Genomic DNA, 141,312 nt, shown 5'->3' on the forward strand with positions numbered 1-141,312 from the left:
TTTCAATCAACCAGTATTTTTTTTTATTGTGGCAAAATACACATATCGGCCTTTGCCATCTTAAACCACTTTTAAGTGTGCAGGTCAGTGGCATTCAGCACATTCACACCGTCGTGCAAACAGCACCACCATCCACCTCCAGAACTTTTCATTTTGCAAAATGGACACTCTGTCCCCATTAAGCAATACCTTTCTATTCCTCTCTCCCTCCAGGCTCACTCAACCAGTATTTTTAAAACACCTATTAAGTGCCAGGACCTGATCCTGCCGCTGCAAATAGGACAGTTATGGTCCTTGCTTCTTGGAAACCGATGCCTATTTATCAGATGAGGAGGACGAGGTGCCGAGAGGAAGCAGCTCCCGCCTCATCAGCGGCAGGGCCGAGTTTGAACCCGGGTGTCTGGAACAGAGGCCCAGATCCAGCCACCTGGCCCAAGATGAGCCACTTACTCGCATGGGTCCCCAGTTGGCCTATCTGTGACATGGGGGTCAAGAAGGAGTGGGGTTAACGATGGTGATGTCGAGGGCTCCCACCTCATCTCCCTGACCTTGGAGAAGAGAAAGCACCTCCCCCAGCCCCATCTCCTCCAGTCTCCCCCAGTGACCTCCTTTTAGCCTGGCTCGCCCTTGTCATTTTCTCTTCATTTGAGACGTGCAGAAACGGGCCCCAGACTAGTTCTGCTCATCACTCCTCTGCTTCCAGACCTGGCCCAGCCCCAGCCCCAGCCTGGAAGGCCTCCAGGAGGTAGGCTATTCATCAGGGATCAGGAAGGCAGAGATGTGAGGGACCCTCCATTTACATTCCTCACCACAGCCAGGTAACCAGCTGCCTGTTTGCTCTATTTAAGATCCTGGAATCCCAGAGGGAAAAAGTTCTCTTCCATGCCCCCTCAAGGAGGGAGCAGCTTTTGGAGAGGCCACATCCTCTCCAGGCCTCGATTTTTCCGTCTGTAAAGTGGACACAGCAACCCCACCTCACAGCTTGGTTGGGAGGAAGGCTTACTTTGACATCTCCCTGCCCCCATGCTCAGTGAGTTCATCATTAAGGTTTATTTATTTACTTTTTTGTAATGGTCTCACACTGGTGATTCGAACATACCACTTTTGTTCTGATTCTCTCTTCCCAACAGTTCTAAAATTCCACTGTCCTACCAATGGGGGCGTCAGCTCAAGGGACTAAAGACAGTAGTGGTAAAAAGGGCTAAAACGTTCCCAGGGCTCTGCACAGAGCTGACGCTCCCAACATCGTCACCGTGACTGAGGCGGACATCTCTACACCCCGCTCTGCAGTGGGGACACTGAGGCACTGAGGTAGGAGGACTGGCTGCTCAGCTGGTGGGTCGCAGAGCCAGGGTTGGCCTCAGGGGGTGTGGCCGAGGAGCTCAGGTTCATCAGGCTTCCAACCAATCTGGCAGAAGTGAGCTGCCTGATCTCTGGAGGTAATCAAGTGGCGGGGGTAGAAGATTAGGATGCAGTGGGCACACCTTCACATCGAATAAGAACACAGGCGTTGAGCACCTTCGGACTCCGTGCTAAGCGCTTGTGAAGAGGTGGAGGAAGGAGCTCACATTTGCTGAGCCCCAGACGGACCCACGCAGACTGTCTCTGAGTTGTCTGCTGAATGAATGAGTGAACACATTCAGGGATCCATTCACAGAGGAGCAAGCAGTGCCGAGGTGGCCAAGACAGCAGCCCCGAAACTGGGATTCCAACCAGAGCCCTCTCCGAGAAGCGCCTGCCCCTCTATCTAGCAATCATGATGCCCATGTTTGGGTGAGGAAACGGAGGCTCCCGGTCCGCCGCCCCCCCTGTAGAGGCGGGGGATCGGAAGACCTGCGGGTGGGTGCAGCGATCGCCCTCCACCTCGGGCGCTGCGTGGGCCCGGGAGTGGCAGGGTGGGCGGGGTGCAGGCCCAGGGCGGTGCGTGGCCAGTAACCTGAGCCGGGGGAGGAGAGACGCTGCGGGCGGGCGGGCGCCGGGCAGGCCGCTGGGACTTAGGAAGCGCCGCGCTCCGGGCTGCCAGCGCCGCGGGGTCCCGAGGTGAGTGCCGCCTGAGCCGTCGGGACTGGGACAGTCAGGGTCCGCTCTCGGTCCTGGGGTCGTCGCGGAGGCGCCAAAGTTTCTCCAGGGGCGCGGGAAGCGCGGGGCCCCATTGGATTCCCTTGGGCCGGGCACCACTTCCCTGGGTTCAGTTTTATCACCTGTGAAATGGGTGCTGACATGGGCCCTGGCGTGGCAGGTCTGGGGGAGGGAGGGCCCAGGTCTTGGAGGAGGCTCCGAAGCCCACCTTGGCGGGCATCCCTGTTTGGGGGTGCTTGGAAGAGAGAGTGGGGTGTGTGTGCTCCTTCGGCCCTGGATCTCTAAGCCAGCTGGAGGGACCTGGGAGTCTGGAACTTAAAAGTCACACTTTTGGTTACTGAGTCCCAGAGAGCTGGCTCTTTCCCAAGGAGGCAGGAAAACTTTAACCTCAGGCTCTGCGGAGGGGCCTGCGGGGAGGTTCAGGTCGGGGAGGACAGGGTGAGGCCCCCCACATCCCACTTGCCTGGATACCAACCGCAGTCGGTTGGCTGAGCAACTTAACACCTCCCATTTTGTAGGTGAGGAAACTGAGGTTCAGGTCAGGATGTAGCCGAGTAGAATTTAAATCCAGGGCTGTCCGACTCCAAAGCCCTCCTTCCTGGCACCCAGGGGTGCCCTGGAAGGGATGGGGATGGGGTGGGCCCATGGCTACTCTGGCTCAGCTTCTAAAACAAGAGCCTTGGGGTGGGGTGGGGGCACGATCCCCTGAAATCCTAAGCAGATGTCATGAGTGAACTTTGTCCTGGGGTGCTAAGAACTAGGATTTTAGTTTTGCCACTTTAGCTCTGGGGCACAGAAGGGGGTCCAACTCAGTGACTGCTCCCGGAGGAAGGTGAAGAGGTGGCCTCTTTAGAGAGAGGTCAGGTGGAAGGGTCAGGCCCTGGGCCATCAGTGAGGTTAAAAGTGGGGCCTGTGTAGAACCTGTGTGGACCCAGATCTCTTCTCTGGCACCCACTTCTGTGTGACCTGGAGCTAGTCCTTTAGCTGTCTTCTGTAAAGTGGGAGTGGCCTGGGACAACCCCCAAGGCTGTCACTAGGGTGGGTGGCCTGGGAGGAGCCCCGGGCAGCGCCTGGCGCACACTCCGAGCTCAGTGTTAGCCGTTGTATTTGTGCTGCTAGTTGTTGCCACAAACGCCTTCTGAACAGAAGGGGGTGAAAAAAGGTAATGGAACATTTCCACATTTCTCCAGTTCATTCTGCTTGAATAACAGTGAGGACCAGAAAGGCTAGGGATCCCTCTTTTCCGCCTTTATTGGCAAAGCAGGGGTCGGGGGACTTCCCAAACAGGCAGCAAATGGCAGTCATGGGCCAGTCAGGTTCAGGTTTGTAAAACCAGGTCGGGTCATTTTGAAAGGAAATAAGGAGATGAGTAAACCTTGGGTTTGCAGAGCTGAAAAATCATTGTTTGTCTGGAATGTGTGATGTGAACAGGAAGGGGAAGGGATCCGACAGGCAGGGGCTAGGTCAGACCCAGAAGCCCTGAGTCCAGGCTGGGAGTACAAGCCAGGTGTGTGGTGTGGAAAGGTCCCCCTGGCTAAGAGTGGGGACCAGGCAGGGAGGCTGGTCCCTAGGCTGGAGAAGATGTCCAGGTGAGAGATGTGAGGCCCCAGGTGGGGACTGGAGAGGGCAACTGCAGGGAGATGTAAGAGGGATAGAGATGCATAGGGTTGGCCTCACTGTGCCTGGCACATAGTAGGTGCTCAGTAAACCTTTATGGCCCAGCTGAGTGACTGAACACATCATTGTGAGAGATGGCAGTGCTTTGAGCTCTTTTGTTTGTTCCTGGAGAGGGGGGACCCATATGGAATGGGCATCTCTCCCCCTCAGGCCCCTGACCTGCTGCCTGCCTCAGTGTCCCCCATTTGACTCTGAGAAAGACTCCAGGTTCCTCTCCAAATCCTAGGGACCCAGGGAACAGCGCCGTGTCTTGTCACACACAGGATCTGGGGAGCCAAGAGAGCATTTCATGCTGGCTGGCCCTCTGGAATGCTCTGCATCGCTAATTTGGAGAGGAATTCACCTGTTAAAGATTAATTCAGATCTCTTGAGATACCTGTGGTCCTGAGCCCCACAGTTGCTGCTCTGAACTCTGGGTACAAGGTTCTGTCTGGCTTTCGCCAAGCTGGGGCTGCATTAGTGATCATGACGACAGTAGTGAGCATTTATTTATTGAGCTCTTACTTTGTGCCAGGCACTGAGACAAATACCCTTAGCACATTTGGATACAAAACTATGACTGTACCCATTTTTGAGAGGGGAAAACTGAGGTCTGAGCAGTGAAGTTGCTTGCCCATGGTCTCTTAGCTGGGAAGGGGTAGAGCTGGGATTGGAACTCCATTTGTCTAATTTCAAGATCCATGCCCTTTGCTTCCGAGGTGACCTGTCCCGTTTGTCTGGGTCCACAGTCATGAGGAAGATGCTCTATAGTATCAAGATAAGAACTGGAACTGTTCAGACACACCTGGGCTTAACCCTTAGGCCTGCTCTGCTCTCACCAGGGTAGCCTCAGTTTTCTCAATCTGTCAAATGGGCTCTCAGTTTCCACTTTGCAAGGACAGTCAAGGCACACAGATGGGGCTCCCCAGCACCATCCTCCTCATCCTGTCGCCTGACCTGTTCCAGGGTGTGTTTTCCTCCAGCGCATCCCTGGGGTGCCCTCTGAGAGCCCCTCCATGCCAGGCAGGTGGGCGGAAGGTAGCAGGGGCAAAGCTAGGCTTGTGTTTGGAAAAAGGACAGTGGCTTTTCAGCCATGAAATACTGTGTTTACGAGCATCAACTATGTGCCAGGAGCCCTCAGCGTTTCCCACTTTCCTGATTTAATGCTTAAGAACTAAGGCTGGAGCTTGGTTACCTGGTTCAATTCCTGGCTCCCAGCAAATTCCCTCTCTCCTGGGACCTCTGTTTCCTCATCTGTAAAACTGGGGCGATGAGAGTGCCTGCTTCATGGGGTGGTTGTGGACTGTCTCCAGCGCACCATTGGCTGTTTAATTTATAACCGATGCCGAGTGCCCGATGTTCACTTCGGTGGTGTCGGAGCCTCGCCACCGCTGGAGGTGGTCATGGGCAGGAAGGTGGACTCCATTTTACTGCTGAGAAAACAGACTCAGAGAGAAGGAATTTGCCTGGGATTGCTTATGACAGAGCTGGACTGGAAGCCATATCTGAGCGACTCTGGTCCCCTTGGGACTCTGAAAAGCTCAATGACTGGCTTAGCTTCCTTCCTGGAAAGCCATCTTGGACTCACCCCTCTTGGAATCAATCCCACCTTCGTTCACATCGTAGTTCTGCCACTCACTGCTGTGTGACCTCAGGAAATGGCTTAACCTCTCTGTTTCTGGGACTGCCACCTGGGATTTGCTGGAAGTCAGAGCTTTGCTAGAATGAGGGGCAATTGGGGTATTCCAGCTGTCACTCCTGCCCTGGCCTGTGTACCCCCCACCTTGGGTGACCTTGGGTCCCATGAGCTGACACCCTGATTGGTAGGAACAAGAAAGGGAAGCCAGGCCCTTACTTTCATTATGACTCCGCATCCTGCCTGCCTCTGAGCCCCTTTCCTACCATCGGCTTCCCCTTTCTGCCCCAAGCCCTGGTCACTGCTGGCTGTGTGACCCCAAGGAGGTCACTCACCTCTCTGAGCAGATTTCCTCATCGGTCAGGGTGGGTCACAAAGAACATGCCAGGGGCATAGGAGGCCCTCCATGAATGCTCACAGGTCTGCTCCAGATGAGATCAGGGGACAGGAAGGGCCACAGGAGGAAGTGGGGCAGGAGACAGGGATGACAGACGGGCCATTGACCAAATGAGAATACTCTCCTTTTTCTTCTGGGGTAACGGCTGCCCTGCCAGCCCCTCACACAAAGGGCTGCTCAGTCTCCCCAGGCGTCTGTTTTTCCTGAGGGTGGAGTGACCTGGGTTACACCCGGCTGACCAGGAGGGCTGACCACCTTCTGGGAAGCTCCGTGTGTGTGTGTGTGTGTGTGTGTGTGTGTGCGCGCACGTGCGCGCGCAGAGTGGGGCACTTCCAGTATACACATCAGATGGGATCCATGGGCTCAGAGGAGACCCCAGCGGGCAAGGGGCCAACTCACTTCGGGTGGGGACCTGTTCGTCTGGTTCACACTTGTCTTTCCAGGGTGCAGAGGAGAGGCTGGGGAATACATAGACACAGTAAAGGAAGGAAGGGAGGGAGGCAGGGAGGGAGGGAGGAGTGAAGGAAGGAGTGAAGGAAGGAGTGATTGAATAGAAAGATTGCCAGGCAGGGGCGTCAGAAAAACCACCTGCCCATTTTCAGGCTCTGGCTCCAAGACTGAATGAGCGTGGGCAAGTGTCCTGGCCTCTCTGAGCCTCCGTTTCCTCATCTGCAAAAACGGACTCATTAGAGCTGTTACTGTCACTGGGGGATGTTGGGTTTCACAGTAGGTGCTCAATAAATTATCTGTGAGAAGGTGGGAGGGAGGGCGTGAGCCCGGTAGGTGGGTGGAGATTCAGCTCCGGATGTCTGTCTGTCCTGGCGAGAATGACTAAGCTTGTCTTTGATTCGTTTCATTTGTATCCGTGAACTCATGTGTTCATTCATGGAGGCACCGATTTGGTCATTCTGCAAATATATCATGAGCAGCTACTATGTGCCAGGCCTTGTTCTAGGCACTGGGGACTCAGTGGTGACCGGAGAAGCTCACGTCCAAGTTCCCGTCATTCCACACGCAGTCCTTCGGGGCTGACATCTCCAGTGACCAAGCAACACAGAGGCGGTGCTTCAACTCACTCCCTTTCAGAAACAAGGAGACAGGCTCAGAGAGGTGGAGTGATCTTCCTAGAGTCACACAACTACTAAATGGCAAAGTCAAGATTCGAACCCCAAGTCTGTCTGCCTGTGGCATCGTAGCCCCTCACCACTGCGCCAGCTGTCCTGTGAGGTCCAAGGGGTGTGGCTTTGAGAATGGTGACCCCAGAGAGAGGGCTTCATAGACCCTGAAGGGATGAACTCAAATGGGTTTAAAGGAAAATAGTTGGAATCCTAGCCACTTTCCCTTCCTGCTGAGTTGTGACCTCGGCTGGGTCTCTTGGTCTCTGTGAGCCTCAGTTTGCTCGTCTGTGAATCGGGGTAACAGGCATGCCGACCTCAGATGGGAGGTGAATGCTCATGTGCTCAGAGCGTGGTAGATGTTGGATAAATGTCAGCCCCAACCTCCATTCTTCTGGGACTTGGTTTATCCATCTGAGAATCTTCATTCAATACTAACTTCTAGAGTTATCACCTGGGTTGGAACCGACAGAAGGTGCTGTGTGATTGGCACCAACACGGGCAGGCACCGCTGATGGTGGGATTTCGGGCACTGGCCTCGGCTCTGATTCTAGGCAGTTAACCAGCCTCCTGTTGGCACAGGCTGGTGGTGAGGCGCCGGCACGGAGGGAGGACCTCACACTGCTTTTCTGTTGCCTCGGGCTCCCTTCCCCGGCTCCCGCCCAACCCATTCATTCCACGTGTCTGCTCTCTCCTCTGGGGTTTTTGCACATGTGCATGAGGTGGAGGGGTGTATATACGGACGAGTGGGTGTCCTGTCCCCTCTGGCCTCAGTCTCCCAGGTGGGAAATGGGCCAGGGCCTGTCCCGATCGCTTCCCAAAGGTGCGAGAGGTGGAAACGAGGATGTGAGGAAACCCTTTCTCCCAGCAGAGTCACAAGCCGGCCTTGGGGTCAGAAAGTCTGGGTCCAGGCACCCGCTCTGCCCTGCCCTCTCTGGGCCTCGTCTCCCCAGCTATAAATTGAGGGAATGTTAACAACAATAAAAAAAAGCAGCTGCCCTTTGTGGAGTGCTTACTACATGCTAGGCACTGTCCTAAAAACTTGAATGATCACATTTAATCCTCACAACCCTCCTTTCCATGCAGGAGCTATTGTTTTATCTTTTAATTTAAAATGCAAAGGTGCAGTCCAACAAATAAAAAAAGCACATATGGGCTCAGCACTCCCAGGTGGCCATATTCCCCCATTTTATAGATAAGGAAACTGAGGCCCATGGAGGAGCCGGGATTTGCTCAAGGCCACCCAGCCAGTGAGTGGAGGTGGAGACCAGAGTAGGTGGTCATGCGGTTCCCGGGGCTATACTACGCTCTCTAGGGGGGGAGGGGGGGTGTCTCTGTGATTGTGACTGTCCTCCGGGAGAGGGGCTGGACCAGGGAAAAGGGGCTCCGGAGGTTCTGAGGCCTCCCCGCTCCTGGCCTGGAGCTGACAGCGTGGCGCTTTGAGCGGGACTGAGTCGGGGAGCATGGACTTGCGGGGCACCTGCTGAGGATGGGACAGCATGTCCACGAGCCCTGGCTGTGTGCCAGACCCCCATGTGGCACTGAGGAAACGGAGGCTCAGGGAGGGGAAGCCACTTGCTCAAGATCACTGGGCGGAGGAGGGTTATTGAGGTGTAATTCACATACGTACAACTCAGGCTTTCACGGGGTACCATTCACTGCTTTCTGAATGGACTGAGAGTCGTACAGACATCACCACTATTTAGTTACAGAACTCCGCATTGCCCCCAAAGGGAGCCCTGTGCCTGTCAGCAGCCACTGTCCCCTGCCCCTCCCAGCCCCTGGCAGCCATGAGTCTGCTTCTGTCTCTATGGATTTGCCTATGCTGGACATTTCATGTAAATGGGATCCTATCATATGTGGCCTTTGGGTTGCATGGTGCATGCCCTTCAACCACCGAGCCACACTGCCTCCCAGCGGCTCCCACCCAGGCTGGGGACCCTTGGATGTGCACGGGGGAGGGGTGGTGTTTGTGCACTGTTGCCATCCTTCCAGCCAGGGCTCTGCAGAATGACCGAGTCTTTGCTGTGGCCACACTGACCTTGCCCTCTGTGGGTCCAGTGAGTCACCCCAGCCCTGCCCAGTCTGGGTGGTGTGAGCTTGAGGGGGGCACCCTCCTGGGTGGGGGGACCTGACAGGACACTGGGGCTCTGTCTACCTTGGACAGGCGGCCACTGTGCAGCAAACAGGAAGCGGGCTGGGCCCTCCTAGGTAAACACGGGCGGGCGGGAAGGTGCCCAGCAGGGTGTGATGCCCCCCGCTGCCGGCCAGGGAGCCTGGCAAGCAGAAGGTTTCATTTGGCAGAGGGCTGAGGTCCCAGCGGCGGCCGCTGTGAGGTGGCCGCCGCATCCCAGGCCCTGGGCTCAGTGTTTGCGCGCCGTCTCCTTTAACCCTGACAGCGGTCCCCCGGGGCGGGTACCGGAATCATCACTGTTTACAGGTGAGGAAACCGAGGCCCAGGAAGGCCAGGCGACCCTGTCCCACTGCCTCTACCCCTTCCTTCCACACAGGCTTTCCTTCTTGTGTCTCCTGGTCCTTGTAAAGTAGCCACTGAAGGCACGGGTCCTGGGGCTGCACGGGTTTTAATCCTGCTTACCCCGCTCAGGAGCTGGGCCACACTGGACGAGTGACTGCACCTCTCTGAGCCTTAGTTTCTTTACCTGGAAGGGGGGTGCATTGCACAGGGCTGGTGTCTTCTGTCTGGTACCAGCAAACCTTAGGGTCCTGTCCTTCTAGTCCCTTCCCCATTCACACCACCCTCCAAGACTGATAGGGATGACGGGTGCTCACAGTACTGTTTATTCCAGGGTGCTGAGGAGGAGGGGTCCCAGGATGGGGCAGGAGGGAGTGCCCTGGGTCTGTCTGGGAGCCCCACACCTTCCCCGGGGTGCGCCTCCTGCCCATCCACTCACTCACCTTCCTTCCTGCCTTTCACCACCTCCCAGCGCCTCTGGCCGTACCGGCCCTCCACACTTCACCTTGCTGTCTCCTCTGCCCTTCTGTCCCGTTCACTTCCACTCCGGTAAGCCCCAGTCCAAAGACCCCCTCCTCCCTGCAGCCTCTCCCTGTTCCCATCCAGAGGGATGCCTCCTCCCCCTGCATGCACCCCCCCCAGAACATCGGGGGCCCCTTGTCTTATAAGACAGCAAATGTTTACGGATGCCTCAATCTTTCGGGGGGGGGGCAGCAGACACAAAACAGTCCCTGCCTCGGGCAATGAAAACTAGAGAAGACAGAGGTGAATAAAAGAATAAGATATGTGGGTGTAAAGTGTAATCACGAAAAGGGCTATAAAGGGGGGAGCATTTGCTCGAGAGCAAGGCTTTTGGGAGGCAGCGAGGCTAAGTTGGGGCCTGGAGGAAGAGAGCCAGGCAGCGCGGGAGCAGCCGGGCACGGGAGCAGCCCAGGCGAAGGCCTGCGACGGGGAGAGCCTCCCGCCTCCCCTCCTAGGTTCTTTTATGAGGTTCCACTCTTGGGTGCTCCGCTCCCGCACCCCCCCCCACGCCCCCCACGCCCCCCCCGCCCTGCCAGGTGCTCTGCAAACAGATGGCGCTCAAAAGATGCCTTTTGGAGTGAATTGGTCCCAGAGGGAGGGAACCAGGAAGAACCGGCTCCCTGAAATTCTTCCCCCTGGGATGGAGCAGCCCCACACGCCTGAACTTGCCTGCAGATTTAATCAGCTTTCCTTGATAGCGTAATCAGGAGGATGGGATTTGACAAATACCTGCCAGGGTTTCCATGAGATCAGGCAAAGCCACCGGATCCGGGTGAGGTGAGGATGGGCCCCTTCCCCCACCCTCTGCGTGTGCAGGAGACCTCTCCCCCCTGCCTGTTGAATCCAGGATTCTCGGAGAGGTGGCACCTTGCTGTTTATTAGGAGTTTTCTCTGAGCCGGGGGTTGGACGCAATTTGTGTACTTCTCGCAATAGCCCAGTTAAGATGAGGAAAAGGAGACTCAGAGAGGCCAAGGAACTTGCTCGCGCTCGCCCAGCTAAGGAGAGGTGCCTGGGAAACACCCCCTGATCTGTCTGACGTCAGAACGCCTGCTCTTTCGAAGCCCCGCTGGCCCCCACTGGGTGGGACGTGGATTTGGCTGCCCCAAGTGGGTCCTCAGGGCCATCAGAGCAGAGAGGAAGGCTTGGGGACCCTGCTCAGGACCCCTGCGCCTCTCTTAATTTGGCCAGTCCCGAGTTCTTCTGGTCTACACAGCGCTCAGCACCACTGGACATGTCTCTGCTTTTTGCTTTGTTCAGCTGTTGATTCTGCCCCCGCCACCCCAAAGGTTATCAGCCCAGGAGGGCAGGGATTTCTCTCTGTCTCACTCAGGTCTGTGTCCTCAGTACCTGGCACACAGTAGGTGCTCAGTAAATATTTGTGGAATGGCCCTGGCCTGGCGGCTCAGTTGGTTGGAGTGTTGATCTCATATACCAAAAAGTTGTGGGTTCAATTCCTGGTCAGGGCACATACCTAGGTTGCTGGTTCAATCCCCGGTTGGGGCATGTATGAGAGGCAACTGATTGACATCTCTCTCTCTCTCTCTCTCTCTCTTTCTTCCTCCCTCTCCCTCCCTCCTCTGTCCCTTCCTCTCTTTAAAACATATCCTCAGGTGAAGATTAAAAAATAAATATTTGTTGAATGAATGAGTAGGTAAATGGCTTCTAACCCTGCGCCTTGGGCCCTGAGATTCAGATCCCCTTTTCGGTCCAGCTTGTGTGTGGACACCCATCATCTGCGTGTGGACACCCATCATCTGCGTGTGGACAACAATCGGGTGTATATAGACAAACAAAGGACTTGGATGTTTTAAACAAAAACACTTGAAATCTGCGGCTTTAAATGAACGCGGTGGTGACACTGTGTGGGGATGTTCACGCTCATGCATGAATGTTCTCGGCTGAGCCCCCGATGCTCGCCTGGTGCCACGGATAAGCAGACGGGACACCCACACGCACACGAGGACTCACAGCCCCCCCACCCCCCGGCCGCCACCGGCACCCCTCCTCCCCTCCTCCGTCTGGCATGGCGCTGGAATGTGTAATTACAGCCTACAGGGCAAATGAGAACAGGGAGTGAACTCCTTCCCAGACCACAGAGAACAGGGTAGCGCTTGGGGAGGGAACTGCCACAGAGCAGGCCGTGAGTGTGTGTGTATGTGTGTACACGTACATGTGTATGTATACATGTGCACTGGTGTGTACACATGCCTGGGTGGTGTGCAGAAGGAATCCAGGGTGAGGTTCCAGGGGCTGTTTGCTCCCTGGGTGTCCTCTCAGGGCCTCAGTTTCCTCAGCTCTAAAACGGGAGCAGGAGCCCAGCTTTGCTCGCCTGGCTCTGGGGGATTAATCAAGGGCAAGGCTGGAAGGGTCTTGGTGAATTTTAACGTGGGCTGTGAACGCCACTACCTGCGCATGCGTGGGGCGGGGCTGAGTAGGACAGGTGAGCAGCGACTGTATCATAATGGTGATGAGGACGATTAAAGCATTTTTCAAATGCTTCATAGGTGTCCAAGAGACACCTGACCTGCCTTACACAGCAGCCCTATGACATAGATGCTGTTATTATTATTTTTATCCTCACCCGAGGACATGCTCATTGATTTTAAAGGGGAAGGGAGGGAGAAAGAGGGGGAGAGAAACATCAATCGGTTGCCTCTCGGACGTGCCCTAACTGGGGACCAAACCTGTAACCCAGGCATGTGTCCTGACTGGGATTTGAACCCGTGACCTTTCGGTTAACTGGACACTCCAACCAACTGAACCACACTGGCCAGGGTGGATAGATGCTGTTATCACAATTCTCGTTTTACAGGTGGGAAACTGAGGCTCAGTGAGATTAGTCTGAGCTGGTAGCAATAACCCTCCCCTCCCAGGGCTTTTTTGCAGCTGGAACAAGATGCTGTAAAGGCTCGGTGCGGTGCCTGGTGCCCACGCTGTGCCCAGGCAACTGAGGGCTTAGGGCAGCCCTGGCCCTGCAGCCAGCTGCCCAGCTTTGAATCCTCCCTGTTGCTAACCTGCTCTGTGGCCTCAGGCACCGAACCTCTCTGAGCCTCAATTCCAGCCTCTGCAAGGCGTGATGATAGCAGTACCTACCTGCAGGGCACGCTTTTGTAACCTTGGTACTCCTGGCCTGCGGTCTGGGTCATTCCTTGTGGTGGGGACTGTCCTTGCATTGTTAGATGTTTTAACAACATTCCTGGCCTTGACTCACTAGGTGCCAGTAGGCCTCTCCTCCCTGCATGTCGTGACAATGTCCCCAGACCTTGCCAAATGTGGCTGGGGAGCAGAAGAGCCCCCGCCGGGAGCCGCCGGTCTTGGGTTGAGTGAGGATAGGGGGAGCATGTGCGCAGGCCAGTGCCTGGTGCAGAGTGAGAGCAACAGAATCCCGATAGTGATGGCGGTGTCTTTCATAATTATGATTTCCTCATAATGAAAATGCTAATAGTGACCACCCTGTGCTTTACCCAAGGCTGTGAGCAGCCAGTAAGTGGCCAGGAGGGGATTTGAACTCCGGGCTGGCTGACTTCAGACCCGCACTTGTGAAGCCCCCAGAAACCCTGGATGCTTTCGGTTCCTTAGGGGACGGGGTGCAGGCATGGTGGTGGGGGGGTTGGAGGGACCCTCCTGGCTGCCTCCTCTGGTCTTGGGAGCTCCCTGAGATGGGAGGGTCCATGAGGCCCTGCCCATTGGGGGAAGGGGTGTCTGGGAAAGGGGTGCGGTAATTAGGAGGGTGTTGATGGCGAAGGCATATGCCCAATGCCTCCTCTCCCCCTGACCTTGGGGTCCCCCAATGAGGCAGACAGGGCTGTTACTGAGGAGTCTAATTTCCCCCCCAGTGCCCTTACCCCCAACAGGTACCCCTTCTTGCCTCAACATGCCCCTGCATTCCTACAGAACAAAGCCCAAAGTCCTGGCAGCCTCTGGGGGACAAAGATCCAGGTCTCTCTCTCCCATCTGGCTGGTGGACAGAAACTACTGTCTCCTGAGGTCCTACTAGGTGTCAGCACTGAGTCGGTGCTTCAAATTCCTGAGGCCACTGGCATCTCCCAAGAACTCTGGGCGGAGGTGTAGTTGCCAGTGTTAGAGGTGGGGAAAACCGAGGCCCAGAGAGAGGAGGCGATTTGCCCAAGATCACACAGCTGCTAGTGAGCAACTAGCTGTATCTGAGGTCAGGACCTGTGCTCCTCACTCTTCCTTCCTCCTTTGGTTCTAATCATTGACAACTCCCAGATTAGTCCCGGCTCAGTACTAGATGTGCCTGATCTCATTTAGTTATTCCTGCGAGCCTATGAAATGCTCCTGCAAACGCACCCACTTTATAGGCGAGGACACTGAGGCTCAGGTAGCTAGAGTGGTGGGCAGATAGCAGAGCTGGCATTAGAGTCCAGGCCTGAATGACTCTGAAGTCCAGGCTCCACTTGTACCCTAATGTCATCTGTGTGCCCTGCTGAGCCCTGAGAGAGAGAGAGAGAGAGAGAGAGAGAGAGAGAGAGAGAGAGAGAGAGCTCTTGCAGTCCCCCCGCTCCTGGCCCAAGCCTTCCCTCCTTGCAGCCGCAGAACAGACAAGGTGACCACCATCCTTATTTGCTCCTCTGCTAATATGCTGGGCAGGAGAGGAGACGGAAAAGAGGACTTTGCAGACATCTCCCTGCTGCCTGGGTGGGATGGCGGGGCCTTCAGGAAACAGCCTGGTGTCTGGCCCTGCCTGCCCGGCAGGGAGCGCGCTGCGGAGGGCGGGGGCTGCCAGCCAGCCGGCAGGGCCCAGTCCCTCCCTGCCCTGCTCCTGGCCAAACGTTGGGCCTGGAGCCAGGGAGACCTGGGTGCAAGTCCAGCTCTTCTCCCTCCAAGCTGTGACTTCCCCTCTTTTGTCTGTGTATTCATTTTTATTTTTAAAATAATTTTTTAAGAATCATAGGTGACATAGAGTATTGTATTAGTTTCAGGTATACAACTGAGCGATTAGACATTTATAGAACTTACGAAGTGATGACCCTGATGGAACTAGGCCCATCTGACACCGTTCCTAGTCGTTACGGCATTCAGCAATTTCTGTTGGATTATTGTGTTGCTGTGATAGGACAGGGAATATTGACCATATTCCCTGCGCTGGACTATTCTGTAACTACCAATTTGTACTTCTTAATTAATCCCTTTACTGTTTTTACCCGGCCCCCCAACCCCGCCTGGCACCTGGCATCCATGTCAAAATGTTCTGTGTCTGTGATTGTCCCTCTTGAAGCTCCAGTTCCCTCATCTGAGAAAGGGGAACAAGTAATACCTTTGTCACAAGGTCATTTGTCCATGTGACACTCCTCTAGTGGCGTCGATGCGGGAGTGAGCAGGACAGATGCATGCAGTCTGGGAATGAACTAATCCCATAAACAAATGGTCAGGGAGGGCTTCCCGGAGGAATGGACAGTTGAGCTGGGAACACAGAGGATGGGAGTTAACCAGGCAAAGAGGGTGGGGGAGGGGCATCTCTGGGGACCGAGGGTGGAGTTTGTGCGGAAAAGGGAGAGGGAGACAACTGCAGCCTTGGAACCCTGCTCTCCTGTTCTGGAATCGTCGTCGTCGTCGGCAGCCGTCCGTCTCGAGAGACGATGGTGTAGCTTCTTAAGAGTCTATCTGCACCGCCGAGAATGGCTGTGCAGTCCGACTCGGGAGTGACACGGTATCTGTCTCCTCCCGTGTTGAATCGACATCTTGCGATGACGCTGGAGTGTCCTCTCCAGTGAAGCTGAAGCTACAGAGCCTGGGCGGGGTGATATGGAGGGTCTGCTGTTGCCCATGCAGCAGACCCCCTGTTCTGGAATACGGGGCTCAGAATGATGGTGCTCAGAGGAAGCTGAGGACTGCTGGGCTCACTGCCGAGGACAGAGTGGGTCCACAGGATTTCCTGAGCACCCACTGGGCCCGAGCTTGCGGGTGTGTTTTGTTGGTGCTTACGGTGTGCCCGGCACTGTGCCCTGAATCCCCATTTTACAGGTGGAAAAACCAAGGCTGTGAAATGTTGGCTTGCCCATCGTTACACAGATGCTGAGTGTGGAGCCTGGCTTTGAACCCTGCTCTGTGAGGCTCTGAAGCTGGTTGGGTTGGTCAGGAGGAAGCCTCAGCGCCAGGGTTGGGGACCCAGGATGACTCAGACCCTTCCTCCTCCAGCTCGCGCCCGGGGCAGCCAGACCTGAGGCCGACTCGCGTTTCCAGGTCCCTGAAAGGGGCTCCTGTTGCAGCTCCTGCCTGGGGCTGGCGGCCAACCACATCTGGGAGTGGCCACCCCGCACCCCTGTCATTACAAGGGTGGCTTTGAAGCAGCTGGCAGCAGGGCTGTTTGCCCACGTGGGAGGGGGCTTCCTGGAGCCCCCTCCACTGGCCGGGCTCCGCCTGACTCCCCTCCTGTTCCCTCGCAGGCCCAGCAGTACAGACGGGTCCCGGGTCAGCATGGCAGATCCCAGCGAAGGCCCCCGCACGGGAGCTGGGGAGGTACCTGACCCCCCCGGGGATGAGAATGGCACTTCTGGTGGGGAGGCCTTCCCCCTCTCCTCACTGGCCAACCTGTTTGAGGGGGAGGACGGATCCCCCTCACCCTTGCCGGCTGATGCTGCTCGCCCCACTGGTGCAAGCGATGGGCGACCAAACCTGCGTATGAAGTTCCAGGGCGCCTTCCGCAAGGGGGTGCCCAACCCCATTGACCTGCTGGAGTCCACCCTGTACGAGTCCTCGGTGGTGCCTGGGCCCAAGAAGGCACCCATGGATTCCCTCTTTGACTACGGCACCTATCGTCACCACCCCAGTGACAACAAGCGGTGGAGGCGGAAGGTCATGGAGTGAGTATTGCTGGGCACCTGGCCAATGGTCTCCTCCTCTGTATTGAATCCACCTGTCCATCCATCCATCCATCCACCCACCTATCCATCCACCCACCCATCCATCCAACTCCCCATCAATCCATCATCCACCCACCCATCCATCCAACCACCCATCAATCTATCATCCATCCACCCATCCATCTATCTACCCACCCATCCATCCATCCATCTGTCCATCCACCCATCCATTCATTCATTTATTCATCCACTCACCCATCCACCCATCCTTCCATCTAGTACCTGTCTGTTCATCCGTCCATCCATCCATCCATCCACTCTTCCATTCATCCAGCTACCTGTCTTTCTACCTGTCCATCCACTTGTCCAATCCATCTGTTCGTATTATCATTCAAATATCTATTTACCCATCTATTTATCTGTCTTCTATTTATCCAGCCCTTTACTCATTCATCCACCACCCACTCGTCCATCCATCTATCCTCTCATCTACTCACTGTTTCTCTTCATCCAAGCAGTCAGTTATCTGTCAGACTCTTCACCATTCATTTGTTCTTTCCTTCATTTCATTTCTAATATTTTTCTAATTCCTCTCTCCCCTCCCTTTTCTTCCCTCCCTTCTCCTTTCTTCCTTCCCTCCCTCCCTCCCTTTTTTTCTTCCTTCCTTCCTTCCTTCCTTCCTTCCTTCCTTCCTTCCTTCCTTCCTTCCTCCCTTCCTTCCACCCATTTATTCACCCAGCTATTTGTCCATCCACTTGTTCATTCACTTACTCATTTGCTTAATCCCTGACTCACTCCTATTTTCATCCATCCATCCATCTACTTCTCTCTGCTGGCACACACTCCAGCAGGTAGCTGCAGGCAAGGATGTCCTTTTCATTTCATGTTTTGGCTCAATGGTCAAAGTTCAAGGGCAGAGGAAATGGGGGCCACTCAGGTGCCACGGGGGGTGGGCATCCCTGTCTCTGTCTCCCATCATCAGGACGGTGCCTCCTTTTCCTTTCTGGCACCTGCCACTGGAGGGCTCTCTGGCGAAGGCTCTCTCTGCCCCTATGACCAGTGCCCACTGCCCCTGCCCCACAGCCTGCCTGGCCTCGGTCTCCCCTTCCCCGATCTTCCTCCTCTCTCTGCTCCCCCTCCTTCTCCCCTCCCTCCGAGTCTGCCTGTCTCTCTTCCTACACCTCTCTCTGCACCAGGCACACAGTAGGCGCTCCGTAATAATAGTCAATCAGCTGACATTTACTGTGTGGTGGGCCTCTAACAAGGCACCTATGTGCACGACCTCATTGTTCTCAAATGTTTGTTGAATGAAGAAGTTAATGAGTAAATGAACAGTTGAATAAATGAGTGAGTTGCTTTACCTTTCAGTCCGGTGTTCTTCTTTCATTTTCTCACTGTCTTTGCCTTCTTCAGTCTCTATCCGGCTTAGTAAGTATTTGAAAAATGGCAAACGGAAGGGCGGATGGATGGACGGACATGCAGGCTTGCGCGCTTCTGTCTTTCGCCAACCTAAACGCAGTAGGTACTAGGTAGAGTGTGTTGGACAAAGCATTCTTCTGTGTCTCTCCTCTCAGTCTGTCCCTAGGGCTCTGGCTGCCCCCCCAATGGGTGGGCGGGTGACAAGCCCTCCCATCACCCTGCCTTCCCCACTCCAGGAAGCAGCCACAGAGCCCCAAAGCTCCTGCGCCCCAGCCGCCCCCCATCCTCAAAGTCTTCAACCGGCCCATCCTCTTTGACATCGTGTCCCGGGGCTCCACCGCCGACTTGGATGGGCTGCTCCCCTACTTGCTAACCCACAAGAAGCGCCTGACTGACGAGGAGTTCCGGGGTGAGCCCCCCAGGCGGGGATAGTGGGCAGGCCAGCCAGAGATGGGAGGTGGCCTGGCAATGGGGGCCCCTTTTTCCCTTAGCATCTTCCCCTGGATCAGTGGGCTACACTGGCTGGAAAGAGCACTGGACAGAGAGTCTGGTCCTGTGTATCTTCACCACATTACTTAACCTCTCTGGGCCTTTGCTATCTTCATTCGTTCATTTATTCAGCCTTTGTTTGTGAACATGTCAGTGGAGTAGGTAAGCAGAGTTCACCTGCCTGGGTTCACAGCCGCCCTCCACCACTGAAGGGATGTGCAGCCTCTCTGAGCCTCAGTGTCCTCACCTGTAACCTGGGGAATGATAATAGCATAGTTCTACCTCTAAGCACCAAGCAGCTGGGTTTCTGGGGAGCCCCTGCTCCTTCTGAGGGGAGCTCTGGGGTAAGGTGGGACATCGGCCTGAATTCCTGCTTCTGCTCCCAGGCTCAGCCCCATTCCTACTCAGCTTTCTGGCTTCCCTCCCTGGGCTGAAGGCCTAGTCACCACTGCCCCGGGCCCTCCCAGCCCAGAGCTTGCACACTCCAGCCTTGCCCGGGTTGCAAATGCCTCAGGGTGCCAGCTCCTGCCACCGCCCCAGGCCTTCCCTATAAATCTAGGAAAGTGGCCTGTGAACCCCCTTTGGCCCCCAACCCAAGCCAGACACCTGCGCTGTGCCTGATGCCAGGTGAGCCCTAACACACCGGCCGGCTGATCCCACAAACCCATGTAAACTATTAGGAATTGTGTTACCTGCTACAAAGGAGGGTCTGTCTCAGGAAGGCAGGCCAGGGTCTATAGCTTGGGGCTGTCGAAGAGTCAGGGAGGTCAGAAGGGACCATTTTTGAGACTTCAACTACTTTAAGTAAATTAAGTGCCAAAGCAGGGTGACCTAATCTGTGGTATATTGTATACCTTTATCACCCTGATTCTCTGAACCCCAAAACAATAAATGCAGTATCATAGGGCCTGTCAGAAATATAAAAATTTAAGATTTATAACTTACCATATTCATAAATAATAATCACCTCATGGTGCAAGCCAGGTGATGCTGCCTTGTTTGGGGCACAGGTGTAGAGTGGTGGGAGAATAGGGGGTCTCCTCTGCCCTCAGATGGTCTCAGTGGTAGTGCAAATAATCTCACTGCAGATAACCCACATAGAAGCTCTGGCCAAACGGCCTTCCTGGCTTCCCGAGTTCATTAGGCAGAAGTAGGGAGCCCTGGGGCAGAGCAAACCCCTGTAAAATGGGGACCATGGGGCCAGTGCCTTTAGCAGCACCATGGAGGGCTTGCCAAGGCTTCTTTCTGGCTTCTGAGTGGGGGGCCCTTAGCCCAGGTTGGGAGCCCCCAGGCCAGTGTGTCTGTGCTTAAGCATTGGTGGGGGACTCTAAGTAGGCTGGGGGTGGTTCCCTGAAATTGTAGAGAATAGTGTGTGTATAGAGGGGGACTTACCCTGAGGCCCATCAATTAAGCTTCAGGGCGCCTCACTTGCTCTGGCCCCTTCTAAGGCTCTAATTTTGAGTTTGTAATTGTGTGTTTGTTTTCATAAATAACACCCCCACGTTGTGTAAGTCTCAGGCCCCCCAACACCTGGACCCGCCCCTGCTGGGTTTCCAGACAGAGGTTCATGAGCTTATCTTTGACACCTGATCCCCTGCTCCCGTCCCCCTGCCTCGAACCCCTGCACCCTGCCCCCCTAAGTTTGACAGTCTCTTTTAACATGGGCCCCTGCTCCAGCAGCCCCACCCTCCCCTGTGGGCAGAGCCACTTCGCCACCTCGTGGTCACATCTCGGAACTGCGTGTCCCTCCCACTTCTTCGAAGGCACTGTTGGTGGCATCCCATCCCAGGACCTGGACTAGCAGTCCCCCAACCCCACTATAGCCTAGGTCTGGGGGTATGGGAGCCCAAACCCAAGGTCTACTTTCATGCCCTACACTTTGGGTTACCTGTGATACCCAGCTCACCTGTCATTGAATGTGTATTAACTTATTGGTCACCTGCATTCGACATAGGGTGAACAATGGTGAGTGAAGCAGACATGACCCTGTCCTCAAGTTGCTCACAGTCATCCTAAGTGAAACCAACATTGATCAAGCAATCACGGAAATAAATGCACAGTTACAAACAGTAATGTGTGTCAACAAGAGATTGTATTGAAGGATTTGACCTACTTGGGAAAATCTAGGAGAGCTTCCTGGAGGAGGGGACACTTGAGCTGAGTGTGAATGAGTTGCAGTTAACCAGATGAAGATAGGAGGGACTAAGTTGGGTGTGTGTGTGAACGGATAGCATGTACAAAGGCCCTGTGGCTTACTGTGATCAAAATTATACTTGGCATGACCACTCCAGCTGCTATGTGGAAAGTGAGTCGAAGGAAATCAGAGAGGCTTGTAGAAATCAGGCAGGTGCCTTGGGCAGGGAGAAAGATGATGGCTGGGCCTGGGTGGTGGCAGTAGAGATGGAGACTGGTGGAGGGATTGGAGAAATAGGTAAAATCAATAAGACATGCTGGGGGTGGATGTGGGGAAGAAAGACAAGGACAAGAGTGATGTCAAGGTTTTCATCTGGCTGGGACACCATCCTCTGAGAAGGGGACATATGCAGGTTGGGAGTCTGGGAGTGGCTGTGGGGAGGGAAAGATGATGAGGTCAGCTTGGAGAGCTGTGACTTGTTTGACAATTAGGAAACAGTTAGTGAGAAATGAACTGTGGTCACCTGGAGGTTAGAATGAGGGTGGGTGTGTCTGGACGGAGTTCCCAGGGGCCTCAGCCAGCTCTGGGGCAGCCCCTCTGCCACTTATGCAGCTGGGGGACTGGAGTCCGTTATTCATTCAAGAAATTGTCACCTGGTGTTGGCTCTGGGCTGGAAGCCAGGGAGCAGCAGGAAGCAGCCAGGAATGAGGCTTGTCCAAGTAGCCTCACTCCTGGGGCCGCTGGGACTGCATTGAGGCCTCTGCGAGCCTTTCACGTTCTCTCCACTGATTCCCGGCGTCTGGGGCCGGGCTCCTGAAGTGGCTCCCATGGAATAGTAACTGCAACACTAATATTTATGGAGGATTGCTATCTGCCTGGTGCTGGGCTCATCAACAAACCTCTGTTAGCTCATCGATTTCCCTGGGTGGCCTCCATTTAGCTGGAAGGGAAACTGAGGGAGCAAAGCCAGGTGTGAACCCCACGGTGCCTGGCATCGCCCACTCCTGATCCCATTTCTGCATGGGGCGTACCCGAGCCCTCGGCACAATGTTACCACGTGCCGGATTCACAGGGGAGTTCCCTTTTCATTGACTCGCTCTTTTAAGGTATAAATCCATTCATAACCATAAAAATTAATACAAGGGAAAGAAAGTTGCAAAGGGACATTAGCAAGTGTTCGTGGCAGGTGTTAAGGACCCATTAGTACCAGAGACTGACTTTACGAGAGAGATTTGACAAAGGATGAGACCTTGCTTACGGTGCTCTTACTGCTGCATCTGCGGACCCCCAAAGTCCTGCCCCTTCCCTCCTCAGGCGGTTCATAACCTCTATGTGAGAGCAGTCCACGCTTTGGGGAACCTTGTACCTCCTCTGCGCCCCTCTAGGGGAACTGGTGTCAATGATTGGTGGGAAAAGACTATGTTCAAATAGGTGGGCAAAGGATGCCTGCTGTGTCTGGCTTTTAGAGGTTCACAACCCTCAGCATATTAAATGCTCTGAGATGGCCCCATTTCTCCCAGCATTTCCCCCATCTATCTGATTTTTAAAATCCCCTCCCAATCTGCTTTGGTAAATACCAATCTCTCTACAGGCTGCAGCATCCCACATTTTAAAGAACTTCAGGCCCTTTGAGTTTATTTGACCCTTTCAGCTCCATGGGGGGCAGATAAGGGACAGTTTCAGAGAGGAGGCATGACTGAGTCGAGAACTCTGGTCCCCTACCTAGTGCCCTGTCCCTGTAGTTCTGAGCCACAGGCCGAGCTACCCTCATCCTGTCTGTCTGTCTCCCCAGAGCCGTCCACGGGGAAGACCTGCCTGCCCAAGGCCCTGCTGAACTTGAGCAATGGCCGAAACGACACCATCCCCTTGCTCTTGGACATCGCCGAGCGCACTGGCAACATGCGCGAGTTCATCAACTCGCCCTTCCGGGACATCTACTACCGAGGTGGGGCCCCGGGTGGGGTGGCAGTGATGTGGCGGGAGCGGTGGGGCACTGTCCTCACTGTCTGACCTCTGAGGGCTTCAGACTGGGCCCCAAGTGCCAGCACGTACCTAGAAACCAGTTGTTGACTGACTGAATGAGTGAATGAATGAATGAACTCTGATATTCTGCATTCAGAATCAGAGGTGCCAAGATTCTGAGCTGCACTGAGCCTAGTGATCCATGAACTTGGAATTCTGGACCTCAGATGCTCTGATTCCAGACATCCTCAGGCTCTAGGAGAACAGTTCTGTGAGCCGACAGACGCTAAGATGCAAAGGGGTCACGAGTCCCAGCTCCTGCGTCTAAGTTCTGAGATTTTGTGAATCAGGCTTGACCTTTCAGATTCCTGGATTTGAAGATTCAAATTCCATGGATTTTATAAACCGCTCCCAAAATCCTGTGAGACCACAATGCCGTTGTTTCCTCCAGAATTAAAGCCTCTCGTGAGTCTGAAAGTTTCCCACATCTGGGATCCCACAAGTCGGAGGCCCTTTGAGCCTAAAACTGTGCTTGCATGGTAGAGGAGACCTAGGGCTTGTGCATCCGAGATGCCACATCCGGGGACATCTGTCTGAAGGTCCATCGCTGCCCTGGGCTGCAACCAGCCAAGGCTCTGGCCTGCCGCCCCCTCCCGAGTTCACACTCTGCACCCCACCGCCTCCAAGACAGGCCTGGTCTCTGCTTTGCCGGAGCCCTGGGTGACTGTCCCCCCACTCCCTCTCCAGGTCAGACTGCCCTGCACATCGCCATCGAGCGCCGCTGCAAGCACTACGTGGAGCTCCTCGTGGCCCAGGGAGCCGACGTCCACGCTCAGGCCCGGGGACGCTTCTTCCAGCCCAAGGACGAGGGGGGCTACTTCTACTTCGGTGAGGAGGCCTGGTGGGCCTGGGAAGTACATGGTAGTCTCCACAGCCCTGACCACCCCCCTGCCCCCCAATATCCAGGGCTCAGAGGGCGCCCTGTACACGGGCTACGTGTTGGCCTTGGTCATTGAGGTCTTGCCTTTGAGGGGTAGAGCGTCACCTCATGTCCCTGAGCCTTAGCTTCCCCATCTGCACAATGGGGATCATGGGGGTACCAGCACCCCATACCTTTCCATGTGCATCCTTTAGTCCAATGCACGCTGGGACCAATGGTCAGACAGCAGGACCCATATCAGCACCACGTCCCAGTTGGACCAATGAAACATCCTGAGTATCACTCCTGCTTAAAGTCATGTTTTATGTGGGGTTCGGGGACAAAGTCTCTCAAGGCCTCTGAACTGCATGGCCATGTCCCCAGACAGCCACACTCCGTCTTCCCAGCATCACCCACAGAAATGTGAGGTCACCACAGGACACGGCCCCACTGACTGTTGGTGTCTGTCCCCTGAGCATCTTCAGGCCAAGTCCTGCCCTGGGCCCCCTTCACTGACCGCCCCTCCCCATCCACCTCGGTCCACAGGTGAGCTGCCCCTGTCGCTGGCCGCCTGCACCAACCAGCCCCACATTGTCAACTACCTGACGGAGAACCCCCACAAGAAGGCGGACATGCGGCGGCAGGACTCCCGCGGCAACACTGTGTTGCACGCGCTGGTGGCCATCGCGGACAACACCCGCGAAAACACCAAATTCGTCACCAAGATGTATGACCTCCTCCTGCTCAAGTGTGCCCGCCTCTTCCCCGACAGCAACCTGGAGGCTGTGCTCAACAACGATGGCCTCTCGCCCCTCATGATGGCTGCCAAGACGGGCAAGATTGGGGTGAGTGTGGGGCGGGGGGCACAGGAGGCCCACCCACCCTTGTTCCCCTGTAGACACACACACACTCACAGAGGAGCGGCTGCTGCTGGCGCGCGTTATTAATACACGCAACCCTCTCTCATCATGCCAACCCCAGTGTGTAGACGTCCCAGCTCAAGAGCCTGCTGTGGCTCCCTATTGTTTGGCCAAACTACTCAACTTCATCCCAGAGCCACTCTCCTTATCCCACCCCACTGGGTGCTCATTGCCCCACTCCCACCAGCCAGGACAAGCCACTGATAGGAACCTGAGTCCCGGGGCTCCCGCCCTGCAGTACCCCCGTTCCTTTCCCTCTCTGGGCCTCACAGCACAGGGCCGAGAGCAGGATTTCTCTGCCTCGGCACTGGTGACATTGGGGGCTGAATGGTTCTGGGGGGCCGGGCTGTCCTGTGCGTTGTGGGCTGTTGAGCAGCATCCCTCGCCTTAACCTACTAGATGCCAGTAGCAACCCTCCACCACGGTGACAACCAGAAATGTCTCCAGATGTGGCTGAATTGTGCTCTGGGGGACATGATTGCTCTGGCTGAGAGCTGAACCTGGAGTCTCTGGGTTTAAGGACTGGCTCTGCCACTTCCCTGTGTGACCTCTGTGCCTTAGTTTCCTCACCTGTCAAATGGGGACCGGACCAGCGCCTTGAGGTATAGTGTTGCTCTGTCCGCTAGATGAGGTGATCTACTTAAAGCTCTTAGTACAGAGCCTGGGTTGGGTAGTAAGTGCTCAATAAAAGGTAGGGGTCATTATTACTCTATTAAAAATATAGCAAAAATTACTACAGTTTTGAGGCAGTGGAAAAGGCCAGGTTTGGTTCTGGCTCTGTCCTACTAAACTGTGTGGCCTGGGGCAACTCCCACCCCTCTCTGTTCCTCAGTTTCCCTGGGTCTAAGCCAGTGAGAGCAGGAGTGGTCACAGGAGAGGCTGGTATGATGATTATTACTGGAATTAACATAGTAACAAAGCTGACTAATTTCAGTTTTCATTACCTAAAGATGATATTCATCACAATGCAGATTCTTAAGGCTAGCCTGGGTTCAGTCTGGCTTCAGCAGTGTGGCCTCAGGGAACACCCTTCTTTTCTCTGAGCCTTCGTTTGCTCATCTGTGAAGCGAGACAGTCAGGGTGAGGATTAGCCAAGACGTTGTGAGGAAAGGGTCTGGCACACAGCGCATGCTCAGTGAATACTTTCCTTCCCCTGTTCTGCTCTCTGGGATGTACCCTTTGATGGGCTGCACCCAGCTCCCGGGGTCCTCCCAATACTGCCCCTCCCCAGGACCCCCGCCCCTGCCTTCCCCTGTGCAGGTCTTTCAGCACATCATCCGTCGGGAGGTGACGGATGAGGATACCAGACACCTGTCCCGCAAGTTCAAGGACTGGGCCTATGGACCGGTGTACTCCTCGCTTTACGACCTCTCCTCCCTGGACACGTGTGGGGAAGAGGCCTCTGTGCTGGAGATCCTGGTCTACAACAGCAAGATTGAGGTGGGTGCCGGGGCAGAGGCTCGGGCTCAGGGAAGGAGGGGTGTGGCTAAGAGCAGGGAACCTGACCCTGGGGCCCACGTTGGTGGGTCTGTGGGCTGAGTGCAAAAGAAGGTACCAACTCCATGCTCAGAACGACGTCTGACACTGGGCGGGGAAGTGAGAGGATTCTAAGGGCGGGGCTTCAGGGTCAGGCAGGACTGGGTCAGGATTCTGACTCTGTGACTTAGCTGCTGTGTGACTCAGGGGAAGTGACTCAGCCTCTCTGAGGTTGAGGCTAAGGATAGTGCATATCCCATAGGGCTGTTGGGAGGACCAAACAAGTTAATTTTAGAACATCCCGGCACAGAGTAAATGTCAGCTCTTATCACTAGTAGTTGTGATATGAAGTTGTGAAATCTCTTTTTTTTCACATAGCAGTATTTTGTGCACATCGTTCTGCACCATTAAATATCCTTCTGGAATATCACTGCTGCATGTAAATGTACACATCCTAACGAACGATTCCTCTATTGTCAGTCATTTGGGTTTGCTTCTGCCTTTAACTATCAGAAATAATACGCGATACAACTTTGTGGCTGATGGTTGCTCAGCTCCATGGTTAGGAAGAAACTTGAATCGTTAGAGGGTCGGGATGCTGTACAAATGGGACAGAAAGTGCTGGGATCTGGGTGCAGACAGTCTCCCTTCCAGCCCTGGCTCTGCCCAACGTGGACAGATGGCCTCTCTTGTCGGAGCTTACTTCCCCCCTTTTGAAATTAGTCACTTGATTTCGATCAAGGGTGGTGGTGGGGTTAGCATCTCTGGTGCCAATTCTGATTGATTGCTGGCTTCTGCCTGGAGAACTGTGTAGAGAACTACTGTGCTGGACTCAATTACTGATGTCTGCCCTGGGTTCAGAATTGGAAAATTGTGGTTCGTCGAGTATTTATCATCCTTGGGCTCAATTTCCCAGTCTTGCTTCCTGCATTAGAATTTCTGAGGGTGAAACCCAGGGACTTTATTTTTGGCAAGCTCCCTGGGGGATTTGGCTGCCTAGCAGCTCGGTACCATCCCCAGATTGGAGTTTGGGGACGGGGACATTACTTTCCAGCCCTGGGTTCTCTGAATCTCGAATAGGCTGGGAAGGTAAGTTGGGGCAGCCCTGGGCAGAGCCTCGATGGCCGAGCCCAGAGGGTGGGGGCTGATTCCGCTGCCCCCTTCATTCCCCTATGAGCCCTGGCATATGGCAGAAGGATGGGCTAGGAGGAGAAACTGTTCTCGGGGCAAAGGGCGGGGGAGGGTGGGCTGGGGTCCGTCCCTGACCGCCCGGCCCCCCCCAGAACCGCCACGAGATGTTGGCCGTGGAGCCCATCAACGAGCTGCTGCGTGACAAGTGGCGCAAGTTTGGGGCCGTCTCCTTCTACATCAACGTGGTGTCCTACCTGTGTGCCATGGTCATCTTCACGCTCACCGCCTACTACCAGCCCCTGGAGGGCACTGTGAGTGGCCGCGAGCCCCTGTGGGAGGGACTAGCGAAGGCTTAGGAACAGGATGGGGAGGTGCCTCCCCAACACCCAGGGGGAAGAGAGGGAGGGAGGAGGCTCCCGGGGAACCAGATGTTGGGGACATTGAGGGAACACCTGGATCTGGGGCCAGATGTTGGAGAGGCTAGGTGAGGACCCGCGTGTTCCCTGCCCCCTAGCCGCCATACCCTTACCACACCACGGTGGATTACCTGCGGCTCGCCGGGGAGATCATCACACTCTTTACCGGGGTCCTGTTCTTCTTCACCAACGTGAGTGCTTGGCCCCCAAACCCGCCCGCCCATCCTCCTTCTGTCTCCCCCGTCTCTTCTTTTGCCTCCTTCTTCAACCCTGTCCTGTCCTCTGCTCTCTCCTCCTTCCCCAGCCGAAAGGAGCCCGTTGCCTTCTCTCTGTACCGCAGTCCGCCCCCCGCTGTGTCTCCCTTCTCACTGGGCCCCTCTGCTCACCTGCGGCTCCGCCCCATTCACCTGCCTCCTCCCCGCCTCCAGATCAAAGACTTATTCATGAAGAAATGCCCTGGAGTGAACTCTCTCTTCATCGATGGCTCCTTCCAGCTCCTCTAGTGAGTAGAGGCCACAGGCTGGCAGCTCCGGGGTGAGGACGGTGGGGTTGGGCTGGGATGTCATCCGGATGGGGGTGTGCAGGAGTGACCCTGTTAGGAATGAGTTCACCCAGCTGGACATCTGTAGCCCAAAGTCAGCACAAGGCCAGCATTGGTTAAGCAAAAGGGTCTTCTGATTAAAGCAAGATTCTGGTTGCTAAATGGTTCCCACGTACGGCGATCCCTCACTTAACCACGGGTATTACATTCTAGACCCTCTGCAACAGGTGAAAATCCGCGAAGTAGGAACCTTACATTTAGTTTAGTATTTACTGTACAGTACCGCAAAATCCCGCGATATAGCGAAAAATCCACGATAAATAATTAAATATAATATTTTTAAAAATCCCGCAATACAGTGAGGCCGCGATAAGTGAACCACGATATAGAGAGGGACTGCTGTGCATCATGTGTAGAAATACTGTAAACTCTTAGGGCCGTGATGGGTGGCTAATGTCTGCCTGCAGTGCCATGCTGAGAAGAACCTTAAGGCTGCGTCTGTGTTTAGTGGGAGGGGGTGCTGTGGTTGAGGAATGTTACTGCTGGTGTGCTACCTCTTTCCCCTTTCCCTGAGAGTTAGAGAGCAGTGCCATTCCCTTAGCCACAAAATCTCCACTGAACACCACTGAACCTTCCTCCAGCGGCTCCAGAGGGCATTGCTTTGGGATCTTGCAGGGCCTCTGGGTCATCGCCCATTCACAGAATGCTGGGGGGCCCAGGGAACCATTTGTTCGTCTTCCGAGTTCCTAGAGGGTGTCGGGTGTCTTGATACCCTGGAGGGCTTAGGGCATGTCTCCCCCCTCAGGGCCTCATTGTCCCCTCTCCCCTGTGGCCCCTCTCGTGGTCTCTGCTGCCTGTAGCTTCATCTACTCTGTGCTGGTGATTGTCTCAGCGGCCCTCTACCTGGCGGGGATTGAGGCTTACCTGGCCGTCATGGTCTTTGCCTTGGTCCTGGGCTGGATGAATGCGCTTTACTTCACGCGCGGGCTGAAACTAACAGGGACGTACAGCATCATGATCCAGAAGGTATGGAGTGGGGGACCCGCTGAGCTGCGTGCCCTGGAGGGAGCCACACATGCCGCGTACACATCTTACATGTCCCGACAGTGCCATGGGCCTGAGGACGTGGGGCTCCCAGGGGGCAGCAGGCAGGGCCCCGGCATCGGGGCAGGGACAAGGGGGCAGCTGGAGAGAGGATGTGGGGTGGAGGTTCTGGGAGTGAGAAAGCGAGAAGTCACGTGTCTCTTCTTTGCCTCCATCTCCCCACTGGGGTCTGTAGATCCTCTTCAAGGACCTGTTCCGCTTCCTGCTGGTCTACTTGCTCTTCATGATCGGCTATGCCTCAGGTGAGCCCTGCGGGCCCCAGGTGGGGAGCGGGGGGGGCTGGCGGGGGTGGCTGAGGACCAGAACAGCAGCCATCATATGTGGAGGAAAATAACCAGTGTTCGTTGAGTTCTCACCGCGTGCCAGGCACTGGCCTAGGTCTCTTCCCATCCCTGCCTCTTTAATTCTCCCAACAAGCCCGCAAGGTAAGTGCCTTTATGATGTCCTTTTACAGGTAGGGAAGCTGGGGCTTAGAAAGGTTGAATAACTTGCCCAAGTTCAAAAGCTAGGAAATGGTAAAACTGGCATTATTAGCTCTTGTTGAAAAAGAAGCCACCTAAGATTTAGTGGCTTAAAACAACCACTGTTTATTTATTGCTCACAAGACCACGGTCATCTGGGTGGTGTGCTGGTCTGGACCAGGTTTGGTTAATCCTGATAGGCTCTTGCATCTGTGTTCAGGGGGCAGGTTGGCTGCTGGCTGATTGGTCTTGCTAGGATGGCCTCAGTTGCGGGAACTTTGCTCTTTTCCCCATGGTCACTCATCCTCCATCTGGCTAGTTTGGGCTTGTTCAAATGGTGGTCTGAGGGGTCTCAGAAGGTGAATGGAGGTGTCCAAGGTCACTTCCTGGCCTGACATCACTTCTGCTTCACTCTACCGGCCAAAGCAAGTCTCAAGTCCAGCCTTGGGTCAGAGGATGGGGAAATAGACTAGACTTCTTGATAGAAGGCTCTGCAAAGCCACACCGAAGGGGCATGGATACAGGGGAGAGTGAATTTTCATAATTAATTTATCAGCCCAAGTCTTTTTTAAAGCTCAATGCTGGTTCTGTCCAATATGCTTTCTCCGCGGTGTCATGATGCCATGGGACCTCTGTCACAGGCTGTGCGGGGAGGACCAGGGATGGGGAACCTGACCCAGCCATTGGGCTGGTCCCTAGAGGGTGGGCGATCTGTCATTCAATGCCCAGCATCCAAAGGGGAGTGGCCCACTCAGGCTTCACCTGGCCGCATTCACATCTGAAGAGGCTGGTCTGGGGACCGCCACTGAAGCAGGGGTCTATGGCAGTGCATTTTAACCCAGGTGGTATGGAGCTCTGTGTGAATTGTTTTGGGGAACCAGAACTGTCACCTTAGCTGGGGAGAGAGGGACAGGGTACAGCTGTCCCCTCCCTGTGACAGGACTTGGAAAAACTAGAGTGTCCGGGGCTCCACCATGGTTTGGGAGTCAGGTCAAGGCCAGCGCTGCTGCAGTCCCAATTATAGAAACTGAGGCAGAGGCTTAGGGGTTAACGTAGCAACTTCATGGGCAGCTTGGCCCCAGGGCTTCTCCTGCCATGGGACACTAGATCCCCAGTCTGAGATTGACCTCCCACGAACATGACACATGCTCCTGTCCTCCGCCTTTTGTGCCCATGGCAGACATTGCTAATGGATCTCAGAACCGGTTTCCTGATGAGTCCAGAGAAGGTCTCAGAATCCTTTTTCACACACGTTTCAGCAGCCACTACACAACTGAATAGCGTGAGCACAGGAGTGGAAACCTCACAACTGGAATCCCAGGTTGAAGGCGCCACACTGACGGAAGGGGCTGGGTCCCCTCGTGCTCTCTGCCCCGGAGGGTGCAGGGCCCGTCCTTGCTGCTCGCCTGTGTTGAAAAGGACTCTGAAGCTTCATCTGGGCTTAGTGGGAAGGGATGAGCCCCACGAGCAGTTTGAGGTGTCTGGAGGGGGTAAGGGCCTTAGCGAACACAGTTTCTGGGACAGTCGGTGCTAGGGCCTGGTTCCGGCTTCCCTTCTTCCTCTGTGAGCTGGTGTGGGCCAGAGAACAGGAGCAAGAGAGGGAGTCTGCCCCCAGGAATGCTGGCGTTCCAGGCTCCCAAGACCTCCAGGAGCGATGGGCTCAGTTACCGCTTCTCAGCCTTGGCACTGTTGCCATTGGGGGCCAGATAATTCCCTGTTGCGGGGCTGTCCCATGCGTGGTGGGGTGTTTAGCAGCATCCCTGGCTTCTGCCGAGGAGATGCCAGTAGCAATCCCTCCAGTGGTGACTGACAATCAAATGTCCCAAGATATTGCCAGATGTCCCCTGGGGGAAAGACTGCCCCAGATTGAGAACCACCTGATTAGATCCTGGGGCTCTCTTCCTTGTTAGCAAGCATTCGTGGGAAGAGCAGTGGCTTTGGATTCAGGAAGATCCAGGTTCGAGCCTTGGCTTGGCTTCCAAGCGGGGTAACCTTGGCCCGGTGCTCCCCTGTCCCGGAGACTCAGCTTTCGCTTTCCCCCCCCTCAAACGGGCACGACTCTCCCCACCTCTCAGCTGGGTCCTGCACTCAGTGAACACCACCCCTGTCCCTCCCACAGCCCTGGTGTCCCTTCTGAACCCGTGTGCCAACATGAAGGTCTGCAACGGTGACCACTCCAATTGCACGGCACCCACGTACCCCTCATGCCGCGACAGCGACACCTTCAGCACCTTCCTCCTGGACCTCTTCAAGCTGACCATCGGCATGGGCGACCTGGAGATGCTGAGCAGCACCAAGTACCCGGTGGTGTTCATCATCCTGCTGGTCACCTACATCATCCTCACCTTCGTGCTCCTCCTCAACATGCTCATCGCCCTCATGGGGGAGACGGTGGGCCAGGTCTCCAAGGAGAGTAAGCACATCTGGAAGCTGCAGGTGAGGCCCTGGGAACCCTGTCCCCACCCTGCCAGCCACCTTCTCTTTCCCGGGTGGGAAGCCTGACCCACCGCGGCTCCTCTGGGCAAGCCACCCCGTCTCCTGCCTGCACTGCCCTGTCCGTGAGAGGAACGTCCCTGGCTGCTGCCTACTTCCCAGAACCACCTACTACGTTTCCAGTGGCTTCTTGCCTGCCCACCAGCGGTGGCCTCCGATCTGCCTTGGGGTCCAGTTCATAGGACATAGTCGGCCCTCCCCGGCACCACCGAGTGAGCTCTGTGGGCACAGGAAGTGCTCAGAGAGCGTGGGCTTTGCAGCAGGGGTCCAGGCTGAGCCCCGGGGCAGCGTCCAGGCTCTGCCGCCGCAGGGGTGCTCGGTCATGTAGAAGACAATGTGGATGTGGCCTCATTGGCATGGGAGTGGGGGCTAGGGGGCTGCTTTGCTGCCTGAAGATTCCTGTGCAATCCTAGGGAGCAAGAGGCCTGGCAGGTCACAGCTTGCTGGGCCACGCATGGAATTCTCACAATAAACAGGGCCTCTCCAAGGCCCGGCATACAGCGCTGAGCTCACCTTGACTTGGTGCGTTTCAAGGGAATGGCTCAGTGAGAAAAAGAAACCCCAAGGCCGTCCTCCCCGAGCCTGGTCTCAGGGAAGCATCCAGACCTGTGCTGAAACTTCCTCCATACTGCTTACTGCCCCGGGCCTCAGTTTCCCCACTGGGTGTAACTCATAAGGTGCAAACTGGCAGCCTCTGAACTGGATTTGACCAACAAAGATTTATTTATTTTTTCTGTATCACTTTTTTTTTTTTTTTTAATTTGATGCAAAATTTTAAAATTAATAGAGTTCACATACAAATCCAGGTTTCTGGCCTTTCTTGAAAAATTGGAAGCTGGCAAGGTGGGTCCACATTCCTGTGTTTCCTGGTTTGCCCCAGTCCCTACCCCTCCCTAGTGACTGCCGACACTGAGTGGTGACTGCTGTGCATAAGGCATGGGGCTTGGGCTTCGGCCTTTCTCATCTGATCCTGCTTCACTCACTTCTGCTGGGCCCCTGGTTTATAACTGTTGTGGGCATTGGCATTTATAACTGTTTCCAGGGTCCATGGGAACTGGAAAGTCTATTTCTCGGTCCACTCTGGTCGCATCATTTCTGCCATTAGGGTAGTAGGTGCGGCCTGGGGGCTCACCCAAGGCCTGCCTCCCCCCCTCCCCCTGCAGTGGGCCACCACCATCCTGGACATCGAGCGCTCCTTCCCTGTGTTCCTGAGGAAGGCCTTCCGCTCCGGCGAAATGGTCACAGTGGGCAAGAGCTCGGACGGCACCCCCGACCGCAGGTGGTGCTTCAGGTGAGGCGGGTGGATGGGGTGGAAACATCCCGCAAGATGAGGCCTCCTTACGTTTTCTTCCCACGGAGCTTCTCGAGCCGCTTGAGCCACGATGGTCCCGACCAGAGTTCAGTTCTACTGGCTGATCTTGGGCAGGTCGGTTCATTTCTCAGCCTTGGTTTGTGAAATGGGGGCAGTGATAATACCACGCCCAGGCCGGCTGTGCGGATCGGATGGGCTGGGGCTTAAGGCAGCGCACAGGGCACACTGGGTGTTGCTGCTCCTCTGCCCCCTGCTGGGAAGCAGAGACCTGGAGGTGGGTTTGTCTGGGGCATCACCCTGTATTGATAAAACAACGGGGTGGGCTTTACCGCTTTGGCTGAAAGGGTGGAAGAAAGCAATCAGTTGCTCCCAGGGCTTGGGACGTTACCCAGACACAGAGGGAGTGGCAGCTGCTCAGGGGAACCCCTGGGCCAGTCTTTCCTCGTAAGCTGGCTCATTCTTTGCACAGTGGTGGCCAGTGCAGGGCGTGGTCATGCTTGGAGTCAGGCAAATACAGTTTCCTCATCCGTGAGGTGGGGACAGTGACAGCAGCCATAGGTCGTCTGGTTGGTCCTGTTCAGTTTGAACCCACAATACAAATCCCGACTAATTTATCAGCTTTGCGACCTTGGGCAGTTTAATAAACCTCAGTCCCCTCGTCTGTACAATGGGAGCGGTGCATGTATCTTCCTTGCTGAGTCCTGACACATAGCACTTGCTCAAGAAATGGAGGTTGAATAAAATTTTTTAAAAATCATTTTAAAAAGGAAAAATTACATTGGGCCAGTTTGGGCCTAAGAGGCCGTAACCTGACTCTCCGAGGGTGTCCTGAGAGTGAGAGGTGAGGGGCTGCAGGTGAGCGAATAGGCCTGGCCCGGTCCACCCGCATGCGGACTGTGGCTCAGCCGTGAAAAGGAACGGAGTATTGACTCGTGTCCAATGTGGATCAGCCGCAGTCGTGATGCTGAGCAAAGCGGCCGGCAAACGGCCATGCGCTCTGACTCCACTTATATGAAATGCCCAGAATGGGTGAATTCATAGAGGCGGAAGGAAAGTAGAGGAGAGGTAACCAGGGGCTGGCGGAGGGGGGAGTGGGCTCCATCATTTTTGTTTGGGGTGATAACAACCTTTCGGAATTAGTGAGCGGTGATGGTTGCACAGCCTTGAGAATATATTCAGTGCACTGAGTTGTATACTTAAAAATGGTTAAAATGGCAAGTTTTATGTTCTGTCTGTTTCGCCAGAATAAAACTAAGGAGGAGGGTGTGCTGAGGGGGAGCGTGTGCAGGGAGGCTGCCTGGGGGTGGGGAAGGGGTGCCATCTCGCTGGGGGCTCCCCTGACCTTCCTCTGCTGTGGCCCTGCCAGGGTGGACGAGGTGAACTGGTCGCATTGGAACCAGAACTTGGGCATCATTAACGAGGACCCGGGCAAGAACGAGAGCTACCAGTACTACGGCTTCTCACATACCATGGGCCGCCTCCGGAGGGGTGAGTGAGAGGCCTGGGGGAAGCAAGGGCGCAGAGGGGGAGCCCTGGGCCATTCTCGTCACTGATTGGCTTTGAGCGGTCCTGTCCCCTTTCTGAGACTGGGTGTTCCCGGCTGTGAAATGGGAGGGTCGGATGAGCTGACCGCTGAGTCTCCTTTGCTGCTTGTGAATGCCGGGGCTCCGCGCTTCCGCTACACTGAGCGCCTGGGATGCGGGGCTTAGGGGTTCGGACCCCGCTTGAATTGTGATCGCCCCATTTACTGCTGTGTGCTCCTGGGCAAGCACCTTGACGTCTCCGAGCCCCAGTTCCCACCTCTGTGAAATGGGGATAAGAGCTCCCCCGCAGGTCACTGTGGAGTGCCTGGAGCACAGTAGGCGCTTCCTTTCCTGTATGCACGTGCGCTCTCCACCCCCCACGCCCCTCACTCGGGCCACGCTCACTGCAGATCGCTGGTCCTCCGTGGTGCCGCGCGTGGTGGAACTGAACAAAAGCTCGAACCCAGACGAGGTGGTGGTGCCTCTGGACAACATGGGGAATCCCGGCTGCGACGGCCACCAGCAGAGCTACCCCCCCAAGTGGAGGACTGATGACGCCCCCCTCTAGGGGCCGCAGGCCTGCAGCCCAATCCCGCCCCCCCCCGCCCACTTCCGGTCCACCTGCGTTTCAGTCACAGCGCACGTGCTCCAATGACTCCCAGAGGCGAGGGCCAGGCAGAGCTGCTGGGATGGCCCTAGGACTCTCTGGTCCCCAGGCTCCGGCCCCCAGCTCTGCCTCCCGACCCGGCACAGGGCGCATGGCCGCCTGTCTCACTCCCATGGAGTCACATAAGCCAAAGCCAGGAACTTTCCGTTATTTATTTGCTCTGCTCAGGAAAGCAGCAAGACCCCCGCCGCCGACGGAGCCTGACAGTGGCCTCAGGACCCCGTTCCAGCTGCAGTGCCAGCCAAGCCCCCAGCCCCGCCCTGCGCCCTGGGCTGCACACAGCACCCTGTGCCGCTGCAAGGTGGCCTTGCTGGGGGCCAGGACCTCGGGGTGGGCTGCGCCTTCTGTGCGTTCTGAGGGGGGGGGGTCTGGGGTTTGTTGGTGCTCAATAAATGTTCATTCATGGATGGTGGGGACGATGGGGACGATGGTGGGGACAGTGGGGACAGTGGTGGGGAAGTGGTAACAGGCACTGATGACAGCAGGAAGGTGGGAGAGCTAAGAAGTGCCTGTGTGTGGTGGGGGCGGGGGGAGTGAGGGCAGTTGTAATGACCAAGGAGCTGGTTAGGGTGACGACAGTCAGGGGCTGGACAGGAGGAGGTGGTGATGGTGGCGGCCCGAGAGGTGGGGGGTGATCAGAGTGGTGATGGGGAAGGTGGAGATGAAGGGAGGGAAGGGAGCAATGCTGGCGGTGGGCAAGGGGAGAGGCAGAATTAGGCTGATGGGGAAATCGTGCTGCTTGGGAAGTAATCACTGGAGTAACACTGGTGGGCGTCATGTGGGTGGAGGTGACGGTGATGCCAGCTGAGGGATAATGATGCTGGTGGGGGGACAGTAAGTCTGGCCAGGGAAAGAAGTGCTGGGAGAGGAAGAGGATGCTCACTAGAGGATAGGGGTCCTGGTTGGGGGGTTGTGAAGTGCAGGTGGGGGTCGGTGAGAGCTGCGGAGTAGGGGCGGAACAGAGGTGGAGGTGACAGCTACAGAGATGGGTGAGCTATCCAGTGTCAGCAGCGGGGTGATGGTGACGGTGCAGTGGCCTTAGGGTAGTGGGGGCTACTGGGAGGTGAGAGTTCTTGGGGCGTCTGGGGTAGGGATGGGACCCCCTGCTTCTCTCTTCAGGGGCCCCCAAGCCCTCAGGGCCGTGACTGTGAGTTGGAGCTGAAGGCTGACCGGCCTCCCTTCCAAGGGCAGCCGTTCCCCTCAGGGTTACTCTCCACTGCTGATCAAGCCGGCAGCCCAGGCAGCGGGAGAGGCTCCCCACAAACACCCTGCCACCAGCTCCTCCCCGGAGCCGGGGACCTGCAGCTAGCTACCGCTTCCCCGGGACCTCCCTGCTTCCCCGGGCCTGGCTCGGGCCTGGGGTCTTGGTCCTCTCTGAACCTTCAGCTGAGAAGACCAGGGGTCTCAGGACCCCGCCAAGGGCAGCTGCAGTGGGAAAAGCACGGGACATGGGGTCTGCATCCTCTGTCCAAATCATGGTGGTGGGGCCCTCTGCCTCTCTGGGCCTCGGGGTTCCCATCCCTCAGAAGGAGGAGAATCAATGACGGGAGGGATGGGAGTCTCTTCTGCTCTTTGAGAAGAAAGGGGCACTAATTGTATTACCATCAAGAGCAGTGGGGGGACTCCATGCTTCCCAGGGACCCATTCTCTCCATCTTCTATGCTGTCTTCCAGGGCCTGATGGGTCCTTCTCATGGTCCATGGATGGCCCAGTTTTTTATAGGGCTACATGCTTCCTCATTCCAATCCAGCACACAGGGAGAGGGGTCCTCATCCAGAATTCTCAAAGTGGAGGAGTGTATCCTAATAGCCATTCCTGATTTGATGGACTTGGTTCACGTCATGTGTGAGCCAATCCCATAGCCAGGGAATGGATGCCCTTCCTGGCCGAGCCCAGCCTTTTGGGTAATTGTGGGTAGGTCATAAACTTGGAGCCTCTGTTTCCTCATCTGTAAACTAGGGCACAGCCTTTGTAAAGATCAAGCGATTTCCTGGGCTCTTCAAAGAAGAGAGGATTGTGGTGTCGTGTTTATCCAGTTACGTGTTTAGGGGAGCAAGTAACAGATAATTTACACAGGCTTAAAGGGAAAGAAATATTTATTGACTTGGCAGGAAGTTTCAACTTAGGGAGAGTGTTAAGGCTGGTGAATTCCGTCTCTGCCACTCATTCCATTGTCAGGCATGGTGCCAGGCTTGGGACACCCAGGTGTGCTGACTTTTTCTCTCACTGGCTTTCTTCAAGGACAAAGGATGTTACCGCTGTTCCAGGCATCAGATCCAGATTCAACCACATTCAGAGGAAGGACAGATGATTCTGTGCTTCTTTTTATAAGGGTGGAAACTTTCCCCCAGTCCCCCAGCTGACCCTCTGTTGTGACATTAGCCAGGTTTGGGCCACGTGTCCCATGCTCCAGTCAATCAGCAGGTAGGAAGCAGCAGGTGGCCTAAAGAAGCAGAGGGCACTGTGGAGGAAGGTAGCTTCCCCGGCCAGATCTGGGGTTCTGTGGGAAAGGAGAATGGAGGGATCAATGTTACCTAGGCAACCAGTAGCATCTGCTGCAGCTGCCCACCCTCCATGCTGTCTTTCCAGAGGGGAGTGGACAATATGGTCACCAAGAAAGGCTGTGGTTCATTCTCGGGCTGTGCAAAGCTCACTTCTTTAGGGGGTTATGGGACAGGCCTGCCCAGAATGTCAAAACACCCTCTCAACTCAAAGGGACTCCATAACTTACTGAGGTGTGTACTTCATTCATTCATTTTTGAAAAAAAAAATCCAGTAATTGTCGGCCATGAATTTTCCTCTGAGTACATTTTTATCTAAACACATAGTGAGTTTTTCAACTGTGATTTTCTAGATATATGGTGTTTGGGTATTGATTCTTTGTAACTTAAAAGCTGATTAGCGGCAATTTACAATGTTTTCAAGTCATTGGGATTTTCTGTTAGGTCCAGTAAGGTCTTAAAGACAACCTTTCCCAGTGTCCTTCATAGCATGGGACACGTACTGGTTGTATTTTCAGGGAACACACTAGATACAGAATCACTGAGGGGAAAACATATTCCCTTCCAGCTCTGTTCCTCCTGATTATGACAAAGTCTCAGTATGATGCTTCTGCATTTTTAATGCCTTCTCAATAGCTGCTAATCTCTTTCTTTAATAGGGAAAAGCCTGAGGCTCAGCACCTCTGAAAGGCAGAGCAAGAGCCAGGGATGGTGTTAGCTTCCCCAAGACCCCTGGACAGAGAGTGGGGAGGGGCATCTCCTGAAGAGAGTTGAATGTTGATACCTATGCCTGCGGCCCCAATTCCTGACTCTTCCCTTTATCCACAGTATAACTTTGTGGTGTCCTCCACTGTGGGCAAAGCATAATTTCCCACTCCCGGGTCATGTGACTGACGTTTAACCAATGGGATGTTAACAGACATGCCTAGTCCCACCCCCACCCCCCCCACCCCAAGGATGAGAGACAGGAGCAGAGCGCTGTCTCCCAGGCAAGCCTAGCTGAGATCAGAAGAGCCCCACAGATGCATGAGAAAGAACTGGTTTTGTGTGCCACTGAGTTCCTGTGATTTCTTTTTAAAAGTTCAGGCATCAATTTTGCGTCAATAATGAATACAGACTCTAGAAAAAATAGCCAATAGAACCTGGGCAGGCCAAAAATTGAAAATCTGCTGCACTCTATGCTGGAGAACAAGAGACTGAGGCTCAGAGAAGTGAAAATTTACCCTGGACACCTGATGGGTAGGTAAGTGGTGGAGGTGGGATCTGAACCTGGGCATTCTGTCCTCAGAGCCCATCCTGGAAAGAAAACACTGACCCCAGAGGGGTGAGAAGGGATGAGGCCAGGTCCCTTGTGCGGTAAAGCCCTGGGCTGTTGCTGAGCCCCTGAGACTGTCAGCTCCCATTTCAAACCCTGTCCCTTTGAACCTGCCCCTAGCTTTATTCCAGCGAACACTTCTTGTTATGTGCATGTATGTGTATTTCATAATGATAAAGCACGTGTGTGTCATCTTTGACAGGAGGGTTTTTTTCATCCCAAGTTTAAAGCACCCCTGGGAAATAATTAGCACTACCAGAGCCCCAAACAATGGGGCCCCATCAAAAAGACAGTCTCAGAAATTCTCGGATCTTAATTGAACAATTACCTCTTACGCCTATGAATAGTTCATTATTACATGCCCTGTTATTATTAGCTGTTATTATTGTTTCAGATGAATGCTGGGGATTTTTCAAAATCAAAAGCCATTTTTTCAGCCACACTGCTCACCTCCCCCAAATGCACGCTGTTGACATTCCCGAATGGAGTCGGCAGTGGGTCCCCACACCTTGCCCAGGTAGAAGCGTGCTCCGACCGCTTCCGTTGTTTGGACAGGGCAGTTAAATATTCCAGGCCTCCGTTCATGGTTATTGATCTTTGACTCCTCGATAAAAACATTTGCGGGAGAATCAAGCACCCCCACCTTTTATTTTTTAGGATCCCAAACACTTTGGAGACAGTGAGGAGATGTCTTTTTGTTCAAGCGTAGAGACTGAAACAAAACGTGGTGGTGATGGGAGCAGAGGACAGGAGGGAGGGGCTCTGGGCAGTGGAGACCCAAGCCCCTGGGGTGGAGGCGGGCAGCCGGGTCAGGAGAGGCCAGGCTGGCAGGAACCACACAAAGGAGGAAGCAATGAACAGGGACAGGCACCTACCAAGCGTCAGGCGTTCATGTCTCAGGAACCATGTGCAGAGCTTATGGGCTGGTGCTGATGCCTCCTCAGAAATCCAGTCCCTTCTTCACAGCACCTTGTTCTGTTTTGAGTTCTCCACTCTGGCGACCACTGTGACTATTTCCTTTACTGAGTATTGGTAGAGCAATAACCATGTGACCTGGTTCTGACCCATGAGACAAGAGGGGACACCTAAAGGAGGAGGAAGGCTGGGAAAATAAGAGAACTAGAGGAAGATACTGTCTTCTCCTTTGCTGGGCACTGTCGGGCCTGGATGTGACACCTGGAACTGCAGCAGCCACTTTGTGCCCAGGAAGGGGCTTGGTGGAACAGGAAGATGAAAAGGACATGGGTCCCGGGTGACACCATCTGAGCAGCTGAATTAACCAACCCTGGTCTTCTTATGATTGTTTCAGACAATTTTTCTTTCTTACTTAAAGGTCAGCGTTTCCTATTACTCTGCCGAATTCATGCGGACAGATACAAGAATAAATTTTTATTCCCATTTTACAGATGAAGAAAGTGAGACCCAGTGTGGTAAACACACTTGCCTAAGGACACACAGCCTGGACATGGTGATGCCAGGATTTGAACACTCTGTCTCAGGAGGAGAAACTTTCTGGAGGGTGGTAGGATTTTTTTTTTTTAGTAACTGTTTTTGGCCTTTCCAAAGCATACGCAGCAACAGGGTGTAAACAGGTGAGGACAGGGTTTGGTGGAGATGGGACTCGAACCCAGCTCCCTAGATCCCAGCTCAGGGTCCTCTCAGCACTTCAAGATACTCAGTGACATTAGAGAATCCCCCTTGCTCTTAGCCATCCCACCTTTGCGATGCATCCGCTGGATCTTCCAGATTTGCCTTTGGCCTCAGCAGGGTGGGGCCGCTGATCCTGAGATTGGCCACCAGGGGCCGCTGTAGTCACATCAGGCGGCCTGAGGGAAGCCTGGAGCCAGGGAACGCGGTGGGGAAGAACCCCTAGCTGAGCGCCCCTTTATGTGTGCCCTGGGGCTGTAAGACTCAGGAAATGCTCCCCATCCCCTTAAACAAGGAGAGAGGCTGCCTAGATCTGTCTCTGGAGCATCTAGGACCTAGTTGCTGTGTGCCCTTAGGCAAGTTGCCTTCCCTCTCTGAACCTCTTTTTTAAAATAGGGGTACTCATCCCCACTTCACCAGTGAGGGCTCCCTCTCTCACCCTGGGGCTGTTTCCCTTCATTTGGGCCTAGTTTGACAGGCAGATAAAGACCACTGAGGATGTGGTAGCCACAGAATTGAGGCCCAGCTCCAGGTCAGGGTTGGATTCCAGTCCTTGCTGTGCTGCAAACTCATTAAGAGTCTCTGTGCTGCAACTGGGGAAACGGGGTTGGGGGGTGGGGCAGATAGGAGAAGGGACTTACTCAGGAGGTAGGACTCAGTATTTCCTGAAGTCAGGTTTGTTCCAGGGGATGTTAACAGAAATAAAAGCTTAGATGATCAAAGAGTTAGGAACACACTGGGTTAAAGTTGGAAGGGTATTTTGCCTGCAGGACTTTTCAGAGCCTTGAATATGCTAAGGTGACTTGTGCCACTCCATAAGGGAGGGAGGGAGGATCTGAATCTGTTTCTCAATCTCATTTGACTTGGAAACCCACTTTCCAAGGTAAAAATCATCTGGACCAAGTGATGGCAGGAATCACACACCTGACTTTTGGGGCATCTTTTACGGGACAGGCTCTGTGCTGTCTGACTACCCACGTGGTACATGCTTTGTAACGTTAGCCTCACTGTACAGTTGAGAAATAGGCAGCTCAAACAGAGCGCTCACTTGCCAAAGGCTACAGGCGGGTGAGGGTCAGTATCAGCACTGGAACCAGGAGGACCCCTGCCCTCAGGGAGGTGGCCTCTAATTTGCCCTGTCATTCCTGATTACACATCACCTGGTGCCATTCCCCTTTCAAGTGCCACCACCCCCTTTGCCAAACCAAGAATTGAGGCTCAGGGAGGCCACCCCCTTCGCCCAGGGTTACACATGGAGTCTGTGGGAATCGAGGCTAGTTTTTTTAAATGCCTCCTCTCCTCCTCCTGCCACTGTCTGGCAAGCTGGTGATGATGATGATTTAAACAGAAAACTGTGCACTGGGTTCACCCACCACACTGGCCAGATTCCACCTTACTGCGGCCAGGACAGGGAGCAGGGGGACCACGTGGGCCCTTTAAGAGGGCCGGGGTGCACAGGGGCAGTCAGGTGCGGTGAAACCTAGGCGCCGGCGAAAATGGCGTGGGCGTGGGCGCTGGTGCAGGCACTGAATCCCGGCTGCAGCTGGGAGCTGAGTGGCTTTAGTTTGAAGTCACTGCAAGCAAGTCAGGGGTCAAGCTTGTTTCGGCTTCCTTGTCCCACAAACGGGTGTGCTCTAAGGCTGGCATGTGCGTCAAGAAAACCAGGAGTGCCCTGGCTGCGTGGCTCAGTGGATTGAGCATCGGCTTGCGAGCCAAGTGTCGCTGGTTCGATTCCCAGTCAGGGCACATGACTAGGTTGCACGTCAGGTCCCCAGTTGGGGGAACAAGTGAGAGGCAACCACACAGTGATCTTTCTCTCCCTCTCTTTCTCCTTTCCCCTCTCTCTAAAAAAATAAAATTAAATTAAACAAATAAGTAAATTATTTAAAAAAAAAAAAAAAAGAAAACCAGGAGTCACCCTGGAAAGGTGAGTGTCCCTATGCTAGTCCCTCCGATATATTCGCCAAATGTATTTGCCACGCGGTGGCTCTGATGCTTCTAAGGTGCTGGTGGTCTCCTCCTAGTGGTGGCAGTAAGTGGTAATAACAGTCGAGGTCATGCGCCAGCCACAGTGGCTACCCTGCTGGACAGCTCAGCTCTATGAGGTGTGAGCCTAAGACAGCTACATGGAGCAGAGGAGGGTCTTCCAGTGGCCCGGGAGACCTAGCGATGACAAAGGCCTGCAGCTGGGTGTGGGGGCTGGGTGGGATGGCAGGTTCTCCCCTCTGCTCCTTCGCCCAGCATGAAGTCCCCGCAGCCAGGGTATGGGACCCCAGGCTGGGCCAGGGTCTGGAGCCGAATGAGCCATACTTGGGGGTTGGCGGTGGTTTTATGTTCTGGTCACAGCACGGCAGTTAAGAGCTCAGACTCTGCACCAGAAGGCCCGTGTCCTCTCCCCGCTGCTTAGCTCTCCTCCAGCCTCAGCTGGGTGGTTTTGAGCAAATGACTGCCCTCCACTGAGCCTCCCTAGCCTCATCTGTGATTTGGGAAGGTGCGCCTGTATCACCTGCATTGCATGCGCCTGGAAAGGTGTGAGAACTAAAGGCAGCAGGTCCTCCAATCAGGTCGTTGTGTTCAACGGTGTTTCACTTTAACACTGACAAGATGCTGTAGGAACTTAACTCTTGTTCGCCCCGGTTAGCCTGCGGTCCCATGGGTCTCGTCATACCTCGTTTTGCATAACGCCGCAGAACCTATGGACGTCAAGGGAGGACTTGCTGGGCCGCTTTGTGCTGAACCTGGTGCCCAGTCTGCCTGCAGTCACTGTGGGCTGTTGGTCATTGTAGCAGCGATGGTCATGTCCTTGTCACCTGCACTGCGCCTCCGATGCTGTAATCAAAGGCCATTGGCAGTAGAAAGGGCGCGATGCTGGATGACCATTTGGGATCAGCCAGCTCAGCTCCCAGGGAGGAGGAACTCTGCCAAGGCACTCGGGGAGAGGAACCCCAGCTGGGCCGACTGGCTGGGCCTTGTGCCCTGCTTGCCCGGCTTGGTGACCTGCCTGGCAGAGGACTAAAAGGTTTCCCAGGATAGGGGTAGGTCCTCAGCCCCCACCTGCAAATGTGAGGGACCTGGCCTGGAGGGTGGTTCCAGTCTCACCTCCTTCCCTGTGTGGGTGGGCCCAGTACATTGAGACTTGGGCTACCCTGACACCATGTTGGTGCTGAGGTGGCCCCAGGGGTGGTCCCTGGGACCAGCTGAGCCACAGGCTAATGCTCAGCCCTAAACCTGGCTACAGAACCCGTTGCCCTGCCCCCTCCCAGGTACCCATGTGGGGCTTTTGTCTCCTTGAATTCCATTTCTCATCTGGTTGGGGCTGGAATTGGTTCAGGGCCACTCAGAGTAGCAATGGCAGGATTCGAACCCATGTCTCACTCACTCTAGAAGCTGGCAGGGCTGGGATGCCCCAGCGCAGTGATGCCCCCAGGGGGGCTTCAGCTCTGTCTGAGGGTGGAGGCAGCCTAATGCATGGGGTTGATGCCAGAGCCCGGCTCCCTCTCCTCAGCCCCGTGGTCGTGTCCCAGCTTCTCTGTGTCCTTCCTCATCTGTGGAATGTGGACGATTTTATGACACACCTGGGAGGGGGGCTGTGAGACTAAATTGTGTGAGGTCAGAAAAGCACGCTGTCAATTGGTGCTTACGTACCATTTATGGGGACCCCCCGCAGCTGTCCACGCAGCACTGACTCTCCCAGCTCATCACTGTGGGACCCTGTGCCCCAGGGCACGGGTGACACGCTTGGTTCTCTGACCCAGCTCAGCGAGGCCTAGGTCCCTCTGGACATGGCCCCTTCCTCTTGGAGCCCCTGTCTCCTCCGCTCTGTGCTGCCAGGCTCGGTGGCCTGGATTGAGGGAGGTGGATGCCCCCCTGCAGGGTCACCCCCAGGGCATCTTCTCTGTTCTCACCTTGGCCAGGACTTCACTATGCCAGGCACCCAGGCAGAGCCCCATGTACGGGAGGGGAGGCCCACATCTGGGGACTCCCCCGTTCCCCCCGCCCTGGTGTCAGGCTGGCAGGCCCCAGAGAAGGCAGGGAGAGGATGCGAGGAGGAGTCCATGCTGTGGGGATCGAACCCCAACTTTCCACACACTTGCTGTGTAACCTCAGGCAGGTCACTTCACATCTCTGAGCCTCAGTTTCTTCCTCTAGAATCCCTGCTACCTTGTAAGGGGTGGTGAGACCCGTGGGAGATACAGTGTGTATGAAAACGCCCAGCACAGGAAGTATCTGAAAAATGCTGAGCTCCCTGGGGTGGGGGTGGGGGTGGGGTCGCCTGCAAATTCAGGCACCAGAGCGTGGGTGGGTTATGTGCGGGGCTGGCCAGGGGCGTGGCCAAGGCCCAGCCACGTTGGCCTGCCCCCATGGACGCTTGGAACATGTGAGGCACAGAGGAGGAGCTGGGGAGCAGCTGAGTGATGCAGGGGGCCCGCCACCCCCAGTCCACCTCCGCACCGCTCAGGGCAGGGGCTGCAGGGCCCAGGGTGCGTTCTGTCTCATCTGCTCTATGGATGGCTCTCTGGCCTGACCAAATGGCGGACAGGTGGGCAAGGCAAATGAGTGTCCCCCTTGGAAGGGCTAGAAGAGGTAAATGGGACACTACCTGCAAAATGGCCCGGCGCTGTGTGCCAGGCGACTCCTGCCCTGTTTCTGGGGGGACGCCAAGCCCGGTCTGCGGGGGACACAACATGTTTTACTCCTCAGAGGAGGGAGAAGGCGCAGAACAAGAGCTACAAGACAATCCCACAGCGGACACACCATCTGTGTTTTCCTTTTTTTTTCTTTCTCTTAGTTTTTAAAACAATATAGTGCAGACTGCACTTCTCACAGTAGAATATAATGGTCGATTTTAGTATAAAAAAAAAACATTCTCAGAGATTTGTAAATGCACTTAGTGCTTCAACAGGCCTTGGAGAGAGATACAGTACCGCTTCCGGAGCGCCGAGGGGCCAGGACTGGGGGGTTCGGGCCTTGGGGACTTAGTGGGGGGGCCCCTGCCTGCCTCCCCTCGCCCCTTGTTGGGGTGGGGAAGGTCTCAGAGGACAGACAGCTGGCAGGAAAGGAGTTGCATTAAAACCGGTAGGTTACCCCCTCGCTGGTTTCGAGGGACGAACCCCCGAAGAAGGCAAGGTAGGGTTCCTCTGACGGGGTCTAAGTTGGCAGGCCCCTGGCTAACGCCTGTGGTAGCTTTGTGCGAACAGGGAAACGGCACCCCTTCCTCAAGATTCAGAAAGTGGCCGTAATAAATATACAAGCCTAGGGTGCAGGAGGTGCCCCCCGGACGAGGTGCCCTGTGCGGTGCGCAGCCTACACAATGGTGCCGGCAGCCCTGTAAGATGTACTGGAGGGAGGGGAGGTGGGAGCCCAGGGTTGGAAGAATGGGGGCTGGGGGGCGGCTTTTCTGTGTTGGGAAGAGATGTGGGGAGGGGAAGGAGAGGGAGAGTCCAGAGGAGGAAGAGCCGGGGGAGTCCCTGGAGCCTTTATTAAAGTGGTTGTCACCTGGATTGGCCAGTGGGGGACACTGTGGGACCAGTGACTCCCTCTGCTCCGTTTCCAGGCGACTGGGGAGCTTGTGGCGGGAGCTGTCTGGCCCCTGGGGGCTACTCTGACCCCGCCCTGATTCTAAACCATCACATTTCTTCCTGCAGCCCAAGGAGAACCAAAAGACCACTCCTGGTTTTAAGTGGTTTCTCTGTCCCTACCTCTGCCAGCGTGGACAGGGGACGGTGTGGACGTCAGCAGCTGCTCAGGGGCCTTCCCCGTGTCCTGGGGCAGCTGACGGGTGGGGAGGGGCCTTGGTGAGCAGGGTCACCCTGCCAAACCTGCCCAGGCAGGGCAGCCCCAGCCTGGCTTCCCTGTGGGCATCGGCGGGCCCCTGAGCGCCAACCACTGTTCTCCGGCCTGCCTATCCCCTCGGCACCCTGCCCCGCACCCCCAAGTCCCCGCGTCCACAAGGCGGGCCTTATCTGTAGACCGGAAGGCGGATGTGCGCGTGCTGGTGGTCCAGCAGCCGGGGCACGGCCACCGTCTCGTAGCCCTTGCCCAGCATCTGCTCCTTGATGCAGGGCGGCCGGATGTCGTTGATGAGATACTCCAGGGACTGCAGGCTGCTGCTCAGCACTGCAGTGTTGCACACGCTCTTGCTGGGCAGGCCCGAGAGGGCCTCCGCGGGGGGCGCCGTCAGCTCCCGGGCCACCCCTGGCCCCAGCTCAGTGACCGCCACCGCTGCCGGGTTGTAGCAGTCGCTGGTGGGGGTCACCAGCACGCTGTTCCAGGGGGCGGCAAAGTACTGACCCACAGTGAAGCTGGCGGGCAGCCCCACGCTGCAGTTGAGGGGGGGTGACCCACTGGCCCGCTCGTAGGCCCGCCCCCCACAAGCCTCCGGGGACTTGCTGGCTGCCGTGCCCCCGCTGTAGGCCCGCAGTGGCTGGGGCGGCGGTGGGGGCGGCTTCTGTGGCCACAGCAGGTAATCCAAGCTGCCGTCCACGTATCCTGCGGGCTTGGCGGCTCCAGCCAACGTCAAGGCCGCTGTGCTCCCCTGGCCCAGCTCGGCGCCTTTGTGGCAGTCGGGCAGGCCGGCAGCAGCCGAGTAGGCCATGCTGGGGAAGCTGGGCACGGGGCCGTGCTTGGCCGGGCTGGGGTGCGGCACGGCCACGCCCTGGCAGGCAGCGGGCGCCGCGCCGGGGGCCTGGCACTGCTGGTTGAGCTGGTAGAGGATGCTGTGGATGGAGGGCAGGTTGGAAGGCGGCAGGGCCAGGCTGCGGCCAGGCAAAGGGATGACGGAGGTGGCAGTGGCAGCAGCCGCGGGCAGGCCAGGGGGCGGGGCGGGCGCCTCGGGTGGCTTGGGGTAGGCCAGGGGCCCCAGCGTGCTGGGCGCTGGGTAGGGCGCGATGCCCACCTGCACGGCGGCTGGCGACAGCTTGGTCCGCTTGCCCTCAGCGCTCTTGAGCACGCTTTTGGCGGGCCCGGTGGGCGCGGCCACGCTGGAGGAGGAGACCGCGGCCTTGACGATGGCCAGCAGGCCCTGGTAGCCGGCGGCGTGCTGAGGGTAGGGGCTGTAGCGCTGGCCGCAGGTGTCATAGCCGTTGACGGTGCGGCTGAGGTGCTTGTGCTGGGGCACACGGATGGTGGTGGGGAAGATCTTGATGGACAGCGGGCTGTTGGCCACCTTCTCAGCGTAGGCATCCAGCTCGGCCGGGCTCGGGTAGCGGGAGGAATGCATGGAGCTGGCCACCGTCTCGCCTGCGGGGACAAGTGAGGAGAGGAAAGCACAGGTGAGCGGCGACCAGGTGACACGGGGAGGCCTGGAGCCACAACCCCCTGGAGCTGCTGGGCCGCCCTGCCCTCGCTCCTTTCTCCATTCATTCTCTCGCTCCTTGTCAGTTGTGAAGCTTGGGATCAAAGGGTAAATAAAGGATCAGCACACATGGTCAACTGGCTGAACTTTCGCAAACGGGCCACACTCATGTGACACCTGCGTCATGGGGTAGGACAGGACCAGCCTCCTGGTCCTTCAGAGGTGGCTTTTTGGAAGAAAGAGCACCCCGGTTAGGCGATGGTGAAAGGGGCGAGGAGGGAGGAGAGAAACCCATGCAAACAGAAGAACAGCATGGGCCAAGGTCCAGAGGCAAGGAAGCACATCTGGGTGGGAACTGTGTAACTCGGAGAGAGCGCAGAAGCCCAGAGCAGCGTCCAGAGAAGACCCAGAGAGGTGCTGGGCAGGGCGTGGTGGGGCCAGGACACAAGGGGGCACTCTTCACTGCAGGGCACGGTTCTCAACGGCTGTCCCTGTCCCCCAGTCCACGGCAGCCAGGGGAGGTTTCAGGCAGGAGAGGGCCCTGGCAGACATGCAAGTTAGACAGCTCATTCTGTGCCGCCCCAGGGTGCAGGGATGTGGTGTGACCTGGGCTGGGCAGCGGGGAGGGGACAGTGGGCAGCACCCAAAGGGGAATGGGGCAGCGTTCTCGTCCCTCTGGCCTAACCTGGGGCCACCCCCACCTAAGTGGCCTAAAATAAACTCAGTGTGGAGAATGGAAATGTCACTTTGGCCAACGGGGGAATCTTTCTCTGAGATTGGATTTAAACTACATTATACAAGCAATTTCATGGGCACTTAGCACCGCTCGGAGAGTCCCGCGAAAAAGGGACCCGCTCTTCATTTGCCAGTCATAAATCAGCAGTTGCTATAATGAGCACAAAAATGTCACTTTTATGCAATTTTACAGATGAACAAAACTGGTGAAATTAACTGTGGTAACCTACTATAGTCAGCAAAAGCAGCTGCCGGGGAAAAAATTATATCTGTATGTATTTTTGTTCCTCTTAAACTCTCTTCCCAAGCAAGTTTCTGCCATTGTGGTGTGAAAACTCATTTGTCCTCACCATTATACTTTCATTCGGAGTTTATCTTGAGTATCCAATGAGCCACCAACTGTGAAAATGATTAAATCTACAAAATCTATCTAATGGATGGAATAAATTAGGTGTTTAAAACCTTAAGAGGAAGGGGGGTGGGGGAAGCAGGGCCTGTTACTGGCGCCCACTCCTTGAAGGAAGGGGCCCACCTGGCCCCTGACTGCTCAGCAGGGCTCCTCGTGGGCGGGTTGGTCCCCTGGCCTTTGTCAGAGCCGGGGGGTTGGGGGGTCGGTGTAACACACCGGTGCCCTTCGGTGAGCGCTCAGGACGCGCTGGGCCCCGAGCCCACAGCGTTCCTTTGTGGCTCTTGTGTGGAGCCCCTGAGAGCTCCGAGAGGTGGGGTGGTCCCACATTACAGATGAGGAAGCAGACAAGTTACGGCGTGTGGCAGGTGGCCTCCAAGATCTTCCACAATCCCCCACCCCAAGGATGCTCACTTCTCTGTATTCATGTGCTTTGAGCCCCAGTGGGGCCGACCTGTACAACCTGAAAGACACGGTGCCAGTGAAGGAGTGTGACCTCCAAGGCGAGGTCCTAAAAGGCACTGCCGCTTCTTGCTCCCTCGTCCTCTCTTGGGTCATGTGCTCCGGGGAAGCAGCTGCCCGTGGTACACGGCGGCAGGAGCGGGGGTGTGGGGGGGCATGTGCGGATGAACTGAGGCCTCCTGCGGAAGCACGTGAGCCTTCTCGGGAACACGTCCTCCAGCCCTGGTCAAGCTTTCAGATGACAACTGTGGCCTCATGAGACGGGGAGCAGGACTGCCCGGCTAAGCCACTGCTGAATTCCCGATGCCCAGAAACCACGAGAGCAACTATGTGCTTATTGATGGTTTAAGCCACTAAGTTCTGGAGCAACTTGCTACGCAGCCCTCGATAATGACTTCCACAGGCCCCCGTGGTACAGCAGGGAAGGGACGCACAGAGCTCCCCCGGACCACACACCGGCAAGGAGCAGAGCTGGGACTTGGGCCCGGTCTGCTCCCCAAGCATCTTCCCTGTCTCCCACCTCTCCCTCCGCCCCCCAAAGCAGGCCCCGCAAAAGCCAGAAACCGCATGATGCTCCCCCTCTTCTTCCACAGAACGAGGAGGAGGAACTATAGACTCGGCCTTGAGACTCAAGAGAGGCAGGAGATGACCTATCAGAGCCAGCCTCGCCTGGACACGTGCCTGGCTGGGCCTGCTCAGGGCTCTTTGGTGTTTTGAGTGGGAGAGACTTTAGGCGGACCTGCCGGTCACCAGAATCCCACCTCCCACCTGGCCTAGCTGCGGTGCTGCTGTGGCCCCCGCTTCACACCTTGTTCCTGAAGCACCCTGGGTGCCTCAGATCCAGCCTTTTCACCAGAGGGTCGTGGCCATGACTTGGGGTCCCTGGCCACCTGGGCCAGCGTGGGTCCCTGACGCCAGCGCGGTCGAAGGCTCCACATCCCCCCCTGGAGGTGGGCCCAGCCACCAGTCTCAGTGCCATGGTGCAGCCTTGTTTTGGCAAATGTGATGACACAGAAAAAGGCGTCCCAGGCAGGAACCAGCTGTGCCAGCTGTTGGCAGTGGGCTTCTAAGCAGTGGTGAGGACGGGGGCAGTGCTCACAGTGTTACTGTGGGGCAGAGGGAGCGGCCCATGGCCCTGTTGGGGAGCCCTGGGGCTCCGCTTAGATGCTTCTCCCAGCTGCGCAGAGGGGTTCCATGCACCGATTCGGACTGCTGGGGGCCTGTCCTTCTCCCCCACCACTCGTTGGCTCCCGAGCTGCCCTGTTGACGGTCATGTCCCCACTGACATGTAGTAGGTGCTCAGGAGTGTCATGCTGAATGGGCGATGAGGCTATGGCCAGTATACAGCCGGGGAGCCCATGTTCACTGCCAGCTGGAACACCTGGGAGAATTAGTTCTGGGAGGAGCTAGGCTGGAGACACAGCCCCATGGAAAGCTGCCTTCCAGAAGCCTCCTTCCAGCCCTGCATCCACCAGATGTGTCCTGAGCCTCGGAGAGCAGCGGCGGTCAAAGCAAACGCAGTCCCTGCATTCATGGGGCCGACAGTCTAGAAGGGAGAGATGATACGCCGCGCCCCACCACCCCCAGCTCCCAGCTGCCTCTCTCCATAGGCCCTGTAACAAGCCCGTGGGTGTGAACTCTGAGCTGATCGGGCTGTGCTCATGGTGGCAGTCTCCTGGCTCAGTCCCTGTCCCCCCAGGTCCTGGATCATGTATGTCCCTGTGCCTCCTCTCAGGCCGAGGGCTGCCTCTGGGCCGGGCACTGTGCCTAGCGCTCAGGGCATCCTTGGGAGGCGGGCCTTGGGTTTCAGAAGAGGAATTTGCAGATGCCAATTTACATGTTTTTGCTGACCCCTGGAGGACAGATGGCTGGGAATGAGCCAGAAGGCCCCCGTGGGGCAGGGAGGGAGTGCCCTGCCCAGAGATGCTGACTTTGGCAACCGTGTGTAAGCGCCGTGCAGGGCAGACGCACACCTGGCGGACAGGATGGATTGTGAACGGTGCGGAGTCCAGTGAGTTCCCTGTTCTGAGGCCTCCGAGAGGCCACCGGGCAGCTGCCAGACAGAACTGGGGCTCCCAGGTGCAGAAGCAGGGGCACCCACCCTCTGAGCTGGGCCACCCCCACCCCATCTCTGCCTTCCGTGGCCCCCATCAAAGCCCTGTCAGGAAATTTAAAAGGCAGGCTGGCTGGCAGTGCTGGCTGAGCATCACTGCCATTAAGTTAATGTTACGAGCCTTTTACAGGTGCGTTAGGTAGACGCAGTTATTAACGAGTATATTAAAGCTAATTAAAAGCAGCCCTTTGAGTGAGATTTAATGTTGCTACAGGGATACACGGAAGCAGGCCTTGGAGGCACTCTGCCTCTTGGAGGCTGAGCAGGAAGGGGGTGGAAGGTGGGGAGTGTGTGTGTGTGTGTGTGTGTGTATGTGTGTGGCGGGGGGTGGGGTCGACTGTTGGGACCACAGAGGCAGGAAGCTCGGGCTCAGGCTACAGTCAGGTCTCTGCAGTGTGACGCCTGCATTACTACTTGTTGTAGGTGACCTTGGGCAGTCTCTCAAGGGGATGAAGGGTGGACACGTCACAGCTGCTGAAGTCCCTGTGATGGTCTGCACTGGAAGGCAGGTGGTACTTGCTCATCAAGGGGCAGGTGGCGGGGGCTGGGGCAGGGGTGCAACAGGAGCCCAGAATTCCTGGTCCCACACTCCAGTTCTCCGCAGGACCCCAGGCAGCTGCCGTGGATACACGCCATCCCTGTTACTGTGACCGAAGGCAGCTTCCTGCTGACCCACTGGACACACCCCTGGAGGGGTGGTTCCCTTGCGGACCTCAGATCTCTTTGGCTGTGGAAGCAGTTGACCACAGCTCTCCCCCGGGAGCCGTGGGAGAGTGAAAAGCACGCAGGCCCACGGTAGGTGTTCCGCAAGCGCCTGTTCTTTACCACCTGCTGCAGGTTTCACCTGTTGTCCCTCCCTCCAGGCTCAGGAAGCCACAGTGGGTGTTACCCGGGTTGAGGTGGGGGAAGGGGTGCCAGGGCTGCTCCAGGACAGAACAGGCCCCTGGGCACAGGGCCTGACCCCTGCCCACATCTGCATTCCCCTTGACAGCCACACTCTGCCCTTGGAGGTGGCAGCCTCTTGAATGTTCAATTAACATGACACTAATTAGCTGGTGGCACCAGCAGAGTCGCTAATGAGGCTGCTCAGGAGGTGGGGGTGGGGGTGGGGCAGGGTCTGGGCCAGGGCGGGCGCAGCTACCCCCTGGCCTCTGCTGGGAGGGCCTATGGTGAGGGGCTGGTTGGTTGCCAACCACCCTGATCTGCCCCCAGCCCCAGCCCACTGACCCAGGTCTTTGACATCAGACTTGGGTGTGAATCCCGGTGCCCCAGTTACCAGCTGGGGACCTCAGGGAGGTGGCCACAGCTTCCTGGCCTCGGTTTTCCCTAAGGGGTCAGAGTGAAGATTAAATGAGAGGGCGCGTGTGGGAAGGCTTGGTATACAGTGCGTGCATAGGAAAGGCTGGCTGCCTGCCTTCTAGCTCCTTCTGGGCCAGACGGTGCAGTGCTGGGTAGTGGTTGTCACTGGGCAAAGCACAGAGGATCCTCTCTCATTCTCTACCTCTGTGGGTGCCCACATGCGTGGAAGCCGAGTCGAGTGGTCCAAAATACTGGCTCTTCACGGAAAAAGTTTGCCAACTTCTGTTGTGGAGGAAGACGATTGCATTCAGATGCTGATCTTACATTTGCCATCTTGCCGAATCCTTAGCCTCCTGGGGTTTCGATGCAGATAGTCTTACTTCTCTCTAATCCTTGGAACTGTTATTTGCATTCCCTGTCTGCCTGCGCTGGCCAGGGCCTCTCTGCAGTGCACAGAGGCAGTGATGTGGATCTGTCGTCCTGATTTTATCAGTCCTCAGGCTGGCTAGTTGTGGATGGTGGTCGGCCACTCTGTGACAGATGAAGGGAGTTACCTGCCTTCCTAGTTGGCTAAGAGCTTATTTGTATTTGTTAAAGCGGGAAAGGGTGTTACAGCTCCCTGCCCCCCCCCCCCCCCCCCCCCGTGCCCTTCACAGCCAAGCCTCCGACCTCTCCAGGCTCAGCCCCCACAGCGGGAGGCCCCAGGCCTGCCTTCTGTCCCCTAGGCCGCGCTCAGCAACAGCTATGTAATTGGATCTGCTGCGCGGCCAGAGGTTTGTTTTTAATTTTATTGGACTTTTAAATGGCTTTGTTCCTTCCGTATTTTATTCGTGTCCTGGAAGCAGCTGCACCTGCAGGAATGCTGTGGGCAGTGGCTCCAACCTTCCGGGACAGGGGGGTTGTGTGAGGTGGGGTGGGGAGTGGGAGTTGGGGAGAAGAGCAGCCCCCAATCTTGGGTTAGCAAGCCCTTGGGAGCTTCTCAGGAGAGATGGGTTGGGACCTCTTGTCCCCTTGTGGGTGTGGGGAGTGGGGCTCCCACTGTCTGGAGGGGACAGGGCAGAGAAAGTGCTTGCGTCTACCAGGCCTTGGGGAGTCCCTCTTTCTGTTCTTTCTTATCCCCGTATCACAGCAGAGGACACAGGACCAGAGAGGGCCAGTGACTCACTTGCCCAGGAACATGCCCACAACCCACGCAGGCCACTGCTGGGATCTGACCCCAGACCATCCTGATCTCGAAGCCTGCACCCTGAGGGCTCATGGGGCCAGGAGGGCAGAGTGGGCCAGTAGGCCACTGCCCTTGCCTACAGAGGAGCAGCTGAGGTACAGAGGCTGCACTGCCTACACAAGGAGTGCCGGAGTAGGGGCGTGCAGGCCAGGGTCCTGCGGTGGCTGCCTCAGCTCTGCCCTCCTTGGATGACAGGTCCCTGAGTACCTCCCGGCGCCCCCGCAGTGCCTCTTGGAGCGCTCTGCACAGCCTGAACTTTTAGCAGTGAGTGACTCAAAGTTTATGTATCAACACCATGATGAGAAAGTCAAATATTTATTAGCGGGTCCTGCGCAGCTGAGAAAAACAGGGTTCTGTCCCAGGGGTGGGCAGGTCCCGTTTGGAACTCAGAGACTCTGGCCAGTTGGGAGGAGTCCAAGATCTTAGGCCTGAAGTGTGTGTGTGTGGGGGGGGGGGGTGGACTTTCCCTCCCCCCACATCATTTCTCCTTTTTTCCCAGTCACCTGGAACAGGCTCCAACTGCCAGCCACCCAAACTTCTCTGCCTGCCTGACCTCAGATCCTAGAGAGGTGAGCTCCAGCCATTTCTGGTTTGCTGGTCAAGTTCGGGCCACACGTGGTGGCCAGTCCTTGTGCAGCCCTGAGAGTCAGGCTGCTCTGCTCCCATTTCACAGGCAGAGGAGGGAAGGGGTGCTTCAGACTGGCCACACCATCCCCTCCCGAGGCTTTCGACATGATCACCACGGATGGGCAGAGCTGGGCGCCTTCTCAGGTCCATCTGATCTGAGCCTTGGCTTTACAGAAGGAGGGACACATGCTCTTATAGGAGGACCAACTTGCCCACGGTCATGCTGCACATGGGCCAGTTGAGACCCTTCTCCTGTGGTGGGAAACACAGCACAGCTCGAGGTCCGGGTGTGAAACTTGGGGCCAGATCTTCCTGTCTCAGTTCTGCCTGGGGAGCCACAGGGGCCAGGGGATGGGCCTAGGGCCTGACTGCCCCAGAGTCATGCCCAGGAGGGAAGGGCAGGAACCTCCCCTGCCAAGTGTCCAGGCCTTGGCTGGCGGCAGGGCGCCCAATTCAATTTGCTTATCTCCCTTCCTGCCTCTCTTTCCTGTGCTCTTCAATTACAGGCAGAGTCGGTGTCTTTTCCAATAAGTGCAAAGATGTCAGAGGGTCTGAGTGGGAGGAGAAGCAGGACATCCTTGGTGGCCCTTCACACCCCCTCGTTGTAGCCTTGGGCCAGGAGGGATCAGCCCAGGTCATCACGGCCCGTCCCTGCCTCCAGCTGGCAGCAGAGGGTGAGGCAGGGAACCCGGGCAGCTGGACAGTGGCACCCAGAGGTTAAAACGCACCGATCTTTTGAGCTAGGAAGTCCATTCCGGAATAATATATATATTTTTTGCACAGATGTACACAAATGTACAAAGATGTTCGTTACAACACTGTTCAGAATAGCTAGAGGCTAGAAACAGTCTAAATGCCCATCAGCAGGATGGTTAAAATGTTATTCCTTATCTGTGCAGTGGAAACAATGAACGCTCTTCCTGTCAGAGGGGAATCATCGCTAAGATATATTGGAAAAAGGCAAGGAGCTGAGAAGGGCAGAGGCGTGTGAGTGTTTCCGTACAAGGTATCCATTGCCCCGCCACATGCACATGTCTTTCAGGAGTGTATTTAAGAAACTGCTAACACTGGTTTCCTCTGGGAAAGTGTTCTTCTTACTGTAAATTCTATGCTTTCGGAAGTAGATGCCAGGGACAGTGAAGTACTTAATTTTACATAAAAGACAATGAGCTGGTCTCCCTGGAGGTCACAGCAAGGAGTGAACGGGGCGGGCTGTGCCTGAAAGACACCTGTTCCAGGTTATCAGCCATCACTCTGTTTTTGATGAGGCAGACAGATTTCTCTAAAACCCCCTTTTCCTGAAAGAACACCATCAGAACCCCCCTTCTCTTCCTGGAAACACCCTGGAAGCAGCATGGAAGAAAAACACCAATTCCATTTTTTGCAAAACTAGGGGATAGCTAATCCCCTGAACGAACACACAAAGAATAGATAGGCAGGCCACCCAAAGCAGTTGCGACCCAGTGGGGCAGGGGGGAAAGTGCCACCCCCCGGGTTTCAGAAAGAGCCAGTGAGCACACTTTCCGAACCTGAGGGACACGTCTCAAGCTACAAAATCTAAACCCTGACTTTGCAGCCGTGAAGCCCGGGGTGCACTGGCTGCTGACGGAGCTTCCCCACCTGGTTCGGAAGAGCAAAGGAGGTACAGCTCAGTAACAAATCACACACACGTGGCCCGTTTGTAGGAACCTGTTTGTTTCTGAGGCAGTTCTAGAAGGAAATAGCTGGGCTGGAGACAAATAATCAAAATTGAAGCAGCACAGGACCTAATGAAAGTATAAAAGAAAAGTGAGGAGAGGCAAAGCACACGTAACGGAATGGCTGACAAACCAACCAACACTTCCCATCAGAAAAACGTGGCCACACGAGAGGTGAAGATTATGGCTAAATATTTCATTGTGAGGGGGAAAGAAAAGGTAGTAAAATGGTTTCTATGTAGCAAAAACACAAAGCATAGAAGAGTAGAAGAAAAACCTTACTGTATAAGCAAAAGGGGAAAATGGAATGAATGCAAGGAAAAAAAGTGAGCAAAATGAAAAGCCAGTAAGTTAGAAAGGCTTCATCAGAAGAGGGTGCGTAGGGAAGATGGGCCAAGGACGGCCGATCTATGATTAACTGGGGTCCCCAAAAGCTAGAAAATGAAATAATACAAGCCTTGGATCTTGTATCTCGAAAGGGCATGGTGCTGTGTTCCAGGAAAAACAGACTTGAATGGTCAGTCCCAAGACACATGCTAGGAAAGTAACGACATGAAAGATATGGAAAGATCAAAATGAAATATAAAGGAGGAAAAAAATCGGGCTTCAGCTTCTCCATGGCAACATTCAACATGAGAACAGAACAAGATCTACAAAAATCCTCAAGAAAACAAAGTGGCCCAGGGATCGTTTTTTACTCACTCAAGGAGAAAGGCAACAGAGAAGACAGTGCTGAATGTGCAGAGCTCCAGCAGTGCTGTTCACGGGAGGCTTTAAGGGACAACTTTCCAACGAGGGAAACTAAGGCAAAAGAGCTGGTGGTGAGAGCTGGCCCCATTTACTGGGAGACTGAGATGGAAACACCTGTGGGGCTGAGGCGCTATAATCAGATGCTAACATTACAAGCCCTAGGAATAGAGTAATGTGTCCCTAATAACAGAAGCGAGGGAAGAAGGGGACGGGGGTATAAGTGCATAGACGTCTTCATTGTGAACAGCTGGGATCCAAGGACATCATTCCAAGCTGATGTCAGCTAAGAGAGGTTTAAAGGGATGAAGTGTGTCAGAACATGGTGGGATCCGCGGGAGGGAGTGCGGCTTCTACTGCACTTCTCCTGTGGCTGAGCAAGCTCCGTGCACAAAGGCTCCTCCCTCCAGCCCAGTTCCTTCGGGGCATCTGCAGCCTACACTTCCTGTTCGTTCATTGTCAAAACATGGTGGCTCTGGACCGCCTGCCTGGACTTTTGACATATGCAAATGATCCATATGCAAATTAACCTAGGTCCCAGCTTCCCCCATAAGAAATGAAAATGGACTTTGCTTGTTCCCAGAAGAAATGCTGATGGACCTAGCATGACATATTGACTGGGGAAAAGCAGGGAAATGTAAATGACCTGTTGAATGTGTTGATGGACATAAACTTACCCTAACCAAAATGTATGTTCAGAAAGATGTGGAGACAGGTCCTGCAAGTGCAGAACAGGAGACTCATATGAGCCCTTGAGATGAACTAGAAGTCTTCTGTTTTCATTCTTCCTTCTTTTCTTTTTTCCTTTTCCCTTTCACTTACTCTGATAGTCTCTTGAGTTGGACTGCGAGTTTACCTCCAATCTCCTTCCTTCCCTTCCCTCAATAAATCTAGGTATGGAAACCTACACAGTTCTCTGGGTGATTTCTCAGAACAAAGACAGCTTGACAAAGTGAAGTCAAGTGAATGTTGTAGAAAAAATAAAAAGGAAATATAGTTGACCCTTGAACAACGTGGGGTTAGGGGTGCTGACCACCCCCTAGTCAAAAATCCACATAAAACATTTGCCTCCCCCAAAACTTGACTACCAAAAGCCTGCTGTGCCCGGAAGCCTTATCAATAATATAAACAGTTGGTGAACATATATATATTATATACTGTATTCTTACAATAAAGCAAGCCAGAGAAAAGAAAATGTTACTAAGAAAATCATAAGGAAGAGTAAATAACATTCATGGTACTGAATGTATTTATTTTTAAAAATTCACATTTAAATGGACCCGCATAGTTCAAACCCATGTTGTTCAAATGTCTACTGTACACTAATTTCATCATTTTGTTCACCTTAGGGAAAGTAACAGATACTATCCCAAAGAAATATAAAATTAGGGTATTATTTAGAGCTACACCAACCTTTCTCATGATTAGTAGGTGCACTAAACAAAGCAGAGAACACAGATCACACAGGAAAAGACTTTTAAAAGCAATTACAGCAAAGCACAAAATGAACTAAGGTGAGACATCTGTCATATCAAAAATTTTTTGAATTTTTAGAAGGTATTCAGGTTGAATCGCAAAGCTTAATCCAACTCTATAGTATATGAGTCACATCTAAACAAAGTAATTCAGAAAGTCTGAAATAAAAGGATTGGCCAAGGTTTCAAGAAAAATGTGAATTAAAAGAGCAGAGGTTGCTATCTTAACAGATAAAATTGAACCTGCCCCCAAAGTATTAAGTACAGTAAAGAAAGATGCAAGTCACCATGAAGATCTATGTGTTAAGTAACACCGCATCACTACTATTCTTAAGGCCAAAGCTGTAGGTGCCTCAAGAAGAAATAGACTGGAACACATTAGCAATGGGCATCTACTTCATTTTTCTTTCCATGGCAAGTAAGTAAGGCTATAGGAGACCTAACTAACATAATTAATGGGGTACATATAATAGGTAAACACCAAACTCTGAATCCTGAAAACAGAGCCACATCTTCTTTTCAAGTCCCCATAAAAGGTCTCAAAACTCACGAAAAAACAGGCCCTGCCTGGGTAGCTCAGTTGGTCAGCGATTGTTCCGAAGCACCAAGTTTGCGTATTTGATCCCTGTCAGGCTACCCGTAAGAATCAACAAACGAATGACAAATAAAATGGAACGACAGACCTGTGTTTCTCTCTCCCTTCCTCTCTCTAAAATAAATAAATGGCTTTAAAAAACTTACAAAATATGACCATAGATTATTTCACAAAAAGAAAAACATGATAAAATCCAAAAGTAGAACTCATAGACAACCTTTTGATCATAATGCAATAAAACTAAGAAAAAACCAAAGCACAAAAGCACATACTATCTGGGTGGAGAGGTGGAATGCAAATGAACCTTAGGTCAAAGAATAAATCACAGGTGGAGTTATAAAATATCTAGCAAAAATGATAACAAAAATACTACATCTTAGAACCTATAGGATATAGATAAAGCAGTGTTAGGAGAACTCATAGTCTTAATTTTCCCTTTTTCTTGTTTATCGGTATAAAGATTTAAACCTCTAACTCAAGAAACTAAAAAAACAAGGAAAGTAGGAAGATTTTAATAAAGATAAAGGCATAAACTAATGAATTAGAAACCATAAAGGGGTAATTACTAATAATTCCTAAATATGGATCTTTGGGACAGGGGATGGATAATCTCATTAGCTAACTAACCTAATCAGGAAAAATTTAAAAAAAAAACCTACAAAATACACAAGAAATAGGGGTGAATTAATCATTTAAAAGAATTATAAATTACTTTGTTCAGCCTCATGCAAATAAATATGAAAACCTGGATGAAATGAGTACTTGTCTGGAGGAATATAATTTATCAAACTCATTCAAGAAGCAGAACAATTAAAACAGATATTATATAAGAAACAGAATACTATCAAAGAGCTACCCACCTACTTCAAATAAATACACTAGCCCAGACTGTTTAATGGAGGATCAACCCATCTTTAAAGAACAGATACAGCAGTCCCTCTCTATATCGTGGTTCACTTATCGTGGCCTCACTATATCATGGGATTTTAAAAAATATTATATTTAATTATTTATTGAGGATTTTTCGCTATATCGTGGGATTTTGCGGTACTGTATACGTATGTTGCTAAAGTTACGTAGGTTTAAGAGTGTAGAATAAATGCAAGGTTCCTACTTCACGGGGTGGGGGGTGGTCTGGAACGTAATACCCGTGATAAGTGAGGGAATACTGTAATCCATTTCTAGTTAAACTGTTACAAAACAGAGAGCAAGAAGGAAACTCTCCAATTTCTTCACGAAGTGAGCATAACACCAATAGCAAAGCCCAACAAAAACTGTTCCAAAAAAAGAAAATTAAAGACTACTCTTGATGAAATTGAGGCAAAACTCCTAAGTAAAAGAGCAAATCCAATCCCTCAAGAGTATATTCTAAAGAAATATTCACCAAAACCAAGTGGGATTCAATTAGGAATCCAAGGCTGGTGCAACATTAAGAAATCTATATTATTATTCACATTAATAGATTAAAGGAAAAGCCCATATGATCATCTTCACAGACACTGAAAAGTCATTTGGTAAACTTCAACTTCCATTCTTGATTTAAAAATTTGTTAATAAAGTAAGAATAGATGGACATGTATTTAACCTGATAAAACAGCTGCCCCTAATCCAGCATTTTGTTGATGGGGAAATCTTAGAAGCATCTCATTAAAAGTCAGGGACAAAGCAAGAATGTCTATTATCACCATTATTATTTTTCATTTTTCCAGGGATAGTAGCCAGCAATATAAAACAAGACAAATTAAGGTATAAAACTTCCAAAGTAGGAAGTAAAATTATCATTTGCAAATGATATTATAGTAAACTGGAAAACCTAAGAGATGAAGTTAAAAAACCTTTACAAACAAAAGATTTCAGTAAGGTGGCAGGAGTTAATAGCCTTTATATAAATAACCTCCATTTATAAAAGAAAAAACTTGCAAAAAAAGGTTACCTATTCAGAAGTAAACTCGAAAACTGTGTAAGATCTAAATGAAGCAAGTGTTAGAACATTCCCAAGGGACACACAAGAGTGCCAGAACCCACAGAAAGGTATCTATCATGTCCTCGGAGGGAAAGACATCACCATAAAAATGCCATTTCTTCCTATATTTATAAATTTAATGCAGTCCCAGTAAAAACACAAATAGGACTTTTGTTCTTACCTAGATAAATTGATTCCATAGTTCAGACAGAAAAAGGAAGAAAAAAGCCAAGGAGATTCTGCACGGGGGGATGGTGAATAAGAAGGAACAACACGCATCAGCAAATGTTAAAATGTGTTATCCAGGCACCACACATAGATGAATCTTGAAAGCATTACGCGAAGTGAAAGAAGCTAGTCACAAAATGCCCTATCCTGTATGATTCCCTCCTTATAAAAGCCCAGAAGAGGGGAATCTCTGGAGAGGAAACGGGGCAGGAGGATAAGGGAGTGACTGCTAATGGTTAAGAGGGGTTTCTTCTTGAAGTGATAAAATGCTCTAAAATGGACTGTGGTGACAGTCGCAACATTTGGTAAACACTAAAAACAGCATTGAGTTGTGCACTTCAAATGGGTGGATCATATGGCACATGACTACGTCTCAATAAAGCTGTTAAAATTTTAAAAATGTATTATAATGCTATAATAATTAAGAGTATTGCACTGATGCTTGATTAACCTTGGACCCACACCTCACACTTTACACCAGATAAATTACAAAACAATCAGATACTATATATTTAAAAAATTAAACTGAAACCCTGAGGGAGCTGCCTTTAAAAAAACAAAAAATCCTCACTTTGCACAGTACTCCAGAACCATAAAAATGATTGTGCAAGCTGATACTGTACTAAGTAACTTTAATATTTAATATAGAATGTAATTGTTCTGCAACCTCTAAAAATTTTTGTCAAAATATTAATAACCATTAATATTAATATTATCCATATAAATGTATAAGATGATGCAAACAGGAACACTAATTTTTATTTAGTACACTGTAATCTAAAACATTAAAGACTTTAAGAATTAAAAAATAATCTAAATAATCTCAGCATGAGGAAGACATGTTAAGTGTGACACAAAAATCCAAAGGCTATAAAAGGAAATGATGACAGATTTCACTTCACAAAGAAAATTCCTCCATGGTGGAATCAAAGACAAATGACAAATTGGGGAAAACATCTGCAATACATATGACATACAGAGGTCAAATTCCATCACATACAAAGAGCTCCTATAAAATCAACAAGAACAAAAACAGCCTACTTGGGAAAATGGACCAAAGAAACAATGATAAGTCAGTCAGGCCACACCTATCAAAGTTACAAATGCACATACCTTTGACCCAGTATTTCCACTTCTAGAAATTTATCCTGTAGTTTTACATCTTTTTAAAACATTTTTTTTAAGACTTTTTTTTTTAAAGAGATGGGGACAGAGAAAGAGAAGGAGAGAAGAAGCATCAATGTGCAAGAGAAACATCGATCAGTTGCCTGTTGTATGCCCCCAACAGGGGACCTTGCTAGCGTCCCAGGCATGTGTCCTGATAGAGAATTGAATTGGTGACCTTTCAGTTTGTGGGATGGTGCTCAACCCATTGAGCCACGCCAGTCTGAGCAGTTTTACACCTTTGTGACAGAGACACAATTGTTTATTGCTGCATTGGTTGTAATGGCAACAGGTTGGGTATAGTTCTACTTAGGTGACTGGTCAGACAAATTATGGATCTTCTTTGCTATGGAAAACTATGGCAAAAGAACGAGGAAGCTCTTTAGATGGTGACATGTAGGATGTATCAGTAAAAAAGTGAGGCACAGGACAGTGTGTAAAATGTGTGTGTACACACACATTTGCTGGTACATGCATAAAACATCTCTTGGAAGGACACACAAGAAGCTGGCAACGTTGGCTGCCTCTGGAAGGAGATGGGGCTGGGCAGTACGGGGAAAAGGAGGTTTCCGTCTGTATATCCTTTCCTTCCCTTTGAATGCTGGGCCATCTGAATATATTACTATGCCTAAAGACAAATACATATTTAAAAAAGAACAAAGCGACAATGTAAACACAATGACAAATGGCAACTGATACTGTATGGTAGGACAGAGGCGATAGGGAAGGGCGGGGACTGTGGTGAACTGAAAATGTGTCCCCTTTAAAGAGACAACAGTTCAGTTCTAACCAATAGTACTAGTACAGGAACACGGGCCTCTGTTACTAGATCTTCTGATTTCTTTTTTCAAGAGACACTAGAAATCTATATTTTTGTTCAAATCTCCCTGTTTTGAAATGTTTCCAAATACTTCAGAATTAAAAAACAACAACAACAACCGTAGGATGACTAAAAATGATCAGATTAGAGGATGTGAGAATTCTGTCCTAGGTGGTCATGGAGGACAGATGCTTAGAGGTCCAGCTCCCTAATTAGACACACTGAAAAAGCAAGGCCCAGAGAGGGAAAGGACATGCCTGAGGTCACACAGCAAATCAGGCCCAGAGCTGGGATCCCATTCAGAACCACTTACTTCCACATAATCCTACTCACTGCTAATGCAGGAAAATGATGGTGATCGAGACAGACGTGGCACATGGTGGGGTCACATGGTGCTGATAGTGAGCAGAGAAGGCTACTAGGAAGGAAGTCACACCCGCTGGGAACTGGCCAAAAGGGAGTGGGTGCCATTGTGGGGGAGGGACTCCAGGGAGACAGCACAACATGTGCAATGGCCTAGAGGAACACAGAGAGTTCAAGACGGGGTCGGAGTGGGTAGACATACTGGGGTGTGGATGGCATTCCCTGCCCAGGAACTGCCCAGCAAAGGCCTGAGATGGGAAAGCCTTGGTGTGTCCAAAAACAGAAAGCCCTGTGGACTCGGAGTGGGCAGAGAAGGGGAGAGGCGGAGGAGCATGGGGGGCACGGAGGGTGTCATGCCAGGGGAGGGTGCCCACTCACACTTGCGCAGCTCCAGGCTCTTGCTCGGGCAGGCCAGGTGTTGGCCCGGTGGGTTCTGGGTCCTCTGCAGACAGGCCAGCATGGCTAAACTGGGGGCCCGCGGTGCGGCACGCGCAGTGGCAGGGTCCCTGTGAGAAGGCAGATGAGGAACTGGTCACATGGGCGGCTCCATGCCTGCTTCCCACCTCCCTCAGCTGGGAGTCAGTGCCAGCAGCCTCCCACTGCCCCAAAGAACATCAGAGACTTTCAGAGCGGACACCCTTTCTCCCCACCAGACAGACCAGGAACTGCGGCCCAGGGCCATCGAGAGGCTCATCTGTGGCCTCATGGGGAGGAAGAGACTCAGGGTGTCCTGAGTGATGGGCTTCCACCACGAGGGGGCCAGAACTGCTCTGGGTGCGGCTCGCCCCCTCTGAGAGACTACCCTGACCCCGATTCCCACCCTGCTGCGTCCCCTCGGCAGGCTGTCCTTCCAGCTCCTTTACAACCACCTGTGAGAAGATCTGAACACCCACCCCCTCCCCCATAGTCTCGAGCTCATCAAGGACCAAGACCTCATCGGCCATCTCTGGAAACCGCAGGGAGGGGTGCCCAGGCACTGCCAGTGGTTACACGGGCATCCCAGTTTACTGACGTTGGTCTGCCCCTTGTCTGGGATGTCCTGGATGGTTCCAGCCCTGATCCATGCCGAGCCTGGCCATGATCCCGGACTGAACCCTGAGCCAAGGCCCCCAGGGCCACCATTGCTTCCTGACTGAGCTCCCTACCCTAAACAGAAAGGCAGGGCCGTCCAGGGCAGCCCTACCAGGACGGGCAGAGGTCTCCATAGGAGGAAGCTCAGATGTGGCTCCAGACAGAACCAACCGGCTTGCTCACTCAGAGTCAGATGCACAGCGTTCACTAAATCCCCTTTCCTGAGAACCCAGAGTCCCTGAGGAGCGGGTGACGCAGGCAGGGCCTGCCCTGGAGGCCATGGGGAGAGGGTGGGGCTTTCCCTCCCGAGTCCCTCCCTTCTTCTCTTCCCAGTAAGGAGAAGGCAGGCCCAGATGTGAGCTGAACCTGGACACCCCGATGTCCATCCCGCCCGGCAGCCTGTCCTCACCACCTCCTAACTCCATGCTACTCCTATGACCCGAGTCCCAAGCAGCCAAGCTAGGCCAACTCAATCCTCAACCTTGTTTTTAAAAAAGAAAGAGAAAAGAGTGAGTGTGTATGTGTGTGTGGAGGGGGGAGGTTGTTTAAAGGGAAGAAAAGGAAGTTATTTAATACTAAACAGGTGTCTGGAGCCCTAAATTCTGCTGCTTTCTTCTAATAATGAAGTATTCATGAGGAAAAGCCTTTTTTCATTACTTTCTTAAGATACTAATTTCACAACAAGCTCCTTGTTACTGCACAATTATTCCAGTCTTGTATTTCCCCGAGACGGTGGCAGCCCCGTCTGTCCCGGCCTCTCGGTAAATGAAAGACAATCACGCAGCCACGTTCATTGTGCTCGATTTTACTTTCAGCAAAGGTGCCCTGAAAGAAATGATTTACACTGAAAGGGACTTTTATTCAGTTTCAAAACCAATTTTCTCCTATTACTGTCTCAAAAGAGAGAAAGAGAGAGCAGGGGATGGGTGGGGGAGGGGAGGGGGCTCTCATCCTCCCCCTGCCCCAATCGCCAGCCTTAACGCAGCGACGCCATAAAAGCTGCTGCATCCACTTCCCGGCTTTGATTTCTGGTAATTTTAAAATATGCCATTACAATCAGGCAGAAATTATACAGTTTAAAAAGGGAATGAAGTGGGCTTATTGCAGAGATGAAAGCCCTTGACTGCGGGAACGAGGCGCGGCTCCTTGGGGACTCGGGATGTGAGCGGGCGGTGGGAGCGGGCCTCGGTGGGGCCCTTTAGGACTCACCTGCACAGGTGCACACGCCCTGCCCCGCTCGGACACCAGGGACATCCAGGCGTGCCGCCCGGGCTGCTGGGCATCCCCACGCAGCTACGCTCACTCACTGAACATGCTTCCCTGCAGAAGGGCACCCCATTGCAGAACCCTTGCCGGTACCGCACTACATGCCCTTCCACGCCCTCCAGCACCCACTCATGCACACACAGTCCACAGATACCCACCACTGTGCACACACCTAGAAGATAAGAGGCCTGAGGCTACCCACAAGCAGCCTGGCTTATCTCCCCAACTCCAGCCAGTGCAGTGTTCACTTCTTGCCACTCTGATGCAGGGTTTGGGGGACAGAGGGGAGACCTGGAGGAGGCCAGCTGGCTGCGGGACCCAAGCCTCTCCCTCCACAGATGGGGCCAGCAAGAAGCAGCACCCTGCCCGGGGCTACCCAGCAAGCAGTGGCTGGGTGAGCCTGCCCTCTCACCACTGGGCTACACTGTGGCCCACAGTCCAGGGCAGCCCTGGGCCAGGGAGGAGGGAGGCCTTGGCCTTGTGAGGTGAGGAAACCTCGGCTGGAAGCCTGGAACCTCCCCCAGCCAGTGCCCACGGCGTGACCCCAGGAATCTACTGCCTCCTCTTATAAAACTGGCTCCATGACCCACCCAGGGCATTTCCCTCCAGGGTCCTGCCCACGCCGGCCCCATCCCTGGAGCTCCTCTTCACCTCTGGCCTTTCACTGGATGCCAGGGGCGCAGAAGCCCAGCCCCCACCCACCTCAAGTCCTGAGGGGCCATGTATCCCAGCATGCTTTGCAGTTGAAAGGGGACAGGCTGGGGGCTACAGTCGTTAGCAGGGGAGGGGCAGGCTGCCTATTCGGGGGCCTCTCCAGACCCCCTCACCTGCCCCAGCTCAGCTCAGCTGGCCCAACGCAGCTGCCTGGATTCATCTCTGGCTTGTGGAGGCCCAGCAGGCAGTGCCCTGCAGCCTGAGAGGTGGTCTGCATTTGGAGAGGAGGGATTACTCTGCACCCCCCAGTTCCCCTAACTCACTGCCCATTCTCCCAGGAACTGTCTGCCCTGTAGCCGGGGCAGGTGGGGGTCCAGTGCGGAGGGGAGCGGGGGCCAGCCATGCACGGATGAGTGGACCACCACCTCCAGTTTCCATAGCATCCCCATCACCTACAAACAAGACTAAGATCGTCGTCCTGGTCTTAACACTGTCCTCTGGCCTCAGAATAGAGCCCGACTCTCATAGCTGTCCTCAGGCCCTGTGACCTGCTTCCCTCCCGACTCCCAGCTCCCTCCTAGCCCTCCCACTAGCCTGGCTGCCTCACACCTCCAAACCTTTGCCTGTGCTACCCCCCTGCCTATGGCACTGCCACCCTGACCCATTTTAACTTAGACTCTGGCTCCCGTCCTCTGGATATCCCCGTCACAGCCCTAATCACACTGAGCTATAACTGCCAATTTTCATGTCTGTCTCTCCACGAGAGCAAGGAGCAAGGCCATGTCTTATTGCTTTCTCCCCAGTGCCTGGCAAAGAGTAACCATTTAATAAACAGGTGTTGAATGAATGGCTAAACCAATGAATTGGTTATTGTCAGATGAGGGACTAAGGCCCAGAGAAGTCAAGCACCCTGCACAAGGTCACACAGCAAGCCGGGGAGAGGACTGGGGCAGGCGCCCAGAACACTCATGATCTTTCCATCTGCAGAAAGCCAGCCCTCAGAGCCCCCCCCCACACACACCCATTTCTCCCCCAGCCATGGACCATTCTGGGAGCACTGTTATTTTGAAACCCTATCTGCAAATCAAGCTGTTTATAAGCCCAAGGTCTTTTGTGACTTAAAAAAAAAGAGTGGGGGGAGGGGAAAATGTCGCAAGCCTCAACAATTAGAATGCTTTGGCACCAACCCTGACATGGGGGCTGATAAGAGATGCCTTATCTCGGAAGCACCCCTAGGAAAAGGTCCCCTCCACCAGATAACGCCCCCAGTTGTGGATATGCCCTTTCAGAGCTAAGGATTTAGATAAAGGATTTGTGACAGGGGAGGGGGAAGAATGGAAGGAACTTTCCAAGTCCAAGGAGGTATTAAGTCTGTGCTGCTTGCTGTGGCAGAACAATGCAGAGGAGGAGGAGGTCTAAAGGCTGTCCTTATTTTTATTAAAAGAACGGGGAATCGGGCCTTGGGCCCTGCCTGCCTTTTGTCATCTCTCCCTGCCTGTCTGGCTGCAGGGGGGCTTCAGGGTGCCCCCTCCCCTAGGCCAGTGAGAGGGAGAATTAAAAAATAACAACACTCGAATAAGTACTAATAATAGCTTACTGAATGCTCCCCGCACCCCACCCCACATGCATCCTGTCTGTCAGATCGCTCCGCAGCCTCCTAGCGGCTTCTGTGGTGGGTTGTTTTTAGCCCCATTTTACAGATTAGGAAATGGTCCCAAAGAGGGGAAGTAATCTGTCACACAGCTTTTAGGTGGCAGAGACGAGGGTGTCAACCCCCATCAGAGCCTGCACCCTTGGCCCCACCCTGTGCAGCCCCAACCCCAGGGCTCATCAGCCTCCAGCTCCCAGAGGGGCTGGGCAGGAAGGAACAGAAGCAAAGGACTGCTGCTCCCTAAAGACCAAAGCTACTTTGATTCTACTCTAGGGGGGGCTGGAATCACAGAGAGGGAGGAGGTGAGAGGAGGGCAAGGAGGGCAAGCGGTGCCCAGGGCCACTCGCCCCACAAATAGAGGACGTTCACAGAGGACAACATGCTGAGCAGAACAAATCTGAGATGAAGAAAGCCTAGGCTCTGCCTCTTTGAAGTGGCTGTCATTTTCCCACTCATTCATTTATTCATTGAGGCAGCAAACACTCCCTGAGCATCTTTCAGGGGCTAGCCCTATGGATGCACACAAAGGGGGTTCTAGATGCAATCCATCCTTGAGGGATTTAGAAGCTTAAGTGTGGATGAGACAGGAAGTTGGGAGAAGGGAAAATCAATGAACATCCTGCCAAAAGGGAACATGCAACCAGAACTGGCTTCCCACTGCCAAACCTAGCCCATTAACAATGGACTTTCCTGGCCTTCTCCCGCAGCCGCCAACATCTCCTGGAAGTGGCAAGTGGGCATCTGATAGGTCAACAGTGTTCCCCTTGCCAGGCTGGGCTGGCCCTGGAGCAGGGCAGAATGCGAGCACTTGGGCTCCACAGCAGAGTGAGGCCGTGCTCCCAGGAAGGCCAAGGGTCATTCTGCTTCCACTCCCCGTCCTTTCTCCCTCCCGCTATTGCCCACTGGGGCCTCTGTGGCTGGGAGGGGAAGGTCATGCCAGGCCCTCCCTGGCATCCAATGAGACTAGAAGCTCAGAGAGAAAGGCTGGCCCCAGAGGCCTCAGGGTGGCACTTGCCAGGCAGCGGGCCAACGCTGGGGTTCTGAATGGCTGGGCGACCTTGAGACCTCTTTCTCCCAGTGCCTGTCTAAGTCCCTGTTTCCCTCAATGCATCTTAATGGGGAGTGGGCCTGCCAATGGCATGAGGCCCTTCCAGCTTGGGTGAGGGGAGGTTACAATTCAGTTTTCACACACAATCCAGTGTAAGACATGCAAGACACAGAGCTAGGTCCTGAACCCACTGGTGCCCAAATGGGGTTCTAGATGCAGTCTGTCCTTGAGGGGTTGAGAATCTTGAGTGGGGATGAGGCAGGCAGCTGGGAAAACCCAGCAGTTCATGTAAAGCGATGAAGAGACTGTTAGGGCTCTGAGTTCCATAAAAACATGCAGAGGAAATGCCTGCTACTCCCAGGGCCCCACAGCCTTTACGGAAGAGGGCAGGGCCCTCCCACAGTTCTCACCTCCAGCTCCCTTGAGGTACTTGAAACCTCATCCTCCTTCACCCTGGCCTGGCCACAGAGCCTGTTTCCACCTGCAGGGAAGAATCTGAAGTGGCGGCGGGAGGCCCAGGGCCCAGGGCGGTGAATAAGCACCGGATTGGGAGCCTGGGAGAGCTGGGGTCAGATCCTGGCTGTGTAGCCCTGAGTGGGTTGCTTTTCTGTGTTAGTCCCCACTGCCATGAGCCAGGAAAGCATGTAGCCTCAAAAAGCATCGAGGGGCAGGATTTGCCTGCCGTTGGCCAGAACAGAAGGGGCAAGGGGCCTTTGCCCGGGAGGCCATAGAGAATCTGGGTGCAGAGTCCCTCCCCCCCAACAGGAGGATGAACTGCCTGTCTCTCTGCTCCTCTCCTGCCTCTGTCCCTGTCTCTTACTCCATCTGCCTCCCTGTCCTTCTCCTTCTTTCCTGCTGTCTCCTTTCTTGCTCCCTTCATGACCCCACTCTCCCCTACTCTGACCCCCCCCCAGTTCTGCCTCTCTGTAAGGCAGCCAGAGAAGCCCTCCCCCATCCCTGTTCCAAGCCCGAGGCCTTCCAGGGGACCCTGTTAATAATTAAATGTTAATCTAAAAAGCAATTTGAGCTGCAGCTAGGCAGATCTGGTTAGAGATTACATTAGCATGGAGGAGGCGAGGGTAATTTTCTTTAACCCCTCTCCTGATCTCTCAAGCCCCGGAATCTTCAGGTCACACTGGCACTGCTGATTAAACTGGCGCGGGCTTGGCTGTGGATAAGGGGCCTGTGAAAAGTGATTATTTCCCACTGCCATTTGGGCCACAGCACCAGAAGGGGATTTTCACTCTCTTTTTTTAAGGTTGGGGGGGGGGGCATTGCCCTCTTTAACTGAGGCCTCACCTCCTGCCTGGATTAGTGCTGCCTTCATCCCCACTGCCCAAGTTCTCGCTAAAACGCAAATCTGGCCACAGAGCACCCCTGCCTCCCTCTGGTCTCAGGACAAGAAACGCCAGCTTCTGTTCCAGGGGACATCCCTCCCTTTGGTCCTCTCTCACTGTTCCTAGCACCTCATTTGGGCCCTGCCCTGGGTGGGGCACTGGAGCCACAGATGCTGGTCGTTCTGGGTCGCAGGGGAGAACAAAAAGTGAACCGACAATGATGAGTTCTGGATAGCAGGCAGCGGAGTCCAGAGGCGGGCATCCCTTCGGACATGCCACTCACCACCACACCTGCTGGCCTTTGCCCACTCAAGCCCTTCTGCGTGCAAGCCCTTTCCATGTCTCTACCCCTTAAAATTCTCCTCTGCTTTCAAATGAAGCTCAGGTTCCTCAAGGGCTTCACGGAGACATACAAGGTGCTTGATAAAGACATTCGATGAATAATGGAGTGAATGGGGGTCCCTGTGTGGCTCTCCCTGACCCCTCCTCCATCGGCTCACGGTGCTCTGATCAGTGGCGGTGCATAGTAGGCCCTCGGAAACCGTCTCCTGAAGGATGGGTGAGAGGCTGACCCAGACTAGGACAAGGCAGGGCTCAGGAAGTGTCCCGCTGGAACACAGGGCTGCCGGTTCGGGCCGTTCAGCACCACGGCCAGCTCCCAGCACATGTGCCCTGGAGAAAGGGGTGGGGCCGATCCTGGGAGCGTAGTGACGTCAGTCGCCATGGGAACTAAACATGCCGTATCTGCCCTGGGCAGCACTCCTACCTCTGGACAGGAAGGACAAGACAAATTAAGCACCTACTGTGTGCCAGTGCCTGTGCTAGATGCTAAGGCAGTGATGGACCGTGATGGGGGGAGGGGGGCGAGGTCAGAGGGGCAATTACAAGGCAGGATAACAAGCCATAATGGGGCCACACTACTTATCCCAGGTGTGTCAAGATGAAACCAGAGCCCTTCTGCCTTGTAAGGGTGCCAGTATTGTGTGCTGGGCTTTGGAACCAGATTCCTGAGCTTTCTCTCTTAACTAAACCCCAGCTTTATCCCTTAATGTTGTGGCCTTGGGCAAATACCTCCGCCTCTCTGAGCCTCAGTTTCCTTGTCTGAAAAAAATGTTAATTCCTTACCTGGAATTAGTACAATTAAAGTGCAGGGTCAAGTGGTAACTCCTTAAGTAGTGGACATTACTAGTAGGGTGGATGATTATTATCTACAGATAGGCAGGTAGGAAGCATCGAAGAGAAGAAGGCAGGGGAGGAAGTCCCAAGCACAGGCAAGTGACAGACAAATATAAGGAGACGTGAAAGAAATTGGTGTACTGGAGAACTTGAAGCAGCTCCAAGCTGCTGGAGAAGATACCTTCTTGGTGAGTAACTGACAACACCCCATGTGTGTGAGGCTGGGCAGAGTCACCAGGACAGAGAGGACAAGGGCAAAGACCCCCTACCTCAAGGTGAGGTGACCCTCTTCCTGTGGGCAAGTGCTGGTTCAGGGCAGGGAGAGGCTAAAAGAAGGTGCTGTGTGTCTGGGTAGACGAGTGGGGGGAGCGCATATGAAGGCTAAAAGCTGCCTCTCCCAGGGGTGGGGTAAGGGGGGCAGTTGTTGCCACTGGCAACAGAGCAGGCTGGCCCAATCCCAGAGCCAGAGTCTCCTGAAGGGTAGCACCTAGGGAGTGACTGGGGGGCTCATTCTCATGCAAATGAGCCTTCAGGAAGCCCTAGTAGGGGGAGCAATGCCCCCAAATCTCAGACCCCTCCCCAGCTTCCACCTCCAAGGTGGGGAGTTTGGGGGCAGGACCAATTGTACAAGTCATTCAAGGCCTCCGCTCTCCCAGTTCAGGCCTTGGTTCTTTGATCACAGTGCTATCAAGTCTCTGTTGTTCACCTTCCATCAAAGGGATGAGGGAGGGTGACGCTGGGAGTCAATACCTAATGCCATCAGTGCTAGATGCTATAATAGGGGCTGGGAAGCTCAATGGAAAGGCCTCAACCCATTATTTTTGGAGGAGATCATCGAACCTTCCTGAAGGAGCAACATATAAGCGGAGACCACACGGACAGTGAGTTACTAGATAACTCTGGACAACAGGATAAAGGGCAAAAGTAGGACCTATCATGGAGCTGGGAGGGGCTGGGTGCTCCCATCCATCCTCTTGCCTATTCCCCCTGCCCTCCCTGCTCCAGGTTCCTGCACCACCAGTCAGGGTTAAGTCAGCAACAGGGAAGGAGAAAAATCTAATAATAAGAGCAATAATAGGAGCTAGTTTTTATTTCTAGTGTTCCCCATGGACTCAGCACTTCACAGACATCACCTGATTTAACCCACCCCACACCTGGGAGGAAGAGACACTTCCTATGGTCACTGGACCCAGGAGGAAGCAGGTCAGAGCGGGGAAGGGGCTGTCCAGGACCACAGGCCAGCAGTGAAAGGGGCAGGAAAGCCCAGTCGGAGGGGTGGGCCTAGAGGAGGAGACCACGAGGGGAAAGGAGGAAGGGAAGACTGTGCCCTGCAGGAATGGCCTGGAGTGCTGAGGTGTGGGGCTGGACAGAGTGGGCAGGGGAAGGCTTGAAAAAAGTGGCTGGTGAATGCTGGTCTGGACCTTTGGCATGAAGCCGAGGTTCAATAGCTATTAGGGGGTGGGGGAGTCAGGCTGGTGCAGAAACCAGTGGAGCCTTGGGGCAGGGGTGGGAGAACAGAACAAGACACTCCAGCCCAAAAAATAGCACCCAAAATATACGTGGGCCAGGCCTCCAACTTCTGCCCCTTGCTGTGAGCTAGGCTCAGGGGGTGCACCGTCTCTTACCCCTTTTCTGGTGGAGGAACTCCCTCCATGTCATCTTCACAGGCGCCCTGATTTTAGCCCTGGGGTATGGGGAGCAGACCACCTGGGTTCCACCCCCAGCACTGCCACAGCCTTGCTGTGTGACTCTCTGGGGAGTTTGATTTTTCTTCTTTGTGCTTCTCTGTGTTTCTAATTTCTCTGTGGTGAACATGCATTGCTTGTTTTGTTTTTTTGTTAGTTTGTTTAATAACTTTCTAGAACGGATTTAGCCACTGACCGTGGGGGTGTGTTGTAAATTCCCTGATAGGACAGGAAGCAGCTGCTCCGGAGGCGGTGGGCTCACCCAGGGAAGGTGGAGGGGGCCGGGAGAGGGGCGCATATCCAGCCTGGCCAGCCCTCTAGCAGGCCCTGTCAGCGACTCTCCTACAGCAGACCCTGTTCGGCCACATGCCTTATCACCTCCCAGCTTCCGTGGTCCCTACACACCGTTACCCACCCTGCAGGCCAGGTTGAGCTTTTCCATGTGGGGTGAAATGCCTTCTTCACTCACAACGAACTCCCCACTGACTCCTGTGGCATTTCTAACAATATCCTCAGAGGTCCTGCGTGAACTTCTGCCTGCCTCTCTCCCTCCCTGCACTGTCCCTCTCCCCTTGGTCACCCTGCTCAGCTGCACAGGCTCTTTTTCTGGTCCTCTAACAGGCTACTTCGGCCTTACCCCAGGGCCTTTGCATTTGCCGTTTTACTCCTACCTATTCCACTACAATGCTCTCCAATAAAAATATAATAAATTTTCTAGTACCCACAAGAGAAATTATGTTTAACAATTTTATTTAATCCAGTATATCCAAAATAGTATCACTTCAACATGTAATCAATATTCAAAAAGGACTAATAAGATATTTTACTTTTTTATTTTCAGGGTGGATTTTACACTGACAGGACAGTTCAGTTCAGACTAGGCAACACTAAAACTCTTTGTACCAGCTCCATCTCCTCATTCATGTCTCAACTCAAACACCACCTCCTCCGAGAGACCCTCCTTGATCACTCCATCTAAGTTAGTAATCCCCTGCCCTGGCCACTATCCCATCACCATTGTTGTTTCTTCATGGTCATTACCACTCTGAAATTATAGTATTGATGAATGATTTAGCATCTATCTCCTCTACTGCACACACTCTACTGTGTCTGAATACTGGGGCACACAGTAGGTGCTCAGGGTGGGCAGGTGGTAGAGGATGGGGCTCAGGATGGCAGCCCAGGGCCCCTGTGCACCTACTGCATTCCAGAGAGGCAGGGACTAATCTGTGTGTGTGTGAATGCATGTGTATGTGGGACGGACATACGCACGAACACACACATACACATAAAGATCCCCACCCCTCCCCCCAGTTATAAAAAGCGGGCCCAGAAGATGGGCCTCTTTTCAAAATCAGCCCGGCGCAGAGAAACGGCTGTGACGGCACAAAGCCGAGATTGAATCAGCGACGGGCCCGACTGCCTGGTGACGGTTACAAATGATCTGATGTGGAAAAGACGGGATCAGATGTGTGCAGAACAGTGGCTGCTCGGAGCCCCCAGACAATGGGCTGCTGTGCCGGCTGGCAGGCAGGTGCCCCCAGAAGCTCAGTCCAGCACAGGCCGATGGGTGCAGGGCCCAGGCTGGGCTCAGCATGGAGCAGGCCATTCTTCGGAGCCAGGTCCCGGACCAGCCATGCCCATGAGCCCTGCTTGACCAGGACGGTCATTTCTGCAAGGCGAAATGAGACACTTCCTAAATGCCTGATGCCTGGCAAGAATGTCCCCATCATGCAACCAAGTGCTCAGCTCTGGGCAGTTGGGTGATGGCTGAATTTTTCTGCATCAGACTTGCCATTTCCAAATACTAAAAGATGAATATGACTTTTATACTAAAAGATGAATATGACCTTTGTAATGGGGGAGGAAAAAGAACCCTCTCCCTCTTTGCACGCCACCAACCCCTAGCGTTTTGCTCTCTGCGCCTCAGAAGGATTGGCAGGAGGGAGCCACGTTCCTGCCATTCATGCTCTGGGACAGCCACCAGAACTGGGCCCCACCTTACCCACAAGGGGTGGGTCCAGAGAGACAGTGTAGCTGGCCCAGGGGTGCACAGCAGCGAGGCAGTCCAGGTGGGGCCTCACAGACCCATCGCTAGTCCTTTCTGTTCCAAGGTCAGGCACGTGGTATATATTTAGTAAATCCACACTGAGCAGAGGGATGCACTGGGGCCTCTCTTACCCGCTCCTTGCAGGGCCCAGGGCTCACAGGTCTCCTCTCCTCTCCTCTCCGGTCATCTGCCTTGGAGTCTCTTCCCCCTCCTCTCACTGCATAGTCCACCACCTCAGCCCATCAAACCCCGCTACACATCTGTAACTCCTGGACCTCAGAGAACCGTGTATTCATCAACACAGGGGTAAGTGGGCAGAGGGACATGGCCTGGGAGGCAAGGCAAGCCCCAACTCCAGCTGTGTCCTGGAAGCTCTAGGGCTGGGAAGCTTCTGGAGGAGAGGAAGGGCCCCTTGGGAGGTCTGGGCAGGGGCTGCTTCATCTAGCATTGACCACATGCTGGACACCACATCTCAGCCTTGAGCACACCCTGAGAGGTGCAGGTTTTTCCTCCGCTCCTGTTCTGTAAGGGGAGCAGAGGCCCAGAGAGAACAAGGGTTCGTTCAAAGCCACGTGGTGGGGTCTAGAAGCGGAGCTGGGTCTGTGGGGCTCTCAAGCCTGTGGCAGGGCCATGCTGAGGGAAGGCTGGCACTCCAAGTGGGCACCCAATGGCCTAAGAGACTGGCCACTCCTGGGGTGGGCACTGGGTCAACTCCCCCAGGCACCAGCCTGCCCTGAGTGGTCGGTATGAATGTAGGCCAAGAGGCTGATGCCAAAAGGGACATCCTGAGCTCAGCGAAGTTAGCCGTCTATCACCATCACCAGGACTGTATCCTGCGACTGGTCCGTACTCCCGACCCTTGGGGCACTGCCCGCCTCAGCCTTTTCGGTAGCATGCAGAAAGGGCCCAGCAGCACCATGGCTAAAGCTCAAACCCGGAACTGCTGTGTTCCCACCCTGGCTCTGCCACTTGACAGCAGGACTCTCTTCAGTCAGTCCCTTGGGGCCTCAGTTTCTGGGGCTAGAAGCCCCACCTTCCTCCCCTGGCCGTGAGGAGGCACACATTGACTGCAGTCACCCGCTCAGGGCAGTGGCTACTCTCATGGTTGTCCTCTCAGCTCCTTAAAATCCACTGCCCACTGGGTGCGCACTGTGCCAGCAATGCTGACCCTCAGCTTTCACCATTAATGGGCCAGAGATAGCAGCAGGGGCTTAGAGAGGCCAGAAGACTTGTCAGTGGTCATGCAGAGTAGGGGGGAGGGGCTAGGGAGGGGCCTGCAGCCCTGGCCTGAGGGCCCTTGAGTTTCAAGAACTAAAACCGAGCTCCTAGCAGTTTATCCTTATTTGCCACACCTCGCCTGACCACCTGCTGTGTGCCAGGCTGTGGGACCAGAGGAGACTCAGACACAGCAGAGATGATCAGGCACATAGGCAGCAACCTCTGACCTCGGGCCAGCTGGAGGTCTGAAGCCCAGAGAAGAGGACTCACTCCCAGGAGGGGCAGCTTCTCAGAAGAGGGAGAATCTGAACCCCTTGGCTGCGTGCTCCTGGGGGCAAGGGCAGCGCCCAATCTTCCAGGAGGGGAAACTGAGGCACAGAGGAGAAGCCACTTGCCCAAGGCCATCCAGTGAGGGACTGGGATATCAGGCATTTGAACACATATCCGTTTGGCTCTGTGATCATGACCACCCACCCACAGCCCCGCAGCCTGAGAGGGCGCGTAGGTCAGGGTGGAGGTGTGCCACAGAAGAACGGACACAGGTTGGAGAAGCTGGGGTTGGGGAGGGGCCTTGAAGGCCAGGCTGAGGTCTCAGCACATCAGCCACAGACAGGAGGAAGCCGTAGAGGTCTCTGGAGCTGGCCCATCTGGGTTCAAACCCTAGCTCTTCCACTTGTCAGCTGTGCAGCCTTGGGCAGGTCAGTTAACCTCTCTGCGCTTCAGTTTCCCATCTGAAGAAAAGGGTTCAGATCTATGAGGTTGAATTTTGGCACATAATGAATTTGATGTATTAAATTATAAAAACAAAACACCGAAAGCTGGTGGACTGAGACAAGGCCCAATCAGGTTTGGGGACAATCCAGTTGCTGGGCCTAGTGCACAGTTTGACCCAGGGCAGTGGGCACTGCCTGGCACACAGAGCACAGCCCTCCCAGGTGGGTTCCAGGCCTGGGGAGGGTGGCCATGGAGTTGCGAGCCTCTTCGGGGCGCGCACCAGCATGTGCGTGCGCACGGCTGTGTGTTGCTACAGCAGCTTCTATGCAAACATGTTAATTTGTTTTCATTTTGTGTTTTTTTTTTCCCTCACAGGATAATTGGGTGAGTTTGAAGTCTTGGCGAGGCTGCTGATTATAGCTGTTTGGGTGGTGCCCTCGTGGGGCTCGGCCCTGCCTCCTGCTCTGGCAGTGAAGGCGGTGTCTGTGGGTGTCTTAAGGGGCATATGGAGCTGCCTCTGGGCCTGGGGGCTCTTATTGGCCGGGGATGGGGATGGGGGACACCCTGCGACTTCAATCGTGCCCTTCACCCAGACAGTACCACATCATTGAAGCATGCAAATCCCGCCCACAAACATCTTTTCTTTCCCTGTTTGCTGCAGTAAAAAAATAAATAAGTAAAAAATATGTTAAAAATTGTGACGTGGTTGCCAACACTAAAAAAAAAAAAAAGAAAAGCAAGAACAAAAATTCCACCTAAAATTCTCATTGTCTGATTTCTCTTGAAAACAAACTAAAACTGGCAGCTCTGGAACCACTGAGTCCACATTCCCACGAGGCTAAGTGGCAGCTGCTTTGTTCACGGAGCCACCTGGTTGACCCCTTGGGCACCTGAGTTTTCTGCCTCTGGGAAGGGTGCAGGTTTTGAGGTCAGATGGGCAGAGCCTCAGACCGAGGCTCCGCCCTCAAAAGCTGTGTGGCCTCAGCAGGTACCTGTCCTCCTGAGCCTTCTTGTCCCATCTGTAAATCTGCCTTGCCTTGGGAAGATTAAAATGAGATCACTGAGTTTTCAGGAGCTTAGTAGGGGCTCAGAAGTGTTCATTCCCTCCTGCAGAAGAGTAGATAGAGCCAGGGTGGGGAGCTTCCTGCTCCTCAGGTGTTCTGCACTTGACCCTGTTCCCAGATACGCAGCCTTGCCAATGATCTTCGAATCTGTTTGTCCTGCTAGGCGGGGACTAGGTCCCTGAAGGTCAGGGCTGTGTCTCTGTTTCAGACTTCACAGAAGACCTACTATGTGCCACACTGAAGAGCTGGGAGAGAGATAAAAAGGCTTAGTGCTCTGGTGGCAGTGAGCAGGGTACAAGGCCCAGAGAGGGGACTTCCAGCCTCAACTAGACCGGGGGTAATTGGAGAAGAGGCAAGTCGGAGCTACCCGTGTAGAGAACATGCATGTATGTGTGTGCACACATGACTGAGCTGGGGAAGGGGACAGTGGAGGCACCCCTGGGGAAAGGCCCAGAGGAGGGAATGGTCTGGTGAGTGTGAGCTGGTCCCAGGTAGCTGGAAAATGCTGTGGACTTCCTGTGGGTAGTTCTGGGCCTCCCACAGAGCTGGCTCACAGAGGGATTTGGTCAGGGTCTGCAGTGGACAGCCGCCCCATGGGCCAGGTCAGGGTTAGGAAGAGATTAAAGGTGGGCCTTCCAGGAAGCTACCTTTCCTTGCTCGGGGCTCCTTGGGACCCTGGGACCCTTGATCAGTCACTTCAGTTACCTGAGCTCCAGTCTGCTGACCTGTACCATGGGGCTGTGGCAGGGACGCAATGAGACAACTCCTGCATGTGCTTATGCTCCTGAGACTTATCCCCCACATCCCTGTCACCCACCCGCTGCCTCAGCTTGTCCTCTCGCCTCTCCCAGGACATAGTAGGGATGCTGGAAACCCAAGCCACATTTGTGTAGCCTGAGCGTGTGCAGTAGACATGGAGCTCAGTGCTTTACCTGCCCACCCCCCGTCCCCCAGCACATCCCCCAAAGCTGGATTCTATTTCATTCTTACTTTTAAGCCAAGGAATTGAGGTTCAGAGAAGGTTTCTCAGGTAGGGTCCTCACTAATGCTGCAGCCACTAGTTCAGAGCCTGACCAGGACAGAGGGATGAAACGGACACCTGATGCCCATCCAGGGAGCAGAGACAGCCAGCAGCCTTCTCGAGACCATCCAGGCAACGAGGTGGGCACCTCAAGTCGCACGCAGCTTTGGCCTCGGACCTCCCGACCAGCAGGGCACAGATCCTGGCCCCGTGACCAGCTGTGGGAGTATGGTGAGTCCTTTGTCCTCTCTGAGCCTCAGTGTCTTCATGTGTCACATGGGACTACTGCCTTTTACCTGTGGGGTTAGTGGAGTATCTGGCCCAGTAGCAGCACACAGTAGGCCCACAGCAAACCCAGTGAATGGCTTCCAGTGGCTCCATAGGAGCCAGAGGTCTCCAGGAAATGAGAGGAAGGCAAATAATGGTGGAAGGAGACCACAGGGGAGATGATAGGCTTCTGGCCAGTCCCCTGGGGGTGGCAGCAGACCTCTGTGGAGGGCTTAGACCTCCCTGGTCACACAGGGTAGCAGCTGGCAGCACCCCTTCCCCCACTGAGCGCCACACAAAGGGGCCTCTATTTCTGGCTCTGAGTATTTATCCCTGGCCAGCACGGCTGCACCCGCCCCCTCCACACCCCAATGGCTGCCCCGCCTGGCCCTAGCCTGCACAAAGGCTGGTGTGTCCCCGCAGAGCCAGCCTGGCCTCCAGAAGACGGGTCCACAGAGAGCCAGAGAGCTCAAAAGGGTCTTGGGGAGGGTTCATAGTGTGTGTGGCAAGGTCACATCCAGGTCACGATGGGGAGGGGACTGGGAAGGCACGAAAAAGACTACGGAGTGGATGAACCTGGATGTGACTCTGACTCCAGCTTCCCCCTGACCCCAGCTGTGTAACCTTATGTCACTTTGGACCTTGGTTTTCTCATCTGTACAATGGAGACAGTGATAGTAACACGCTCAACTTTCTGGGATGTTGAAGGCTCAGTTAGGTGATGCGGGGCCTGGTGTACAGTCAGCACCCAGCACCTTAGGGGCCAGATTAGAGACACCCGGATCAGGGGTGATGGGTAGGAGTGTCCCAGGGTTTGGCCAGGCATGCTCTCAGTGTCTCCCTCCTTAGCCCTGCCCTGGAAAGCTGGGGGGCCCAGGCCCTGGGTAGGGAGGGGGAATGGCACCCCTTGTAGACCCCCTCGCCCTCCACTCTCCATCCACAAGGTCCGTGTGTGCTGTTGCTGACCCTCAGGCAGGGCCTGAGTCCCCTACTGCCCCTGGCCTTTCTGCTGGCCTGTTCATGAAACACCTACTGTGTGCTGCGACTTTTAGCTCCCTCATCTCCTTTCAATCCTATGACTACCCTATCTGGGAGGGAGGGCACAGCAGGGTGGCACAATGGTTAGGGGCTCTGGAGTCCAGGAACGCAGGCCCAAACCCCAGCTCTACCACTTCCAGCAACGGGACTCCAAGCCTCACCCTCCCTGTTGATCCTTGAAGAATCTGTACAACAGCCAAATGAGAAAAAGCCTGCTGAGCCCCTCAGCCCAGAGTCTGGCCCCAGCCAGCTTGAAATCCTGACCAGTGGGCTATCATTCCCAACTCACAGGTGGCGAAACTGAGGCCCAGCTGGCAAGTGGCACAGTGCCTGGTGTGCAGGAGGTAGCCAACAAACCCAATGGATCATTCTAGGACATGGACTAGGGATTTGCAGTCACCTAAGGGACTCTGGTCCCCTTTCTCCTTGAGGATTTTGCGAACATTTTAGCACTTTGTCCTTGTTCACAGACATCCTCAGCTCTGTGGGCCAGGGCGGGGGGGGCAGGAGACCCAGGCCTGGAGCCTGACCCATCTCCCTGGCTGACCCCCAGGAGAACCGTACCCTGCCACACAAAGTCTGTCTTTCTCCCTCCCACCCGCTCAGGGCGGTCAAGTGAACAGCAGAATACCAAGTAATTAAGTCGGCGCGCACCACCCGGGCGCCCGGGAACACTGTGGAGTTTCCCTTTTATGTTTATAGCAATTGTATGAAAATGTGCAACATGAAGCGGCACCAGCTGACAAACGAGACGAAACAGACAGGATTCCAGGCCGGCTTTTTTCCGAGCCTGATTGGCATTAATTGTGAGCGTTTACAAAGCACAGCTCGGCGCCTGACATTTGCTTCAAGCGAACGTTTCCTTCTAATAGTTTTAATGATTACAGTGGGAGCTGGTGATCACCGCCGGGAGGGGAGAGGGCTGCCTGCTGCCTGGCCTGGGCTCCTGCCAGGGGCCTGGCCAGTCTGTGCTTGCCCAGGTCCCAGGGGTCCCACTCTCCCCTGCTACCTGTTGTGGGGGGGCTGCACCACCGACCTGGCCTTGGAGTCTTGGGCACAGGGACCCCAACATGGGGCCTGGCGGCTTGCACACACTGAGCTGCTGGCTTATGAAACTGATGGGAAACCCGCAGGCACAGTGACTCCAGGCAGACTTAGGAAAGAGGGAGGGAGAGGAAGGAGGGAAGAGCAGCGGACTCCATTGGCCTGGCTCTGAGGCTGGAGGGCCTGTTTCCTTATCTTATAATGGGGGTAGGAAGGACCGGCCCCACAAACGCTGGCTGCTATTCCCTTGCTGTGTGACTTTGGCCAAATCCCTTTCCTATTCTGGGCCTATCCTTTCTCACCTATAATGTGAAGGGCAGGGGCTTGGTCAGCTGGAGTCACAGGAAATCAGGGTTCCAACCCCAGCTCTGGCCTCTTTCCAGCTGCATGACCTTGGGAGAGTCCCTTGATCTTTCTGAGCCTCAGTTTTCCTTGTCAGGAGAACAGAGATCACAATCCCCACAGTCCCCACAGGCTGCCCAGTGGTTTCTTGACTTCAAGAGAAAGGGTGAAAAACCCCTGAATTTCTGGCAAGCCAAAAGCCTACGTCTCATTCCCTCCCTGGAGTCCTCCAGATACCCACTCATGGGTGTGTGCATTCACACACCCACTCACTCACTGAACACCAAGTGTCCCGATTAGGGGTGCTGGGAAGACATCAGTGAACAAAGCCGAGACCCTCCCTCGGGAAAGAGAAATGACAGATCTTCACGTGCAGTATCCCATCAACTTATCCCCGTTTTATAGAGGAAGAAACTGAGGTACAGAGAGGAAAAAAAGATAGTCTGAAGTCACGGGGATAAGGTGACGTGGTGCCCAGACCCTGGCAGGCTGCCTAAGAGTCCTTCCGGAACCCTGCACACCAGCCCACTACGGCCCCAGGTGGAAGCCCTTTCTGAAGTCTTGACCCTTGGGTGGGGCTCATCTTTGGAGCCAGGCACCATGGCAGAGGGGACCACCAGGAACAGAGAGTCCGTGAGCCCCATGGGGAATTGGCCCAGCCTCCTTATGCCTCTTGGAAGCAGGTAGAGAAATCAAGGCAGTCACTGAATATCTCAAACCCCTCCTGGGGTCTGTATCCTGGGCTAGAGATGGGAGAGGAAGTGGCTGCTCTGTGGGACCCAAAACACATTCATTCCCAGTCCGGCTCTAGAGGCCACGCAGAGAGCACCAGCGAGGTGGCTGGGAAAGGACAGCAAGTACTCGAACAGCTGTGTGGCATGTGCCAAGGCCCGGAGCCGAGAGAACCCAGTGGCACAGGACCTGCTGGCAGTTTGCTGAAGCCATTCCCTCCTCTCAGCAGGCAGGCTCCATGGGGTCTCTCAGCCCTGCCCCACCTGGCCCCTCCCTGACCTGGCCGGGCCCACCGGACAGGAAGCCCCCTGGGACAGGTCCCAGCTCTGTGCTTGGCGACAGCCAGAGAAACCCTGGCAACTGTTTCTTTTGGAGTCAGTTTGGGAGGTGGGGCAGGGAGGTATTTTTTAAATGGGTTTTTTTTCCCTTTTGCATATGGTGGCACAGATGGGCCCATGATCCATAAAAACTGTTTGCAATTAAACTCCCACTTTGCATGGCTGGATTTGTCAGTTGTCTGAACCCTGAGCATGGAGCTCCACACTCACAGGGAGATGGAACGCGGGGCAGGGTGGGGCCAGATGCTAAGGATGGGCAGAGGCCCAGGAACCTGCTGTAGGCTCAGGGCCTGGCTGGTGGGGTGTCTGGACAGCTATGCCAGCTACCTCTCTGGGCACCCCCTAGCCCTCGCCAGGAGTCGGAGTGTGGCCAGGCAGCTGGGGTGGGGCTTGGCAAGGCTTCCCTACCCAGCAGAGGCTTGGCCGGGGCCGGGTGCCCTGGCTCAGAGGGTAATGAGGGTAGACAGAGAGGAGCTAATCACTACTCAGGCCCTGCCAGGAACTGGGTCTGGGAACCCAGGACAGGCAGGAGGGTGGTCGGGCAGTGCGAGCTATAATGGGGGTCCAGCAGACAGAGTGCGAAGGCAGGTTGAAGGCTGAGGAACCAGAATCTGTGGCCCAGTTGGCAGAAAAGATCTAGGGTGGTGCCAAGAAGAGCTGCCGAGGGCCAGAACTGGCTCCTTCCTCAGCCCCAGGGGAACTGGCCCCTTCCTCAGCCCCAGGGGAACTGGCCCCTCTGCCTCCTTGAAGCAGGAAGGGAAATCAAGGCAGTTACTGAGAACACTCTCAAGGGCTCTCTGCCTTCGGGAGCCTTTCAGAAGGCTTCCAACATGCGGCCGAGGGGCCTGGACTCAAAATGCCCCCCACCCGCAGGACACTTGCTTGTTTGGGTTCACAAATGCATCATTTGCCTTTGGGAAATCCTGAGATTGCTAATAATTGTTCCCTGATGAAAAGAAATAAGGCCCTGGTACCCCTTTCCCCCTCCCCACCCCCTCCAAGCTGGGAAAGAAAAGTCATAAAAATAGCTTGTTATCTCACCTATTGAGCCTCCGACTGGATGTTACTGCTAATTGGGTATAACATCCTTGTCTTGTTCTCTCAGAAGCTAAATCAAGAAAGCGCCACTGCTGCGAACTAATTATATCTCCGGCCTGCAGCCTGCAGCTTGTCTCTACCTTTATTGAGTTAAAAAATGGTCATGAACCTTCATCTTTTATCCCCCAAAGCGCTGGGTCGAGGCTGCCGGCCAGGAGTGGCAGGGAGGCGGGGACATCCCTTAGAAAGTCTAGGATGGGCCTTGGGGACAAGCAGCAGGGACCGCAGTGCTGAGAGGGAACCCCCTGCCCCAGGTACCTGCCTGGCTCCCTCCCCCAGCTCCATCCCCCAAACTGAAGTTCAGCGTTTCCTGGAAAGAGGGAACTCTGCCTCTTCTCCTTGTAGCTGGGCCCTCAGGAGGTCAGGAGCCTTTCAGTCCAGCCAGCATTCATTTATTCATTCAACAAACACTTCTTGGCTGCCTACCTACTGTGTACCAGGCACTATTCCAAGCTAAAGTTTCCAGTAGATCAGAGGTAGCCCTGAGTGCCAGCTGACCTCACCCTGGGTTCATGGAGATGTTGAATAAATACACTTGCACAGGACTGGGTTGTTCATCTACTCAAAGAGCTGCCACAGTTCCCTACTACAGGAGGGCAAAGCCCCAGTGCCAAGACCAGCCCTGGCTCTCTCTGTGGTCCCTTTTCTCTCCACATGCCAGCCACAACCGGCCACACACTAGTCCCTCACCCTGAACACTCTTGTCTGCCTGCCTCTGAGCTGTTTCTCATGCTGTTCCCTCCACCTAGAAGGCCTCCCCTTCCTTTTCCTGGAAGGCCCACCTCCACCTGTCAGAAGTCAACCAGTGTAATGAAACCTCCTCCATGCTCTGGCCAGCCCTGCTCCAGGCCTCGGACTTCGAGACCTGGGTGTGAATGGCAGCTCAGCCACTCAGCAGGTGCATGACCTTACTCTTCTTAACCACACTGAGCCTCATTTTTTCATCTCTAAAATGGGCTAAGAATTCTTCCTAGAGGAGCTGAGAAGGTGTTCTGCAGGTATTCTGCAGAATGGTGAATGAGAGGGTGTCCATGAAGGTCCTAGCTCTCAGGAAGAGCTCAATAAAACACAGCAATTATCATCCAGACTGAAAGCATCTGGAATCTGCCCAGAGCAATCTCACTGAGCATGAGCTGGGCTGCAGGGATGGGGACCCAAGTCTCTCTGTGAGGTGAGGGAAGGTAACAGACCCTCACACCTCCACAGCTCTTGTGGCTGAAGAATGACCCATATCCTCAGAGAAGATACTCCAGTAGCCCTCACTCTGGTACCCTGGTCCTCTAAACCACAAGGAGAAAGGTCAGGCAGGCAAGCGGGCTTCAGCTCATACGTTGGTGCTGCCTGCCCAGAGCCCTGGAAAGAACCCAAGGTCAGGGGAAGAACTCAGCAGGAGAAGAGGGCAGCAATTGATTGGTGATGTCTGCCAAGGGCACAGCAGTGTAAAGCAAGACAGGCCTGCAATGGATTTTCCATCCTTGACATTTTACAGAGGACGCAGCTGAGGCCCAGCTGGCACAAAGGGTGACCTGCTCAAGGTCGTGTAGCTTATAAAGGTAACAGCTGGCCCAGAACTGGATCCTCTCAGCTGCTGCCCAGGATTCTCACGTGACAGCCTCACCCAGCCCTGTGCCCTCACAAGAGAGAGAACGAGCAAAAGCCTGCATGGATAAGGAAGAGGACTGTGTTGACCTGCCACATGGCCCTGGGCTCTCCTTTCACTTCACTGAGCCTCAGTTTCTTCATTTACATCCCAGAACCATATAAGGATTAAATGAGAGAACAAAATGCCAAAGCCAGAAGCTCAATTTGGCATACAGCAGATGTCACCAGTGTCCTCTGATTCTTGTCACAGGCAAAGGTGTTTAGACAGGAGCCCCCAAAGCCAGCAATAAAAAAATGCCTCCACCTCCAGGGAGCCATCCCTGGCTATCTGCTGGAAGGGATAATTTTGACCTTTGATTTCCTAGCGTACTCTGAGAGACTGGGGACCCCAGTCTGGCTTGTTCACTGCTGTCCCCCAGCTCCTGGCACAGTGCCTGCAGACCATGAATTCCTGTATTGTGGCAACTGACCCACTGTACTGTGATGTGTTGGAGGCCTCGCCACCTTCCAAGGCCACTGCGCTTGTTCATCTTTGCATCCCCAGCACCTGGCAGGGAGCCTGGCATGGAGCACTGAATCTCTTTGAATGATCGGTTGAATAAAGAGCAAAAATAGCAGTTCCTGTTTACTGCCTACTTGCTCCCGGTTACTGCCAAGGCTCACAGCTGCCCTCCAAAGCGCATCCCTGGCTCAGCTGACAGATGCTGAGACTGAGGCTACTCTGAAGCTAGGGGCAGGGCCAAGCCCCCAGAGCAGGCCTGGGCACTGACTTTGGCTGGCAGACTCTGCCACCTCTGCCTCCCCAGTGCCAAGCTCAGACCTGGATCCTGTGGGGCAGCTGACCCTGCCGTGATGGCAAATCTGTGGAGCAGACAGCTGGTGGCTGGACCTACCTCCTCTTCCTCCTCCAAGGGAGGCCCCTTCCCCACAGAGTCTGGGTCATTAAGTTTCGCATCATTAAGTCCCCATCCCCAGGCGCCTGTTCACAGCCAGCCTCAGCCTTACCCCCTGACCTCTCAGGGCTTTGTCCCCTGCGCCCTCTGCACAATGGTGGGGGCTCCCAGGGCCCCAAACAGCTGCTGTGGGGCCAGCATGACTGGCCAGGGCCTGAGCCCTGCCCACCCAGTTCTAAAGGGCTCAGTTAAGTTCATCTGAGCACTCCACACACTCAAGCTCATTTTACCGACAAGCCTGTGAGAAAACTGTTAACGACTCCCTTGAACAGATGAGGCAAGTGAGGCCCAGTGATGTGAAGTGACTTGTCTGAAGACACACAGCCAGTGAGAGTACCCGAGCTGGGGTTCCACCCCCGTTGTCCTCAAGCCCCTGCACACCCTCCTCGTTTCTCTCCCTTTGACCTCCACCCTGTTAGAAGCTTCCCCTGCTCTTGCTGGTCATGCGCTTTGGTTCTCAAACTCCCTCTGCCCATGACATCCCCATTCATTCCATGCTGGGCAGTTCTTCCCAGTCTTCAGGGCCCAGAGCAAAAGCCCCCTCTGTCAGGAAGCCCTCCATGACCAGCTGCAGTTTTGCCTTCCTTGATGTCTCTCCTCCAGCCCTGCTCTGGCTCTGTCCAGAAGTTGAGTTAGTTGTGGACTCATCTTACTCCCCATGGAAGCTGTAGGCCATCTGATCCCCTAGAGCTTTGCCACCCAGAGTGGCCAGCAGGGTGCCCTGGCCCAGGCTGATGCCAGGTGTTCACTGGAAAGAACCACAAGGGAGTGGAGGCGTGAGGAGCTGGAGTCCCACTTCTGGCCACCAACAGATCTCATACTTCTGCCACTCTGGCTGTGCGACTTCGGGCAATGACATAATTTCTATGTGCCCTGTTTCCTCCCTGATAAAATGGGGTAACACCTGCATTTCTTAGGGCCATGGTATAAGCCCTGGGAGGTTACCAGACAGGTGAACTCTAACCAGGAATGATTACATTATTTCTGTCTATACCCCACTCCAGTGCCAGCACAGAAGTTGGGGGGTTAAGAGACTCAGCTTCCAGCCACTTACTGGGTGTGTGATTCTGGGCAGGTGGCTCATTTCCCCACCTGCTCTATATTCCCATCTCAGAAATGGCACTAACTCCGCCCACGGGAATGCAACACCCCCATCTCCCGCACCATCTTTTGTTCGAAGCACGCAGTAGGCACTCAGATATTTCTCAACTAACAAATCAAAGGTCCAGGTGGAAGGAATCCAACCACCTTCCAGCCTCCTCCCTCCCCCACTCCCATAGCCTCCAGAACCCGCCCGCCCCCCCACCCCTGCGCAGACTAAAATAGTCATTAGGCAGATTTCAAAAGATGTCAGTAGCTTATAATTACAGTCGACATCCTTCTGAGATAAAAGTGATTACCTTGGATGCAAATCACTTAGCAACCAATCAGGGCGGTGGGCGGCGCCCGTGGAGGTGACCGGCCAGCGAGAGGCCCTCCTCCCGCAGCCGCCCGGCCCAGGCGGAGAAAGCGCACAATAGCTCTTGACACGCAAATGGGTTAAACACAATAAAGGAGGCTCCGGCCGCTGCTGGGGGACAGCGGCTATTCCCGAACCGCGGGAGGTAATAAAGCGGCCCTTTTGTGCGCGCCCCCTCGTTCTCACCCCCGCCCCAAGCCCAGAGGAATCGCCGCCTGATTGAATTACGGTTCATGAATATGAGCTGCTCCACTTGCTTCCTCCGGTTTGTGAGGGATTGGAAGGCGGAGTGGGCTGGAGGGAAGCTGGGAGGCCCCTCCCCCAGGAGCTCAGATGAGAGCCACATATGTGGGGTGCCCGGGGTAGGCAGGTGGGAGGCCCAGCAGAGGCAACGGGAAGGGCTGGAGTCCCAGACCTGCCCTGGGGTCTCTGCCTTCCCGTCCAGGAGGGACTGGGAAAGCCTTTCAAGGCCCCATTCTGAGGTTGAAGCTAACAGTGGCCAGGAGAATGTGCGTTTATGGAGTGCTTACTGTATGCCAGCACCTGTGCTGAGCCCTCAGTGAGTCCTTATCACACCCTGGGAAGCGGGAGCTATTATCAGCTCCTTCTCACAGATTGGAAACTGAGGCTCAGAGAGGCAAAGCTATTCACCCAAGGTCACACAGCCAACAAGAGGTGGACCCGCTCCACAGCCTGGCACTGCACCATTGGGGCTTTAAGTAACCCGGCCCAGGTCCAGAGCCACTGTGAGGCTCAGAAGGGATAGGGGATGGGTGAGCTTACACGGAATTAGGTAAGTGATAAGGATTACTGAAGGCTGACGGTGGACAGCTAACCTTGACAAAGACGACTGCCCAGAGAGCTGAGACGGCCCTCCACACCCTGACCGGAAGGATATCCAGGTCACCATCTCTGACAAGGGAGCCTCTCCCCTGCTGAAACCTCCCCCATCCACCTAAGCCTCCAGGACACAGCCACCCTAGGACTGCCCCTCCCCTCACTCAGCACACCCCAGCAATCACTCCATGGCCACTCCCACTGCCCAGAACACCCTTTCCACCCCTTCGCCCAGCGGATCCCTATTTGCCCTTTCTGAGAGTCGCAGGGCACTCCTCCTAGAGGGCCCTTCCCCACCCTCAGGCTGGGTCAGGCAGCCACATCTATTAAAGATGCCCTTGCCCCATATATATTCTTGGCGTCCCCACCAGCTGGGTGCCTTCAAGAGGGACCCTGGGATGGCTGGGGGCAGCCCCACGCCCCACCCCAGGTGGGACCACAGGGGCAGATGACAAGGCACCTAGGGCCGGCTCCCTCATCCCTTCCTGGCAGGCAGGCTTCATGTCATACCCTCCTTCCCCCAGTGCTGGAGAAAGAGGTGCCAGATCTCTCCTGTAGGTAATGGGGAAGCAGGATCCCATCCTAGGTTTTAGTGTGGCAAGACATCTCGGTTAGGCCAGACTTCCTCTATAGCCAATAGCCCCTGATCCTGCAGGAACTGTGTCCAACAAGGTGGGGGGTGCCTCCTCTCAACCATGGAAGAGGGTGGGAAGACTTGGGAACTCTGAAGCCAGCACAACTGAGAGCCGAACCTCTGCGGTTGCCTGGCTAAGCACCTGCAGCTCATCACTTCCTGTTTGAGCCTCAGTTTCCTCATCTGTATAATGGGCTCCAGCACGTGAGTCACTGCGGCGTAATTGAGAGCCTATAAAATACCTGGCACGTGAAAAGATGCTGGGTAAGCTGGCACTCCCTCCTGCGCGTCACCTGGTGCTGTTGCCAAGCCCAGGGAAGGGAACAGAAGGAATCGCCCAATTCTGACAGCCTTTCCCTCCTCCTTGGCTTTGGAAGTGTAAATACTCTGTGGAGAACCTCCAACTGCCTGTGTTTGTGGATCTCAGGCGCACTTTGAGTTTGTTTCTAAACTGGGAAGCTTTGAGAGGCAGCGCAAACAGCCCTTCTGCCCACCTCTCCCACTTCTCTACCCATCTGCTATTGCTCCTCTGTCCTTGGAAGCCTGTGTGTTTAACGACACCATTTCAGCTAGAAATATCATCTCCCTGCAAAGCCCCCAAAAGCAGCTTCACTGATATTTATTGACCTGTTCATCTAGCTAGAGAGCCGGGTGGAACAGAAAAAAAAATGCTCGCTGCATAGAGACGGGGCCTGGCTTCTCATCATGACTTCACATAACTCCCCTCTGCTCTCACCCCACCCCACGCCACTGAAGCAAGGACACAGTTCTCTAACCTTTTCCTAGAAATGTGATCACGGCAGTTTCACCCACATCCGACACTGGCAGCAATTGCTGGAAGGATTTAGAAGAGGAATCAAAGAGCTTGCAGCAGCCGGTCGCTGCCTGAGGGTTCTCTGGACCTTCATAAGGCACAGGGCCAGGGCTGGGTGTGTTGAGGGGGAGAGGGCTGGTCCCTTGCCCTGTGGGTGTCATCCTGCAAACCAGTTCGATTCCCGGTCAGGACATATGCCTGGGTTGCCGGCCGGGTCTCCACGCAGGGAGTTGATGCTTCTCCCCCTATCTTTCTCCCTCCCTTCCCCTCTCTCTAAAAATAAATAAATAAAATTTTAAAAAACAAAAACAAAAACGCTGGCCCCTTGGCAGAGACACGCTTTATTCAGACCTTGGCACTGATGGGCCTGACTTGCCCTCCATTCACTTAATGAACACCACATGGAGCTTGTCAAAAGCATCTCAAACACCAAAAGGAGTGGGGCAGTCAGGAGTTCAGGCTTGGCCGAGGCCCCTCATCTTGGCAGTGAACAGCAGGGGACCCCCTGGACTTAAAGGGCAGCATGCAGCAGCTCCGCTGCACCTTCCCTGACTGGGGGTGAGGCACCCAAGTTTTCCTGACCAGAAGTAGCCTCTTTTAAGGCAGGGGACCCACAGCTCTCTGGTGACCCAGGGAACTTCAGCCTGCTGGCTGGGTGTGTGTTTCGGGGAGGTGGTCTCTGTTGCATCCCTTCTGAAAGCAGAAAGTTGCTGTTTGGCAGTCCTGAGCCCTCAGACTAAATGACCAAAGCTGAACACCTGTCCTTGTGGGGAAGAGCATCACCAGGGACAGCTGGTGCTGCGTCCCTCCCCCACCTCATCAGGGCACTGGGGATTTAGGTCAGAGGACTGTATTTGGGGTGGAGTGACTGCCCTCACCCCTCCACTACCCAAAGACATCCAGCCTTGCCCGTGGCTGCAATGACCCCCAAACCCTCCAGCTTTGGGTCAAGACAAGTCGCGTCTCCACTGCAACCCCAGTGCCATCAGAGGCCTGTAGTGATGTCATGCCACGGCTGCATTGGGCACCTGCCATACCTGCGCGTTTTTTGTAGGAACGTGGGCTGTAAGGGGACCCTGCTACAGTCTAGTCTCAGAGAGCACAACCCTCAAAAGCAGCCATCTGCACGAAACCGGGACCCCACATACCCCTCTGAGCCAATGTCCTCTGAAGATCTCAAAGGCTAATTGATAGAACCCCAGGCTGTCCAGGCTGGGTGCCTAACCCCACCTCCCCAAAACACTCCAAGGCGCAGGAGTTCCGGGCGAATTTTCAGAAGACAGAGACGTTACCCCTGCTACTTTTGTCTGTTGACTTTAGGGATGGAGTGACCTCTGACATATACCCAACCCAGGGCCCAGCAGAGTACCCACTACGGGTCCCCAACCGCCACTCTGGCCGGCTGGCGAGTCCAGACAAGTTGTGTGTGGGAAGAAAAGGGGCGGTCAAGAAGCACCTATGCTTCAGAATCCCCAACAGTCCGGGGTCCCTCTATTTCCCGTCCGGGCTGCCTCGACGCCAGGGGGTGCCCCCAGCTCCTACCCGCAACCCCGCCCCGCGCAACTCACCGGATCAACAAGGTCTCAGCGGCGGCGACTCTCCGCTCGCAGGGTTGCAGCCATGCAGAGGTGACAGAGGCTGCCTGAGAGAGCCCCCCTTGGGGGCCGATACCTCTCTCTGGGTGGAAAAGGATGCTGTCGCTGAGGCCGATACAGGAGCCGGTCCGCGCCGTCCGAAGTCGCGGGTGGAGGGTCTCCGCTCAGCGAGGGTCGCGCCAGCCCGGAACCCGGGCCCCGCGGGCGCTCAAGCGGCGCATCATCGCCGAGACTTGTGCTCACCGCGTCCCGCGGGCGGCGCTGCTCCTCCCTCTGGGTCCTGCTCAGGGCTGCAGTTCAGCCCGCGCCGCTCCCCGGGGCGCCCTCTCCGCCCGCGCCGGGAGCCCGGCAGCCGCGGCCCCTCTCGCCGGCCCCAGCTGCAGCCTGTCTTTGTTGCTTCCTCTCGCTCCAACGCCCGCCCGCGGCTTGCAGCCCTAGGATTCGCTTGTGGGTGGGAGGGTCTTCTCCTTCAGGATTGCATGCACCTGCAGCGGTCCGGGCGCCTCGCCGGGCATGCACCAGCCTCCGCAGGTTGCAAAGAGCTGTGGCGAGAATGCACGAGCCCCTCCTCCTCCTGCTCCTGCTCCAAGCCCCGGGTGTGGGGGGAGGGGAAGCTGGAGAGCAGCGGCAGCCGAGGCGACGGTAGCAGGCGGCGGAGGCTTGGATACAGCCCCCGGGGTTTCCGCGCCGAGAAATAACCTGTCCGTGTACAGTAGGGAGAACGTGGGTACGGCCCAGAGGACGGTGCACCGGGATTGCGAGCTCGCGAGGTGCGGGGGGGGGGGGGCGCGGCGCGCACCGGGCTGCCTCTCACGCGTCCGTGGCCCGGGGTGGCGCGCGGGGGCTCCCGGGACCTCAGCCTCGCGCTACCTGGCGCGCGCCGGCGCCTCGCCTCGCTTCAGGTCCGGGTGCCGCGCGCCTCGCCTCGCAGGTGGCGGGCCCGGTTCTTCGCCTTCCCCGGCTGGCGCACGGAGCCTCTTCGCGGAGCCGCCAGCCCGGCTGTCCTGCCCGCTGCTCCGCTCCGGCCCGACTGACAGGAGCAAGCGCCCGCAGCTGCCGCGGTGTCTCGTCCCCCGCCCTCCCTCTGAAGTCAGGTCCAATCAGAGACGGTCGAGAGGCGGTTACCAGGGTGACGCGGCGCCGCGTCCTGCAGGGGGCGTGGCCGAGGGGCGGCCACGCGCGCTTTTCGCGGCAAAATTCAAAGGCCGGCAGGGCGGCTCTCCAACCTCCTCCCCCAAGCTGGGGCAAGGCGGGGCCAACCTCTTAAGGACTGCAACTCCCGGTATGCAGCACGCAGGCACCCAGCGAAGGGGCCCCAACTGGTGGTGCAGGGCATGCTGGTACTTGCAGTCCCTTTGTCGGAAACGGGGGTGGAAAACCCAGTATCATCATTGAGCACATATTTGGTAGCTAATTGTTAAAAATAATAAAAGCAAAAAAAGAAGCTAACCCTTATATAACGAAGTACTTAACCTCATCTTTACACACAATTCTGTGAGTTAGGTATTGTTATCACCCCCATTTCACAGATGAGAAAACTGATATGGTAGTTACTATTATTATACTCTCAACTTATAGATGAAATTGAGGTTAAAAGATGTCATGGGACACTCTATCTGAAGTGCTTTGCCCCAAGGCATATTTTTTGGCAATGATGGATTTTTGGTATCTGAGGCACCATACTGAGCTCTTTTTAAACCCTACCTCATGGAATCCTCACCACATACATTGGAGGCAGGGACTGGTATTCTCCCCCGTTTAACAGATGGGGAAACTGAAGCACAGTTTCGCTTGGGTTCCACATTTTGAATTCATCAAAATATACTGAATCTTGCCATTACTTTATAAGCAGCTTCATAGTTTCTCATTTGGTCTGCCTGAGATCACATTAATAGCTCATTTAGCAGTCCCATTTGACAGCTGGCAAAATTGAGTCCTGGGAGGAACAGTCCCCTCAGTTGCCATATGTCTATCCCACAGCAAGTTGGGGAGCCAGCTTCCCAGGAAAGGCCTCAGGATCCCTACAGAAATGCAAAGTCTCAGCCAGAGCTCCTCCCACCACCCTCAGACTATGTCCATGTGACCCCCTAGAGTCTTACAGAACCTGGGTGGGGTTCCAGCCCTGTCCTTACTGTCTGTTGACCTTGGACATCTATCTTCATGACTCTGTGCCTCAGTTTCCTGTCTCTGTATCATAATTCCTACCTATTAGGGTTGTTGTGAGGGCAAAGTGAGTTATTTCGTGGAAAGGACTCAGAACACAATAGGTGCTCAATAAATGCCAGCTGTGCTTATCAAGATGGGGAGGGCTTTGGAGACCCTGGTGAATGTACTCTGTGGGATGAGCCGATTATAGTCAGCCCTGGCCTACTTCCAGGAGCCAACCCACCCCTACCCAGAACCTGGGAGAGGTGTCCACCAGGGAGCTCCAGGGCCGGCCCAAGTAGGCCACCTACTGCCTTATCTAGGGCAGGAGCTGGCCCTGTTTCAGGTTGCTGAGCAGCCGCTGCACAAGCACACAGTTCCCAGCAGCTCGCACGCTCAGTCCCCCACTTTAGTGCTTTAGTTCTCCCCGCAGCCCCACCCAACCCAACACCCCTGGGAGTTGGGTTGGGGGGTGGGGATTTACCTGGGAATGTGATCCTGGGGCCAGCTGCTTCCACTCTGGGGCCAGCCACCTGAACTGGCAGCGACGTCAGGGCATGTTGCCTGGGCAACGTGCTGGTTAGACTGGGGTGTGGACAGATGGGGAGAATACCTGGCGCGCCCAAGCCAGGTGCAGGGCAAGGGACTGCAACAACCAAAACCCTGGGAAGAAGAGCAGGAAGGGGAGAAGCAGGCAGCGGGCCACACCACAGCCTTTCCAAAGTTTGGGATTTTTTCCATTGTAGGTTACCATGACTTGACACCACCTATGGGCCAGGCAGTGCTCAGTGCTATTTCTATCACATATTTCTATCTCCTTTCACCCTTACAGCAACCCCGTGTAGTCTATTTGATTATTATTCACATCTTACAGCTGAGGAAGACCATGTGACTTGCACAAGGTCACACAATGACAGAACCAGATCCCGAACACCAGCACCCCTGACCTTGATTTATTGCACACAGTGCCAGACACTAATTGACTGGGTGTGACCTTGAGGGCAAGTTTCTTCTCTCTGGACCTCAGTTTCCTCTGCTGTAAAATGGAGGGTGGGGTTCATAACCCAACCTACCAATCAGACTCTAGAGCTGGCACCCCTCTCTGCCGGAGTAGTTTCCAAAGGTCCCCATGTTATTCTAGTGTACAGCCAGACCCCACTGTCTCTGAAGTCTGTGGATCCATGATGTGCTGCTAATGGTGGGATTTCAGGCAACAGCAGGCTCGAAGGTAGCTAAGTAGGTGAAGGGGTGTCTTATAGGTGTTTCTGAAACCCCTCCAGGTAGGTGAATGCCCCCCAATGATGCTCAGTCTTGGGCCTTCACTTATGTCCCACACCACAAACTCCTAGTGCTCACCCCTCCACACCCCTCCATGCCCACCCCCTCCCCCAACTCCCAGCCTCCATCCAGCCTTCCCTTGCTCTTGGCTGTGTCCAGTAACTCTGCATTATGTGAATGGAGACCGTCTCAAGATGGATTTGCCATGGTCCACAGAACCACCAAGCAGGCAGGCCCCTGAACACTGGCTCCAGCCATGGGTCCAAGAAGCCCTGAGGGGGCAGGGGGACAGAGGGCACTTGGCTCCTCACTGCCCCTGTATGCTTCAATACATTAGCTTTGCTAAAATACTTGGACATCTTCCCATGTGTTTCTTGAACTTCCAGGCCTTTACTGTCCCTCTCCACCCCGAATGTCTTCCCTCCAGGCAGTTGCTTCTTGCTCCTTCTTCAGATTTCAGGTAGGGTACCACCTCTTCTGGGAAGCCTTCCCTGACTGCCACTCCCCAGGCTAGAGTGCTTCCCCCTTTAAAGTTGTACCTAGTCTATGTTATAATGGCCCACTTATTCGTCAGACTTCCCTACCAACCTAGGGGCTCTGTGAGGGGACGGGCTGCACTCAAACTGTTTTATCGCTAGCACAGGCCTGGTATAGTCAATGACCAATAAAAGTTTGTTGAACCAATCTCTGAAACAATGAAAGAATGTGCCCATTCATTTAGTTTTTGTTTTATTTTCTTGTAGGTAGGGAGAGTAGGGAGAGGATGAGGGGGAGAATCAAGACTGACTGGTTTGAATCCTGACTCTGCAGATTACTAGCTGTGTTCCTCATCTGCTCTCTGCCTCAGCTTTCCCTGTCTGTGAAATGGGGTTAAATGCCTCATAGGCACTGTTCAAGAACCTGGAGGCCTAGAACTTTGCTCCCATGTATGTAAGGTTAGTCATGTCCTCATCCCCTGAGGCCTGATCATTCCTCCTTTAATTCTGCTCATTCATTCATTCATTTGTTCATTTATTCAATTATTCATTCATTCATCGATTCCTAAGGGCCTACCCTGAGCCAGCCACTGTGGATTCAGCAGTGACCCAGACACGGTCTCTGGCTTCATGGAACCCAAGTTTCATGGGGTTCAGAGAAAGTAACCAGCAGTTATCATCCAGGGTAACAAGGAAGGGAAAAGCCCAGAGCAGGCCCCTGACCCAGCAGTGGGGCTGGTGACCGTGAAAGGCTGATCAGCTGCTCTGTGAAACATGAGCAGGAAGTTACTAGGGGGGAAAGGGAAAAAAAGAGCTCTCTCAGCAGAGAAAACTGCCACTGCAAAGGCCTAGTGTCCCAAGTCAGGGAGCTGTGAACATCCCAAGAGTGGAGGCAGGTCAGAGGCTGAGCTGGGGCTGGAGAGGGAGGCAGGGAGGCAGACACTGAGCCTTTATCCTGGTGAGGGGGGGGCAGACCTGCCCCAGCCTCCAACTGCCTGCCTCACCTGCCCTCATTGCTGTAATCTAGGCCAGAGCCTAAAGGGAGCCAAGCCCCCATTGGTGCACACCACGTAGATTTTTCAGAGATAATTTAATCAGAGCTATTAATAAGCAGAAAAGAAAGAGCTCTTTATTCTCCTCCTGGAGAAAAGGGAAAAGAAGAAGCACGTGTAACCTTGTTATTCACCCAGACCTGCCCAACTCCCCCAACCCCCCAGTACCTGGAGCCTCTCTCTGGGGCAGGCCAAGGGGGATGGGGCAAGGAGGCCAAAAGAGGGGGGCTGAGGAGGCTCAGGTAGCCTCAGGGACTGGCTCTGCCAAGATCTCTGACCACACTCCACCCTCACACCCCTCTAGACATTTTGGCCTCTTGGTTGCTTGAAAGTGCCAAACTGTTTCCTACCCTGAGGACTTTGCACATGCTGTTTCCTCTGCCTAGAACATTCTTCCTTCTGCTCTTTGCATGGCTGGCTCAATAGTATACTTTAGGTCTCAGCTCAAATGTCACCTCCTCAGAGAAGCCCTCCTTGACTACCCCATCTGAAATTATTCTTTTCAGAGCATCATCCTTTTGCTTTTCCCTTCCCAGCACTTATTAATGTTGACAACTCCCTGGGCACTTGTGGGTTGACTTATTTTCTGCCTCCCTGTCTAAACTGTCAGCTCTGAGGGGGAAGGGACTCTTTCTCCTCACTGCTGTGACCCCAGCACCTTGCATAATCACTGACAAAGAGTAGATTCTATGTTAACATTTGTTGTTGGAGTTGGAAGAGGTTCAAGGTGCCTTGGTTGTTAGGACAGGAACCAGGAAGTGGTGGGGACTCCTTCCACTTGGGACAACACTCAGAGCATCTGGGAACCGTTAACTGTCCCCCTTGTTTCACCACTGGGGATCAGAGGTCCAGAGAAAGGAATGCACTGCCCAAAGTCATGGGGCAAGTTTGTGCTAGAGCCTGGACTTGGACCCAGACCCCTTTCGGTAGTACACAGTTTCATATGAGTCTCACCTCAAACACCAGCTCTGTGTTGTGAAGGAAAAGAGCGCTGTGCTGTCATGGATTTATGATGTCTGCCACTAGTCTGGGTTGGGGAACTAACAGCATGGGGCTCCTCCTGTGAATGGAGTTGGAGCACTGGGCTGGGAGTCAGAAGGCTTGGTTCCTTCCGTCAGTGCCATCATGTTGTCATGTGACCCCCTGGACAAGTCAGCCAACCTCCCTGGGACTATCAACCCTATGCCTGCCTATCTCAAGGACTATGGTGAGAAAATAGTATAACATTTCCCAAAGCCCAATGGGCTCTACAAGCACAATCAGTGATTGTGTAAAATACAGCAGCAACAACACTAACACCCATCTAGTGAGGCCCCACTATAGACCAGGCAGTCTCCCAGATGCTTCTCATATGGGATCTGTAAACCTTACCATTAGCCAGTGAAGAGGAACCAGATGTGGATCCTGAGGCTGGGGTCAAGGTGGCGTAGAGCTCCTGAGTGGGACTAGGTTTTGAATCCTGGTGGAGTCTCTTTGCCATAGAGGGTTTCTAACCTAGCTGTCAGCCTTAACCAACAGTGATTAGAGGTGGGGGTGGTTCCCACGGTCCCCCAAGGTCATCTTCTAGCCAGCTGGGCCTGGTTCTCCCAGGCTCTGAGCGGCAGGGAGATTTCCAGGGGATTAAACACAGCCTGCTCTGCCTCCCCTCTGGCCTGGAAAAGCCAGCAAGCCCTTTCTGAGCCTGCCTGGCAGATCTCCTTTTGTACAAAAAGTTATTGACTTATCAAGGTTAAAATACATTCAGTGCAGGCCAATAAAACAGGGATCCCGCCGCATCCCCGCTGTCATGTGCAGCCTGGTTTTCATGGCAACAGGCCCTCTTCTGCACATGAAACGGTTCAGTTGTGCAAAGTTCAGGCGTTACATAAACAGAGTTAACAACAGCAGCAGAAATCAATGTCTGGCCAGGCTTGGCCTGGGGAGATAGCATTGATTGGGCCCTGCGTCATCGATAGGCCAGGTCCCTGCTTCCTGCCCAGTCGCTTCGGGCTCCCTCCTGCAGCCCTAGCCCTGGCCCAGACCCAGAGAAGCCCCTTTCTGGCTGGAATCCAGCAGGGAGGGGATCTGCTCAGCTGTCTGTAGTCGTTTTGTAAACCATTATTGCTCAGAGACACCATTCCATTGCCTTAAAATATGTCCATGCCATTGTGAGTGGAGAAAGCATCCTTTTGCCACTTAATGCCATTCTTATGACAAGGAACAACCCCACCGCCTCTATGTTTAGCCATAAAAACCACCCATACATTAAGATGTGCCCTAATGAGGTCAAATACACCAGGATATGAAACCAAACTGTCTGTGCAACCTTGGGTAAGTCACTTCACCTCTCTGAAACTTGGCTTCTTGTTTTCTAAAATGGCAAGAATAATAGCACCAACTTCATGGGTGCAGGGAGGAAGAAATGAGGGGACACATGTGAAGCTCCCAACTGTGTCAGAAAGGGAAGCTAACCTTCTGTGTCTCTCTTCTACTACAGATTCCAACAGACATCCTCATGGAACAGAAAAGAGCAGGGAACTAGGGAGTGCTATTTGGATCCAAATCTCTATTTGTGTACTGTCAAAAAATCTCTAGGTACCTTGGAGTTTCAGGAAGAAGCATCAGGGACTACTAGCTGTGGTGTGGGTGGGCGGAGGGAGCTGGAAAAGAGAGAGCCCTGGGTCCACACTCCACCCTCTACCTTGCCAACTTCAACGTTCAGTTTCATCTCTTTTTCATGTTGGAGTTCAGCGTGTGATTTAATTTGAAAAAGGATTTTCACTGTTCCAACTATAAAGGTTTGAAAACCACTGAGCTTAATTCTTTCCTGTTGCAGATGGGGAAACTGAGGTTCCAAGAGGGGAAGGGACTTGTTCCAAGTCCCAGAGTGAGCCAGTGGCTGGGTAGGAATTCAAACCCAGGTCTCCTGGCCCCCAGGGCAGAGTTTGCCTCTGTAGTTTCCTGGGGGTCTTTACCCCGGGGGCTGCTGGAAGTCCAGGAGGGTGGGTCAGGCACCAGGCAGGACCCTGTCCCATCCTGCACTCTCCAGCCAGAGTCCTCTGCCTTTGGCTGTCTTATATGTTGGATTCCAAGGTGATTGACCAAATAGTTCTGCAGGTAGGGAATGGCCATTTGGGAGGTGATGGGGGAGGTGGCACTGGAGAGGACCTCAATGGGACCAAGAGAATCCTGGCGTGGGACCCCTCCTCCAGCACAGCACCACCCCTTCTCTCTAGCTGTGGTGGGAAGACGGATGGAGGGAGGCAGGCTTGAGACAGAGCACTCAGAAATGATGGATTTGGGCCCCGACTAGAAGGCTTCAGAGTCATGGGGGTTGTGAGCAGAGGTGAGAGGTCACCTAGCTGGGGCAGGTGGGTCAGTGAGACGCAGAGACAGAGAGTTAGTTTAGGGGTTGGAGGGCAAATGACGGAAGGGGTGGTGTGTACCCTAAGCCTGGCACTCCTCTAGTGCCAGCTGGCTCATTCATTCACTCATTCAATTATTCCACGACTCCAGTGTGCCAGGCCCTGGGCTGGGCGCTGAAGGTTTCAGAATAAACAGGCACCATTCCTGTGGGTGAGGGGAAGGTTGAGAATGAATAGTGCCCCCTCATCCCACCCAGCCAGCAACCAGCCCCGGAACCTTGGGCAGGTCCCACCACCACGCTGGGCTTCGGTTTCCCCATCTGGAAACGAGGACAATCGCAGTTCCAAACTGATGATGTATGTGACGCATGTGGCCCAGAGCTTGGTGTGGAGAGATGGCGGCTCTCTTCCCCAGACTTCCGATTAAAAGCGAAGAGAAGGGTCATGTTCCCTTATCGGGACTGCTGGGATTCAGGGAAGACAGGGGCAGGAGTTCAAGTCTTGACCCAACCTATAGCTGTGTGACCTTGGGCCAAATCCCCTCCCCTCTCTGGGCTTTGGTTTTCTTCTCTGCAAAATAAGCCAACTAATAATGGTAACTACTCTACCTGATAGTTATGAGATTTTTAAAGGAGATTTTATTTATGTATTTTTAGAGAGAAGGGAAGGGAGGGAGGAAGGGAGGGAAAAAGAGAGGGAGAGAGACATCGATGTTTGAGTGGTAGATTGATTGGTAGCCTCTCACACGCCCCCAACTGGGGACCTGGCCCGCAACCCAGGCGTGTGCTGTGACCGGGACTCAAACCAGCGACCTTTCGGTTCGAAGACTGGTGCTCAATCCACTGAGCCACAGCAGCCAGGGCTAATGAGTATAATATATATGGAAACATTTAGAACAGTGCCTGGCCCACAGCTAACACTCAAGTGAATGTTAACCTCTGCTGTGAGTGCTATGATGAACGCTGAGCCTATCACAGTAGCAATAACTCAGTTGGTGAATATTGACGTTGTGCTAGAGGAGGGTTTACAGACCATCTAAACCCAGCCTGGTGCCCCTGTGCCAACTCTAACCTATCTGGAGGGGATGCCTGGAGCTCTGGCTTTGATGGGTTCTGCTCTCCCACTTGGGCTCAGCAAGTACGGTGCTGTAGTCGATTAGCAATGTCTGCACGGGCAAGGCAGCTGCGGGGTACAGGAGGCGTGCCATCTCTTAGCCATTTTTGAGGCTGGCGTAAGCCCTCCCCTTGTATAGACGGGAAAACTCAGGCTCAGAAAAGGAAGCGAGACTTGCTCAAGGCCACACAGGCAGTCACAGCCAGGGCTCCTGTGCCAGGCCCCCGGACTCCTCACTGGGCCCTGGTCTATGTCACTTAATCCTGTGGAAAAAGTCGTTATTTTGCCATTACATTTCCCAGCCTGTTTTCTGGAAGGGAGTTAATTGATTTAAACTTTTCCAGGATGATTCTCCCTCCTCCTCCTCTCCCCTGGGCCTCCTGGAAAAGAAGAGGTGGCATCTGTGAAGACAGGCGTGGACGTCGCCAGGCTGGGCCTCCAAGCGGGTGCCGAGAGTGCGGGCCTTGTCCGGGGCTGGGTCTTCTGGGGACCTCCACAGTTAATGATGACAACTGCCGGGGCTCAAGCACGTGGTGTTGATAATCTTTGTAGCGGCTGCCTCTTGGGCTGTGTGCTAGGCGTGGCTCAGAGCGTTCATTGGCTCTTCACATCCCCCTAAAATACAGAAGGGGGAACTGAGGCATAGGGATGGTCCCAGAGCTGGGATTCAAACCCAAGACCCCCCTGGACCCAAATTCTCCATTCTTTACTCTGCAGAGTCGAAACCTAGTTCCCCCAAATGTCCTTTCAGAGTCTCACCCCATAGCTGTGAGCTTGGCTGAGGGGCGATCATTGACGCCCCGTTTGATGGACGTGGAAACTGAGGCCAAGAGGTGAGGAGCGACTGATACTGGGACACCCAGCAAGTGGGGCCCACGCTCTGTCCTTCGCTCCCACGAGGAGGAAGGCTCACAGCAGAGCTGGTCACAACAGTCCTCCCGGCCTATTCATCTTCCAAGCTGAAATACTTATTTACGCACCCCATTTAATCAGGATATGCCATAATTAGCAGCAGCTTTGTGCCTCCTGCCCATGGCATTATTTATTTCGGGTTCCGGGCGGCCAGTTCCCAGGGCCGAGTGTGCACTGGGCCTGGATTTCAATCAGATGGGGCCACAGCAGAGCGATCCCGGGGGACGTCACAGCAGCGATGCCCCCTTGGAATGATAAATGAGCCCACAGACAGCAGACATGCTGCCCAGCTGCTCTGGGGGGGGGGTTGGGGTGCATGGGGTGAATAAGGAGGTGTTCTCACCAATCCCAAGATCCTGTCACCAAGGAACTTCCCCGCCCCCAGTGCCAAACAACAGCCTGGTATTCCCCAAGCCCAGGAAGAAACACACAAAAGAGATGGCACTGTGGTGGCCTCAGTGCAGTCCGGCTTCTAGAGTCCTAACGCAGCGAGGAACTTGGAAGGGCCGCCTCGCCCTGCTGCTGGCTCGGGACAGGTGTTTATCTCAGCGTCTCTCAGCTGTGGCCGTGGAAGATGCATACACTCTTCTGCTTACAGCCCCCATGGCTGGGATGCTCCCTCTGCGGTCTTCTAACTTTAAGGTGCAAGCATTTGCAACTCTGTCACCCAGGTGACTGCACAAATGACACTCTGTTGCTCTCTGGAAGGAGGCGGAACGTCCGGGAAGGGCAGGAAGGTAGGGCAAGTATTCTTTGATTACTAGAAGGAGGGAAACAAAGAAAAGCTAACCTTTATTGAAGCCTCCTGTGCCAAGACCTTTGTCTGTGTTTGGGTGAGTTTCTTCACCTCCTGGTGCCTCTGTTTGCTCAACTGTAAAATGGGGATAATAGCAGGAGTTACCACTCGAGGTTGAGAGGACGATTAAAATAGTATACGCAGAGCCCCTAAAAAGTACCTGACACACAGACGGCACTCAGTAATTGTGCCCTGTTATTCTTTGGTGGTTAATTCTTATGCTAACCTGCTAAGTCAGATCTACACCGTTTTACGGATGAGGACACTGAGGCCGGTGCCTTCCTTGCCCATTTTCTAGACAAGGGAACCAGGGCCTGGGGTACCAGCCTCATGGCAAGAGCTCTAGGGGAGGTTCCACCCTGCTACCCCAGCTCTTCCTTTGGAAAGTGGGGACCTAAGTACTGACCTCACCTGGCGCTTTGGGAATCAAGGGAGGGCACCCAGCATGAGCCTGGCAGGAAGCCATCCTCTGGCCACGGGAGCTCCAGGCAAGTGTTTCACAGGCCTCGAACTGATCATAGCGAAGCGGGCACGGCTCCCAGGGGTCCGCTGCCAATTAGGCCAGGTGCCCACAGGGGGATCCCATTGTCCCTGGCCTACTTGGGACAGGGTTTGTGGTTGAGCCTTCCCCAGGGACCACTGCTTCCAGGCCAACTTCCCTAATGAGGTCGGTGAAAGATGTGGCTGCTAACGGGTGGGGTGAGGGGCTTCACCTGGATCTCATTTTGCAGATGAGGAAACTGAGACTCAGCAAGGAGAAACAACTTGCTGAGGGCACAAGCTGTAAACCCTGGAGGCTCCGGGAGGGCCCCTCATCAACAGTTCCCCAATGCCCACACCTACCAAGCTGATGCAGGTCCAAAGTGCTTTTTCGGTGTGGCCTTGGGCAAGTTACTCAACCTCTCTGAGCCTCCCTTGCCTTAGGTGTCATAATGGAAATAATGGGATGGGAGTGGAGGATAAAGTGAATGTGACTATCTCAGGATGTGGGGCATACCTGCCACTCAGAGAATTCTGATCCTGAAATAAGACAAAGGAATGTTGTAGGGGATGGCCCTTCTGTCTCCCCAGCTGTGCCTTCTCCCTTCTCCCAGACTGTTCCCTCTTCAGGAAATACCCTTTCTGGCCCCCTTTCCCAGGCTAGCTTGCCCTCATTGTTTGGGTCCCAGCTCTTGCTGATCCTCCTCCACATATGGGTTGAGTTCCAACTCTGTGCCCCCAGCCTGGCCCTGATCACACTGGACTGTGTCGCTTGCTTCCTCTCTGTCAGCTCTGCGGGGCAGGGACCCTGATCATCTGGTCTGCACTTCGGCCTTGGTGATCAGCATGGGGCTTGGCATATGATAGGTGCCAATAAAGAATCGTTCAATGATGGACTCGCTCACTGAACAATGAAATTAATGAATGGAATTCACTGGTGTGCTGCCATGGTCTGAAGCCTCGAGTCCTCCCCACATGTTGAAAACCTAACACCCAAAGTGATAGTATTTGGAGGTGGGGTCTTTGGGAGAGCAAAACCCGTGAATGGGATTAGTGCCCTTATAAAAGAGGCCCCAAGAGCTCCCTCGCCCCTCAGCCATGTGAGGACGCAGAGAGAAGCCTGCAACCCAGAAGAGGGCCCTCACCCGACCACGCTGGCACCCTGATCTCAGGCTTCCAGCCTCCAGGACTGTGAATAACAAATTTCCATTGCTTATAAGCCACCCAGTCTCTGGCATTTTGTCACAGCTGCCCGGACAGAATAAGTAAGACATGCGCCACCTTGCCGGGCCCCCACCCCTCATTCCTCTTCGCAGAGAACCAGGAAGCTGGTAGCCTGGGTGGCAGCAGCTAAATTTGAATCCCCTGTAACAGGAGCCGCACGGATGGAAAGTCAGGTTCTCAGCTCGAGGACCTCGTTTGGTTTCTCCGGAACGGCTGGTCAGGCAGATGCTGCCAGAGAGAAGCCAGCTTTGGGCTGCCCACCTTGGGCACCAGCGCATGGCAGCAATAAAGGCTGGTCTGGAATCGGTCAGGCCTGGGTTTGAATTCCAATCTTGACACAGTCTAGCTACGTGGCCACCGGCCGATGACTTACTTCCCTGCTCTGGGCCACAGTTTCCTCATCTATGAAATGGGCTGGCCACCATCCTGAGGGTGCTGTGCACACTTAGGGAGGCCTTCGATGGGGCAGGGTATGTAGTCTGTCTCATCCTGACCTCCTCATCCGAGGGACGGCCCCGGCCCCAGCTCCCAGGGCACTGGGTTGGAGGGACCCTCATCATCTGCCAGTCCTATTCCTTCCTCTTCTTCTACACTAATGCCCTGTGTTCCTTTTGCAAATGTCCACTGTAAGGAGAGCCAGAAGTGTCCACGGTCATTTACTGAGCACCAACTGCCCGCCGTCACTGGATCCTCCCCAGGACCCCCATTTTATAGACGAGGAAGTTGAGGCTTAGGTAGGGAGAGCTGGGCGCATAGCTGGGAAGTGTTGGACATGGACTTGCACTCATACCCTGCCCATCCCCACTCCCAATTCCCTTGCTCTGGAAGCAGCCTTTTCTTGGGTGATGGCTCCTAGCCTCAGTGACTTCACAGAAAATGTAAACCAAAACCCATTCCCAATTAGGGCCCCCACAGATGTAAGGGCAGAAGGGGAAGTTATCTGGAGTAGTGGGAGCCAGACAAAGAAGAGAAGTCCTCTGTAGAGATCACTGATTACGATTTTTGCTGTCTGATTAGTAGTAATAATGACCCACGTTTGAGCCTTAACCGCGTGACATGCCCACAGAGGCCTCGTAATGACTCCCTGAGGACATGTTCAGAGCATACCCCCATCACACAGACGAGGACACTGAGTCTCAGAGACGGGAGGTGATTTTCTGGATGACACCCAGCTGGGAGGTGGCAGTGCTGGAATTCGAATACTTGTGACACCCAGGCCCATGCTCCTTGGCCGGGTACCTTGCCCAAGGGTGACGTCAGGAGGATTGACTGGCTGACGGAAAGAATGAATGAAAGGCCAGCTCCAGGACGCCTTTGGGGACTGCAGGGGCCAGAGAGGAACCTTCAAATGCAAGCCAGGCCCTCCAGGCCTGCCCCCTGACCTCCCACAGGGCCTCCCAGCTTTTGCCTCATTGGTGGAGAGGGAGGGTGGCCATCTGGTGGGCAGAGGAGGGGCAGGAGCTGGACTCCCCAGCCTGTCTCTTGCCCCTCAGTGCTCACACTCTTTGTGACTTATTGTTTAACTTTACAAGCCCCTTGGCTTTTATGAGGGTTATTTATAAAGCTCCAGGCTTTGATCTGCAGCATAAAAAGCAAACTCCTGTGTCTGAAAATGTCACCAGGGATTAGGGGAGCCTTTGAAGTCCCCTCCTTGCAGGCAGCACCCGCCCAGCTTTCCCCTCCAAAGCACCTCCAAGCCTGGGAGCCCTGGCCAGAGCCTAGGGGCCCTCCTTTGGGGCAAAGTGGCCCCTGTCCACATGAGTGACAGGTAGGGGTTCCCTCCCCTGCCGCACTCTTCCCAGCTGGGCACTCCTCCCAGTTGCAGGCAGCACTAGGCCTCCCTGGTCTCCAGATGTTGGCAACATCTGTCTCACATGTTTATGCACAGCCACAGGCTGCTACATTGTGTCCCTGGGCGCAGCAGTGAGGACCATGGGGCTTTTAAAAATTGATTATTATTACTGGCTTATTGGGAGGGAGGTGGGCAGGGAATCTTAACAGGCAGGTAGGGTAGAGAGAACAGCTCTTAATGAAGCAGGGGGCCATCCTGCTCTTCCTAACCCTGGGGTCTAATCTTCCACCCTGCTGGGTAGGGAGGGACCCCTCATTTGTTTCTCCCCCTCTATTCAGTCAGGTGACAGCTGGAGGGGTCCAGGCAAGTTCACACGGGCAGCGGAGGGAGGCACCCACGTAGGCAGTGCAGGAAGCAGCAGCGCCTCCTGCTCCCAGCCTGGTTGCCCAGCAGCGGGAGGCCAGAGGGATGGACAGGCTGACCTCGTTCGCCTCCATTCACACATGCACAGTGGGCTGAGGACTCTTCTAGGACGTTTCTCTCTCACTCCCTCTGCATCTTATGGGACCTCTGTGCACTCGGCTGCCGACAGCAGGGGAGGAGGTGACGCCTCCACTTGTCCGCCTCTGAGCTCTGAGATCTTGGGCAAGCCCTTGACCTCTCTGAGCTTCCCTTCCCCTATTTCCAAAACAGCAAGGTTGTGCAGGGGATTAAATGGGGTCATTCCTGGGAGCACATGGGATGCGTGGTGGCCCTGCAAGGAGACAAAGGTCCCACCTGCCTCCTTCTCCAGACCCAGCTTCCATTCTCATGACCCAGAGGAGGGAAGCTGGGATCCTCACGCCACCATCTTTACTTACAGCTTCTAAAGGTCAGCAAGGAGGGATGGGGTTCTTCCCTTTATGGGGGAAAGGCAAGAAGGTGGCCGTGGGGGTGTGTGTGAGGGTGAGGGGGCGGGGACCTGGACTGTGGGGAAACTAGGGTGGGTGGGGGCGGAGCCCTGCGAGCAGGTATGTAGACAGGTAGGCAAGGACAGCCAACTGGTGAATGAATCCACACATTTCGGTCCCCCTCACCCACGGAGTACTGCCACTCAGCGACAAGAGCGAACGAACCCCTCATAGAAGCAGCAACATGCGTGGATCTTAAAAAGATTATATATTTGCACCTGCTATGCCATCTGCCTGCAAAACTTCCTCGCTCTCCATGTATGAAATCCTAGAAAAGGCAAAAGTATATGATGGAAAGCAGGTTGGTGGTGGCCGGGAGGCCACGTGTGGGGGATAGGAATTACCCATAAAAAGGCACGAGGAAAACTGGGGGGTGATGAAAATGTTCTTTATCTTTATTATTATTTTTTTTACTTTATATGAAAGTTATTTGATAAACTTAGTCACCCAAAGAAGAGAGTAAGACAAGAATAAGAAAGAATGTGGGGTCCTTTATACAGGAGATCCAACAAAGGAAACGTTTCTGTTTCTTGACTGTGCTGTTGTCTACACGGTTGTATACATTTGGGTACAAGTGGTTCACATTTGCCTACATTTGTATACAGAGACGGGCTTCTTCACAGGGTAAATTCCTGTGGGTTAAAGAATCTTGACATTTCAAAATTGATAAGATTCAAATGTAAGTCTCTCAGATTGGCCCTCTGCTTGACATTTAAGTGTGTGTTTCCACTCCTCTCAGGAAATGGACCCAAAGCCCCACTCACACCACGACAGCCCCCACGGCCCTGCCCCTGAGCACTGTTCCAGCTTCATCTTACTCTGGGCTCTGGCCACAGTGCCCTCTCTCTCCTACCTCAGGGCCTTTGCACCTGCTATGCCCTTCACCTACAAAGCTTCCTCCCTCCCTTACCCCTTTCACCTGGCTAAACTCCCCCTTATTGTTCAGTTCATCCTAGAGGACATACTACTTCCTCCAGGGGGCCTTCCCTGATTGTTCTGATGGGCAAATCTGTTACAGCGGCCAGAGACCCCATTCCTGGCTCTGTTGATTTCCTGCGGAGCACTTAGCTCCATTTATAAAGACATCTGTTATTGTAGGATCTTGTGAACAACACCTTTCTCCGCACTGGACTGTGAGCTCCACAGGGCAGAGATGGGGCCTTGGGTTGGACCCTGGGACAAGGATTCGTGCGCAAGTGATTGTTGAAGGACACGATCCCACAGGGGATGAGTGAGGGAGTGGGGGAAGCAGGACAAGGAAGGGGAGAAAGCCAAGTAGGTGCAATTTCAGGCAAAGCCCCACGGAGGGTGGCTTTAGCCTGATCCCACAGAGGAGCTCAAGTGTTATCCTGACCTGAGGTAAGGGAGCTGAATTTTCACCCCAGCTATCAGCCATTGACTAAGAACTGCCCCAGCATGGGGGTGGGGGCTAAAATAAGTTTCCTGCCTCTCTCATGTGCCAGCAAAGTGGCTCCAGTCGCCTGAGGAGAGCTCTTTGAAGGAGTCACAGATGTGGGCACTTGAAAGAAAATCACACAGAAGCTGGTGGAGGGGCACAGAGAAATGGTCAAAGGGACCGGAGGGGCTCTGAGTGGGGTATGGATTGCACCCCCTCAGATGAGGTCTGCTTTCTTTGCTATCCCAAACACCTAAGGTAGAGCTTGGCACAGAGCAGGAATTCAAAGACGATTTTGTGAATAACTAAATGCATAAAGAAAAAGGATGGCCGACATGGCTCAGTTGGTTAGAGCATCATCCTGTAACCAAAGGGCCGCCGATTGGAGATAAATGTACAGCCATTACATGTGATTAGCACGAAAAATGGAGGAAATATTATTCCAGTATTCAAAAACCATTTTGCAATTCAGCAAAGACATGGCTTACATCACTGACAAATGCGGGAAGCTCTGACATACATCTTCATTGCTTCCCTTTCAGTTTACCCATTAACACTTAGGTGAAAATATCAACCCATATTCATGCCTGAACTAAACTTGTTCATCAATTCCAACCATTGGGTGGCTATTGATACCAGAGTTTGGCAAAAGTCAATGAAAGTATTTTATGAGAATCAATTGTCTCTATGGACTTTACTTGCTATAAAGACTATTGTATATTTTACTATTATTTTTTAAATGTGGGCCACACCTCAATATCAATATATAAACCAGCAGAGGTTATAACTATGCCCACACATGTACGTATAATGCAGATACTTTTCTTCCCAGAGAGCTGGGACTAAGCCACTGTGAAAGGGCAGGGTGGAGGGAGCGGAAGGGCCAGGGTGCCAGAGGAGCTAAAGCTGGAGACAAGGCCCAGTTCGGATAGTGCAGGGGCCTGAATGCCAGGCTCAGAGAGGGAGACAAGCTGCTCTAAGTCACACAGCCAGGAAGTGGCAGAGCTGAGTTAATCAGAGGGGTGTGGTAGGGCCTTCCCTCCTGCGCTTTGTCCCCTGCCCACTCCCCTAAGGCTCCATCCAGTTCACTTTTCGTAGGTACCAGGGGTAGTGTGGAAGGTAACCAATCCCAGCCCTGGATGGGTTAGGTCTTTTGTCAGGTTTTGAAGTGCCAATTATGGGGCAAGAGCCTGATTAGTCAATGTGGCAGGGCAGATATGGGGGAATTAATCAGGCCGGAGGTGGGGGCAGGGAGGGGGAGGAGAACAAGGAGAGTGGGGAAGGGGAGCATGGGTGCTGATTGCTGGAGGCTCTGGGTGCCCCATCCTCACAAGTGGCCATCAGGCCTGCCTGGGCATGAGCAGCCATTGCTCCTGGCAGATCCCAGGTGGGAAGAGGGGTGAGCAGGAGGGCCTGCCCACTCTTCCCTAAAACACAGTGTCAGATTTTAGATCCATGTGGTTCATAAACGACCACAGATGGGACCCTGCCTCTTGCTCTTGGACTTCAGATGTTAGTGGAGGGTGGGAGGTGGGGGCTAGGTGGGGTAGGAGGAGGAGGTGCTCCAGGGCGGCCGAGTGGACCGGGTGCCAGCCCCCCTCCTTCTTGGCTCTGGCTCATCTGGGAAAATGTCAGGAACAGTTCCATCTGCCGGGGCTGGGCTGGCTGTTCCGGGCAAGTGGGCCCAGTGGAACCCCACCTGGAAAGTGTCATCTTAGAAGCTGGGCAGAGTTTCCTGGCTCATGCCAATGCGCTGCCTTTTAAAATGTGCTTCCACCAGGACTGCAGGAAGGCCATCTGTGGGCTTTGTTGGAATTAGAAAAAGGCATCCCCTCTGGGCAGACCAATTAGGAAAAAGCACCCCTCTGGGAGCAATCATTGCCCAAGGCGACACTTTCTTCCGGCCATTGAAGGCTCTTAGCATGAACCTCAGCTAGTGGACCTCCAGCTGAATTTCGGATGCATTTCCCCCATAATTGTACCCCGTTAACCAGGTGCCCCTGGGCAGGGTACAACCTGAACAACTATATCTTGCCGTCCTCTTCCCACCTTTGGACCCCCAGGGACTCCCTCGGGCCCTGCGACAGACATTGTAGAAAGAGCACTGGCGGCAGAATCAGCTAGTGGGGGTTCCAGTTCGAGCCCTGCCTCCCGCTCTGTGTATGCCTCCCACTCCCTCTCTGGGCCTCAGTTTCCTCATCTCCAGAGTGGGGATGATAACAGCTCTTCCATCCCCAGGGCTCAGGATTGAAAAAAGATGGCCTGTGCAGCCACGCGGGTCCCCTCCTGAGTACGCAGTACATTTTGGGCCATTATTCTCTGGCACTAGCCCAGATCCCAGGCCACACCCTCCTGAGAGCCAGGCCTGCCCACTTCTCTCGCTGGGGCTGAGGAAGAACCTGGACTGTGGTCCAATGACTAAGGAGACTGGCAGATGACCTGAGGACCGTGACCGGAGTCTGGGGGCTGGGTGGGCACATGCCAGGAGACCAGACCCAGCCCTCAAAGCAATGGTCCTTGGCTTTTGGAGGTCATAGACCCCTTGGGCATTTGATACAAGCTATGGACTCTCTACTCAGAAAAATGCAACTGCATACGGTTTTTGCATATCATTCAGGGGTTCATGAACACAGTTAAACCTATCCATGGACCCCAAAGAACTTCCCCTCTAGAAGCAGTAGGCTCTTCTCCCCCTCCCCATAGGGGGCCATCAAGGCAAGGAGAGAAGAGGGAAGGAAGGCAATTGGCATCTACTGAGCTGACTTTATATGCATTGCCTCACCTAAGGCTCTTGGCTCAGCAACCCATGGGGTGGCAACTATTCCCATATGACACCGATAAGGAAACTGAGACTCAGAGAGGCTAAGAGACTTGTCCAAGATCACACAGCTAGCGATGGAGCCAGGACTTGAGTCTTGGTTATCTGATTTCAAAGCTGTTCTATCAGACAGGGCTGAAGCCTTTTCCTGGTGAACAAATGCTCTGGTTGTGTCTTTGCCGGGAGAAAGAAGGGAGTCAAAGGCTTGGCTTCGCTCATCTGATCCTGAGTGCTGGGAAATGTCAACTGCTCTGTGTCTGACCCCTCACACACCCTCTCGTTGCTCCCATGGATGCGAGAGTCCTATATGCTGCTGCCGCCACAAGGCATTCATTCTGTGTCCTCCAGATTATCCAGGCTTTGTCCCTGGATCAAGTCACATCAAATTGTCCTTTCCCAGGACAACTGCCCACTCAGAGCCACAAAGTGATGGAGCCTATAACAGTTCAGGGTTTATATGAGAAATAATCACGTGAATGTCTCTGTGCACAACTGCTATCAAGAAACTGATCTGTAGTGTTGCCCATGGTCATTTTTTTTTGTAATACAGATTCTAGAATGGCTTAAGGGATACATCCTTCTCAGGACTCAGCCCTCAGAAAAGTCTCTTTCTGTAAACCCACACTTTTACTTCCCTTAAACGTTGCTTTTGGTAGATAATGAGAACTAGGAATAGCAACTTGGTTGCCCTTTTGCTACGGCTGCTAGGAAGCTCAGAACCAGGTTGAGATTTCAACTGCCATCATTTATCTTCCCCTAGGTTTAAGGTGCCTTTTAGGCAATTTCTAAGGGAATGCGTTGACCTAATAATTGCCTTGCAAGACTGGAAAGCAGAGAGAGGGTAGTCAGAGAACGGAGCCCCTTTTGTGCGTATCTCCCTGCATGCACCCCATCCAACAGCACAGGCCTTTCACCTGCTCACTCCCTCTGCTATCAGAACCTCGCTACCCCTCTGTTCCTAACCCTCTTTATACCTGGCTAGTATGTTTTATTTCTAGTTTTAACAATATCTTTTTAACTCGGGGCGTTTAAGCTACCTGAAATCATTTTTTGGAAGCGACACAGTTAGCTCTACAAGACACTACCTATTTTTAAATGCATCAACATACACAAATGCACATAGACACACACACATATATATACATCTGGTGTGAAGAGCTCCCTACTCTCTGCTTCCTGGGACTCTGGTTGGTCTACATTCTGGAAAGCTCCCTTACCTGGAGCTTTCTGGAACCTGGCACTAGACTGAAAGATAAATCCTACCATGTCGCTTTTCTCTTCCCTAGGCCCCAGAAGGCCTCTGTCATTTCCCCACTGGCCTAGTGGCGCCCAGCAAAGGGAATCAGAGATGATTTGATTATGGGCCTGTAGACCCAGGGGCACCCAGGGAGTAAAGACACTTAGATCTCAGCTCCAATTCCAGCTCCACCACTTTTTACTGCTAGGGGACTTTGTCCAATTTTCTTGACTTCTCTGATTCTCAGTTTCTTTCTTTGAATAATGAGAAATAACAATACAGACTCTTCGGAGGATGAAAGAGGATGTACAATGCCTGGCACAGAGTCAGGACATAATAAATGGTTACTACCTGCACTGTGCTCTGTCAACACTGGGCAGTTTTCTCAAGCCTGAAGTCTGGAATCTTGTGGGTGACTGAGAGGTGAAGAAATATTCTTAGTCCTAACAAAGGGAACTACCAAAATCAAAAGCCAACATCTACCAATCCATTCACTTACAAATCCATCCGTCCACCCATTTAACAAACAATCAACCCATTTTTCAGTCCCTGTACCAGCCACAAATCCTTGTGTCTATCTATCCATGTATCCACCTTACCCATCTGCCCATCCATCCATTCATCCTTTCACCGCCCATCCTCCCACCTCTCCAGCTTCTTTTCCTTAGCTCCTTCTCCAGACTAATTTCTAGAGATAGAGAGAATAAAGCACAGTTTTTGCTCTAAGAGCGTCTGGTCTCTAGGGGAGGCTGAGATACACAGATTATATTCTCATACGTGTCTTCCCCGCACCACCCCAGGGTGTCAGGAAAAGAAATGTGGGAAATGTTGCCTCTTGGATCCCCCTCTGTTCACATTATTAGCACATTAAAAGATCTGACAAGTCCTGCAGTCAAGATCTCTTTTCAATCCTTTTCAATCACTATTACCCCAAATGACACGCCTCTAGAAACTATTTTAAGAAGATTGTCTGTTAAAAAAAAAAACACCATGGAATGAGATTGTCTCAGAATAGATTTTGGGAAATGCTGATAAACCAAGGAAGAAAGAACCAAGTGTCACTTAAAAAGCAGAGAATAGTATTGGATTATCACCCAAAGTACAAAATAAATATCCCTGAATCCATATGGATATAAATAAATGACTGAATAAATAAAGGGAGAATACACAAATCTGTGCAGAAGAATTTCAGATAATTTTTGTAGTGACTCCGCCCTCAAGGAGGGTGAGCATACCTTCCACTCCTTAAATGCAGGCTGTGCATAGGGACTTCCTTCTAAAGAGATCAGCATGGAAAAAAGAGAAAAAGGACCTTCACAGGGGAGAAGCCTGACACATGCTACCCCAGCCCCGTGATTAAGGTTAAGATCAACAGTGACATGTTAAACATAGAATATACCCTTGATGTGTTATGATATGATGTAATGAGAACAGCGCTTTACCTCTGTGGTCTTCTTCCCCAAAACACATAACCTCAATTTAATGAGAAAAATATCAGACAACTCGCAGATGAGGGACATTCTACACAATACTTGACTAGTCCTCCTCAAAACTGTCAAGGTCACCAAAGACAAGAAAAGGGAGGAACTGTCCCAGACAAGAGGAACCCAAGAAGTGACAACTAAATGTAATTTAGAACAGAACAGGCACATTAGGTTTAAAAAACCTGACTAAAGAATAGATTTAAGTCAATAATAATGTATCAATATGGGTTCATTAATTGTGACAAATATATCATATAAAGGTAAGATGTTAATATTGGGAAACTGGGTGCGCGACATATAGGAATTCTCTGTACTATCTACATATTTTTTCTGTAAGTCTAAAATTGTTCTGAGATTAAGAATTATTTTAAAAGTAAGTTAACAGATAAATGAGTAAATAGAACAAAGCAAAATATATGGCGGGGGACGCAGTATGTCCTGGTTGGGAAGGGATTTCTGAAATCAGAGAAGGCTGTGTGACCTTCAGCAAGTTGCTTAGCCTTTCTGGGCTTCAGTTTCTTCATCTGTAAAATGGGGATTTTACAATGACAACTATTAGTGGATTTAGATTGAGTGAGGCAATGTGTATAAAGAATTAGTCACCAGTAAACGTTCTGGGACTGTTAAATCTACTGCATCATTACTTCCACCAGGGTAAGTGGGAGATCTTGGAAGGCTTCAGGGTACAGAGGTATCGGGCCCAAGCCTTGGAGAACTGGTAGAAAATGAATGGGGTTGTGAGTGGAAAGTCAGCTTCCCCCCAAGGCAGAGAGGGTCCTCCTTCTATCCTTAAGTCCTACCCTTAGGTTCCAGGGCTAAGGGGCCTGGGAGGAGACACAGACCTCACAGACAGGCTCCCACTCTCCTGCCCCAGCTATGGCCCGGGCTTGCTCTCCATCCGCCAGGGTCTGTGGGCTAAGTGATCGCTAATCTCTCCCTGATGAAGCACCTGTATCTGTAAGCAAATGAGCTGGCAGGTGGTGGCCCGGATAAAATATGGCTTGCTCAGCAGGGGATTTGCTTACTAGTCAGGAGGCAGCCCATCCTGCTGCCTGCAGCCTGGAGCCTCCCGCATACAGCATACATCACCCGTGCCCACAGGGCAGGCAGGATGGCAGGAGACACCCAGTAGAGGGAAGACTGAATGCCTCCTGTGCAGCCCCCACCCCCTGCAGGCCTACGGACACTTTCTCAATGGCTTGTGGAGAAGAACCAGGACTGGGAATCAGGAGGCAGGGGAATTCATTCTGGCTCTACCACCTACTTGCTGGGGAGCCTTGGACAAGTTACATTCCCCCTCTGGGCCTTAGTTCTCAGCTGTCTCAAATATGATAAATTGCTCCTCTTTCCCTCATGGGTTTGCTACAAAGTTCATAGGAGAAACTCACAGTATTTGTTATAATTTTGATTATTACTATGTTGGAAGTCCCAGTAAGCAGAGCTCAGGGCCTAGTAACTTTCTGGTGGGCTGGTAGCTTTAGGGAATGACCTTCAAGGCTATAGTATCTATTGGCAGAACACTGATCAAAGACTTTCCCAAGATGGTAATACGATATATGGCGAAGGGCAGGACTTGGTTTGAATCCTACAACTGCCTCTCGTTAGCTGAAGGGGCTTGGGCAAATCACCTTTCCGCTCTGAGCCTCATTAGTTCATCTATAAAGCAGAGTGAAGAATACAGTTTTTTAGGTTGTGGTTATAAGGTTTAAACTAAAATGCCTGGCACATAACTAGCTGCCGGAGGAAGGTTAATTCTTCGAGGCTAAACCAGGTTTAGCTCTTTGCTGAGACCTTGGCAAGCATAGGGGGAATCTCCAGGCCTCTGTGAGAAGAATCGCTGCCCCCCCCACCCCCTACCAGGAGACTTCTACAACCTGGACCTGCAAGAAGACCCCCTGGGAAGCGCTCCAGCCCAGGGGCTGCGGGGCACTGCATGATGAAGACAGAGACGTTTGCTAATGCCATGTGGCTGCTGTGACAGTCTGTTAATGCCATTTACAACGTGCCATAATTATGTCTCACACATGCTGGCGGCCCAGCCAGCAGGAACGTTCCCTGGGCGGGGCCTCGGAAAGATTCCTTCAGCAGGGTTGGGGGGTTGGGCTTTCTTGGGAGGCTGCGGACTAGGGGGTTGGAAGCCATTGTGAAGCAGATAGAATTCCTTCCCTGGCATGGCCCTTCTTGGCTGCCTGGGCACCTGAGAAAGAGTTTACTCTGGCTTGGACAAGTGGGACGCGTCCTGAATTGCTGTGGAACTTTGGACAAGTCATAGCTCCTCTCTGGGCCTCAGTATCCCCATCTATAAAATAAGGATATGGGCCCTGGCCAGGTAGCTCAGTGGGTTAGAGCATTGTCCCCAATACACCAGGGCGGCAGGTTCCCCAGTTAGGGCACTTACAAGAGTCAACCGGTGAATGCATGAATGAGTGGAACAGCAAATTGATGTTTTTTTTTTTTTTTCTCTCTCTCCCTTCCTCCCTATCTCTGAAATAAGTTTTTAAAAAATTAAGATAAGGATATGGGAAAAAGAGGAGAGAATAATGTATTAAAGCAGTTCTTAATATTTTCCATAGCATCACCCTAGAAAAATGCACATACTTGCATCCTATCACAATGGAGCCTATTCAGGGGGCTCAGGGGTCACTACATTCCATCATAAATCTCCAAGAACCCCAGGTCAAGAATGGCAGTCTGGATTACTTCTGACACCTACTTCCGATGTCTTCCCCTGGGTTCGGAGGTTGCCATCAGCTGGATGGTGCTCCATGTTGTTTGGGACATAGGAGTTCATGACAATTAGCTGCTCACTCCGGACTGGGCTCCTTATTATGAAGTGCCCAGGTCGGTCTCCGAAGGCTTTTTGCCCTGAACTTAACGGGCCAGCTAATTTCTATGATGCTGCCCAAACTCTGACATTCTAGGATTCTTGCGAGTTGGCGATGCTCGTTATCCTTGAGGTTTGGTTTTTAAAAAGCTCAGCTTTGGGGCCGGACAAGTCTGAGTTAGGACCTCACCAGGCATCCTTGCTGGCAGACCACCAGCTTTCCTGAGCGTCAGCTTCCCCTTCCAGGAACTGGGTTGTCATGAGGGTTAAGTGCATCAGTGCCCCTCAGGTGCCATTTTTTCTGTCCCCATCACCCCACGACCGCCACCACCACCACACTGAAAGTCCCTCCCCTGCCTTTCCTGGAGGGAGCTGAGTTGTGGGGAAGAGCTCTGGGGAACGGAGAAGCCTATTTCCAAGTCATTAGTCCCCCAGCGTTGGGCTGCAGGATGGATTTTGATCACGAGTGGGGTGACATTTGGCAAAAGTTGCTGATGAGGGATTGAATGATTAATCGTCATGACAACCAGGCTGGAGTAATGACAGGGATGCGATGGCGCCCGAGTTAAACACAAAGCGGCCCCGCGAGCCGGGGCGGTAAATTACTAGGCATGTCACTGCTGCGCTTTTGGAGAAAGCGGCCGTGCGTTCCTAATGAGAGGTTAACTGTGTCCCCAAAGTAATTACAGCCGATTGAAGAGGTGGCTGGTAATTAGAGGATTAGCAGTGATGAGGCTCACCTGCATGGTTGCCGTGGTGACAGAGGGTGGGTGGGGTAGGGAATGGAGGAGGGTCCAGACTCCTCCCGGAATGGAGAGGCCCCAGGTGTCAGAGGCCTCTCTAGGTGTGCTAGTGATGGTGTCCACCACCAATGGGACAGGCCTTGGGGAAGCCCCAAGCATCTGCCTCTAATGGCTGGGCCTCAGTCTTCCTGTCTGTAAAATCAGGGCTTGAACTCATTCGAGAACATGGACTATGAAAGCTGAAATTCTGGGATGTGCTGGCTGAGTCAAGTGACAGCATTGCTGGGACCCAGGAAATCACACACAAATTTCACTTCTTGGCTGAGTGGTCCAGGTCAAGGATTTGAGCAGGAGTCTCAGTTTGCTCACCTCTAAAGTGAGAAGGAGAATAATGGTTCCTACTGCTTAGGGTTGTCCGGAGAATAAAGTGAAATTATAATTGCAGAGCACCCAGGATGGGGCCGGGCCATGGCAAGAACTCTATAAATATTAGTGGCTATGATCACCTTTATAATCACCCCTTCTCTCCCCTATCTCAGGTAGCTGGGGCCAAGGAGGGGACAGGGGCCGCAACCTTTTTGGGAAATGGGCTGAGCACTTCCACAAGTGATAGATGACAGGAATTCCAGGGGAACGAAGCAGGTGACCACTTTTTACTCACTTGCTGTGCATCCTTAGTCAAGTGTCTGCCTCTCTGAGCCTCTGATTCCTGCCTATCTGACTGCTCTGTTGGGAGTAAGAAATGAAATGCTGGATTTCAGTACAGACCCTCACTCTGTATTTTATGGTTATTATTTAATTTGATCCTCCACATAACCCATAAAACATATATATCATTCTGCCAAGTTTTGAGAGGAGAAAACCAGAGAAGTGAAGTGACTATCCCAGAAGCACACAGCTGCAGCGTGAGAGAGCCGAGATTTGAACCCAATTTAGTCTATTTGCATCCCAGAGAGAAGATAGGCCCACCCACTCCATCTGAGGGGGCTGGGCAATCCCCCCATGGGTGGACCTTCGAGAGAGGTCTTATTGGGATTGGCCAGGGCAGTGCCATCTCAGCTGCCCCGGCTGTTGGTGGAGTTCGCGCAACCCAGGGTCTGGTTTGAGATGCTGGGAGTGTGGAGGGCTACAGCGAACACCCCAAACTGGTCTCTGGCTCAGCTGCAGGTGACGCCTGGTGTCTGGGCGCAGGCCCCGGTGAAGCGCCGAGCGCAGGGGCTTAATTATTCCATCCATAAATGATGAGCCCCGCTCATTTCCAGGCCTTCATGACAAATTCATGACCTTATTTAATGTGCTCGCTGCTCAGCCTTCCGCAGGATCGCAGGGAACCCAGGTACCTTCTGGAGGGTGCAGCAGGTGATTCCTGCTACCACGGCAAGCCCCTGGGCCACCTGTCCCCTCCGAGCACCCCCAGGAGGAATCAAGGCCTCTGCCCTCAGGTCTGCTGGCCCTGCTGCTGTTCGAAACCCATTTTTCTCTACTTTGCTTCTTTGGGGAGGTGCTGGAGTTTAAGCTAAGGGCAGGGGCTCTGGAGTCAGCGAAGCTGTGGGTTCAAGTCCCAACTCTGCTACCTCTGAGTTGTATGACCTTAAGCATGTGTGCTTCTCTGCCTTAGCTTCCTGATGAAGAGGGTGAAATGAGATAAAGCAGATGCTTAGTGTGTAGTAAAGACTCAGTATGGGCTGCTGGTAATCACTGCTACAGCTGTATTATTTGGGGGGAGCCCAGGCTCCTAGGCTCCAGCACCAGTCTCCCCTCCAGCTCTAGGCTGCCCTTGGTCACGCTCCTCCCTCAGTTTCTTCGTTTGTCACAGGGCCTGACAACATAGCACTCATAGCTGCCAGAGGCCAGAGATTCCAGGAAAATCGAGGAATGGCAGAATCACTTTTTGGGAGGCCAATTTCTGGAACTCATGCAAGGCCTCCAGCCTGGGTGGCTGATAGGCTGTGGGGTGGGTGGGGTGGATGTAACTCTTAGAACCCCAGGACCTGGGAGCTGTCAGGACCTCCGAGAGCTCCTCCTCCAGCCTCACACTTCTCAGATGCGGATGCCTTCACATGGCTTCCATATGTTATTCAATGCTTAATGTATACCAGGTCCCATGGTCTTAGCTTGTCACCTATTGTCTCATTCAGTCCTCACCACAACCAAGTATGGGCCAGGTCTGACTAACCCCATTTTACAAAGGAGGAAAGCAGAGGCCCAGAGAGGTACAGAGACTCGAGCAAGGTCACACAGCACTACCCACCTCCAGGTCCAGACCCCTCCACATAGCTGCACCCTGTATGTTTGCATGTTCATGCATGTTCCTGTGTATGTACATATTTGTGTGGAGGTAGGTGTCCACACACATGCAAGCGTGCACACGCTGTACCTGTGCATGTCATTCACGGAGCACAGCTCCCAGCTCCTTGACCAGGGCCCTTCTGCCCCTATCAGAGCCTTTCAGCAAACAGCTGGTTAGACACTGGCGCCTTTCTGCTTGTGGAGTGTGACTTCCCACAGTCCTAGTAAATGAATTTAATTTTTATGCTCATTTGCATGACAGTGCAGCCACGCCCTCAGCAGCGCCCAGCCTGGCCCAGAAACAAGCCCTGTTGACTCCCTACACTGCCTATAATTCCACCATCAGCCAACCATTGGAGGTTCAGTTTCTGTGAGCCCATTTCTATCACTGCCTCCACTGCGTAGACCATGAAACTGAGGCTTAGAATTGCTGGGCTGGGGTCATGCTGCTAGCAGGAGGCCGAGCCCAGGTCTGAGTCTTGGTTTGGTGACACCAAATCCAGTACTCTTTCCCTAAGCCCATCCTGCCTGCAGCCCTGAGGGAGATGGGCAGGGAGGACTGAGCAATCAGGAGAGGCTTCAGGGAGAAGAGGCCATGGAGCCCTGGAAGGCTGGGGAAGCAGAGACGGGGGAGGGCAAGAGGGACTCCGCACGTGCGTGTTTGAGTTACGAGTACAGTGGTGTGGAAGGGTGTGTTTAATCTTCCTTCAGCGAAATGATTCAGAGCCTATTATGTCACAGTCACATAAACAACAGTAATAATAATGACACAGCAAATATGTATTTAGTACTTACGATGCCTCAGGCAGTGAGTTCCATGAACTCATTTAATCCTCACAACAACCTTATGAGAGGATAATGCTATCATCCCCATTTTACATTTGGGGACAAAGAAGCACAGAGAGGTATAGTCACCTGCTCAAGGTCACACACCAGTAAGTGGCAGAGCTTGGATTCAAACCCAGGTCGTCTGGGCCCGTGTTCATGGACCTACCATATCATTTTCAAGTTGGAAGACCTTGGCCAGCTGCTGTGCTGCTCCCAGCAAGGTAGGACGCACAGTGGTGTGTATGTCTTAGTCAGCTGGGGCTGCCCTAAAAATACCATCAACTGGGCTACTTAAACAACAGAAACTTATTTTCTCAGTTTAGAGGCTGGGAAGTCCAGTTCAAGGTGCTCGCTAGCCAATTCAGTTCCTGGCGAGAGCTCTCTTCTTGGCTCACAGACAGTCGCCTTTCTCAGTTCTTGTGCAGATCTCTCTTTGGTGTCTCTTCTAATAAGGGCACTAATCCCATGGTGTCTCTTCTAATAAGGGCACTAATCCCAGCACGAGGGCCCCATCCTCATGACCTCATTTACCCCTAATTACTTCACAAAGGCACCATCTCCAAATACCATCACATTGAGGGTAGAGCTTCAACACATGAAAATATTTTTGTGGGGGACGCATTCAGTTCACAACAATATGTATGCTATACCCAAGTGCACGTGTACATGCATGTACACATGAGTGTGTTTGCATGTCCATGCATGCATCTCGTGTAAGTATTTGTGTGAAGGTGCCTAGGGGTATATAAGGATGTGGGTGCATATACATGTGTGAGTGTGTCCATGTAGGCACATGCTGCGCCTGTGCATGTGTGCCTCTGAGCATGTGTCCCTGCATCTATACAAGGCTGGGAAACCTCATCCCAGGTCAGCCCCTGTGCCAGTTGGTCCAAGAGCCCTGTGAAAGCCAGGGGCACACAACGCAGGGTCGGGTGGGGCTTTGGGTAGCTAGGGCCCAAGAGCTAGTGCTTCCTGGGTTGGGGGGAGGGGACTCCCCAGCTGCTCATGCCTGTCACATTGGCCTCCGGGAAACATTAATAATAGATCAGCAAATTCCAAATGTAAATAGGGCAATCAGGCCCGAAAACACAGACATTCATCACCCAGATACAAATTGCGCTGCTGGCCCTGATGTAATTACCGGAGTTCAGCTCAATGCGCCGAGCCATCCCCACCCTGTACCTCTGCACATCGCCCTGTGCTGGTGTTCTTCTGCAAGGACCCTCCCCACTGGACGCCCCCAGGGCCTCTCCGGCCACAGCCAAGGTCTCTAGCTGTCTTACATAGCTATGAAGATAGAAGATCCCTGAGATCCTTGTGCTTTGGTGGCAGAGCTGTGACAGTCATGGGGCAGACACCAGACACAACAGATGTGCTCCAGTTCTGGCTCCAGTTTTGAAATGATTTTCTTTGTGACCCTGGGCCAATCGCTCATCCTCCTGAATCTCAGCTTCCTCCTCTGTCCAAAGGAACTAACAATACAGTTGTTAGAGCTTTGGGCTTCGTAATCAGAGGGACCTTACTATTCTTGAGTTAAGAGACCTTGGATGAGTTTCTTCCCCCCACTGAGCTCAACACCTTCATCTGTAAAGTGGGTATAAGAATGCCTATCTCATGGGAGCTTGCGAATAAATAAAACTCTTTTTTCTTTTAACTGGTGAATTTAACTCATTCGCATTTATTGTGATTATATTATAATATATATAAACTATATCATCACTATATCAAAAATTATATCCATGTATATAGAGATTATATAATTATGTGGTTATATGGCTGGACTCTTCCTTGCCACATTTGTTTATGTTTTCTCTTCATCAAGCTTTCTTATGTTTCTTTCTTTCCCATGGCTGTCTATCATGCCAAAACTAAGTGGCTTACCACAATAACCACTTAGTATCTCATAGTTTCTGTGGGTCAGGAGCCTGGGAGTGGCTTAGCTGGGTGGTTCTGGCTCAGAGTCTCTCATGAGGTTGCAGCCAAGATGTTGACCAGGGTTGCAGTCACATCTGAAGGCTTGAATGGACTGAAGGGTCCACTCCCCAAGGTGGATGCTCAGTCTGTACCCATGTGGATCTCCCCATAGGGCTGCTGGGGTATCCTCATAGTCCAGCAGCCGGCCTCCCTTACAGCAAGCGACTTAAGAGAGCAAGGCAGAGACTGCCATGTCTTTAATGAGCCCCAGAAGTCACAGGCTGTCACTTCTGCCATGTTGGACACACGGGCCAGTCTCTTCATGTGGGAGGGAACTATGCAACAGGTGAATAGCAGGAGGCAGGGACCACTGGGGGCCACCCTGGAGCCTGGCTATCACACCTGTCTTGTATTGGGTTGAATGTACATAAAGCTCTTACCCCAGGCACTGGGAGAAATTCACTAACCCCTGTGAGCCCCGTGCCCAGCGTGGTGCCTGGCACCGAGTAGGCATCAACAATAATGGTGTGGCTATAGCAGAATCTGGTCTCCTTCCCCAAAAGCCGTTTCCTAGAGGCCACTGGCCCAGTAGCTACCTGGCAAGCCCACATCCTCCTTCCTTGCCCCTGCCCAGCCTCGGCCCAGGACTGGCTGAGCCACGGAGGCCCAGGAGCTCCTGCCTTCTCTGAAGCGGAGAGGAGAGTCTAAACCAAAAGCAGTTTCCAGGCCTGTCTCATCCCGACTTTACATTGATCAGTAATTAAACGCAGCCTCCAATTACTGTAATGTTTGGCGAGGCACCAAGCTCGTGTGAAACCTTGCAATAAACATCTGCTTTATAAATTGCCTCTCAGTGCAACGCACCAGCGGGGTTCTTGCGGGGTGGGGAGAGAGAGATTGGAGAGCTGGGAAAAAGAGCAGAGGTTAGGGAGGGAGAGAGACAAAAGGAGAGGTGAGAGGGAGGGAAGAGGCAGAGCGGGAGAGGGGAGAGAGGCTGTCCTTCCAAGGTGTGATGGGGTGTGGGGCGGGAGGGGCCTGATCACTCCTCCGTGAACCCTAGGCCCCCTCCAAGGTGGAGCCAGGGAAGCCTGTCTCTTGAGATTTGGTCAAGCGCCACATACATATCTAATGCAAATCACTTTTCTGTTGCTTTTTGTTTTTCCAAAACCTGTAACACCTCACTCTCCTGCCATTTGCATTTAGAGGGAAAAACATATAGATTTAGTTGCTATGCCAGCAGCCCTGTCAGGGGTGAGACTTTTTCCCCCCTCAGGCTGCAGAGGAAGAAGAGGGGCCAATGACTTCCCACCAGAGGCCTGGAACTCCCCTGACCCCTGCCACTGTCTCCTAAGCCAGAAATAATCTCATGCCCTCCACGCGGTCTCTTTCAGGTCCTGCTCAGACAGGCCACAAGGAAAGGGCAACTCCTAGAACTGGAGCTCAGGTGACATTGGGCCAAGGTCTGGCTCAGCTTCTGTGAGACTTGGGGCAAGTGACTTTGCCGCCCAGGGCCTCTGTTTCTGTGAAATGGGCATAAAAGTACCTTTGGAGGTTTGGGGAGGGTTCTGGGAGTTGTGGAAGCAGGTACCAGGGAGGGCAGAGAAGGGACTCTGAAGCCAGATGGGCCTGCTTCTTGGGAGAGACATTCTGCCTCTTGAGCCTCAGGTTTCTCATCTGAAAACAGTCAGATAGGTGTCACCTCACTAAGGTGCCGGGAAGACTAGGCACAGTAGGCACTTAATGAACGTCAGCTGTTTCCTTGCTGCTGTTATTAGGCACACAGAAAATGTTCATGGATAGTGGTTTTACTCAGCGCCAGGGAGCTCAGCCTCTCCAGGGACTAGACTATTCCCCCTGCCTTTCCTCCACCCCTTGCCTGATGCACAAGATGACAATGTGGTTGATCTGCCATCCTGCCACTAGTCCCACTGTCTGCTCTCCAGCCTGCCGGTGCTGGAGGAGCTCGAGGACTTCCAGTGGGTGGCGGTAGGGACAGAGGGGAGGCCTGAGGCCAAACTGCTCCCTGGGAGGCCCCCACAGCTGTCTAGGACAGCTGAGATGAAGTGAGATATCATGTGTCACGTGCTTAGCTGGTCACGTTATTATGATCTGAACCCCCACCTGGGAGGTGGTGGGGCATGTCCCCCTCCCTTATTCCATCCACTTTGGTCAGGTTAAGATGTTAGGCACAATGAATGGGGCCGCCTACCATCTCTGTGCCCAGGTGAGGGGCCCAAGTGCCCTGGGGTCCACCATTAGAAGCCCGTACCTTAGCATTAGCACTGACACTTGATCCTCTTTAAAAATGAAAACGGTCCCCCAAACTGGTGAAAACTGTTCCTCCTACCTTTGCAAGAAATCATCTATAAAAGGACTACTCTGAGAGCTAGTGGGGCTTTCAGCCGAGTTCCTGGGTGATGGTAACTACCTGATGAGTGAATGGTCGAGTGAAGACTGTCTTCCATCTGGAGCCCGCATGCGTATGCCGATGTTTACTGCACACAGTCCACTCTCATTGTCCACCCTTTCCCGGTACAGGAAGCTCATGGTCTGGAGGGCAGCCTGGTCCGTCTCCAGACCACTCTATGCACTGGCCCATCTTCCATACCCTGAGCTCAGACTCACTTCCCTCAAACTTCTCTAGGGACCCCCTTATCCCTGCAGCAGGGCTCCGCGGCCACGACCCAGAAAACCCTAAGTCACAGATAAGCTGTTGCCAGTAGGTTTTGCAAACACTTGCCCTGTTATCTCAGGGTGTTTGCCGATTTGAAACCGACATAGCAGGTGAAGTTTTATTCCTGTGAAGCTGTCAGCCCACGGCAGCACACAGGTGCTCCAAGGAGCGGGACCGTGGCGGAATGACAAGAGTTCACCCATGCCAGGTGTTAGGCACTATCCGAATGCTTTCACACGTAGCAACTCATCTTCCACTGAGGTCGTCACTAGGGAACTGAGAGACTCAGAAGGTACAGGACTTGCCCAGTTCCCACAGCTGCTGAGTATCAGATCAGGGATCCTAACCCACACTGTCCTGCTCCAGAGTCTGGGCACCTAAGCCTTACAGTAAACTGCTACAATACTTGCCTGTGAGTCGGAATTTTCTTGATACTGGGCAACCAAAACCAAATACGGAGAGAAAAACTGGGCATGAAACTGATACAAGACAGTGGCTGTGATCCCTAATTCCCGATTTCAAATGTCTGTGTCTGTCAAAGCAGCCCCATTGTTCTTCCTAACTGGCGTTATGAATAAAGACATTTTCTCATTTAGCACTCCTTTGGTTACCAGTGATAGAAAACCCAACTGGCTGGAGAATAATGGCTCCGGCAATGAAAGTCCTCCCAGGGTGCACTGGCTTCAGGCACAGTGTGAGTCGGGGGCTTTTGAGATGTCATTTGGGCTCAAGTTTTTTGTCATCTCTCAGCTCTGCCTTTCACAGTATTAGCTTCATTCATAAGACTCCAAGGTGAACTTGGGCAGCTCTAGGCTTAACCCACCCCCATCCCAGGCTCAAATCCAGGAGGAAAAGGAACCTTCTCTACCTCTACAGTTTGTATGGAAGTCACAAGCCAGAGTGGCCCACATTGGTCACAGTCTGGTCCCTGAACCTTTCCCTGTGGCCAGGGGAGGTCTCTGGTATTGGGTCTATGCCCGCCTCTGATGTGGGGTCGGGGTGGGGGAGGGGTTTGACAGGGACTCAGAGTGGGGAAAGGACAAGCTTCCCAAAGGAAGGTCAGGGTGTTGTCACTGAAAAGAGGAAAGGCCAAGAGCTGCAAACAGCCACTGGGTATAAATGTCACACTCTGATGCTACTAAAATGTTTTCGTTCCTGTCTTACACACACTGAGCTTTGACCTAAGATTCCATGTGTAAATGAACAACATGCCTAAAAACTGCCTGAAGATGTCTGGCCTACAACATTTTAAATAGCTTCAGAGGCTCTGCTGCAGGGATGGCTGTTAATTCACCAACTGGGGCGGCATGGGAGGGTTTGCCAACTCTCGATGGGGTAATACTAATTATAGTGGTAAAGCGACCATTCCCTGCCTGCTTGCTCTATATAGACTATTCATAGCCAATATTGCTGGAGGAAATTGATACTCAGAGAGGTTAAGTGACTTGCTTAATGTCACTCAGCCCATAAAGGGAAGGCTGAGAACAAGAACCAAGTCTACTTGACACCAAAGCCAATATTTCCTTGTTTAAAAAACTTGTATTACATTTTATATTTACAGATATAATAGTTGTTGGAAAAAACCTCAAACAATAGAGGATGAAAAAGAAAAATTAAAGTACCCCCTTAAGGTGAACATTTTAACAGATTTTTAAACTTTTAAAATGATAAAGTCATACCTACCACACATAGTACAAAGTCAATTAAACTAGCACAAAAGGGAATAAAATGAAAACCAAAAGCTGGGCCCCATTCCCAGCTTTTCAGTCTAACTCTCCAGACAGAACCACTGTGAACAGATGTTTGTGTAACTCTCTTTGCACACATTTAATGCTCATGGAGCACATACATGCTTTCTTTTACATAAATAGCGGCACACTATAAATTGTCCTATTATTTGCTTTCCCAGTCAGTAACATCTCATGTACATTTTTCTCTATTGGTCCACATGCAACTAGCTCATTCTTTTTCCTAGATGCATAGTACTCCACTTACGTGTCCATGTTATAATTTATATTTACTCAGTCCCCTGTTTGTGGACACTTAAGCTGTCAACAGGTTTATGCCTTGAACATCCTTGTACTTTTCTCTTTGCCCATTTGGATGCACAGACTTGGTTTCTATGCTGTAACCACCTGCGACGCTGCCCTCAGATGCTTGGCCACACTCTCTCTGCCAAGTTTGAGTTTTCCTTCAACCTCAGCTTTGGGAAGGCCCCTGGTCCAGCTCTGACCACTTGAGGGGAGCCATGAAGAAGCCAGCCAGTCTCTGCTCTGTCTGCTCTGAAGGTCTAGCTTAGAGTTCTCAGCATTGCTCCATGACGAGATAATTTACATTTTCTGTTATTTTTCTTTTTCAACAGAAAGGGGGCACTTAAAGTGAAATATCTCTTGCTGCAGCGTTAACAAGGATTCATAAAAGTGAACTGCTCACCTTGTCTGTCAGCGGGCGGTTATGAAAAATCAATAGCATACAAAAGAACCTTGTTCCTCCTGTCTGACGTTGTCCGTTTAGTGGTGTGGACGGCAGGGAGCAGTCTGGTCTCCTCTAACACGCCACTGAAGGCCTGGTGTGTCCGCAAACATGGGACCCCTGGGCCCAGATGACAGCCCAGGTCAAAGGCCAATGCAAACGAGCCATCATTTGGGGCAGAAAAAGCTGCCTGACCCTACACCCTGACTGCTTTCTTCCTTCTACCACCATTAAGCATGGTTCGACTGTCACATCTTCCAGGAAACCATTCCAGGTGGATGGGTTCACTCATTCATTCAACAGGCACATAGAGGCCCCTGTAGTAGGTCTGTGCTGGGTACAGAGAGGTGGCTCCACATGGTCCCTGTAGATAGGCAGTGGCTGGCCATGGAGGGCCCTGCAGACCCCACTGAGCAATGGGGACCTAATGGGGAATGATACCTCTGAATGGTGGTATTTGAGGGTGAGTTTTAATTTGTCTTTGAAGTTATCTCTAATTTATTAATTTTTATATAATGACCATGCATTACCTTTTAAATGATAATAAAAATTACTGCAGGAGGAAAAAAAAGGAGAAGGCAAAGAAGTAGTAATAGTAATAATTGTGTTAATAGTAATGGTAATAGTAGAAATAGTGGTAGTAGTCACAGTAATAGTAATGGTGGTAATCGTGGTAGTAGTAATAGTAATATTAGTGGTAGCAGTAATAGTGGTAGTAATAGCACTACTAGTAGTTATAGTAATAGAGGTATCAACAGTGGTGACCATAACAGTAATAGTAGCATTAGGAGCAGTAATAGCAATAGTGGTAATAGTACTAGTAACATAATAGTAGTTATATTAGTAGTAATAGTAGCAATAGTTTGGGCTCCAGCTTGTAGGCAGAGGAAGCCACTGAAGGGAAGGGAAGGATGAGTCTGAGGTCCAGGAAGACTCAGAAGGTGACAAGTGTGGATACAGTGTTGGGAGGAGCCCTGTCCTAGCTCTGTGAAGTAGGGAGCCTTAGTTGCTGACTGTCCCTCTTAGATAATTCACCAGAGGTAAGTGGTCTGTTTCCAGTACATGCCACACTGCCCCTGGCCACTGGACTCTGCAGCCAGTTGGATTCGGCCGTGGTTGCTGAAAGGGAGAGTGAAGGTCTGGGCTGACCGGCCTCTCACAACCACTTCCGCAACATCCAGAACCTTACTTGTCTTCTCTTCAAAACTCACAATCCTCATCAGTTAGAATTCTCTTCTTTCTATGTGCTGTGTTTTCCATCTACTCATCCACCACCCACCTACCCACCCACCTATCTACCCATCACTCATCCATTCATGTATCCATCATTCGTCCATCCATCCATCCATCCATCCTTCTATCTTTCCTTTTTGTTGTGGTGAAATTCCTGGATTAAAGTTCACTGAATGTTAATTTCTAGATAGTTGAATTTTGAGTGATTTTTTTCCTAATCTTTGCATTTTTCCTTATGGTTTGATTATTACGCCACACACCTATTATTTGTGTTTGTATAAACACAAGATATTCACAAAAACAAACAAGCCTACCAAAAAATAAAAATAAAACGACACACCCAAGTTTTCGAAATGCTTACTCTGATGGAGGTCGGCAGCCACGTGGGAAGTCTGACCGCTCTGAGACCGCCATGCTGTGAGGAAGCCCAAGCCAGCTAAGTGGGAGGTGCGTGAAGGAGAGGGAGAGATCCAGCCAGCACCAGCTGTCTTGGCCACCGAGCCCAGGCCTCAGACATGTGAGTGCAAGAACCATCTTAGACATTCCAGCCCCAGCACATGCAACCTGGAGAACCAAGAAACTCATTTGATAGGCAGAACTGAGACCCCCCACATATATTTCTAGCTATTCAAGCCACCCCAAAGTAGGACCCAGTCATTGGTGAGCAAACACAAGCTGTCCCTATTATGCCCTGCATAGGTCAATGGACTAAATAAGTACACACACACACACACACACACAGACTTGGCCTGATTAGAGTCAAAAGGGTGAGTAAGAACCAGATTAAATATGTTGATTATGCAAACTGCACTCCTGTTTATTTCTCATAAATAAGACATGAGCCCTACTTTCTACCCCTCAAAACGGACACACACACAGACTTCCTGGGGGTGATATTTATTATATGCAAATCAGAAACTGAACTGGGAAGAGAAGTAATCACCTGCTTATCAGATGGCCTGTGGACCAGGCGGAAAATAATAACTGGGGGTAATGGCACGACATCCATTTGAAAAGCGGTGACATAGACTTATGTCTGGATTTACCATACTCTGGACAAGTCAAGGGCTGGACCCACTGCCTGGTAGGGTCATCCAGGAATCCTCTGCTCTGCCCAGCGGCATTTTCCTCTAACTGGGGGTAGAACGGCTCGGGGAGCAGGGCCAGGATGAGCAGGGAGCTGCTGCCTGCCTGAATTTGGGCAGCTGTTGGGGCGGCAGGCAGACCTGGTTCAAATGCGGGATCTGTCGCTCCTAGCTGTGTGGCCTTGAACGTGCTGCCGCACTGCTCTGGGCCTCCATTTCTTCACCCGGGAAGTGGAAACAATGCTAACTCCAGTCTCGGAGGATGCTGGGAGCACGAGAAGATGCAGGCCTGTCTAGAGCAGGGTGCTTGGGGTCCCCATAGACTCTCCTCTCTTCCTTCTCCACCATTTCTGCTTCCTAAATGTTTCTTGAACACTGCCTGGTCCCCTGTAAGTGCCTGATGAATGCTATGTTATTGTTCAGTCACCACTGAGGTCTCGCCATCGCTCGCAGACCGGTCACCTCGTGGGCTTCCCTCCATCTTCTCTAATCTGTTCCTCACCCCCCCAGAGCAGGAAGAGGGCTTTTTCTCATGTCAAATCCCATCCTCACATTGCTCTCCTGCTCCCAGTCCTGCTGTGGCTCCTCAGTGCCCTCGAGACAAGACATCCACTCCTCCCTGTGTCCCAGGAGAGCCCTGGTCTGTGTGCAGCCAACCTCAGCGGCCTCCTGGCTGACCCCTGGCCCTGCTCCAGCCTCTTGGATCTTTTTTAGGTCCCTAAGTGTGCCAGGCTGGTTGCTGCCCAGGCCCTTTACACTCGTGTACCCTTTGTCTGGGATCTTCTGTCCCTGGCTCCGTTTTCATGAAGCCACTTAAATGTCACCTCCCCAGGGACACCACTCCATCTAAATTAGGTCTCCTGCTGGCTATTTGTCCTCTCTGGGAACCTTGTCAGTTTCCTTCATGACACTGATCACAATTTGTCATAATGCTATTTATTTGGGTTTGCCGGATTGTGGCTGTTTATCCAGCAGTCTGTTTTGCTCTCCACAGTGGCCCCGTGAACTGGTGCATGAGTTGCTGCTTCACAGATGCCCTTTGGAGGGTCAGCTGGCAGGGGGACAGCCAGGGCCAAGGGGTGCTCTGGTTGGGGGGGCGCTGTGTGCCTTGGAGGGTAGGGGGCTGAACAGCTGGCTCATTGCCCCCCGCCCCAGCTCCCTGCCAACCCCAGGGCCCTCCAAGGGATGTTTTCCTGCCTTTCCCTAATGGCCTGACATACAGGGTCCTAGTGATAAAGCTCCCTCTGATAAAAGATGCAAAACTAACATCTGGCGGTTAATTAATAAAGAGCAGTGGTGTCTGGCTGGGGCATGCAGTTTGCTGACGCTGGCATTTTCTTCACCTGCCCCAAGAGATGCTGACGCAGGGTACGAAAACGGGGGGAAAAGATCGATTTTGAATGGGCCCTTGCTGACAAGGCTCTCAAGAGGCAGGACACCCCCTTGTCCCTTCTTTAGGGGGCTGACTCGCAGGTCCTCCAACAAAGGAATCTCACTTATTTAGTACCTATTACATGCCAGACCCTGAATCTCATTCATTCCTCCCAGAAGCCCTGAGAGGTGAATGTCTGTTCCAATTTGCATATAAGGAAACCAAGGCTCAGCTGCCTGTCCGAGAACCTAGGCTCCTCTGGCTTCTCTAGGAATCAGGAGTGCTGGGCAATGCCAGCTGGTGCATCACTTGGAGCACTTGTCACAAATCCAGACTGCAGGGCCCAGCACCCAGCAGGGCCCAGAAATCTGTGTCTGTGACCAGTGCCCCATATGATTCTGGAGCAGGTAGAATGGGACGCTCACCTTGGAAAATACTGGCCTTGTGAGAACCATCAAATAGTTACGGACCATCTTCTACATGCCAGGCCCCAGGCTAATCTCAGTAACACCATGAGGTGAGAAGGACAGTTGTCTCTAATATACAGACAAGGCCCAGAGAGCAGAAGCGACTTGATTAAAGCCACACAGCAATGCAGGCAGGTTCCTACCCAGACCCACCAAATCTCCTGGCCCCAGGGCTTCCCAGCTGGCTCCACCTGGCCTCACTGGGAAGAGAGGACTGGGCCCAGGGCCCCCAGAAGCAGAAGTTGCCTGCCAGCACTGGGCTGCTGAGAGATCAGAATCCCAGCTCCTTCTCCAGCTCCCTGTGAGATTATAAGGGGTCACATCTGGAACCAGGACCCCTAAGAGACCTCCCAGAGTTGTGCTGGGGAGAAAGCAAGGTGCTGGCTGCAGACTGTGGCTTGGGTGCAGCGTGGAGTTATTCCGAGAGGCTCGGGTTGCAGGCAGACAGGTTCAAATCCCAGCCTCACAGTTTTTGGGCTACATAAACTAGTCTTCTCATTGCTCCGGGCCTCTGTTTCCCCATTGTCCCTGATCACGGGGTTCTTATGACAGTTAAATGACACAAAATGCTCAGCACAGAGCCTGGTACAGAATAAAAGCCAATAGACTCTACTGTGTTCACATATCACCACTGCACTATAACTACTATACTGTTATATTGAGAGATCAGAAGGGTACGCTGCTTATGGTTTGGGGGTTTTCTGTCCCAGCCAAGTCCAGACAGCATCCCTGCGGCCCTCCTGCTCCAGGACACCCACTTGTTTGTGTCTGAGGGGAGGTGTGGCCATCCGCCACGGGAGGGGCGCCAGCCAGACCAGAATCCCTCAGCATAATTGAATTGTTACTGACTTGCCCTTGTGACTCCTGTCCACAGACATGATAACGCTTGCAAGGGGCTGAGCTGCTCCCCCTCAGGGACCTCCTGGCACCCCAGAAGGTGACTAGATCAGTCTGGGAGTTGGGGGCCCATGGGGATAATAGGACATGTGTGTACTTGGGGTTCCCGGCTCTGCCACTGACTTGCTATGTCATCTTGGCCAAATCTTTTATCCCGTCTGTGACTCGGTCCCTCCCTCTTATGTCAGCTCCAGTGTCTGTGACAGGGGCACGAGAAGGGAAAAGGGGCTGATGTGGGGCTCACTGAGGTGTTTCTCCCACCTCCCCCAGCCATAGTCAGTCTCCTTCCCTGGCCTGTTCTTAGTCTTGCTTCCTAGACTCCTCCCCTCATCATAGCAGCTAGCATTCACCGCCTGCAGGTAGATCTTGGCATTAACCCCATTTTTCAGGTGGGCCAACTGAAGCTCAGAGAATTAAGGTGACATGCTCATGGCTCACAGCCAGGAAGTGTCAGATCCTGGAACTGAACCCAGGTCTGTCTGGCTTCTGAGCACATGTTCCTGCCTTCCCTACTATCCTGCCCTCCTTTCTACCCCATCTTTTCCGTGGCTTGAACCAGAAGTTGGGGAGCCCCCACCCCAATTTCCTGCTTTCCCAGCCACAGCCCAGAGCAATCAGTTGCTTCAGCTATGATTTGGGATTCTAATGAACGGCATGATTTGGCATTTAAATAATTATCCACTCTCTAACTGCTAGTGCTGCTGAGTCGGGAGAAATTTCCGCATCTTATTTATGAATATGGTTTTTCCCCTCATCGGTGGAGATTTCATAGCCCACCCCCTCCCAGCCTCCTCTCTTAAATGCCTTTTCAGCATGTCTTTCCAGTGGAGCCCCCCCCCCCATCCAAGAACCCCTAAGTGTCTATTAACAACTTTTCCCTTCCGCTATCAGCACCCGCTCACGCCCCTTTTTATCTTTACATTTCAATATCATTACAAATCCGAGTGTTATTCAAATTGCATCAATTATTCAATTTCTCCTCCCCGAGTGGTAGCAGCCGCTTCCCAGTGGCTGAGCAGGATAAAGCAAAGGTCTTTCAAGGAGGGTTTGAAATTCACGGGGGGATTCAGCCGTGTTCTATTAACCTGGGCTTTTTGCCTCCCACAAACCGTGGAATTGATTAAAAACACACGCAGTTTCAGTTCAGTTGGGGAGAAAGCCTGCGGCTGAGACGCGCTGAAGGGATGGTTTGGGAGGTAAAATGCTTCTGTTACCCTGTGATGTTCATTCACGGAATGTGGATTGAGTTTCCGCTGCCAGAAGAGCGGCCAGCATTTACTGAGCACTTACTGCATGCCAGACCTCACACGGAGCTCTTTACAGAAGAAGATCCCTCCTCGGTCCTCAAGACACTCTGAGGAGGTGGTTGTCATTGTAACCACCACCACCCCCTTTTACAGAGGAGGAAACTGAGGCCCAGAGAGCAGAAGGCTCTCGCCCAAGTCCGCACAGTGGTGGAGACTGGTTTTGTCTTCGGGGTTAGGCCTTTGAACCATCATGCCATCAGTCACGGTTACAGGGTTTGGCTGACCCCAGAAAGTAGCTAGAGAAGGGGCTGAGGGAGTAGAAAGGGAAACAGACAAACCAAAATGTCTTCCCATAGGGCCCATTTTTGAAAAATCACATGAGAAATTGCTCACATCTCATTACCAAGGAAAGCTTCTTTTTTCCCTTAGGAAACTAGGAGTTTCTTGGCTTATGGATGCAAAAAAGCTCATAGTGGTCACATTTCTATTTGTTTTGGCTGTTGGGAAACGTGGAGCCAGGCGAGCAGCCCACTGCTCACAGCTGTGAGGGACCTCGGCCCACTGTCCGCCGTGGTCTCTCACGCGGGGCTTCCCGGTCTCGGCCCTGTGGGGTGTATCTGTAAACCTCTTCTAAGCCATTTTGAAATGAGTCCAGAGGTAAGTACCTTTTAAAAGACTTGGAAGCATCCATTAGGAACCAGGCATTTTACACAAGTTCTCATTTCATCTTGGCCGGGGGTTTATTCCCACTTTATCGATGATGAAACTGAGGCCCAGAGAGGCTCAGTGACTTGCTCAAGAGGCAGAACCAGGATGGAAATGCAGCCTGGAGGCCTCCAGCACCACCCTCTTCTCCTGAGCCAGGGGAGACAGATTGTCACCTACATCCCTGCTCTGAATCTTGGTCTGGCAGGGAGGTGTCATGGAAAGCATTGCACGGTGAATCAGCAGGAACACGGACCCCCACCCCCACTTTGCTGTGTGACCCTCCTCTCTCTGGGCCTCAGTTTCCCCACTGAATACTGTTGGGCTGCCCTCCTAGGCCCCCGGTAGCTCTGACCTGCTGTCACTCTTTTTCTGCTGGTCCTACCAATGCATCCACTAGCATCTGAGCCTGGTGGCACCTCTGAGTCACAGTTGCCCCTCCCTGAGTCAGGTGCAGTCCCCAGGGAGGTGTGTTACCTTGTTCCCAGGGTTTCCTGATTTCAAAGACAGGAGGAGGGAGCAGCATGGTGGTGACAGGGCTGTGACAAGCGCCACCCACACCAGCCACCTGTGTGCTTCATGATCCTGGGTCCCCAGTCAGGTAAAACTTTCCTAGCAAGATGGGACCTCCAAGAACAGGGACAGAGGAGGGGTGAGGATGGCCAGAGGCTCAGATCTGGGTAGGGTGCAGCCTCTTTCTGAACTCAGGGGTTCTAGGTGTAGGTCCCAGACCCCAGCCTAGTCTAGGAAGGTCTGAACTTGAAGCAGACAGGTGGCTGCGTAGAGACAGATGAGGGAGAGGCATTGGAGACGGGGCAGAGAGCAACTCCCCAGGCAAAAGGGACCTTGTTTATTGGGCACCTACTAAGTGCATTACCTTCCACCAGAGGCTGAAAACTGACAGTCCTCAGATCAAACTCAGGCCACACACATGGTTTCTTTGACCAGCCTTGTGGTTTTAAAGGGCTTAAATTAGTTTCTAACACTTATAAATAGGTAAATCCTATATAAAATCAGGATTTAGGGTTCTGTTGAGAAGTCAGACTGCCAGGCAGCACTGAGCCCTCTTTCCCACACAGGGTCGCTGGGGGCGGCTGCCTCTTTCTGTGGAGCCCCCCAGTTCCCTCCCAGCCCTCTTGTCTCCTTTACATCACCTGCCTGGCCCCTGTGTGCATCCGAGTGTCCACTCCCTCTTATCACCATGAATGCCTTCGGGGTAGGTGTTATTATCCCCATTTTATAGATGAAGAAACTGAGTGCATCTACATTGTATCCATCACACCAAATCCCACAATGGGGAAGCACTGGAGTCGGGATTTAACCCCACATCTCAGCCCCCTAAACCCCTATTATTTCCACTGCCACACCCCCCTCCCACCCGGGGAGGCCAGAACAGACAGCCTAGCAACCTCTCTTTACGACGGATCTCTCTCAAGTCCCCAGCGCTCCTATCTGTAAAGTGAAACCCCTCTGAAGTCCTTTCCAGCTTTAATGTGGGGAGTGACAAATCGAATTTGGCCTCCCTTGGGTTGGAACCAGGAGTCTAATCAATCCTCAGGCAAGCCAGTGGTACTGAGCACTTAGGCTCTGTGCTCAGAACTTTAAATACACCATCTCATTTAATAACCCCAGCTTTTCAGGAGGTAGGTTCTACTACTGTGCCCATCACTCTCCATGATCCAGCACTTCTGGCTTCCTTTTAGCTCTTTGATGGTGTCCTGCCTCCCTCCTACCTCAGGGCCTTTGCTTGTGCTGCCCCTCTGCCTGGAATGTTTTATACCCTCACCCGTGCAAGCCTTCATCATCCTTCAGGTTTTCCCTGGCTCGCTGAACAGTCTGGCTCTGTTATTGTCTCTTAAGAGTTCCCTGTACACTTCCTAGTATTAATAATGACAGTAAGGCTAGCTAAGACTTATTGAGCGCTTTCCACAAGCCAGGCACTGTTCCAAGCACTTTAATTACATTAGCTCACTTAATCCTCTCCCAGCTTCCTGAAGTGGCTATGGTTACTACCCCCCATTTACAGCTCAGGACAGGGAGGCACAGAGAGATGAAGGAACTGTCCAAGGTCACACAGCTTGTGGCTGGTGTTGAATTTTTTATTTTAGATTGTGTGGTTATTTGATTGACATCTTCAGGAGAACCTGCCCTTGATAAAGAAATATCCTTTAAATGAATGAACACACCAGGATCATGGCTACAAATTCCATGTCTATAAGCACGAGGGTATACAACTATCACCTCCCTCCCCTGCCAGGATGTTTCATGGCTGGAGCTGCCCCCAGCTCCCCTCCGACTCCCAGGCAGGTGCTGAGTTCGTCAACCTCCCCCACCTCTGCCTCCGTTGTCCTCAGCAAAAGAGAAGGGGGCCCCTGGGGTTCAGCACCATGGATAGTGCCCCACATCTCCTAAGGGGCTGCCTCGCCCCTCCCACCCAAGTCTGGGGCTGTAAACTGGCCTCTGGGAAATTCCCAAGGAGACCCCCGCCCCTCCTTGGTCCCCTCCTTTCTCACCACCCTCTCCCTCGCCAGTTTACTGCCAATGACATTCAGATAAATGGCTGCTGTCAGCCAGGCCGGTCGCACGGAAAGGCGTGTCGGGTGATGTATGGCACCATCTTCTAGAGCCACAGGACCCACTGCTCAGGAGCTCTGAGGGGCTGCTCCCCCACCCTCATCAGCTTCCGACCCTGGGCCACATCTGGGCTTTGGGGTCCCCCTCCCATCCAGCCCTGGGGATGAGTCCCCCGTCAGACACAATTATTAGGGTCTTTAATCACATGCTGTTAGCCTGGCCCACTCCCCTACCCTCTGGGCTGATATGCAACCCAAACCCAACGTTGCACGACTCCTGTTGGCTCTAGGTAAGCCCTTCTGGATTATTCTGGGGCACAGGGGGCTGTGTTGGCGGTGGCCATCAGACTACCAGTTTCTGGGTCCAGAGGGAGGAGACTCTGTCCTCCCACTGCAGATGGCACCGAAATGCCCTCTCCAGCCCTCAAGCCTCTGCCACCTACCAGCTCTGGCACCAGGTTTGTCATCTCTAACTCAGGATTAACAACAGCAATAGCTAACACTTACAGAGCACTGTGCAAATGTTTCACAGGCAGCACCCCCTGCCATAGTACTTAAAACTGGGGCCAAGCTATTCAGCTGCATATGGCACAAAGTCACATGTCACCAAACGACTGGGACCAGTCAACAGGGAACAGATTTTATTACACTCAAACTCACACCGCCAGCTTTACATTTGGTCCTTCCAACAACCATCTGAGGCAGTTACCATGATTAACCCTTTTCAAAGACAAGGTAGACTGAGGCCCAGAGTTTCACACACTTGCCCGAAGACACACACCAGTGAATTGTTGGGCCGGGATTTGAACCCAGGAGACAGAACTCCAGAGTCCCTGATCTGGCCCCGACGCCAGGCTGCCTCCCAGAGCCTGGGTGATGGTTTGGGGGGGACCGGCACACAGAGAGGTCTCTTCCTGTTCTCGGCCCGGCACCAATATCACCAGCCCCTCTCACGAGCCTCAGTAGATTCTCCGTCACTCTCCATGGCTACCTAGCTTATTTCTCCCCTTCCGACTCCTCTGGCGGAATCAGATGCCCTTTGTATTTCTGGGTCCTGAACCGTGGGGTACTTGCTTCCTCACCCCTCAGGCACCCACTTGGTCACCCCTTCCTAGAAGAGGGGGACATGGGAAAAAGCACCACCACAGCTTCAAACTTCGCAGGCGGAAAAACAAGGACCCCACCCCCACCCCAGGCTTGCAGGTGAACAAAGACAAATGCCGCCACAGACCGTGTTCTTCCTTTGTCACAATTCTTTGAGCACCTACTGTGTGCCTCTACTCTACTGAAGGGAGGGAGAAAATGCAAACAGCTTTGAAAGGCTCACAGGAGCTGAAGTGTGTCTTTGGCAGCCGTAGTCAGGGCTGCCAAAACAAATACCACGAACTAAGTGGCTTAAGCAACAGAAATTTATTTTCTCACTAGCTCTGGAGGTTAGAGGTCCAAGGTCAAGGTCCAGCAGGGCCAGGATCTGGTGGGAGACCTCTTTCTGGCTTGCCATCAGCCCCCTACTCACTGTGCCCTCTCCTGGCGGAGAAACAGAGAAAGCAAGCTTTGGTGTCTTCTAAGCTCTTCATTCCATCACAAGGGCTTCATCCTTCATCCTTCAATGGCATCACGTGGGGAGTTAGGGCTTCGACAGGATCTAGGGGGTGGACAATTCAGTCAACAGCAGCACGGGAGACAAAACTCTCCCACGGGGGATTGAGGGTTGGATCCCATTCCTGGGCTCATGCTGACTCAGCAACGTTGTGCGGAGCCCCTGAGAGGAACGTGGCACCTCTGGGCGCTGAGGCCACAGCAGAAAGCAAGAGAGACGGGGTTCCTGCCTTCAGGAGAAGGAGAGTCAGCAGCACACACACACAGAAGGGCCAGTGCGGTGCGCGTTAGAAAATAAAACACTTAACTGGCTTCCTGCCCTTAAGCCTTCCCAACAGCTCTACGTGACAGAGAGGGGCGAAGGGGTCAGGAGGGACCCCTGCAAGGAGAGGACCAGCGAACAGGGACAGGAAGGAGGAGAAGCCAGCCCTGGGGAGATCCGGAGGAACAGCATTCCAGGCGGAAGGAACAGCATAGATCTTGAGGTGGAAAGGACCCCGGGCGAGCTTGGAGAACCAAGAGAGGGCTGGGGCAGCTGGGTCAAGAGCAGGGGACAAGCAGAGTCCATTGTCCCTTGGACTGGCCTCGTGACTCTGGCCAGTAAAGAGGGCGAAAGGCCAGGAACGAGAGAGAGGAGGGGTGGCCGGCGTGGCTTACTGTAGTGTGCCTATGTTAGACTGGGAGGCTTCAACAACAGAAACATTTTTTTTTCCTTCACAACTCTGGGGGCTGGAAGTCCAAGTTGGCAGGTTGGGGATTTTTTTTAGAACCTCTCTCTTTGGCTTGTAGACAGAAGTTTCCTCCGCCCTGTATCTTCACATGAGCTCCCCGCCGCTTGG

General features: G+C 53.3%; 2 protein-coding genes and 1 long non-coding RNA gene across 3 annotated transcripts in view; 1 reads left to right on the plus strand and 2 right to left on the minus strand.

Moving 5' to 3' along the window:
• Nucleotides 1-1,981: 1,981 nt before the first annotated feature.
• Nucleotides 1,982-35,576, plus strand: TRPV4 (transient receptor potential cation channel subfamily V member 4). The gene is made up of 16 exons (XM_090291573.1): nt 1,982-2,040; nt 16,287-16,703; nt 18,359-18,531; nt 22,538-22,690; nt 23,455-23,595; nt 24,173-24,471; nt 25,807-25,986; nt 27,306-27,464; nt 27,668-27,760; nt 27,998-28,071; nt 28,971-29,136; nt 29,390-29,456; nt 31,795-32,111; nt 33,332-33,459; nt 34,847-34,968; nt 35,414-35,576. Exons 2-16 carry the CDS (start codon nt 16,318-16,320, stop codon nt 35,569-35,571), a joined length of 2,616 nt encoding a protein of 871 aa, XP_090147699.1. The 5' UTR covers nt 1,982-2,040; nt 16,287-16,317; the 3' UTR covers nt 35,572-35,576.
• Nucleotides 35,577-45,892: 10,316 nt separating this feature from the next.
• FAM222A (family with sequence similarity 222 member A) lies at nt 45,893-64,847 on the minus strand. The gene is made up of 2 exons (XM_090291461.1): nt 64,725-64,847; nt 45,893-48,372 (listed from the first exon to the last, which is right to left on the minus strand). The coding sequence occupies exons 1-2, from the start codon at nt 64,804-64,806 to the stop codon at nt 47,093-47,095; spliced, it is 1,362 nt and encodes a 453-aa protein (XP_090147587.1). The 5' UTR covers nt 64,807-64,847; the 3' UTR covers nt 45,893-47,092.
• A 37,188-nt stretch (nt 64,848-102,035) lies between these two features.
• LOC149996928 (uncharacterized) overlaps nt 102,036-141,312 on the minus strand; it is a 63,726-nt gene continuing 24,449 nt past the window's right edge. Inside the window, exons 3-5 of the long non-coding RNA XR_016514114.1 lie at nt 105,014-105,190; nt 104,165-104,245; nt 102,036-103,077 (exon numbers count right to left, since the gene is read on the minus strand). This is a non-coding gene — a long non-coding RNA (uncharacterized LOC149996928). The remainder of the gene's footprint in view (nt 103,078-104,164; nt 104,246-105,013; nt 105,191-141,312) is intronic.

The sequence above is a fragment of the Furipterus horrens genome, unplaced genomic scaffold (assembly GCF_987537825.1).
Source record: "Furipterus horrens unplaced genomic scaffold, mFurHor1.1.pri manual_scaffold_11, whole genome shotgun sequence".
Lineage (NCBI taxonomy): Eukaryota > Metazoa > Chordata > Mammalia > Chiroptera > Furipteridae > Furipterus > Furipterus horrens.

What these genes read in the sequence shown, in the direction of transcription:
- TRPV4 (XM_090291573.1), top strand. Translation starts at nt 16,318, where the DNA reads ATGGCAGATCCCAGCGAAGGCCCCCGCACGGGAGCTGGGGAGGTACCT. An exon ending in CCAAGACGGGCAAGATTGGG is followed by an intron (nt 24,472 to 25,806) that starts GTGAGTGTGGGG and finishes TCCCCTGTGCAG; the next exon opens with GTCTTTCAGCACATCATCCG. An exon ending in AGCACATCTGGAAGCTGCAG is followed by an intron (nt 32,112 to 33,331) that starts GTGAGGCCCTGG and finishes CTCCCCCTGCAG; the next exon opens with TGGGCCACCACCATCCTGGA.
- FAM222A (XM_090291461.1), bottom strand. Translation starts at nt 64,806, where the DNA reads ATGCTGGCCTGTCTGCAGAGGACCCAGAACCCACCGGGCCAACACCTG. An exon ending in GAGCCTGGAGCTGCGCAAGT is followed by an intron (nt 48,373 to 64,724) that starts GTGAGTGGGCAC and finishes TTGTCCCCGCAG; the next exon opens with GCGAGACGGTGGCCAGCTCC.